This window comes from Bos grunniens, chromosome 15 (assembly GCF_055505025.1).
Source record: "Bos grunniens cultivar Pamir isolate PY7600 chromosome 15, Bosgru_T2T1.0, whole genome shotgun sequence".
Taxonomy (NCBI): domain Eukaryota; kingdom Metazoa; phylum Chordata; class Mammalia; order Artiodactyla; family Bovidae; genus Bos; species Bos grunniens.
Genome location: NC_141179.1, coordinates 48,440,365 through 48,572,934, shown reverse-complemented (window position 1 = coordinate 48,572,934; position 132,570 = coordinate 48,440,365). Strand labels below are relative to the sequence as shown.

The following is a 132,570-nucleotide window of genomic DNA, read 5'->3' as shown; positions in this document are numbered from 1 at the left end:
AACTCTCACATCCATACATGACCACAGGAAAAACCATAGCCTTGACTAGACGGACCGTTGTTGGCAAAGTAATGTCTCTGCTTTTGAATATGCTATCTAGGTTGGTCATAACTTTCCTTCCAAGGAGTAAACGTCTTTTAATTTCATGGCTGCAGTCACCATCTGCAGTGATTTTGGAGCCCAGAAAAATAAAGTCTGCCACTGTTTCCACTGTTTCCCCATCTATTTCCCATGAAGTGATGGGACCAGATGCCATGATCTTTGTTTTCTGAATGCTGAGCTTTAAGCCAACTTTTTCACTCTCCACTTTTCACTTTCATCAAGAGGCTTTTTAGTTCCTCTTCACTTTCTGCCATAAAGGTGGTGTCATCTGCATATCTGAGGTTATTGATATTTCTCCTGGCAATCTTGATTCCAGCTTGTGTTTCTTCCAGTCCAGCATTTCTCATGATGTACTCTGCATATAGGTTAAATAAACAGGGTGACAGTATACAGCCTTGACGTACTCCTTTTCCTATTTGGAACCAGTCTGTTGTTCCATGTCCAGTTCTAACTGTTGCTTCCTGACCTGCATACAGATTTCTCAAGAGGCAGGTCAGGTGGTCTGGTATTCCCATCTCTTTCAGAATTTTCCACAGTTTATTGTGATCCACCCAGTCAAAGGCTTTGGCATAGTCAATAAAGCAGAAATAGATGCTTTTCTGGAACTCTCTTGCTTTTTCCATGATCCAGCGGATGTTGGCAATTTGATCTCTGGTTCCTCTGCCTTTTCTAAAACCAGCTTGAACATCAGGAAATTCACGGTTCACATACTGCTGAAGCCTGGCTTGGAGAATTTTGAACGTTACTTTACTAGCATGTGAGATGAGTGCAATTGTGTGGTAGTTTGAGCATTCTTTGGCATTGCCTTTCTTTGGGATTGGAATGAAAACTGACCTTTTCCAGTCCTGTGGCCACTGCTGAGTTTTCCAAATATGCTGGCATATTGAGTGCAGCACTTTGACAGCATCATCTTTCAGGATTTGGAATAGCTCAACTGGAATTCTATCACCTCCACTAGCTTTGTTCGTAGTGATGCTTTCTAAGGCCCACTTGACTTCACATTCCAGGATGTCTGGCTCAGTTGTATGGTAGGTAGTAAATGGTTAATTTTTTTTTTTTTAACTGCCAAACTATTTTCCAAAGTAATTATACCATTTAACATCTGTTTTATCATTGTAGAAGTTATTCTACATCCTTGCTATAACTTGATTTTGTTTAAGTGTTTTAATAGATGCACAAGTGAAATATCTCATTGTGACTTGAATCTGAATTTCTCTGATGCCTAGGGATGCTGAATATCTTATTTTTCTTTCTTATTGTCAACTGTGTATTTTTTTTTTTTTTTTTTGATGAAGTGTCTTTTCAAGTCTTTGATCATTTTTTTTAAATTGTTGCTTATTTTCTCATTACTGAGTTTTGAGTTGTTTTTCATACATTCTTGATGTTTCTCATTATATATATGCTTTGCATATATCTTCTAATATTTGTCTTTTCTATTTATTTACTCTATTAAGAGTCTTTCAAAGAGGATGAGTTCTTAATTTTAATAATGTCCAAATTAGCAAGTTTTTCTTTTATGGATCTTGATTTTGATGTTTTATCTAAGAACATTCCTAACAAAAGGTCGCAAAGAATTTTTCTTTAGTTTTCTAGAAGTTTAGATTTTATACTAAGTCCATGAACTGCTTTGAGATTTAAAAAAGAAATAGTGCAAGGTATGTGTCAAAATCCGTGTCTTTGTATTTGGATCCAATCATTCCAAGCACTATTTGTGGAAGAGACATCTTTTCCATTGAAATTGCTTTGTAGCTTCATCATGTCTCAGTTGGTCATATATATATGTGAATCTTTTTCTGGATTCTGTCCTTTCCCATTTATCTACTTATCTATCTGGATATCAGTATTGTATGTATTGGTTATTGTGGTTTCATAATATATCTTGAAATAAGTTAGTATTAAGTTTTCTATCTTTTATTCTTTTCCAAATTTGCTTTCACTATTCTATATCTTTTGAAGTCACATGTGCTGTTGTGCCTTGATTGACCTCGTTATGATCTCTGTCCACATGGTCTTTTATTCATCTATCCTAAGCTTTCTGAATGGCTACTGGGTTCCAAGAAGGCAAATGAAAGCTGCAAGGTCCATATGCCCTGGAATTCACACATCACTTCAAACTTATTCTGTTGATCAAAGCAACTCACAAGGCCATCTCTAATTCAGAGGGTTGAAGAGTAGGCTACTGCTCATGTATAGGGGAGTGGCGTGTGTGCACAGCAGATGGAACAATGATTGACAGCCATTTTTGTACATGGTCAACCACATTTGGTTAAGTAGCAGGTTGATAATGTTCAAAAACCTGACAATACACTCTGCTGGAAAGATTAAGAGAAAAAAGACACTCTTACTGGAGTAGGTTGCCATTTTCTTCTGCAAGGGCTCTTCCTGACTCAGATTGAACCCACATCTTCCTCATTGCAAGCAGATTCTTTTATCCCTGAGCCATTAGGGAAGCCCCTATACATTGCTAGTAACAATCAAAAACGGTGCAATCACTATGAGGGAATTTCCAATATCTAGTAAAACTAGTATACAAATGCAGTTATTGTTTGACCAAGGTAATTGTGTTTCTAGTAATTAACCTTAAGATTTATTAATAGAATTAACCAACTAAAGAAGAAAGAAAAAATGAAAAGATTCTTTGATAATAATGCAACCATATCACAAGATCACATGTAGTTGGGATCCCAAAGTGAAAAGAGAGAAAGACTGAAATCTGGCAGCTTAGGTAAAAATAAAAAATTTACGTGTTCAAAACTCTTGAAAAACTTCATGGTATAAAAAACAAGGAACGCTACATCTAGATACATCACAATCAAAAATTAACATAAATTGAAAATACTCAATGCAGTTAAAGGAGGCAGGGAAGAGAAATACAAATGTCCAAGTTAATAAAGACTCACGACTCTTCTATGAATTGTTAAGCATGCATTTTTATATTGCCTCAGGTAATAGTTAAACATAATTCATGACTCAAATTTGAAACTTATAAAAACTCAGGGGATGAATATTGTATAACTTCAGTGTAATCCTTTTCATGACTAGCAAAACTTGAAAAATCATTGGTGCCTTCAAATTACAACTATTATATTCCTGTTGAAAATAGATTTCATATTAATTAAAATGAGCCTGTAGCAAGGCTAGATTAGGTAGAAAAGGCTTTTATATCAGAAAAACCTGAGAAAAGCAAAAATGAAGAGAAGTAGAAGAGTGGCAGATAGGCAATGGTCATAGTGATTTAGCCCACGTGGGAAGAGGGTGAGGCTGGTAGAGACAGCTCTGTCCCTGGAGTCCTGATGTGCTTCCCTCAAGGGCTCCACAAAGGAAGATAAACAACCCTACTCCTGACCATCACATAACAGATCTCCTGTCTGTCTGATACTATAATCTCAGCTGAAAGCTGGTGAGTGAATTCAATATCTGTTGAGTGGGTTGTTCCAGAATCAAGGAAGGACTGTGTGTGTGTGTTACTTGCTCTATCGTGTCCAACTCTGAGACCCCATGGACTAGCTCGCTAGGCTCCTCTGTCCATGAAATTCTTCAGGCAAGAATAATGGAGAGGGTTGCCATTCCCTTCTCTGGGAGATCTTCCCAACTTGGGGATTAAACACAGGTCGCCTGCATTGCAGCAGATTCTTTACCATTTGAGCCACCAGGAAAGACCCAGATAAGGACTGGGCCAGTGTCATGTCTCAGACAGGCCAGCAGGGACAGGACTCTTGGAGACTATTGATATATGTGGACAAGGAATGGTAAAGACCAGAGGTGCAGATCTGATTGGTTATAGCAGATGTGGGGAATGGAATCTGGAAAGGGATGTTGAGAGCATGTAGGGGCTAGATGAAGGATCCTGAAGTGTGGTAAATAATGAGAAACAATTCAATAAATGACAAGTATCCTAATAATTAGATGAGAGATGAGAAAACAGAAAACATATTTACTTAGACTATAGTCTCCTCTTGGAAAACTATGAAAGGAGCCCTGAGAATGGCAGGAGACTGTGGTCACCTACCCTGTACCAGACATTTTAAGGAGCTTTGAGGAAACAGTCAGGGAATCTTGAAAGATATGAGAACTAGGAGCCAATTTTCCTCCCCAGAATGATAAATCAGGGTCACTAAGAGGAGGAGCTGGAGTCGAAGAAATAATGAGCATAAAATATACCTTAGCCACTGAGACAGATATTTTAAGATATCCCTTAAATATTCTCAGAAACCCCAAGAAGAGGGTATTCATTGTTTGGCTCCATTTCTCTTCATTCTGTGAAAGGTAGATTGCCATGGCTGTCTTCTCAGAAGTATCATCTGGGTCCATTACACCTGGAACATTTTACAAAATTCATCTACTTACATATCCACATTCTCTCAAATCATCTGTCTAAATAGGACTCAGGCACCTGGTATGATGCCTGAAATATAGTCACTGCTCAAAATGTACTTGTTGAATGATTAAGCTCATGGATGAAGAAAAGTGTTTAGTAGGAAGTAATTGATGAAATCATATATTCATTTCTATCAACTGAAGAATATTCCACGTACCAACTACTGCAACCCCCTGCCCTCCAGCAATAAATTCTTTCTTTTTCCAATTTCATTTATTTCTAAGTTTAGCCCTTTAAAGTGGGAACATCAGGGGTGCCTCATCTCTGCCATGGAAACCCTGTCTATGTAACCCTTTAAAACTTTCATGACTCCCTTCACAAGTAAGCAAGCTGTAGATAGTGAAGTTAGAAGATCTAAATTCATTTCTATCAATTGTTGATTGTGAAATTTGACAGGTGATTCATAGTCTCTGAGTCTCACTTTTCTTAGGTGTGAAACAGAGATAACATCCACTTCCTAGAGTGGATTTCTACTCCCTACATAAAGAATACATAACATTAACCTGCATACTACAATCCCTGGTATAAAACAATGCTTAATAAATATCAGTGACTTTTTGTGGCTTTATTATATTTAGATCCATTCTACTTCTGGAATATGAATAATCTTTTAGCACCAGACTCTTCAGTCAAATACTAATAAACTTTCACGGGTAATCATTCTAAACTAGTATAATCGTAAACTCCTTGCTTCAAGACATCTAATGGCTACTCCCCATGTAAAAGATGGAGTCTAAGTGTAAGTTGTGATCAAGGCCTTTAACAATCATGGATATCTGCCTGTACAACCCCCTATGAAAATCTTAAGTGCCTGTTACTATGTGCTGGAAGTGTTCCAGGAGCTTCCTTTATTGCAGTAATCTGTATATTTACCTTGTGTTGTGCTATCATATGTCTCACTTCTCATTCATAATTTATGATAAGCTCATCATTTCAAGGTCAAGTTCAAGTGTCAATATGTTCACGGGTTTATCAGACATAAATACTGATTTCTTCCTTGTACTTAAATTTTCTCTTTGAAAGAGAAATACATATAATAGCATCTCTTTATTTAGTTGGAGGTAAGTGTAGTTGGCTATCACTCAATGGCGTGCAGACCATATTCTTTCACCCTTGCCTATTTCCTATGATTTGCATGTTCAAAAAAGATGGAGAGTGTGAGATAGGCCAAAAGCTCCTGGTATATTTGTCACAAAGTGTGTTTGTATGGTGGTGGTTGTTTAGTTGCTAAGTCGTGTCTGACTCTTGCGACTCCTTGGACTGTAGCCTGCCGGACTCCTCTGTCAATGGAATTCTCCAGGCAACAATACTGGAAAGTGTTTGTATGATCCCTCTTAATAAATATATTAAAGAATATATATTTTCCTCCATCTCTGTGAATAAGAAGTGCAGTCCCATGTCATCTGCTCCAGGTATGACTGCTTCTAACCACAGCAGTGTTAGCCACACAGTCTTCCACTTGCTGGGCATCCCTGGCCTTGAGGACCAGCACATGTGGATCTCCATCCCGTTCTTCATTTCCTATGTCATCGCCCTGCTTGGGAACAGCCTGCTCATCTTCATTATCTTCATGGAACGGAGTCTCCATGAACCCATGTACCTCTTCCTCTGCATGCTGGCTGGAGCAGACCTTGTCCTCTCCACATGCACAGTCCCTCAGGCCTTGGCCATTTTCTGGTTCAATATGAAGGAGATCTCCCTGGATCGCTGCATCACTCAACTTTTCTTCATCCATTCCACCTTCATCTCTGAGTCAGGGATCTTGCTAATGATGGCATTTGACCGCTATATTGCCATATGCTACCCTCTGAGATACACCACTATTCTTACACACACACTAATTGGGAAAATCGGTGTGATTGCCTTTCTGAGAAGTTATTGTACAATTTTCCCCATAATATTTCTTTTGAAAGGGTTGACTTTTTGCCAAAATAATGTCATTCCACACACCTATTGTGAACATATTGGCTTGGCCAAATATGCTTGTAATGACATTCGAGTGAACATCTGGTATGGGTTTTCTATCCTCATGTTAACAGTGGTCTTAGATGTCCTATTAATTTTTGTTTCTTACATTCTGATTCTCCATGCTGTCTTCCACATCCCTTCCCAAGATGCTCGTCACAAGGCTCTCAACACGTGTGGCTCCCATGTCTGCATCATCATTCTCTTTTATGGGCCTGGAATCTTCACAATCCTTACTCAGAGGTTTGGCCACCACATTCCACCTCATATCCACATCTTGTTGGCTAATGTCTGCATGCTTGCTCCACCTATGCTCAACCCCATCATTTATGGGATCAAGACCAAGCAAATCTGGGAGCAGGTAGCCCATGTGTTGTTTATAAAGCAGAAATAACTTTGGCACAAGATGTGAGTTTTCAGAATCTCTAGCTATCTGTGAAGAAGTCTATGGAAGTGGTGGGAGGGATCAGCTGAAACACTAGGAAATAGCTCAGTGAGTCCTGTCTGAGAACAAATTCACCCCGAGATTGCAGAATTTAGTTTACTGTTGTCAAAACAACCTGGCAGAGTGAAGCCATGTTTGACTAAGTAAGCAACCTCCTTCAAAGACCCTGAAACAGGACAGATTGATTTTCAGAAGTCATCTATAATTAATAACACTATAGTATAATCTTCAGAATTAGATGAATGGAGAATAGTGCTCTAGCTTGGGATTTTGCTCAGCTACACCTAACTGAGTTTGTCCCGCTCTGAAACAAACCTCTTTTACATAGAAACCTCTGTGCCTCAGTGTCTCTCATTCATAACATTCTTAAAATCAGTGATTCCAGGATTTTACAGTTATTCCTATTATATCATAATTTATATCCTATCGACATGCATGTCTATAATAAGAGGATGTAAAGATATGTGTGTTTCATATTTTGTAGAACAACTCTTGAGGAGACTGAGGAGATTGAGAATGATCTGAGAAAAATAGCATATTGTACATAGTTCTATTTTAATACATATTTGACTAAAATCTATAGTTTTTGTAGAAAACGTTAGAAAAAAGAAAAACATGAAATGAAACTCATGGACTCATAAACTAAACAGCCCTCAAGCAATTTTATCATTAAAATTTTTTCCAAAGTTGTACATCTGTATCTATATATTTATATATCTATGTCTGTCTCCATCTATATCTAAATCTATATCTTAATCTGTGTCTGTACTTTATTTCCTTCTGAATCTATTTTTAGTTTTATCCATCCTTGTGCTATAAGGAAATATTATGATACATGTATAGATGTATAGATTATGTATGATACTATATACATGGTCTATAACTTATCTTTTTTTCTGGCAGAACATTGCTGATACTGGGAACAAAAGTCAACAAAAAGCTTGACTTTTTGCCAAAATAATGTCATTCCACACTCCTATTGTGAACATATTGCCAAGTATGCTTGTAATGACATTTGAGTGAACATCTGGTATGGGGGTTTTCAATCCTCATGTTAACAGTGGTCTTTGATATCCTATTAATTTGCAAGGTTTATGAATTTATAAATTCATTACTATCTTTATATAGTATTTCATTGCAGGGTTTTACAATAACTTATTTAACCAAGTATTCCCTTTTTAAATCCTTTTATCTGGTGTTATGACTATATATTCACAAATTTAAGTCTCATTCAATTTGTTATTTAAGTACACAGTCCAGGTGTGTTCTAAATTATTTTAAGTATTGTCTTTTAATATAAAATGCAAATGCTCAATGTAAGACAGTTGGGAAACAGCAAAAATGTTTTTAAAAATTCCTAGTCTGGAGAGAACCAATGATAGCTTTTCTTTATGTTATCCCACCTTACATTCTTTGTTCCATGGATATGTAATTCATACATTTTCAATATTATTGGATATTTAGAGCTTTCCATTTTTAACTGTATATACAAGACTTCTCTGAACATATCTAAGCTTGCTCTGATCTTTCAATTTTTATTTTAGGAATAAAGTCTCAGAAATGCTGTTGTGGATTGGATTTTTAATGAATCCTATAAAATTACTCCCAGAAAAGATTCATAATGTATCTTTCTGCACTAATAATGAGGCTGAGTAAGAACAAAAGATCTTTGAGTATTATTCACATCTGTCTACTTTCACCTCCTCATCCTTAAATTAGGATTATTTAATCAAAATTATGAAGTTCATATTAAATTAGGTTAATTTAATATGAAGTTCATATTAAATTAAATTAGATTAAATAGGCTAATATATGTAAAGTATCTAGAATGGTGTCAGGCATATAGTGTTATATGTATTTGATGTATAATAATAATTATTATATTTTTGTTTGTCTTAAGATATCTTTATTTCACATTCAGCAATTTTTTTTAAAAGCTTTTTATTCTGAAGTAATTTTAGATTAATTATCATTAATAAATAATTAAATGTAAGATTTTATTTTTCTAGAGTAAATGCTCAAGCACACAATTCTGTGTTGTAGGATAAGTTTGTGTTTATTTTTATAAGAAGACACCAGACTGTTTTCCTGAGTGGCTCCATTTTAATATATCCCCACCAGCCGTGTATGAATGATTCAGATCTTCCGTTTCCTCATCAACATTTGGTGTCATCACTATTTTTTACTTCAGTTAGTTTGTTTTTCATTGTAGTTTTAATTTGCATATTTCTAAATGTTGATGATGTACATTTTTCATGCTCTTGTTTGTCATCTGAATGCTCCTCTTTAGTGAGATGTCAGTTCATGTGTTTTGCCTGTTGTTGTTTTTTTTTAATTTTTATTTATTTATTTAGGGCTCTCCCAGGTCTTAGCTGTGGCACATGGGATATTCGATCTCCATTGCAGCATGTAGTATCTTTGGTTGCAGCACGAAAATTCTTAGTTGCAGCATATGGGATCTAGTGGCCTGGTCAGGGATTAAACCTGGGCCCCCTGCCTTGGGAGCATGGAGTCTTAGCCACTGGACCATCAGGGAAGTCCCATTGCCTGTTTTTTAACTGGATTCTTTTTTTCTTTTTAACTGTTAAGTTTAGGGAGTGTTTTTTTTTTTTTTAATATAATTTAAATAAAAGGCATTTGTCACATGTGTGGTTTGCAGATAGATTTTCCCAGCCTGCAGCTTGTCTTTTCATCTTAACAGAGACTTTTTCAGAGTAAATGTTTCTAATTTTTAAAACTTCTTAAATTTTTTTAAGTTGATAAGTCTAATTTATTAATTTTTGCTTTTCTGAGTTCGGCTTTTGGTGTCACCTGAAAACTCTTTACCTAGTTCTAGTTTCTAGGGATTTTCTTTCTTACAAAATTTTTCTAAATGTTTTATGAATATTTATTTTATATTTAAGTCAGTGACCAACTTTGAATTAATTTTTGTATAAGGGGTTAAATTTGGGTCAAGACTCATATTTATTTATTTTTTTCCTTTGGATGTTCATTGCTTCTTGGTTAATGTAGCCAAATATTAAACTTTAACATGAAGTACAGTGACATGTTAGTTTTTCTTTAGTTGTTTTAAATATTTTAAGTATTTTTTCTTTCTTTCCTTATAAATTTTGGAATAAGTTTATCTATATCTACAAAAATTCTTGCTGAGATTTTGATAGAATTTTATTAAATATATATATTCTGTAAAAATTGATACCTGATCTCCCTTATTTTGAGTCTTCAAATTCATAAGTCTGTTATGCCTCTCCATTTATATGCTTCCTTTTATTTTTTATCAGCACTTCCTAATTTTCAGCATACATATCCTATCCATAGTTTTCTAGCTTTATACCTATGTACTTTTTTCTTTTGCTCCAAGTGTTATTTGGATGTAAAAAACAGCATATGTCAGCGTGAAACATAGGTCATAACTACTAATCTATTTATCTAACTCTATAACTTGTTGTCTATTGATTTTATTCTAGTTTTCGTTATCTAAATGAAAAAGGAAAAATCAATTTTTTAAAAGTAGTCAAAGGATAGGTCCACTTATAATGGATACAGAAATATTTGCAAGAAAGTTGTTAAAATTTCAACAATTTGGGGGACTCTCTCTCTGCGTTGGATTTGTCCTTCGTCTCTAAGTATGAGTCAGAAGATGGGAAAGGGCAGAAGGGATATTACACCTTGGAAAGCAGTTTCCAAAGGTCGCATTTTTTCTTATGTAATGTGTTTTCCAAGAGTACAGGAGAACCCAGGACTTCCTCAATGGATACAGCTCAAAAAATTAGCCTAGGGACTTCTCTTGTGGTGCAGTGGATAAGAATCTCCCTGCCAATGCAGGGGACACAGTTTCGATCCCCGGTCCAGTAAGGTTCCACATGCTGCAGAGCAACTAAGCCCATGTGCCACAACTATTGAGTCCATGCTCTAGAGCCCATGAGTCACAACTGCTGAGTCCGCATACTGTAACTACTGAAGCCCATGCACCTAGAACCTGTGCTCTGCAAGAAGAGCTACCACAAAAGCCTGTGCACTAAAATGAAGAGTAGCCCCCACTCACTGCAACTAGAAGAAGCCCCCACACAACACAAAGATCCAGTGTAACCAAAAATAAAATAAATAAATTTTTAAAAAGGGATTAAAAAAAATTAGTCCTTTAATTGTATTTCCTCAATAAAGCTAAATAAATAGATAAATAAATAAAAATTTTCATGGAGACATAGTGTTCTAGGATTATCCTGTGCCCAAGAAGGTGGGAGACTTTTGATAGGGACTTCTCTGCTCAAGGTTGTTCCCACCAGGTGTGGTTTCAACTCCCATCTCCTAGGAGATGGTGTAATGCTTTTGGGGAGCAAGTCGAACACTGGACAGGAAGGGTTGATTCAAATTGGTTGATTGGGGGACTTTCCTGGTAGTCCAGTGGTTAAGACTCTGTACTCCCAAAGCAGGTGGCCCAGGTTCGATCCCTGGTCAGGGGACTAGATACTGCGTACCACAATGAAGATTGAAGATCCCACATGCCACAACTAAGATATATCACAGCCAAATAAATATTTGTTTTAAATGGTAGAATGATTGAGGGCCTGTGCACAATTATGAAAGTGGTGGAGACCCTCCACTTCTAGCTGGTCTAGGAAACAGAGATGGCTACACAGAATTTCTCAACCTCGGCATTTTGGACAGAACACTGTTGTGGGAGTGATCCTGTGCATTATAGAATGGTTGGCTGTATCCCTGGTCTCTGTCCACTAGATGGCAGAAGCATCCCCCACAACCAAATTTGTCACAGAGGCCAAAGGCCCCTCCCCTCTTGAGAACCTCTGGGTTAAAGCATTACTCTCTCCCCAGTGGCCCTAAGGGACAGCTGCCAACTTGGCCCAGAGTTCCTCCCCTCTTCCTCTTCCTGCCAGGCCAAGATTTCACTTTCGTTTCTCTGCCAGCTCCTCATAAGAAACTGCTTCATGCAGACTGAGCCCTATTTGGTGAGTGAATTCTGACCTTGATTGCCCCTGCTTTTCTTCACCACTGAAACCAAGAGTCTTCTCTGGAAGCTGAAGGTGTGTGGGGAGGTTTGTGGAGGCACAGAGGGCGGGAGACTCTGGAAGGAAAGTACTAGGCTTAATTGGATGAGTTTAGATTGTGGCCCAGGCTTGCACTGAAGGTCAAAAAAGCCAACTTGCAGGCTTCCTGCTGAGTGCAGACAGATGGCAGCTCTGAGTCTAGAGAAGGAACCGCCTGGAAAGAAGTGAGTGTGAAAGAGGCAGAGGGCCTTGCTTGCTTCCTGGAGGAGCACTTATTTCTCCAGGCTGAGTCCATCCGCATCTCTTTCCTACACCATAGCTTTGATTGTCTACCTTCCTGAGAGGAAATAGAATCCTCTCTCTGTGTGTCTCTCTGTGTGTTTATCTTTCTGTGTGTGTGTGTGTGTCTCTCTCTCATAAAGAGATGAACAGAAAATCTACTCACCTCCACCTCCTCAGAAGAAAACCTGGTGAAGGAGGTCCTTGTTTTCCAACTGTGTGAAGCCCCAGCTTCTTGTATGGAGCATGAGACAGAACGGAGCCTTGGGAACATGGCCAGGGGCAATGTTGAAGTTGATCCTTTCGCCCTCCTCCTAGCACCACTGAGGGGCTGTCTGTAGCCGTCCTGACATCCCCTCAGCTTCTGTCCTGCCTGAGGATGGCAGGTTGGATGTTATGACAATTGCCCACCTCTGTGGCTTCCACTTATCATGTGTCCCGCTGAGGTCCAGTCTCAGGAATCTGCTTGCACTTCCCTGAATAGACCTGCTACTCTCTCTTCAGTAGTCTCTGCTGCCTTGGAGCTTTTCTTCCTTCTTCTTCCGCTTAGGCACACCTTTGCAGTGATTGTTCCCTCAATTACTTATTATTTACAATAGACCACTAATTAATAAGGAGTTGATTATTGCTCAGAAGGAGCCCAAAGACTCAGTGGTCTTGCCAAGAAGTTTGCTCTTATCGATTTACACTAAGGATGTCCCATCTTAAGCTCGCATTTCACAGTGATTGATATCTTTCTTTATTGTTATTATCCTATCTTATTTTTTTAATTTTAAAATTTATTTTATTGAAGTGTAGTTGATTTACAATGTTGTGTTAATTTCTGCTAGGCAGAAAAGTGATCCAGTTATACATATATATTATTTTTTATATGCTTTTCCATTAGGTTTATCATAGGATATTGAGTATAGTTCCCTGTGCCATAGAGTGGGACCTTAATGTCCATTTATAGAAGAATGGATAAAGAAGCTGTGCTACATATACACAAGGATTGATATCTTACTTACATTCTGATACATGGCCTCTCTGTTCTGTGTGCCTACTTTTCAGAAGTCATTGTTACTGCCTTTCTGTGAGTCTATGCCTTACTCTTGAATAGGATCCACTTCTCCCCAGATAACAACTGTCTTCTCAGGGTCAAAAATAAGGTGCAATAAATAGAAGGAAAATAGATTTATTCATTTATTTTTAAGATGTAGTTCATAGGAACTAAAGTAGGCTGCTGGTTTTAAAAGTACAATGAATATCCATTCAACATACAATAAATGTTAAATACATATAGTAGCTTACATTAGAGCTGGGAAGAGATTGTAAACAAACAAACTAAATGTAGTATATAAGAAGATGATTAATATTATGGAGGAACATTTTTTAAATGTTGACTCAGGCTGAGGGATCTGCAAAGACCCAGTAAAGGTCTTGCAATTTTAAGTAGTGCTCTTAAAGCCTCATTGATTTGTTTTTTACAAATTCTGGTCACACCCTGTGGCATGTAGGACCTAGGTTCCCCAACCAGGGATCAAACTTGCATCTCTTGCACTGGAAGGTGGAGTCAACCACTGGACCAATAGTGAAGTCCCAAAGGTCTCATTGTGAAAAGAAAATTGAGCACAATCTTACGAATGTGAGAGACTTAAAGGCCTGCTTTTCTCATTGGCAGTTCCTGACTCAGGAAACCCAGAGAAGTGTCTGGGATGTTGTCCAGAAGCTCCTAGGGTCATCCTTCCCTGCACTCCACTTTCTAGACACACTTTCATTTTACTGTCTAATCTGCAGAGAAGCATAGAGTTTACAATATCATGAATCCAGATATTAGGAGAAGACTCAAGTGTAGGAGGCATTCATTTGACACCATTACAACTCTCTGACCTGGGAATTCTATCAGGTAGATACTTCTTGTATTCCCTTCTCCATGTCCCTGAAAAATGGCTGCTGGGCTCTTGGGGTCATTCTTGGGTCTTGGTTGGGTCACTGCCCATGTTTGGGGGCTCTGGCTCCTCTGCATCTTTCTCCTTTTGCAGCCATTTATGGTGGCATCCACTTTGACATCAGTTCCTTGCAGCCAAACTCTAAACAGGAGATCCAAAGCCCCACAGTAGAATGCATGTTCTACTCTTCCCTCCTCTGTAGACTCTTAGTGTTTCTCAGTATTGAGTGGATTCTCAATAGAATGAAAACATATCATGCCAATGTTGGCTCATAGCTTCAGTTGTACAGTGCCATATTATGTAAACCTCTGGTCTTGCCAGTTATCAGAGCCTGATCTGACACATAGTCACTGCAGCCAGGAGTTAACAACATATGGCCTTTAGACAATTTTCAGTATCTCTACCATTGGCTAGATTATACCCACCAGCTTTACTTCTCACCAGGTTCACTTCATGGATGATTGGTGAAGTGGACAGATTTCTAGACCTAAATTTATCTCCATGCAGCTTTCATTATGCCCCTCTCCCCGATTCTTTAGAGAAAGAGTAAGTTTATAGCTTATGAATCCCTCAGATCTTTGTTTCAATATCAAACCTTTGCAACTGTATTCATTTCCTAGGACTGTCACAAAGAAAAATGGATCACAAATTGGGTTGTTCAAGGAACAGAAATTTATTTTCTCATAGTTCAGGAGGCTAGAAGTCCAAAATCAAAGTGGTGGTAGACTTGTTTCTTTTCTGTAGGCTCCAAGGAGGAATCCATTGCATGTTCACCTCCTGTTTCTGGTGGCTTTCAGAAATCCTAGTCATTTCTTGCCTCATGGCTGCACTACTCCAATCTCTGCCACCATCGCCACATGGCCTTCTTTCCAGCATGTCTGTGTGCCCTCTCGTCTTCTTAAAGGATATTGGTCATTGTGTTTATAGCCCACTTTGTATCAGTATAATCTCATCTCAACTTGATTACATCTGCAAAGACCTTGTTTTCAAATAAGCTCACATTCAAGCAAGTGAATGTATCTGCATAGGAGACAAAAAAACCCATCATAGCAAGTTCCAAGATATTAATATCTACTGAGATATTCCTTTATTTTTATTTCTGTAATTTTTTGCTTCATAGTTCCTTGTACTGAGTCCAGGTTCTGAGAGTCAGCATCGCCATGCTACCACTCTGTGACAGGACCTCTGATGACCACTAGCACTAGTTTCAGGGTTGGTTTGCCATTCCCACTCACATATCTTAGCAGGGCAGAAGCCAACCAGGTTCACTTAGCCTAGCAGGGGCACAGAGGAGAAGAGACCCAGAAGTCAGTATGGCCGCCTCTGGTGGGCTCTGCATGAGGGGCCATATTGTAATATAGTAGGTACATCGTCTCTCTCTTCAGGTCATTTGCAAGAGAACAAGATCAGGTGGATATGTATGAAACTAACGTAGTTTAAGTAAGTTTTATGCCAGCAGATTGATTACCTTGTAAGAACCAGAAGCATAGCTTACAGGATCCTATAGGTGACCCTATAAGAGTCACAACTTCTTTGACGAAGCTGAGGTCTCTGTTTACTAAAAATAACAAAAATAAAGAACAGGAGAAGGTAATGCCAATGTCTTCCTTCTTACAGGAAGTAAAGACTTAAGCCTGATGATAATCCTTCATTCCCATGTACACAATCTCTAACTCCCAAGCCTCTCATTTTTTCTCATCTCTCACTCTCTTCTGCTTCTCTCCATTGTTTCCATCAACTTGTCCTACAAACTTCCATCACTGAACCTCTGCTCTTTGGAAGGAGACTTCACATCATGTAGGAATTGTAAAATTTCTGGTCCCTTCTGGGTTCTTGCCATTCTGAAAGCCTAGCAGCTCTCTGTATACCAGTCAGGCTGACATTTTAAAGCAGTTCAAAGATGCCGTGCCTTTCACTAACAGGACATTCACATAGGTGACTCCTTTTCTCTAAAATATTTTTTTCCTCTCATTTCATATTCCCTTCTCATCATTCAACTTTCGATTAAAATCTTACTTATTCAGCAGCAATATCTTCGATATTCTCCTATTTGGAAAATTATTTGATTTCTCAAAACTATGTACCTCTAGGTTTATCACACCCACCAGGCCTCTGAAAGAAGACCCTGAAGACACTATGAGTGAAGTGAGTGAAGTCGCTCAGTTGTGTCTGACTCCTTGGGACCCCATCAGGCTCCTCCAGGCAAGAATACTGGAGTGGGTTGCCATTTCCTTCTCCAGGAGATCTTCCCGCCCCAGGGATTGAACTTGGGTCTCCCGTATTCACTTTACTGTCTGAGCCACCAGGGAAGTCACCCCAATTCAACTTATTGATTTCAATGATCTTTGTAAGTCACTTGATTCTATTTATGCATCTGAATAAAGGGAGTACTCATTTCACAAGGATTTTTGTATGCAAAATAAATAGGTTGAAGTGACTTATAAATTCTAACTGGCTAGACAATTGTTACAAATAGCTGTGAAAAGAAGAGAAGTAAAAGGCAAAGGAGAAAAGGAAAGATATACCCATTTGAATGCAGACTTCCAAAGAATAGCAAGGAGAGATAAGAAAGCCTTCCTCCTAGATCACTGCAAAGAAATAGAGGAAAACAATAGAATGGGAAAGACTAGAGATCTCTTCAAGAAAATCAGAGATACCGAAGGAACATTTCATGCAAAGATGGGCTCAATAAAGGACAAAAATGGTATGGACTTAACAGAAGCAGAAGATATTAAGAAGAAGTGACAAGAATACCCAGAAGAACTATACAAAAAAGATCTTCATGACCCAGATAATCACGATGGTGTGATCAGTGACCTAGAGCCAGACATCCTGGAATGTGAAGTCAAGTGGGCCTTAGAAAGCATCACTACGAACAAAGCTAGTGGAGGTGATGGAATTCCAATTGAGCTATTCCAAATCCTAAAGGATGATGCTATGAAAATGCTGCACTCAATATGCCAGCAAATTTGGAAAACTCAGCAGTGGCCACAGGACTGGAAAAGGTCAATTTTCATTCCAATCCCAAAGAAAGGCAATGCCAAAGAATGCTCAAACTACCCCACAATTGCACTCATCTCACATACTAGTAAAATAATGCTCAAAATTCTCCAAGCTAGGCTTCAACAGTATGTAAACCGTGACCTTCCAGATGTTCAAGTTGGAGTTAGAAAAGGCAGAGGAACCAGAGATCAAATTGGCAACATCCGTTGGATCATGGAAAAAGCAAGAGAGTTCCAGAAGAACATCTACTTCTGTTTTATTGACTATGCCAAAGCCTTTGACTGTGTGGATCACAACAAACTCTGGAAAATTCTTAAAGATATGCTAATACAAGACCACCTGACCTGCCTCTTGAGAAATCTGTATGCAGGTCAGGAAGCAACAGTTAGAACTGGACATGGAACAACAGACTGGTTCCAAATCGGGAAAGGAGTATATCAAGGCTGTATGTTGTCACCCTGCTTATTTTACTTATATGCAAGTACATCATGAGAAATGCTGGGCTGGATGAAGCACAAGCTGGAATCAAGATTGCTGGGAGAAATATCAATAACGTCAGATATGCAGATGACACCACTCTTATGGCAGAAAGTGAAGAACTAAACAGCCTCTTGATGAAAGTGAAAGAGGAGAGTGAAAAAGTTGGCTTAAAGCTCAACATTCAGAAAACTGAATTAAGACCATGGCATCTGGTCCCATCACTTCATGGCCAATAGATGCAGAAACAATGGAAACAGTGAGAGGCTTTATTTCTGGGGCTCCAAAATCATTGCAGATGGTGACTGCAGCCATGAAATTAAAGGACACTTACTTCTAGGAAGATAAGTTATAACCAGCCTAGACAGCATATTAAAAAGCAGAGACATTACTTTGCCAACAAAGGTCCATCTAGTCAAAGCTATGGTTTTTCAAGTAGTCATGTATGGATGTGAGAGTTGGACTATAAAGAAAGCTGAGCACCAAAGAATTGATGCTTTTGAACTGTGGTGTTGGAGAAGACTCTTGAGAGTCCCTTCGACTGCAAGCAGATCTCACTTGTCCATCCTAAAGGAAATCAGTCCCGAACATTCATTGGAAGGACTGATGCTGAAGTTGAAACTCCAATACTTTGGCTACCTGATGCAAAGAACTCACTCCTTGGAAAAGACCCTGATGCTGGGAAAGATTGAAGGTGGAAGAAGAATGGGGACGACAGAGGATGAGATGGTTGGATGGCATCACCGACTCAATGGGCATGAGTTTGAGTAGACTCCAGCAGTTGGTTATGGACAGGGAGGCCTGGTGTGCTGCAGTCCCTGGAGTCACAAATAGTCAGATCCAACTAAGCAACTGAACTGAACTGAGACAATTTTTAGTCATAAAATTACTTTCCTTTTATAATGTTTACTCTGTCTGTGTGTGTCTCTGGGGAGTGAGTGTAAGTATGTGGGAGGACTCCTTATGGAAAGGTATATTGGGAGAGACAGATGGGAAAATTGATTGATTGATCCATAGATAAATCTTTACTGGAAAACTATCTGTGCTCCTAAAGCTCACCTATAGGAGAACAGCTAATTAATGGAAAGAAAAGAGGAAATGCTGATTTTTTTTTTTTAAAGGTCTAATTTCCTCTGGAGAAGTGAGAAGATCCTTTATGTATTCAGCAAATATCATGTTCCCTGTGCTAGGCATTAGGGATACAGCAGTGAATAAAAACAAGTGCCTAATCTACACAGATTGCATTTTTGGAGTAGGATACTTCAAGAAAGGTATCATATATTATACAGTGATAATAAGAAAAAGATGGTAAGTGCACACCAAGTGATGTATTGATGCTTGTGCTGTAGATGAGTTAATCGCATAAGGCCCTGCAAAGGAGAGGCCATGTAAGGAGGGAGTCAGATGAAGCATAACAGGAAGTCATGCAAATATCAAGTCATGCAAAAACAAACTGCAAAAGCCCTGAGGCATTAGTGGATTTCTCAGGCCATTAATTCCATTTGTTCTTTCTTGTTCTTCTGTATTTCAGTCTTAACCAGTTTTTAATATCTGCATGATTGAAATCTTTTTTATCTATGCCAGTCTTACATATCTCTTTTCAATCTGCCCATCCATCCCAGAATCCTTAAGCAAGAAGAGCTCCAGAAGTTTGGATAGGAGGAAGCCAGGGAGCAGCTGCTATGGCTTTAAATACTGTGATGAACCTACAGGAAGAGGTATCCTGTCCCATCTGCAGGGAGCTTTTAACAGAACCCCTAAGTCTAGGCTGTGGTCACAGCTTCTGCCAGACTTGCATCACTAACAAGGAGACAGACATCAGCCTAGGAGGGGACAGCAGCTGTCCTGTGTGTGGTACGCGGTACTCACTTGGAAACCTGTGGCCTAATCTGCACCTGGCCAACATAGTGGAGAGACTCAGAAAGGTCAAGCTGAGCCCAGAGGAGGGGCAGAAGACAGGTCTCTGTGTGTACCATGAAGAGAAACTCCTACTCTTCTGTAAGGAAGACAGAAAAGTCATTTGTCGTCTTTGTGAACGATCTCAGGAGCACCATGGTCACCACACATTCCTCATGGAAGAGGCAGTCAAGGAAAGTCAGGTAGGACCCAGGATGGAAATTAGTACTTGGTGGAAAATCTCACCTTTTCATTTTCTCTGTTTGGCACCATAGTAGTGAGCTCTATAATCTCTGATGTATGTCTCTTAATGGTATGCTCAACTTCCAATGTCTGAAGGACATTTCTGTGTTTTTCTTTAGTTACATAAAGGAGGAGCCAAAAGTATAGACTCTTGGCTGAAAGTGAGAGGTTTTCTTCTTTTGTCTCTTTCGTTGTATTGATTGGCAATTCCTTCACCAGATTAGCTCTAGTTGCTGAGATTAGCTCTCAGCAGAATGGGTGCTGTTGAAGATTGTGGATTGGATATAGAAAGAGTGTCAATAAGAAAAAAGGACATTCCTTGCAAGAGCAGAATCAATAATTACTCTAAAAAAAAAAAAGAGAGAGAGAATTGGCAAGGATAGTGACTTTCACCACTTAGGACTAAACAATGCATTTACCATTTCAGATTTTCTTCTGTCTCATGTCATCAATTTTAATGATGAGATTCAAATTGGTTTCCATAAACTGGTCTCTTCTGAGATCAGCATGGATTCTTCCCTGTTTATTCTCTGTCCAGGTCCTGAAAAAGCCCAAAGTTTGATGCTGATGTAGTTCCTCCCTTATAGGAGATGCTCCAGGCAGCTCTGACGAGGCTGAGGAAGGAGCAGCAGAAGGCTGAGAAGTTGGAAGCTGACATCAGAGAAGAGAGAACTTCCTGGAAGGTGGGAGGAGACTCTTCCCAATGCATTTCTGAGTTAGGAGTCAGCACAACTGTCTCTCCTCCTGTCCTAATCATTAGGAAGCCCCTTCCTCTTATCGCCTGGCATTAAATGAGTCCAGGTGCCATTTTATTTGTTCTCTCCTTTGTCCTTTCCCTGTGGGAAGTAGGGTCTAGAGAGTGGATATGTTTCAAACATACACAGAGTTTTGGAATTCAACATGAAGACTGACTTTATGGTGAGTCTGTGTTGTTGTGCTCAGTTGCTTTAGTCGTGTCTGACTCTTTGCAACCCTATGGACTGTAGCCTGCCAGGCTCCTCTGTTCATGAGATTCTCCAGGCAAGAATACTGGAATGGGTTGCCATTCCCTTCACAGGGGATTTTCCTATCTCAGGGACTGAACCCAAGTCTCCTGCATTGCACACATGTTCTTTGCCACTGAGCCACCAGGGAAGCCCTCTATGGTAAAGAAGCCTGGAGAATTCTGTCTTCCATTCCACCTGCAAGCCTCTGACACCTTCAATGGAAGACAATGGCAAAAGACTGAGCTTTTTCTCAAGGTTCAAACTTAGGGACTGTAGTAATACAGGGAGGCATGAATGTCTAGGACAGCTATCCAGAACTCAGACCTCACTCAGACTTTACATTTTGGCCCAGGGTTGGCAGATAAGATTGTCTGAGACCTTTTTGATTTGTACTGAGGGAAAATAATAGAAAAAAAAAAATCTGAGCTTTCCCCAAAATTGCTTGCCTACTTTAACTCCCCTCCTGGTAAGAAGCCCCTGAAAAATATTTTCCTGGCTCTTAATCCCTTACACAGTAGACTCCCCAGCTGACAAATTCATTCCCTCTCCCCCTTGTCTAACCTTACAGTATCAGATTCAGACTGAGAGACAAAGGATACAAACAGAGTTTAATCAGCTTAGAAGCATCCTAGACAGTGAGGAGCGAAGAGAATTGCAGAAATTGGAGGAAGAGGAGAAGAAGACCCTGGATAGCTTGGCTGTGGCTGAGGCTGAGCTGGTTCAGCAGGGCGAGCTGCTGAAGGAACTCATCTCAGATCTGGAGCGCCGCAGTGAATGGTCAACTGTGGAGCTGCTGCAGGTGAGGAGGGCCATCCAACCTGCGGTTCTGAACCCGTATCAGTTACCTTCTCATCTGTGTCCTTGAGTTCTAATCCTGTTGTTGTCACTAAGAGGCTCTTTTGAAATATTTATCAAGCTTATTTTCACTCATATTGATGGCTTTTCTAATGTTAAAGCAACATGGCATTTCTGGGATAAATTCAAGTTAACTATGATGTATAATGGGCTTCCCAGGTGGCACTAGTGGTAAAGAACCTGCCTGCCAATGCAGGAGACATAATAGATCTGGGTTTGATCTTGGGAATGGCAACCTACTCCAATATTCTTGCCTGGAGAATCCCATGGACAGAGGAGCCTGGGAGGCTACAGTCCATAGAGTCGGAAAGAGTCAGATATGACTGAATCGACTTAGTATGCATGGGCGCATGATGTATATAAAATATAAAACATTATATATTTTGCTGGATTAAATTTTCTAGTGTTTCATTGAAAAAGTTTCATGTCTATATTCATAAGGGATATTAGCCTGTAGTTTACTTTTCTTGTAATGTCTTTGTCTCATTTTAGTATCAGAATAGTATTGGCCTCATGGAATGAGTTGGGAAGTGTTTCCTTATCTTCTGTTTTTTGGAAGAATTTGTGAAGTATTTGTACTATTTTGTCTTTAAAACTATCAGAATTCACCAGTGAAGCCATCTAGAACTGGACTTTCCTTTACAGGAAGTTTTTGGTTTCCAGTCCAATCTCTACATGTTTTAGGTCTATTCAGTTTTTCTATTTCTCTCTGAATCAGTGTGGATAGTTTCTGTGTTTGAAGGAATTTGTCCATTTAATTTGCACTATCTAATTTGTTGGTATATAATTTTTCATAGCCTTTATGATCTTTTAATTTCTGTTAATTCAGTAGTACCGTCTCTTCTCTAATTCTTGTTTTAGTAATTTGCCTTCTATGTATTTTTTTCTTGAGATATCTAGCTAAAGAGTTATCTATTTTATTGATTTTTTCAAATAATTTCAAATAACTTTGACTGCTCTGTTTTTCTCTATAGTTTTCCTATTCTTTGTTTCCTTAATCCTGCTGTTTTATTTCTTCTCCTTGACTTGTGTTTTCTCTCTTCCTCCTAGGACATGAGTGGAATCATGAAATGGTGCGTATGGGTGATCAGGAGTCATGCTCATGTGGTATGAAGAAAGGTTGGTAGCCATAAGAGTTATCTGGTCAATCAGAATGAAAAATCTCCCCAAACAATGAAATTTTGATGTAGTATTATTTTAAATTGTGGTCATAGATGAGGATTTTAGTGTTCTATATTTTTTGAGAATGATCCAGATTCTATGTTAATGAATCCGGTAGTTGGAATTCACAGAGTTAGGGTCTATAAGGGTAAAGAGGATAAAGGATTTTACTGTTAGACTCCTGTGACTTCACTCATTTATTTCACCCTCTGTTCTTCTTTGGTTTCTTTATTTCACTGGTGCTTGTGTTAGCACATGGGCCTTGTCAAGCCCTAAAATAGTTATGCGGGTCAGCTTTAAAGAGGAAAAAAAAATGTTTTGTTTTGTTTTAAATTTTGCCTACATAGAAGTAGAGTGGGACTACATCATTCCACAAGCAGACCTGAGCCTTGAGGTTATTGGTTTTGACTCTGGTGGCAATAATTAATCTTTTCCAAGTCACACATTTTAAAAACTTACACAGGAAAGTGTAGTCTTTGTGTCTAAAGTTTGCTGATCCATCTAGCAGCACCAAATTCTTTACAAACACATGAAGTTCTAACCATTTTCAGTTCAGTAGTCGTAACTTCTCCTTTGCCAGAAGTTTTTAACTTTTTCCCAGAACTCCTAAAAATCTCCAGTGTTGTTTGTGGGCCACACCCCTGGAAGTAAAGCTTTGAACCAGGGCACGGGCTTATCAGCTTTCCAAAAATAGACCCATACCACAGTCAGGATCTGTAGCCTCCCTACTGATCTGCTTGGGAATGTCCATCTGGGAGACCCATTAATGGTGTATGATGACTTTTCCATATTAGTACCATTTTAGAGGTAGCAAAGGGTTTCCCTGGTGATTCAGACAGTAAAAGAATCCATCTGCAATGCAGGAGACCTGGGTTGGGAAGACTCTGGAGGAAAGCATGGAGGAATACTCACTCCAGTATTCTTGCCTGGAGAATCCCCATGGACAGAAGAGCCTGATGGGCTACAGTCAATGGGGTCGCAAAGATTCGGACATGACTGAGCAACTAAGCACAGCACAGCACAGCACAGCACAGCACAACACAGAGGTAGCAAAAGCCTTTCCTAAACAGTATTTCACCTAGTTTCATATTCATTCCATGAAGTATCAAAAGAAGGGTTAATATATTCCATTTCTAGAAGGAGACAGCTTTTTATTTTACTTTTTTAAGTGAAGGTGTTCTTCCTAAGTGGGCAGGTAGACATGAGCACATTTCTTTTGGCTGCAGTGTCAGAGCCTTCACTTCTCCCCTCCTTGGGTTTCTCAGGGAGGAAGGTTTAAGTGCATCAGTGCATGGAAGGAGAGGAAGGCAGTGGTATTAAAAGGATGGAATGTAAGAGATGTAGGGTCAACATTTATGTCATCTCCAGGAGTGAGATCTGGACACTGAAGAAGCCAAAAACGGTTTCCAAGAAACTGAAGAATGTATTCCGTGTTCCAGATCTGCGTGGAATGCTGCACACGTTTAAAGGTGTGGAAGCCAGGGCAGGAGTGTGGATATGGGATTCTTGTGGTGCCAGGGACTAAATTTCGGCACAAGTTGGGGTTGAAAGAAGGAGGGTGTTCAGAGAAGGGGTATTGCTGAAGAGGATGTGGTTATATAAAAGGGAGAATGGCTAGGTTTCTGGTTCATCCTCTCATTCACCACTTCATAGCTTCACAGTGGTCCTACCCCTTACCCCACCCTAGAAAAGAAGTAGGTATCAGTGCTTAGTCACTTGCATCAATCAACATCATTGAATCTTTTATCATTTCAGACCTAACACGCGTCCAGTGCCACTGGGGTAAGAAGATTTATCGGGTCTTCAAATTACTGTGTTCTGACCCCATTTCCGAAGTTTGCAGTTTCAATTAGATTTGGTCATAGCCCCATGTGTTCACCTCCTGATACATGCATATAATATGTCACTCTAATGTTTGAACCCCTTTCCCCAGTCCATCAACACAAGTTCTTCACAGTCAATTGCCAAGTTCCCTCTTCACAATGTCACTGGATAAGCTTACCCTATATTTGTTATATGTTTTGATTTTTTTTTTTTCCTCTGCAGTGGACATCACATTGAATCCATTCAACCTAAATTTGAATCTTGTCCTTTCAGAAGATCAGAGACAAGTGCTATCTGTGCCAATATGGCCTGTTAAGTATTATAATTATGGTATCTTGAGCTGCCAATATTTCTCCTCAGGGAAACACTACTGGGAAATAGATGTATCCGAGAAGAATGCCTGGATCCTAGGGGTATACTGTCGAATACGCTCCTGTAATATAAAGTTTGCTGTTCAACAAAGCACGAGTTATGAAAATGCTTACTCCATATACAGACCTCAATTTGGTTACTGGGTTATAGGGTTAAAGGATAAATTTAGATATGAAGCCTTTGAGGACTCTTCCAGCACTCATCCTGACTCAAGAGTCTTAACTCTTTCCATGACTGTTCCTCCCCGTCATGTTGGTGTTTTTCTAGACTATGAAGCAGGCACTGTCTCATTTTTCAATGTCACAAACCATGGGTCACTCATCTATAAGTTCTCTAAGTGCAACTTTTCTCGGAATGCCTATCCATATTTCAATCCTTGGGACTGTCCGGCTCCCATGACACTGTGCCCTCCAAGTTCGTGAAACTTTTGTTCCCGCTCCCACTTCTTATAGTGACCCTTGCCTTGGATTTCATCTTCTATACCTGAGCCGATCTGTGCCATTCACACCATCTCTTCCTTCCAGTCTCCCATCTCTACTTTAGAACTTGTGCTCATCTTTGGGATGCAGAGTGCATCTGCTTTGAGTTAGCAGACATGCTTAATTACCCATTGACTCTCTTTTGTATTCTCAAAGAGAGACCTCTAATCCCTTCTAAATAAAAAAACAGTAATGGTATAACGTCTTTGCCCTCATAATCCTCCATAAATTTCTTTTTTGACCACCAACCTAAAGAAACATGGCAAAGCCTGTCTGCCTCCATCTATGATATCCAGGACAATCTACAATCACTCCCCACCCACTACCATCAACTAAGTATTTGAGCGAATGTCTGTTGCCCAGGACACACTCAGTTTATCAAAGGGTCATGGAAAGGAAAACACAAGCAATATCTGTACACAGAATAATAATTTTATGTTCAGAGTGTTGGAGTTCTAATCCTGTCTTGACTTTACAAGGTGTGTAATGATGAAAAATTTCTGAGCTTCTTTTTCCTTAAGTACAAACTAGGGTTTAAAACTGTGCCTAACTCTTAAGATCATTGTGTAAAACTAAATGTCAGTGTAAAACAACTATTTAAGTGTCCTGCACAATTTAATAAAGATTTACTCTATGATTACGGAAAAGTATAAGCTGTGTCAATGTTCTGTGTACATATTTGTGCCCTTCAGATGAACAATAATGGACCTATCAAGTCTCATTTTTCAAGTTCCCAGACTTGGCTGGCAAGACCACTCCAGTTCCCATCTTGTTTTACAGAACTTTTTTATACTGAGGCTGCTCTATATGGGACCATTTTTAACCTCCTTTACTGGAAATGGGTCAGAAAAGTATAAAAGTATGAGTTTCTGAAACCTATCTAGCAGAGGAAGCCATGTTTAGGGATAGCTGTTCTTATTAAGGATAGCCTTTTGATTTTCAGGCCTTTCTGTTATGGTAAAACACAGTACAGGGCTTCCCAGTTGGCACAGTGGTAAAGAATCCACCCTTTTGATCCACCTAAAGATCGAATGCTCGTTCGATTTCTGGGTTGGGAAGATCCCCTGGAGGAGGAAATGGCAACTCAATCCAGTATTCTTGCTTTAAAATTTACACAGACAGAGGAGCCTGGTGGGCTACAGTCCATGGAGTCAAAAAGAGTCAGACAAGACTGAGCATGCATGCGTGCGCGCGCGCGCGCGCACACACACACACACACACACTCACACACTCACCCACACATTCTACAGTATATGCCATACCATGTACTTTTCTTTTCTGTTCTTTTTTTTTGGTAACTAGTTTCAAATTCATGATGAGAAATTGACCTAGGATAGCAAAGGAGCAAGCTTTTCTCTGAGAAGTATATGTTATAAATTAGAGCAGACTACTATACAGCGTCTACATCAAATTATAGAAGGGTAGTACCTTGTCCTGGTGGAATGACAAAGCATATAAACTGGGAATGGTATATATATACACACTCATACACACATGTACATGTGTACACATACATATAATTATGTGTATAAATATACATATATACATAGAGTATCTTTATCCCAGTAAATCTTCAAAAATTTCACATGAAGAACAAGTTCCTATCAGGTCATGAAAGGAATACATAAACTTATGAGGTACATCCAATATTTCATGGCTAACAGTGCAGAAGACAGGATGATTAGCCCTAGGACTGCGTTTCTCCAGCACGGGTGCTCTTTCAGTAGAATACTCCCCAAGAAAAGGTAGAAGTCAGATTCCCTAGGATGTGGAGTACGAGGGAGAGCCATTAATGAAGCAAGAGCAGGTCATGGTAATGGCTAAAACTAAGTTGAGCTATTTCATAGCAGGGTCCTCTTACAGGTCACATATTATAGTTGGGGAACACTGTGGACAGTTAAGAGCTTGGGCTTTGAAATAACAAAATTTTATTATCATACTGCTGCTGCTAAGTTACTTCAGTTGTGTCCGACTCTGTGTGACCCCATAGACAGCAGCCCAGCCCTTATTAAAATTAAATAGATTCAGTTTTCCATAAGAAATAAAAGTACTAAGACTTACCTTATAGGCCTATTGTGGGAATTAAATAATAGAATATTTGTAATAACTTAATCTCCCAGCATATAAGCACTGATCTAAACTGATATCAATTAATTTTCTTTGTGGGCTTCCCTTGTAGCTCAGTTGGTAAAGAATCTGCCTGCAGTGCAGGAGACCCGGGTTCAATCCCTGGGTTGGGAAGATCTCCTGGAGAAGGTAATGGCAACCCACTCCAGTATCCTTGCCTGGAAAATCTCATGGACAGAGGAGCCTGGTGGACTGCAGTCCATGGGGTCGCAAAGAGTCGGGCACGACTGAGTGACTAACACTAATTAATTTTCTTTGTGACTAGAAATGCATGTTAAGAATGAATAGGAGCTTACTTTTTTTTTTTTTTTTCATTTTTAAACACGTTTATTTAAACAACAAGATGCTTGACTAGTAGAGAAAACGATCCAGGATTCATTTCTTTTAGAGTAATTTATCTCTGCTTAAAGACAGATCGCTCTACATGTAACAGCTATGTACAAAAAGTTATAAAATTGTTCATGGTTTTACAGTGATAAATGAAAAACATTAAAATTCTCCAATGAAACAAAGTATACAAGAATTTTTATGTTCTTCTTTTTTGTTGTTGTTGTTAAACAGTGAGAGCAAAATAACTTACTGGAATACAAAGATAAGAGGTGATGGGCCTGCCACTAACGGAGAAAAGGGGGTATTTTCAGAGAATCAGTATTTTTCCCTATCCCGTCTCCATTTGATGCTGAGCAAAACATACCATTGGCCATTCAGTTTAAAAAAATGCAACATGCTTGTGCACACACACCAGTTACTTCAAGTACAATAAAGGAATGGGTACGAGGGAAACTAAAGAATGGAGAAACTATACTGTAGTAGTCAGGATGTGGTGGGAGAAAACTGTCGTTTTCTAACTGACAATGTCTTCTTGGTCTGGAGGAACAGAATTCTGGAGTAAAGTAGCAGGTTCCCTTTTTAGTAGACACTTCCTTCCTGCTGCTGGAATATGTCAATAGTATCTTCATCTTCCATCTCCGACTATGCAGGTGTGTTTGTTTCATTGATTAGCTGCCCATCAAATTGGAATCTGATCTGCCCCATTGATAAATCTTGTCATTCACAATAGGCTTTTATTAGTTTACTACGCGGTGTATATAGGGTAAGGGAGTTAGAGAAGGTGAAGTTCAGAAAAAGAATGAGACCGGTACTTTATAGGAACAGATCACCTTTAATGAGACGAGAAGAGGCAGCAGTCCGATTAGTGAGCTAATGCACTAACTCAAGAAAAGAGTAAGTATATATAGGCATATATGTGGAAATCAACTGTCTTAAGGGGGCCTGTTTTCTCCAAGGTTGTTCGGATTAGTTATCTCTTAAATGGCTGGGGCAAGGTATTCTGGAGATTGGCCAGAGGCAGGGACTAGCTGGGAGCTGGGCGTAATCTACCTTAAGGTCCATGTTTTCTTCAGGTGAGAGAGTTCTTTGTTTTGCAAAGAGTGGTGGGGAGAACCCAGAGCGGGGTTTTAACTCCTGGCTGTTTTGAGCCGTGTAACTCTCCTTCAGTGTATGTATGCCTCTTAATCTTAAACCACACCACAGAGCCATCCTGCCCCACCACCTACAAATTAATATGATTGATGTTCTCAGTCTTTTGAGCCGTGTAACTCTCCTTCAGTGTATGTATGCCTCTTAATCTTAAACCACACCACAGAGCCATCCTGCCCCACCACCTACAAATTAATATGATTGATGTTCTCAGTCTTTTGAGCCGTGTAACTCTCCTTCAGTGTATGTATGCCTCTTAATCTTAAACCACACCACAGAGCCATCCTGCCCCACCACCTACAAATTAATATGATTGATGTTCTCAGTCTTGACATCTTCCTTGGGCTTTTTGTCTACCATGTCGAGGACTGCTGTCTCCTCAGCTTCCGCTTCACAAAAAAGGTACGAGGTCCAAACTCAATGAGCACACAAGCAGCACCAGAAGTGGAAGAAGAAACGATAATCTACTTTAAACATTAGTAACTTTACTTTGCTTTGATAAGGAATAACTTGATTTGGGACTTTACCGGTAGTCCAGTGGTTAAGAATCCACCTTCCAATGCAGGGTACAAGGGTTCTATGCCTGGTCGGGGAACTAAGATCCCACATGCCATGGGGCAACTAAGCCTGGCACAGCAACTATTAAGCCTGTGTGCTCTGGAGCCCATGCACCACACTAGAGAGAAGCCACGTGCTGCAACAAAAGAGCCCTCATGCCTCGGGGAAGATCCCACATGCCACAGCTAAGACCTGATGCAGTCAGATACACAAATTCACATTAAAAAGAATAACTTGATTAAGGAATCACAAATCATTTTGTATATTTACTTTTTCTTAAATCTTTAAATACTTTTACTTTAAAGATAGTTTTCTGAATTTACAATTCTATATTGTTATTTATTTTCTGTAAACATCCTATTTGATTCTACTACTTAATACTCTGCTGTCAATCACATGGGCTCTTTTATGGTGGTTCAGTTCAGTTCAGTCACTAAGTCATGTCCGACTCTTTGTGATCCCATGAACTGCAGCACACCAGGCCTCCCTGTCCATCACCAACTCCCAGAGTCTACCCAAACCCATGTCACTGAGTCAGTGATGCCATCCAACCATCTTATCCTCTGTCATTCCCTTCTCCCCCTGCCCTCAATCTTTCCCAGCATCAGGGTCTTTTCCAATGAGTCAGCTCTTGGCATCAGGTGGCCAAAGTATTGGAGTTTCAGCTTCAACATCAGTCCTTCCAATGAACAACCAGGACTGATCTCCTTTAGGATGGACTGGTTGGATCTCCTTGCAGTCCAAGGGACTCTCAAGAGTCTTCTCCAACACCACAGTTCAAAAGCATCAATTCTTTGGCGCTCAGCTTTCTTCACAGTCCAACTGAGAGGGTAACAGGCAGGAAGGACAGGGATCTCCAAATGGAGGAAATAGCCTGCAAGTGTCAGACATTTTTATCTCTCTTAAGCGGCAGGAGGAAACAAACTAGTGATATTTTTTCCTTCTCTATACAAATTTAAAAGGAGGTTTCTCTTCAAATACTGTGTTGCCATAAGGACACCTGGTTTCACCTGAAGTTAACTATTCTCAAACCTAGAGATAACCAATGCCTTTTTCTTATGGAAATGTTTGTCTTAAGCTATGCTAATGTACTATGCATTTACCCCCAAACTCGGTCTTCAAGTCGGTTCTGCTTCTTGGCTCAGAACCTGCAGGACAAACCAGTTTGCTATACTCAGATATAGTTCCCCTAATCTATGTAAATGAAACTATTTGTATGGGGGAAGGTAGCTTGCTGAGTCCACACATCTAATTCTGTTCTCATCTGGAAATGACACCGACACAGACACACCCAGAAACCATGTCTGACACAAATGACCAGTCAGTGTTAACACACAAAATTAGCCATAAAACTAATTTTCCTGCTTCATTTTGTAAGACTCTAAGGATTATATGATAAACAGCATTAGATGACATTGTCCAACAAATAACCCTCCTACAGTTTCCTCTTTTTCAACCTATTTAGGAAAAGTCTCATTTTAGCCATATAGCATCCAGCTTCTGAATGTCAGTGTCAATGAACTAGCCACTCTGTGATCACCCCTCTGACTGACAACCTGAGTGATTTCAGATTTGTTGAGCCATTTCCTCCAACATGACCTAATAAGGCAGACTGTCCATATTCACTTACTTAAGCTGGTGGACACAGGCCAGGGGAGAGCATGCCAGTGTTATTGCCTCAGGGGAGCTCTCAGTGTGGGTCTTCACTGGGGAAAAGGGGGTACTTTACTCCCTCCTCCTGACAGCTCCTTAATATGCAACAAGACACGGTGAGTGTCTGAAACTGCATTGCTTATGAAGCCTGATTTTCCAAAGGATTTATTATTTTGAAGAGACTTAAGAACAGCTTCTAGGAGAAGAGCTGAGAAAAGAATAAAATGTACTCACTGACCCACCAGGCTCAGGAGTAAAAGCCTTGTTTCCTCACAGTGTCCTAGTTAGACACCTCTTACTGGTCTATAGCTTCTCTCCTTTCTCGCACATACTCCACCCTCTAGAATTTAGCTTTCATTTTCACTTGTCATCTATTAGAGATCTTAGTGGAGGTCAGGCGCTGGTGTTTTGAGTGAATCCTGAACACATCTGCCTGTCTTCACAATTTCTGCATTAGGATGTGAGGATTGCTGAGTGGTTTGTGGAGGGAAGAGTTTGAAAGACACAGAAAAAACGAAATCTGCTTGGGTGAGTTTCATTTGCTGTCTAGAAGCCGTTCTAAAAGAGGAAATGGCCCAGCCTGCAGGCTTCCTGGTTAGAGTGCTGGCTAAAGATCAGTCTGTGGGAGGTAGAGTCATACAATAAGGGAGGTTGGAAGAAGAAATCGGCTTTGTTTGTCCCTCAAAGGGACTGTATTTCTCTAGGCTGAATCTACCCATCAGTTCAGTTCAGTTCAGTCGCTCAGTCGTGGCCGACTCTTTGTGACACTGTACAGGAGACAGGGATCAAGACCATCCCCATGGAAAAGAATCCACCCATATCACCTTCCTATTTTGTAAGTTTGAATCGCACGTGCAGAGAACAGCCAGAATCTTTGATTTTTCAGAGGTAGAAAGACCTCCTTCAACAACAGGTCAAAGACCAAGGTGGTCTTTCAGTTCTGATGTTTTAATTTCTAACTGTAAAAATGCAATATTTCGGCATGGCTGTGTAGAACATTTCTTCATCACTTTGGTCTGCCTGTGCTCAGGCGTCTGATGGTGTGCCAGCTGGTTGGCCCTGCAGTCTGTTATGTATTCATTCATCCAGACACAGGGAACTGCTGCAGTTCCTTACGTCACTAACCTGCCCCTCCTTCTCCTTGAGGAGGATCTGCCACCCAGAACTAGCTCAGCTGAGAGATCAGGGGCAAGAGGAACATGTGGGAATAATTTCCAGAAGTGGCATCAGGAAATATCCAACTTTTAGTAACAATGACATCTAACTTTAAATGTTAAAAAGTTGATTTAATGCACTTGATTGGTGTTAATGATATTAAAAAGATGTCTGAGAAGTATCATAAGACCATGAGGAAAGTCAGTTAGAGAAGTCTTTGTAGTTCCTCCCCTCCTCCTTCTTACAGAAGTTCCATCTTAATCCCCATTTCCCAGACATGGGACACAAGACAAGTCTCTTTTCTCACCATGACTTTCCAGCTTCTGACCAAATCTTATTTCTTCAATGTTGACTTTGGAAATTATCATCTCTACTACATATTACTTGTTGCTCTCTCAGCTATAGTCAGTTTTAGAATCTTGTCTCCTGAGCTCACACAGTTCACCTGTCAGGCCAAAAACTACAGAATTTTAGAATTGATTTGTTAGTTTACTGTTTCAGGTTTTATTTTGCTAGCATCACAAGGAATTTATGGTGTATAATAATAGATGACTGCCTGGGAAATAAAACAAAGCAAAATTCCATTTTCCAAGTCTACTTAGGAAAAGTGACCCCTTTTCATATAACATCCATAATCCGTGGCTTTATCCTTAGAGAAACAGTTTTACTGGAATCACAAAAGAAGAAAGTTCTATATATAAATTTACTTCTAGGAACTTTGCATAACTATTTTCTTTTTATGTCCTTTTTGTTTATCTATAGTTATTTCCTCTGAGGAATTTTATCTCTGTGCTCAGATGTGAGAAAAGCAACCTGTAAGATTCAGCCACCTGACACCATGGCAGCCAAGTGGCCTAAAGTTTTATGAGGCAAATGCTGTCATGTTCCTACATCTATCTCTCTGATTGCATTGGAGCCCTTGGGCCACTGCTTAGGGAGAAGTCGAGGGGTGGGTTCAGCCTTCATGTATAGAGACTAGTTCCTTCCATGTCAGTTGTGCTGCATCAACTTTGACGTATTAGCTCTTTGGAGCCCTGAAAGGAATATAAATTCTGCAGCCTCATGGCTGAATGCTTGCTCTGTATCTCCTGTCTCTATATGCTTTTGGTGCATCTCAAAACTGGTTGGATGGAAGAGAAATAGCCTGCCATTGAAGTTTTATTTCCTCCTGCCACTTGAGGACCTCTGGCCTCCCTATCAAGGCTATTAATACTCTCACCACCAGATTTACTAAGCTTAGCTGGAGGTGTCAGGACAGGAGACACAACACCGGGCATAAGTGCCTCAGGTGAGCTCTCAGAGATGATCCTTACAGGAGGTGCATTATCCCCATCATCTCAGCTGTGTAAGGAACCACACTAGATGGATGTGTGTGAACCCACCACAGGTGAGATAAGCCTAGAGAATTGATTACCTTGTAAAAAGACCACGAGCACCAGTTTTCAGGTCCCTAAAAGAAACATATTTGATGATGATAGTCACAATCTCCTTGTGAAAAATGAGGTATATTCTAACCAATTGTGTTTATTTAAGAACTATATAATGCCTTCCTAGTCCCAAATGCAGTTTATATCAGACTAATTGTGTTATCCATAATGTATTCTTGAAAGGCTGCAGAACTTCTACTCAGTTGTAATCCAATAGGTTTCCCAGAAAACAACACACACACACACACTCACACAGACTCAGGAGAATTGTAGCCAGTATTATCTTTATAGGAAGAAAGAGCCCAGACCTGATGTTAACCGTTGTTACTACATATCTAATCTAAAACAGAATCCTGCCTTTTTATCTCTCACTCTCATATGCTGCCCTGCATTCCCCTCATCACCCTGTTCTCAAACTATCATCATCTCTCTCCTGAGCAGCTGCATCCTACCTGATCTTCCTAATTCCACACTGGGTCCATCCAACACTTAACAGCCCAAGGTCCCAACTGGTCATGCCCCTACTCCTCTCTGACGGGAAAACATTGATAACTTCTCCTGACTCTTGGAGGTGGGTCTGCAAATGTTACAAATGCTAGGAAGTGTCATAGTTAATGTCACTGCAGCCTCTTGTGATATCAAGGGCCTGGCACTTTTCTGTGCTCCTGTCACACTGGCCTTTTGAAACCTATATAAGAGGTTGTGTCTTCAAGGAACAGGTCATTTCCTACACCTAAAATGTTTATACTCTCTTTACTTCCATGTTTCCTTCATCTTCCTTGAGTTCAGCCTTTATGTTTTCAAGTTGGAATTCTTGGATAACTCCCCCCCCCCTTTTTTTACCCCTATTATTTGATCTCTGATAAACATATATGTCTCTATAGTGGTATCTTTATATCTGATCTTTTGCATATATAAGACTGAATTTTTATTTACTACTACTTTCCAGGTGAGTATCAAGTTTACAATGGTCTAAATCATCTTTTTGAACTCATCTTACTGTGTATGGATATTAATCCAGTTGCCAGCACATAATTCTTCATCAACAATAATTAGATGAATAATATGACCTAATATTTTGAGATTTTTCTTCTCAAGACTGACATTCATTTCATCTACGTTTATATATTTTTATATATCTAACTTCTGTTATTCTATGAGTCTGTTTATACTAACTCCCTCCTCACCATCATACACATACTTCTTTTAGACTCCTATCAATGCTCCTAGGAATATTTCTGGGCCAAAGGGAAATCAATATGTACACACTCAAAACTTTGTAGAACTATCCAGCTGGTTTGGATTTCTTCATTTCCACACACCCCTTCACATTGCTCTGAATATTAATTGGGTCCATGAAGTAACTTCTGTTTGTCTCAGATTAACTCAGTGGGGTAGAAGACAGGCCTCTGAAAGGGTGCCATCAATATATTAGGTTCAACCCATTCAGTGTATTAAAGATGCATGATCTTTGTAAGTCACTGGCTGTATTTACTCATCTGATGAAGGATTTGCTCTTATCACATGTATAAACACATTATAATATACTATGTCATAATAATATGGGAGATCATTGCAAATGTCCAGCAGTTAATGGCAGTTGCTACTGCTGCTGCTGCTGCTAAGTCGCTTCAGTCGTGTCCGACTCTATGCGACCCCATAGACGGCAGCCCACCAGGCTCCCCCGTCCCTGGGATTCTCCAGGCAAGAACACTGGAGTGGGTTGCCAGTGGTTACACATAAATTGTTTAGTTAGAGCAGTTCTTTGTGATGAAAGAACATCAGGAAAGAGTTTACCAAAGCATAAGAGAGAGTCATACTGATATCAGGGGAAGCGTTTCATATTGAGAGAAGAGTGGATATAAAATCCCAAAGACATTAAGTGATTTTAGCCTTTTGATACTGCAGACACTTGGGCATGGGAAAGAAAAATCAGGATGGATGGTGTGTCATACAAGTATCTTAGTAAAAAAGGCTTCAGGTCATACTTCTGTTGCTGCTGCTGCTGCTAAGTCGCTTCAGTCATGTCTGACTCTGTGTGACCCCGTAGACGGCAGCCCACCAGGCTCCCCTGTCCCTGAGATTCTCCAAGCAAGAACACTGGAGTGGGTTGCCATTTCCTTCTCCAATGCATGAAAGTAAAAAGTGAAGTCACTCAGTCATGTCTGACTCTTAGCGACCCCATGGACTGCAGCCTACCAGGCTCCTCCGTCCGTGGGATTTTCCAGGCAAGAGTACTGGAGTGGGGTGCCATTGCCTTCTCCTATACTTTTGTTAAGTAACATTATATAATAAGAATCATTAAATTTACTGAGCTGATAGTAAAGCATTAAATTATGAAATGTCCTTTTGACTTGGTAGCCAAGATCCTTTCCTTGTTTCTCCATGTTTTCTGTCCTTCAATAATTTGATCTTGGCCTGTATTTGATTTATAAGCAATTAGTACCATGTTTTTCTACCTTTCTTACTCTGTTCCCTTTTATCCTTCCCAATCCTGTAGCAATCTGTGAGCAAGAGAACCCACAGAAGTCAGGACAGGTAGGAGAAGGTGAGCAGGTGCTATGGCTTCGGAAAAATTGGTGAGCCTACAGGATGAGGTGACCTGCCCAATTTGCCTGGAACTTCTAACAGAACCCCTGAGCCTTGACTGTGGCCACAGTTTCTGCCAAATCTGCATCACTGCAAACAGCAATGAGTCCCTGACTGGCCAAGAAAGGGCGAGAAAGTGCCCTGTGTGCAGAATCAATTATAAATCTGGAAAACTACGGCCTAATTGGCACCTGGCCAACATAGTGCAGAGGGTCAGGGAGGTCAAACTGAGCCTGGAGGAGCAAGAGAAACATCTCTGTGCTCACCATGGAGAGAAACTCCTGCTCTTCTGTGAGGAGGATGGGAAGGTCATTTGCTGGCTTTGTGAGCGGTCCCAGGAGCACCATGGTCACCCTACATTTCTCATGGAAGAGGTCGCCCAGGAGTACCAGGTAAGAGACCACAACGGAGAAAAAACAGGGTAGAAAATTGTAGTTGATTAGAACTGTCTACTTTACATTGGACTTTAATTACCTAATCACCATGAACCTGGGGCCTGTGATTTTTTTTTCTTCCTGTGCTCACCTTCTGATGTCTGAGGACATAAATGTACATTTTTACAATTACAAAGTAATAACCCTATACACAGACTCTTAGCCTAGAAGTATACATCCATGTACCTTGTGCTAATACGTAGAGATTGGTGCCCAAGGGAAGCTTTCCTTAACTCTTTGAACAGGAGAGGTAACTAGGACACCGGGTGGATTGAAATGTAAGCTATTTCCTTGTTGCAGGATCAGGTTTCTTCTTAAACAACCAGTCTTCTCTAGGTGAGAGGATGGTGACTTTTATCTCTTCAGTCTTGTAGAACACATTCCCCACCTCAGGTCTTCTTCCAAGTGAAAGTGAAGTCACTCAGTTGTGTCTGACTCTTTGCGACCCATGGACTATAGCCCACCAAGCTCCTCCATCCATGGGATTCTCCAGGCAACAATACTGGAGTGGGTTGCCATTTCCTTCTCCAGGGGATCTTCCCAACCCAGGAACAAGTAATAGAGTCTAATTGCTGTTCTCAGTTTCTGTAAAGCATATTCTCTTTGGAAATCAGGCTCATTTCTCCTCCATTTATCCTCTACAGTGATGTTAGGAAAATCCATAGCTTGACTGTGATGTGATTCTTTTCTCAACAGAAGAAACTCCAGGCAGCTCTGGAGAGGCTGAAGCAGGAGCAGCAGGAAGCTGAGGAGTTGGAGTCTGACTTCAGAGAAGAGATTGCTGCCTGGAAGGTAGGAGGAGACACTTCCTGAAGGAGTTAGATATCTGGGCAGGACCTTAGGTTGATCACAAGGAGCTACCTTCCTATTTGTTCCCAGACAGTTAAGTCATTTGACTAGTCCTTTTCTTCACTGCTTCCCTGATAAGAGTGGGTGCTGAAAAGTGAACATAAAGCAAATGAACATAGATATTGGAAAGGAGGTATTCTTTTAGAGGAACTCTCTGGTGGGGATGACTAGGGAATTTCATGTTCCATTCTTGACATATTCATTAGCCTTTGACTCTTCTGAAAAAGACATCTGACAATGGCTAACGGTTCTATCCTCAGTGTTTGCCTTTTTGGCAGAGGTTGGTTGGTGGGGGTCAGAAGCAATGCAGGGAGGCATGAGAATTCTGAGTAGATGTGTGAAGGCTGGAATCCTTTTGGCTCTTGGTTGTCCTTAACAATGCAGACTTGGAGGCATTATTTTGAAATGTGATAGAGAGAAAAAAAAAAAAAAAACCAAAGTCAGCTTCTCTAAAAATTGTTTTCTTCCTCTCTCTCTCTCATTACTGAAGAATCAAACACAACATGAGAGACAAAATGTCCAGGCAGAGTTTAAAAAACTGAGAGAAATCCTGGACAGTGAGGAGAGGAAGGAACTACAAAAGCTGAAGGCTGAGGAGACAGCTATTCTGTGTACCATGGCAAACTCTGAGAACGAGCTGGTCCAGCAGAGCCAGTTGGTGAGAAATCTCATCTCAGATATAGAGCATCGTTTGCAGGGGTCAACAATGCAGATGCTGCAGGTAAGAGTTGGGAAGAAGCCCTAGCATCTAAGACACAAGAAAAATGAAGGCAAAGTTTCCATCGCTTTCAAGTTGCTGTGCTCCTTCTGGTGCTGTCACTCACCCGCATCCTTCACTCCTTGTAACCATAAGTTTGTTCTCTAAGTCTGTGAGTCTGCTTCTGTTGTGTAAATTGTTCATTTGTATCTTTTTGAAAAGATTCTGCATGTAAATGTTAGCCTATAATATACGCTATATTATATGTCTGATTTCACTCATATGACCATCTCTAGTTCTATCCATGTTGCTGCAAATGGCATTGTTTCATTCTTTTTAATGGCTAATATTCCATTGTACATATGTATCACATCTTTATTCATTCCTTGGTTAATGGACATTTAAGTTGTTTCCATGTCTTGACTATTGTAAATAGCACTGCAGTGAACACTGGGCTATGTATCCTTTCAGATCATATTTTTCTCCAGGCATATCCCTAGGAGTGGCCTCGCAGGATCATGCTGCTGCTGGTGCTAAGTTGCTTCAGTTGTGTCCTACTCTGTGTGAGCTCATAGACGGCAGCCCACCAGGCTCCACCGTCCCTGGGATTCTCCAGGCAAGAACACTGGAGTGGGTTGCCATTTTCTTCTCCAATGTATGAAAGTGAAAAGTGAAAGTGAAGTCGTTCAGTTGTGTCCGACTCTTAGCGACCCCATGGACTGCAGCCTACCAGGCTCCTCCATCCATGGGATTTTCCAGGCAAGAGTACTGGAGTGGGGAGCCTTGGATCATACGGTAGCTCTATTTTCAGTTTCTTAAGGAACCTTTATTGGCCTCACCTATTTACAATCCCATCAACTGTGTAGAAGGGTTCCCTTCTCTCCACTCAGTCTCCAACATTTATTGTTTGTGGGTTTTTAGATACTGGCCATTCTAACTGGTGTGAGGTGATTTGCGTTTCTCTAATAATTTTGATTTGCATTTCTCTAATAATTAGTGATGTTGAAAATCTTTTCAAATACCTCTTGGCTATCTGTATGTCTTCTTTGGAGAAATGTCTATTTAGGTCTTCTGCCTGTTTTTTGATTTGGTTATTTGTTTTGATGATATTAAGCCACATGAACTCTGTAAATTTGGAGACAAATCCCTTATAAGTCACATCATTTGCAAATATTTTCTTCCAATCTATGGCTTGTCTTTTCATTTTATTTAAAACTGTTGAATTTGATTAGGTTCCATTTGTTTATTTTTGTTTTTATTTCCAGTACTCTGGGAGATAGATCCAAAAAACATATTGCTGTGATTTTTGCCAGAGAGTGTTCTGCTGATGTTTTCCTTTAAGTGTTTTATAGTGTTTCACTTCATATATACATTCTTAATATATTTTGAGTTTATTTTTGTGTGTGGTGTTAAGAAGTGTTTTAATTTCATTTTTACATGTAGTTTTCCAGTTTTCCCAGTTTGGTGGTTTCCCTTCCTCTGCAATTTTTTGGAACAGCTTCAGGATTGTCAATAACTTTTCCCCATTCACATGTCAGCACATCTGGTCCTGGACTTTGTGCGTTGGATTTTTTCAGTCACAGCTTCAATTTCAATACTTGTGACTGGTCTGCTTGTCTTTTCTATTTCTTTCTGGTTAAGTCTTGGGAGATACCTTTCTAAGAACTCGTCCATTTCTTTGAGGTGGTCCATTCTATTGGCATACAGTTCCTTGTAGTAATCTCATGATTCTTTGTATTTCTATGGTATCAGTTGTAACTTCCTTGGTGGCTCAAACGGTAAAGCATCTGCCTACAATGTGGGAGACCCAGGTTCAATCCCTGGGTCGGGAAGATTCTCTGAAGAAGGAAATGACAACCCACTCCAGTACTCTTGCCTGGAAAATCCCACGGACAGAGGAGCGTGGTAGGCTACAGTCCATGGGGTTGCAAAGAGTCGGACATGACTGAGTGACTTCACTTTCACTTTCAGTTGTAACTTCTCCTTTTTTATTTCTAATTTTATTGATTTGAGTCCTTTCCCTTTTTTTCTTGATGTGTCTGGCTAAAGGTTTATCAATTTTGTTTATCTTTTCAAAAAGAATCAGCTTTTAGTTTTATTGATCTTTGCTATTGTTTTCTTTGCCTCTACTTCATTTATTTCTGCTCTGACCTTTATGATTTCTTTCCTTCTACTAACTTTAGGTTTTGTTTGTTCTTCTTTCTCTAGTTCCTTTAAGCATAAGGTTAGGTTGTACATTTGAGAATTTTCTTGTTTCCTGATGTACGATTGTATTGCTATAAACTTCTTTCTTAGAACTTCTTTTGCTGAATCCTGTAGTTTTGGATATTATTGTCCTTTTATTTTCATTAGTCTCTGGGTACTTTTTTATTTCCTCTTTGATTTCTTCAGTGGTCCCATTGGTTGTTTAGTAGCATATTGCTTAACCTCCACAGATTTTTGGTTTTTGTGTTTTTTTTTTTTTCTTATAGTTTATTTCTAATCTCATAGCATTGTGGTTGGAAAAGATGCTTTATATGATTTTAATTTTCTTGAATTTACTGAGGCTCACTTTGTGGCACAGTATGTGATCAATCCTGAAGAATGTTTCATGTGCACTTGAGAAGAATGTGTATTTTGCTGCTTTGGATGGAATGCTCTATAATATCAATAAGTCCATCTGGCCTAATGTGTGATTTAAAACCTGTGTTTCCTTGTTGATTTTCTGCCTGAATAATCTGTCCATTGGTGAAAGAGGGGTGTTAAATTCCCCTGCTATTATTGTATTAACTGTCAGTTTCTCCCTTTTTGGCTATTAGTATTTGCCTTATATATTGAGGTGTTCCTATGTTGGGTCAATATATTTTTAAAATTGTAATATCAACTTTTTGGATTGATCCCTTGATCATTATGTAGTGTCTTCCTTTATCTCTTATAACAATATTTATTTTAACATCTATTTTGTCTTACATGACTATTACTACTACAGCTTTTTTTTTAAATTTCCATTTCCATGGAATACCTTTTTCCACAAACTGAGAAGTTCCAGATGTAGTAGCTGGGTTTAGAAAAGCCAGAGAAACCAGAAATCAAATTGCAAACATTAATTGGATTATAGAGAAAATTACAGAATTCTAGAAAAACATTTACTTCTGCTTCATTGACTGTGCTAAAGGCTTTGACTCTGTGGATCACAACAAATTTTGGAGAAATCTTTAATGATATGGAATACAAGACCACCTTACCTGCCTCCTGAGAAACATGTATGCAAGTCAAGAAGCAGTAGTTAGGACCAGGCATGGAAAAACAGACTGGTTCAAAAATCGGAACGGAGTACATCAAGGCAGTAATTATCATCCTGCTTATTCAACTTACATGCAGAGTACATCATGCAAAATGCTGGACTGTATCACTCACAAGCTAGAAATCAAGATTGCTGAGAGAAATATCAACAATCTCAGATTTGCAGATAATACCACTCTAAAGCAGAAAGTGAAGAGGAACTAAAGATCCTCTTGATGAAGGTGAAAGAGGAGAGTGAAAAAGTTGGCTTGAAACTCAACATTCAAAAAACTAAGATCATCACATCCACCTCATCATCACTTCATGGCAAATAAAAGCAGAAAAAAAAATGGAAGCAGTAACAGATTGTATTTTCATAGGCTCCAAAATCATTGTGGACAGTGACTTCAGTCATGAAATTAAAAGACATTTATTCCTTGGGAAAAAAGCTATGACAAACTTAGGCAGTGTATTAAAAAACAGAGACACCACTTTGCCAACAAAGGTCCATAGGGTCAAAGGTATGGTTTTTCCAGTAGTCATGTACAGATGTGAGAGTTGGACCATAAAGAAGACTGAGTGCTGAGGAATTGATGCTTTTGAATTGTGGTGCTGGAGAAGACTCTTGAGAGTCCCTCTGATTGCAAGGAGATCAAACCAGTCAGTCATACAGGAAATCAACCCTGATTATTCATTGGAAGGACTGATGCTGAAGCTGAAGCTCCAATATTTTGGCCACCTGATACAACCAGCCAACTCATTGGGAAAGACCCTGATGCTGGGAAAGATTGAAGGCAAAGTGAGAAGGGGAGTGGCAGAGGATGAGCTGGTTAGGTAACAACATTGACTTGGTGGACAAGAATTTAAGCAAACTCCGGGAAATTGTGGAGGACAGAGGAGCTTGGCGTGCTGTAGTCCATGGGGTCCCAAAGAGTCAGACATCATTTAGCAACTGAATATCAACAACAATCTTTTTCCATCCCCTCACTTTCAGTCTGTATGTGTCCCTAGATCTAAAGTGAGTTTCTTGTAGACAGCATACATATGGGTCTTGTTTTGTGTCCATTCAGCCAGGTTATGCCTTTTGTTTGGAGAGTTCAATCCATTTACATTTAAGGTAATTATTGATATGCTAGTTCCCATTGTCATTTTCTTAATTGGTTTTGTTTTTGTAGGTCTTTTTTCTTCCCTTTCTCTCTTATTCTCTTCTGTGGCTTGATGAACACTTTAGTGTTGTGTTTGGCTTGCTTTTTCTTTTTTGTGTATGTATCTATCATAGTTTTGGTATTTGCTGTTCTTGAGACGTTTTCATACAGCAGTATATATACTTACAAGGCTTTTCAGACTGCTGATCTCTTTCCTGCCTAGACAAGTTCCTTTAGCATTTGTCGCAAAGCTGGTCTGGTGGATGCTAAATTCCCTTAGCTTCTGCTTTTCTGTGAAGCTCTTTATATCTCTGGCAAATCTGAATGAGATCCTTGCTGGGTAGAGTGTTTTGGTTGCAAGTCCTTTAAATATATTGTGCTACTTCCTACTAGCCTGCAGAGTTTCTGTTGAAAAATCATCTGATAACATTATGGGAATTGCCTCATATGCTATTTGTCATTTTTCTATTGTTGCTTTTAATATTTTTTCTAGCTTTTAATTTTTGTCACTTTGATTACTATTTGCCTTGGCATGTTCCTCCTTGTGTTTATCCCGCCTGGGACTCTCTTTGCTTCCTGGACTTAGGTTGCAGTTTCCTTTCCCAGGTTAGGGAAATTTTCAGCAGTTATCTCTTCAAATATTTTCTCAAATCCTTTCTTTCTTTCTTTTCTATCTGGGACCCTTAAAATGAGAACAGTTGTGCATTTAATGTTGTCCCAAAGGTTTCTTAAACACTCATAATTTTTTGTTGTTGCTGTTTTTCTTTATTCTGTTCTGCAGCAGTGATTTCCCTCACCCTGTCTTCCAGGTTGCTTATTCATTCTTCTGCCTCAGTTATTCTGCTATTGATTCCTTCTAGTACAGACTTCATTTCAGATATTGTATTCTTCACCCTTATTTGTTTTTTAGTTCTTCTAGGTTTTTGTTGAACATTTCTTCCATCTTCTTGATCCTTGCTTCCATTCTTTTTCCAAGATCCTGGATCATCTTCACTATCATTATTCCGAATTCTTTTTCTGGAGGTTGCCTATCTCCATGTCACTTAGCTCTTTCTCTGGGGTTTGTTCCTTCAGCTGGGACATATTCTTCTGTTGTTTTATTTTTTTTCTAACTTTCTCTGATTGTTGTTTCCATTCTATAGGCTGATGGATTGTAGTTCTTGCTTTTGCTGTCTGTCTTCTGGTGGATGAAGTTATCTAAGTGCTTTGTGCAAGCTTCCTTATGGGAGAGACTGGTGGTGGGTGGAACTGAGTCTTATCCCTCTTGTGGACAGGGCTAGGGATACTGGTGGCTTCCAGGAGAGCTCACTCCAATGAGTGCCAGTGTCTTTGCCACAATGAAAAGCCATCCTGTGCTTCTGCAGGAGGCCTAGCAAGTAGATCTCACCCAATCTCTTATGGGGTCACTGCTTTTTCTCCCTTTAGTCCTGGTGCATACAAGATTTTGTGCATACACTCCAAGGGTGGAATTTCTGTTTTCCTCAGTCCTGTGAAATTTCTGTGATGAGACTCCTTTGGCTTTCAAAGTCAGATTCTCTGGTGACTCCTCCATTGCTGGACCCCAAGGCTGGGAAGCCTGACCTGGGCTCAGAATTTTCATTCCTGTAGGATAACTTCTGTAGTTTTTTTTTTTCCCCCAGTTTGTGGTTTGCCCACCTGTTGTGTATCAGATTTTATTTCATTGCAATAGCACGCCTCCTCCCATCTCACTGTGTTTTCTCTTTTATCTTTGAATATAGAGTATCTTTTTTGGTAGGTTCCAGCATTTTTTTTGTCAGTGGCTATTGAGTAGTTGCGATTTTGGTGGTCTCTCAAGAATAGGGTGAGTACACACCCTTCTACTCCACCATCTTGAGACCAATCCCCTAGAAACAGTTTCTTAGGCCCATATATGGTTTTCTTTATTTGTATGTGTGTATATATTTGTGCACATGTGTGCAGGGGGAGCTGTTGATTTAATTTACTATTCCTTTCTTAATTTTTTGAAGTGAAAATTTAGACCACTGATTTGAAACAAGCTCTTTTGATACAGTATTTAATGGCAAAGTACATTTAATTAACTAATTGTATTTCACACATTTTGATTGTTTTATTTTTGTTTCCATTCACTTTGACTTATTCTCAAATTTCCTTTTCAGTTCTTTTTTTAATTTTCTTTTTAAAATTTTGATTCTGTGTTAAATCTAGGGTATTTTAAAGTGTGTTGTAAATGAGAAAATGCTTACTGATTTCCAAGTTTCACTCTCTTGAGGATTTCAAAGTTAATCTTGTCAAAATCAAAGAACACACATCTTTATTATTTTAAACTTTTATGTTTATTGTTACTTTTTATGGCCTAAAATATTGTATATCTAGAAAAATTTTTATTATGAATTTTAAAAGATTATATGTTTCTCATTTATATGGTAAAATGGGCTATAGACATTAGTTAGGTCTAGTTGGTTGGTAGCATTGTCCATGTCTTCTGTAAATTTTAATGTTTTCATATAAGCTGTTCTCTCATTAGTGAGAGTGAGTTATTAACATCTGCAACTGCTATTATTGAATTGTGTGTTTTTCAATAAACAATTATTGAATTGTTTTTTCAAAGCAAAATTTTTGTTTTTGCTTTGAGTATTTTGAAGCTCTGCTGTTAGGCACATACACATTTATAATTGTTGTATATTTTTGATGAACTGAACCTTTATAATTATAAAATTGCCCTTATGTCTTTTCATAATATATATCTTAAAGTATGTTTTCTTTAATATTAGCATAAATATTTGACCTTTTTTTTATTACTGCTTGCATGATATATATTTTTCTATCTTTTTACATTTTCCCTTTTTGTGCCTTGACTATGTCTCATGCAAATAACAATAGGTGAATTTTGCTTTTTATACAGGTCAACAATCTCTGATTTCAATTGCTTCATTAATACATGAAATTTAAAGCATTTACTAATACACTTATATTTAAATTTGCTCTTTTGCCATTTGCTTTCTATTCAGCTCAGTTCAGTTCAGTCACTCAGTCATGTCCGACTCTTTGCGACCCCATGAATCACAGCACGCCAGGCCTCCCTGTCCATCACCAACTCCCAGAGTTCACTCAAACTCATGTCCATCGAGTCGATGATGCCATTCAGCCATCTCATCCTCTGTCCTTCTCCTTCTGCCCCCAATCCCTCCCAGCATCAGGGTCTTTTCCAATGAGTCAACTCTTTGCATGAGGTGGCCAAAGTATTGGAGTTTCAGCTTCAGCATCAGTCCTTCCAATGAACACCCAGGACTGACCTCCTTTAGAATGGACTGATTGGATCTCCTTGCAGTCCAAGGGACTCTCAAGAGTCTTCTCCAACACCACAGTTCATCAATTCTTCATCAATTGAAGCATCAATTCTTCAGCACTCAGCTTTCTTCACAGTCCAACTCTCACATCCATACATGACCACTGGAAAAACCATAGCCTTGACTAGATGGACCTTTATTGGCAAAGTAATATCTCTGCTTTTGAATATGCTATCTAGGTTGGTCATAACTTTCCTTCCAAGGAGTAAGTGCCTTTTAATTTCATGGCTGCAATCACCATCTGCAGTGATTTTGGAGCCCCCCAAAATAAAATCTGACACTGTTTCCACTGTTTCCATCTATTGCTTTCTATTACTATATGGATATTGTAAGTTTCATTCTTTTCTTTCTCTTTAGCTAGTTTGTTTTGTGTTAAACAGATATTTCTAGTATAAAATTTTAGGTCTGACTGTATTTTTTTAGTTTTTGTCCTAATGGTTGGTGTAATATATACAATATGTTTCCTGCCTTATATAATCTATTTCAGACTGATACTAACCTAGTTTCAGTAAAACTAGAAACTGTTTCATTACCTTCAGCAACAACACAAAAATATTTGCTCTTTAATGTGGGTAACTAATCCTATGCAGTTACCTGTATTCAGTTGTCTGAATGCCTGTAGGCATACAAGCATTATTATAACTGGGAGAAGAAACTCTCTTTTCTTCTGGAGTTTATATCAGGAGGTTTATGTTTCCTTCATAAACTTGGAAAAAGAGTCATTAGGGGCTGAATAAATAGAATTAAAGAAAGATTCTGGCCAGATTCTGAGAATAATGTTCGAGCTTCAGAATTAAACTATGATTAAAGTTGCAACTGCCACCCTAATTCCTTATTCTTTCTCTTCTTATTCTAGTTTTATTTGATTTCTTTGTCATATACACAAAAGAGCCCTAATACAAAGAGTTTTTTTTTTTTTTTTTGAAACTCAGCTGTTCTAGTTTTTGGTGACATGGAAGTAAATCTTTAGTAAAAGAGATCAAATAAAGTAACAGATACCTGTTCAAACAAATAAAACAGTAAACATGATGATTAATACAATTAGATGGTAAAAACTGTTAAGGACTGGATTGAACAGACTCAGCAGAGACTAAAGTGCAGATAAATGCACGAGTACTTGTACAGTAAGTGTGTATTGGTAGCATTATGAAAATGGTGTACAAGAGATGAGACAATTTAGTTGGTGAATAATAAGTTATATATTAGACATCCTACATTATTGATTCCTGTGGCTTATTTACTACTGAATAAATTAATATAAGAGACAAAGTTGAGTAAAAAAGAAAGAGTTGGAAATCAACTGCACATATATGGATGCTGAATTTAGGGAATAGAAGAGATCACTAAAACAGAGCTCATAAAATGAGAAAAGAGAAAAATTTTTCAGGCTTTTCCTGAAAAGCTTATATTGATATATATGTTTGCTCGTACTCTCAACAAAAGCCATCTACATAGCTTGAGGAATATTAAGATTATGATTTCATTTCTGATTCTCTAAAGCTTGGTTTAATGCTTGGTGTACAATAGTGTCCACAGTCCAGTTGAATAAATGAAAGAACAATGAATTATTCAAATCACCTCATGGGGAACCAGAATTACAGGCCTCTTGTTTCTTCCATAAATATGTCTCATCTCCAGATACTAGAAGCTTCATACTTCCACAAGGGTTGAAGCTTTTTTACATTTTTGGAAACCTGACAACATCACATGAATCTCCTAGAATTATGGGCCTCACTCTTGTCTTTACTTTTTGGCTCTCACATTGAGAGCATTTCTATTCCCCAAATCAGGATTTGATGGGGATGTGATTAAGCTTTGAAAGTGGGGGAACCTATTACTTCTTGACTCACATTTTCTCTTTTCTCACTAGGATGTGAATGACATCTTGAAAAGGTATGTGTGACAGACCAGAGATGGTCCATTTATGCTGTGAAAATAAAAACCCTAGACATAGCTGGTGACCAGTTAGAATAAAACAATGTTCAGGGCTGAAAAAATGGGGTGTAGGTTTACCTTAAATTTCTATTCACAAATCATGGCTAGATTGTTCTATAAATCACTGAGAGTGAAACAGATTCTATAGTAGGGAATTTTGCTTGTGGAAAGTTGCAGAGTTAGGGTGAATAGTAATATTAGGATAAGGAATTGCACTGTCAGACTCCACAAATATTTCATTCACACTATGTCATTATGCAACTCAGGTTCCCATATTTAATTGTGCTTATCATGGGAAGTTTGAGTCTTCTTCATCTGCCAAGTACCCAGAACTGGAAACAACTTCTTTATATTTGAATTTCTTCCCTGGGTATGTTAGAACAGGTCCTTGTATATCTTTCTGTTTAGATTTCCAAAAGCACATGTGGGCCTTAGGCTAGACTTGAAAGTCAGCATCTTTGTGTCTGAATTTGCACACCTACACGATAGCCTCAAGCTGTTCACAAACACATGAAAATCAGGTCACTATTAGTTTAGTATTCATAATGGCTTTTTCTTCAAGGGTGTTTGTCTCTGGAGAACCTGAAATCTCAGCATATTCTCCTTATCAAGAAACAGCCTTTGAAGATTTGAGGATTCTAGACAGTGTTCTCATTCTTGATTTGCCTAGAACACCCAGGAGCCAGATCCTGTTACCTCAATTTTCTGACATTTTTCTTGGAAATACATATCTACGTAGTGACTTTTCCACAAACTGATTTTTTTGAGATACCAAATATTTATCTTGTTAAATTAATTATTTCATATAATTTCCTATGTCTGTGCATGTTAAGTCACTTCAGTTGTGTCCAATTCTTTGCGACCCTATAAGCCCAACAGGCTCCTCTGTCTATGGAATTCTGCAGGCAAGAATACTGGAGTAGGTTGCCATGCCCCCCTCCAGGGAATCTTCCTGACCCAGAGATCAAACCCATGTCTCTTACGTCTCCTGCATTGGCAGGTGGGTTCTTTACTACTATTGCCACCTGGGAATCCCATAATTTCATATGATTTCTAGGAAATAGGCAAAGGTTAATGATTTCATTATAGAAAAAAGAGACTGTCCTTCTGAGAGGTCAAGACCATCCCAAGTCACACAGAGGGTAACTGGCAAGATGGACATGAGCACATTACTTTTGTCTCCAAGGTCAGGCATCCACTCTCTACCTCCCCAAGGTCTGCAGGGAAGACAGTTCAAGTGCATCAATGGGGTGAAAATTTTGAAAGTCTGTGGTTTTAGAGGGATAAATAGTGAGAGATGTGAACATCAATTTTTGTCATCCCTAGGAGTAAGACTTTGACTCTGAAGAAGCCAAAACCTGTTCCCAAAGAACAGAGAAGTGTGTTTCGAGCTCCTGATCTGAGAGATATACTGAGAGTGTTTAATGGTGAGGAGTGCTACCCAAGTGGGTCTTTGGGTTTTTTGTGATGGAGGAAAAATGGAGAGGAGGCTCCAGTTTCTCGGTGTGGATAAAGACAGCAAAGCCCAGATACTATGTGCTTATGATGTGGTCATCTTATGATGAGTGACAAGAGATGTGGTTTTATCCTATCTTTCACCAGTTCACTACCTCACCATAGCCCTTCCCCTAATTTGAAAGAAAATAGATGACAGGACTGAATCTTTTTCTTATATTTAATATTGTGGATTTTTAACATTTCAGGGCTGAGATATGTGCAACGCTACTGGGGTAAGGAGACATCACAGTGTCATCAACCCCCCCTTTCTCATTATCTTTTAGAATTTTTCATTGTCTAGTAGACCTCATGTTTTAAGACCCATGTTTTCCCTCCCAATACACACAATGTATTGTCTTTCCACTAAAGTTATTCTAATATAGTTTTTAAAATGTCTGAAATAAAACTACATCATGGCCCTCACATAACCCTCTAAATTTTCAACAGTTCATGTGACCCTGAGTCATACAACAGGTAATCGAAATATCGCCATTTCTGCTGATCGAAGACAAGTGACATATGTGTACAAAGACCAAGGAAATAATCCACGTTGGAAACAAGTTTATGAAGATTATGGTGTCCTGGGATCCCCAGTTATCAAATCAGGGAGACATTACTGGGAGGTAGACGTGTCAAAAAAACGTGCCTGGATCCTGGGGGTATATGGTGAAAAACACGTTGAATATAATACAAAGTTACCCCTTAAAGCTGATGGAAATCATCAAAATGTTTACTCAAGATGCCAACCTAAAAATGGCTACTGGGTCATAGGGTTAAGTTATGGTTCTGTATATAATGCTTTTGATGAGTCTTCCTCCTCAGATCCCATGATCTTAACCCTCTCCCTAAGTGTTCCTCCTCATCGTATTGGAATTTTCCTAGACTATAGTGCTCGCACTCTCTTATTTCTCAATGTCACAAACCACGGGTTTCTCATCTATAAATTCTCTTCATGTTCCTTTTCTCAAAAAATATTTCCGTATTTCAATCCTATGACCTGTAATGTCCCCATGAATCTGTGCTCGCCAAGCTCTTGAACCTTCTCACATCCACCTCTCTGTAGTGCCTCTTACTATGAGTGGATCTAACACATCTGAGCTTATCTGCACCATTTTTACCTTTTTTCCTTACTGCCTCCCCTTTCTTCCATTCGAATGTCCTTCATTCATCAATAGGGTTTACAGTTTGCATTGTGTCATATTTTCCACAATATCATGTTTGCATTAGGAGAAAATCTGAATTTACCATTTTTCATCCACCAAGGGAAAATGACTGATTCCCCATAAAGAAAGAGTAGTATCAAGGCAGCACTTCTGACAAATTTTCACAATCTTATTTCCTCTGCCACTGACTGAGATGATGAAGAAAAGCTTCTCAATAACTGTTGCGTATTATTGAGGACCTATTGTAGGAGTCATTCATAAACAGATGCATCTTAAGCAGTGTCACTGTTTAACTATCATGTTTCTTATTCATCAAGAAATTAACTAGACAATATCATAGCTCATATGTACTAAGAGTGTAAGTTTTGTGTCCAGAGTATCTGAGTTCAACTCCTTTCTCTTCATATTATTAGCAGCGTAACCTAGAATAATATCCCTAAAAGCTGTCTTTATTTTCTTAAAGTAATCTTAATTTTAAAAGCCACACCATACACAAGATCATTGTCAGAAGATAAATGCTATCACATAGAGAGTGTCTAAGTGTCTCAACTTAATAATAAATACTCTATCTATTAATTAATGAAAACTATGACTTTTCTCTCAGTGTCTCATTCAACAGATTTGTGTCTTCTGGGACACAAGGGTTCTCTCTACTAATATCTAATTTTTCATATCCTAGGTGCCTCTTTGTTGCTGTTAAGACTATTCTAACTTTTCTGTCATAGAAAAGTATGTACATATGTGTGTGTGGGATCACAGTTAAAATTTTATTATGATTTTGATGTTGCTACATTCAGGCTCTTATAAAGCAAACTATATGGAATCCAGTTCCTCACTTACAAAAAGATTATACAGAATTTACATAATTACTATTGTGAATATGAAATTGTAAAATCTTTTTAATAAGTTCTTTAACTCCTAGGACAAAAGTGGTAGTAAAATGTGTCATATATTCATTCTGATTCCCTCTCACTGTGACTGAAATAAATCATTTTCAGAATACATACTGCTTTATTTTCAACATTATTACCCTTCCAGTTTTAAGAAATACAATAAATTAAAGAATGACATTTTATTTAGATTTTGCCTAATTGTAAAATGTTCCTGTGTAGCTGCTTCATTTTATTTTTTAAAAAAATTCTGCACTGATCCTTTTTCCTTGAAATTAGATTTCAATTTGGGTTCTGTTTCCCCAGCTTAGAATCCGCCTGTAATGCAGGAGACCTGGGTTTGATCCTGGGGTTGGGAAGATCACCTGGAGAAGGGAAAGGCTACCCACTCCAGTATTCTGGCCTAGAGAATTCCATGGACTGGCCTAGAGAATTCCATGGACTGTATAACTGTATAGTTATATATCACAGAGTTGGACACAACTGAGCAACTTTCACTTTCATTTCCCCCAGCTTTACAAAGCTATCATTTATTGTGATACATTAGGACTCAGAAGTATAATTGTGGAATTTCTTCACAATGATGTAGGTAGGTGTTTTGTGTGCCCTGGTCAATTTTAGTTTTGCAGTGAGACGCAAGCTGTCAGGAATGAGGAAAAAGTTGTGTTATCTTCCTTTAGTGAGATGAGAGGTGAATTATTTCTGCAGGGGATGTTCATTCAGGGTTTGATGGGATCCCCAAGTCTTTAGAATTTTTAATCCCAATTCAGCCTCCAATGGAGTTAAAGTTTAAAAACAAATGCCAAAGTGGATCAAGGGTACCTGCTCTCATCTCTGCTAGTTCCCCCAAATTCCCAGCTTCTTTACCTTTGGGCAATCTTTGAATTCACAAGGGAGTCTAAGGATAATTTTTTTTTTTCAGTTTCTGTCTCTCTGGTGTGTATGCACACATCCACATCTTAACACTCATCCTTGGAAAGAGGGGGAAACTGGTCTTTTAAATTTATCCTTTGCCTTCCTTACATCCCATTGCTACAATGACTGATGCTCTGATACACTAGGAAAAATCTGTACTCTTTAATTATTGACAAATGACTCTCCAGGGTCCTTGATAACTTTTCATTTACTGGAAGCCAGTTCAGGATGAAGCAATTAGTTAAAAGAAAATGGAGACCTGAATTTTTGTATTTAAAAAGAAAAGATCTGCACCCTGAGGAGCATTCACTTTCTAGTAGTGGCTCCTGGCCCCAGAAATAAAGCCCTCTGCTGAAAGTATATAACATTGATAAGTAGCTTCCAGTCAGATATTCTCTTCTCAGAGAAAGGACAAAGTAGGTGTCCCAGAACCTCTTCAGTAATTGGTGCTGAGAAAATAGGACAGTTACATGTGAGAAAATGAGAATTAAACATTATCTCACACAAAATTTTTGTTCTTTGCAGTAGTAGTAGCAGTGTTAGTCGCTCAGTAGTGTTCAGCTCTTTGAGACCTTACGAACTATAGCCCACCTCTGTCTATGGGATTCTCCAGGCAAGAACACTGGAGTGGATTGCCATTCCCTTCTCCAGAAGATCTTCCTGACCCAGGGATCAAACCCAAGTGTCCTGCTTTGTAGGCAGATTCTTTACCATCTGAGCTACAGGGAAGATCTTTGTTCTTTGCAGGCCCACAACAGATTGGATAATGTCCACCCACATTGGGAAAAACAAACTACTTTACCAAGAACACATCCAATTCTAATCTCATCTGGAGACAAAACCCACACAGACACACCCAGAAAGAATGCCTAATCTGGTCACCTAGTGACCAGTCAAGTTGACACATAAATTAACCATCTCACTAATTTTCTAATTAGGAATTATATGTCATCTACTATATGTCATCTATATAGTATTAGATGACTATGCAATAAATAATACTTCACATACTTTCATCTTCTTAGTCTATTAGAAAAGTGTCATTTTGGCCATATCGCACCCAACTTCTGAAAGTCAGCATCAGTGAACTACCATTCTGTGATCACCCCTCTGACTGACCACCTCCGTGATTTCAGATTTGTTGAGCCATTTCCTCTAACATGACCTAATAGGACAGACTGTCCACATTCACTTACTTCAGCTGGTGGACACAGGCCAGGGGAGAGCATGCCAGTGTTGCTGCCTCAAGGGAGCCCTCAGTGTGGGTCCTCACTGGGGAAAAGGGGGTACTTTACTCCCTCCTCTTGATAGCACATTTGTAAGGAAATGAGGTAAGGTGGGTCTGTAAAATTACATTGCTCAGGAAGCCTAGTTTTCCAAAGGATGGGTTAGTTTGAAGAAACAAGAGAACAGCTTCCAGGAGAAGAGCTGAGATAGGAATAAAATGCACTCACTGACCCAGCAAACTCAGGCACAAAAGCCTTGTCACTTCCCAAAAGCTCTATGTGGACACCTCTTATTGGTCTATAATTTCTCTCCTCCTTTCCTGTCCAAACTCCACCTCCTGGAATTTAATTTTCATTTCCCCTCATCTTCTACTTCGGATCATCATAGTGGAGGTCAGGCCTCTGGTGAGGTGAGTGAATCCTGAACACACCTGCCCAGGGCCTGTCTTCACCCCTCTCCAAGGAATCACAACTTCTCCGTTGGGATGTGAGGCTGGCCGAGTGGTTTCTAGAGGGCAGAGTCTGAGAGACACAGAAGAAAAACATGAAATCTGCTTGAGTGAGTTTAATTAGATGTCTGGAAGCTGTTCTAAAAGGGGAAATGGCCTAGCCTGCAGGCTTCCTGCTGAGAGTGCTGACTGAAGAGCAGTCTGGGGGAGGGGAAGTCTTAGGAGAAGGGGGGTTGGAAGAAGAGAAAGGCTTGGTTTGTTCCTTGGAGGGTCTATTTATTTCTCAAGACTAAAATCTACCCACAACTACTTCCCATTCTGTTAAGTTTCAATTGCACCTTGCTGAGGTCAGTCAGGATCCCTGATTTTTCAAGAGATAGAAAATCCCTTCTATCAACAAGAACAAAGGCCAAGGGGTCTTGAGTCCTGTTATTTTAATCTCTATCAGGGTATCACTGTTAGTATTTCTGCATGACCATATCAATAAACTCTCATTCCATAGGCTTGTCCATGCTCAGGAGCCTGATGATGTGACAACTGGTAGGCTCTCCTCTGTGGTATTCACTGGTCCAGACATGGAACTACTGCACTTCCTTACATCCCTATCCTGCTCAAGCTTCTCTATGAGCTGGGTTTGCCATTCAGAACCAGCTCAGCTGAGAGATCAGGAGCAAGATGAGCACCTGGGAAAAATTTCTAAAAGTGACATCTGGAAGCATCTAACTTCTAGTAACAGTGACATCTAACTTTCACTTTTAAAATCTTCTTACTTGATTGGTGTTCATGATATAAAAAGATGTCAGAGAACTATTATTATATCCACATCATTAGACCCAAAATGGAAATAAGTTAGAACAGCCTCCACATTTATTTCCCTTCCTCCTTATAGAATGTCCAGCTGTACCCACTGTACTTAGGCATAGAATGTGAAATTGGAAAGTGTCAGTCACTTAGTCAAGTCCAGTTCTTTGTGATTCTATGGACTGTAGCCCACCAGGCTCTTCCGTCCATGGAATTCTTCAGGCAAGAATACTAGAGTGTGTTGCCATTCCCTTCGCAAGGGATCTTCCAGACTCAGTGACTCAAATACAGACACAAGTCAAATCTCTTTCCTCACCAGGAGTTTCCCCTTTCTAACTAAATCTTTCTTCATCAAGGCTGACTTTGGAGATTCTCCTCTCTGCTATGTATTCCTTGTTCCGTCTCTGCCATAGTCGGTTTTAGACCCTTGTCTTCTGAGCTCATACACTTCACCTCTGTCAGGCCAGTTACTATAGGGTCTTAGAAACGATTTGTTAGTTTACTGTTTCAGGTTTTATTTTACTAGCATTGCAAGGAATTTATATTAAATAATAGTAGATGACTACCTTGGAAATAAAGCACAATTTCACTTTACAGTTCTCTTTAGGAAAAAAAGACTCTTTCCATACAGTATCCATAATTTATGGTTTTATTGTACTTAGCAGAAACAGTTTTACTGCAATCACAAAAGAAGAAAATTCTGTCTATAAATTTCCTGTTTGAACTTTATATGTGTACACTGACATACACACATAGCCAAAACCAAAACAGTCAAAAAAAAAAAGAAGAAAGTAGAAGAGATTCATCTGGTGAGCAAAGGAAAGCAAAAATGATATCAACCAGTTAAAAACAAAACAAAAACATAATCTGGAAAACAAAATTAAGCAATATGCCAGCTGGGGAATAAAGCAATGAAAGCAAAACAGACTAATAAACATGGTGAGAAAAAGAGAGAAAAGAAAGAAGAAAAGAAAAGAAAACTTAAAACTTAAATAGAAGTAGGTAAAGGAGATTAATGAAGAAGGCAATGGCAAGCCACTCCAGTACTCTTGCCTGGAGAATCCCAGGGACAGGGGAGCCTGGTGGGCTGCCGTCTATGGGGTGGCACAGAGTCGGACAGGACTGAAGTGACTTAGCAGCAAAGGAGATTAATATATACTAAAGAATAACTACAACAGGAAAATAAGAAAAGCAAACAAAAAATATATGTAGAAAAATAATAATAATACATTTTTTTAATTAAAAAAATGGGAGGAAAAACCTTCACAACAGCAAAAGGCCAATGTAGAGGCTGCTGCTGCTGCTAAGTCGCTTCAGTCGTGTCCGATTCTGTGCGACCCCATAGACAGCAGCCCACCGGGCTCCCCCGTCCCTGGGATTCTCCAGGCAAGAATACTGGAGTGGGTTGCCATTTCCTTCTCCAATGCATGAAAGTGAAAAGTGACAATAAAGTCACTCAGTCGCGTCCGACACTTGGTGACCCCATGGACTGCAGCCTACCAAGCTCCTCCATCCATGGGATTTTCTAGGCAAGAGTACTGGAGTGGGTTGCCATTGTAGAGGCAGACATATTTAAAGGAAATAAGAAGTCTGATTAACAACAACAACAAAAATTCTCCAATGTGTACATAGATTTATTAGCATTAATAAAATCAACAACTATAGCAACAGAGGGAAAAAAAGGAGAAGAGAAAAAAATCTAGAAACAATGATAGAACAAGTTAAAATATAAGAATAACAAATGCTTTTCTTGGATATCACCTGCAGTGTCTTTTCCCTCGCTATGAGTCATAGTCCACCTCACCTCCCTAGGATGCCCTCCAATACTGGATTAGTCTCTAGACCTGATTCTAATCTGGCCCTACTCCTGCATTTTCTTGCCTCTAATGTCTGCATCGGCCTGTGCTAGTGCGTTTTCTTTTGCAGGACCTCTCACTGTCCTTATATATATTCCATAGACACAAAGTCTGCCTAGTTGACCATGTGAATTTAATCTGCAGCTTGTACCACTGGTGGGAAGGTTTTGGGTTCTCTTCCTTAGCCACACTACCCCTGGGTTTCAACAGTGGTTTTATCTGCACCTCTGCATGTGAGTGGTCTATAGGGCTTTGCTCCTGAGGCTGCTCTGGAGGACTTGGGTTTGCCCCAGGGAGGACTTGGTATGGAGGCAGTGCAACTGCTTGGATCGCAGGGCCCCTGGCAGTCCCAGGTACTAAGAGGAACCAGCGTCTAGGACAACAGGGAATAAGGGGCCCTTAGGGTTTTTCCTAGCCTCTGGCTGCTCTGTCCAAGTGGGGATCATTCGAGGGGGTGGCACAGGAGCTTGGACCCGTGGCGATGCTGGATACATAGAGGTGCCAGTGGCAAGTGTCACAGAAGATATGGTGCTATTAGGGTTTTGCTGGGTTCCTCTCTCCACGGAGTTTTTCAGGCAAGAATACTGGAGTGAATTGCCATTCCCTTCTCCAGGGGATCTTCCTGAACCAGGGATCAAACCCATGTTTCCTGCAATACAGGCAGATTCTTTACTGTCTGAGCCACCAAGGAGGCCCACAACTTGGTTCTGGCAGCTCCGCCCTGGTGAGGATTGAGCATGGAGGCGACACAGCTACTTGGATCGTGGGAACTCTGGTGTTGTCAAGTGCGCAGGGACACCAACTGCTTCAGCCACAAGAGCTACAGTCCTATTAGAGTCTTCTCCTAGCCTCCTAGAGAAGTCGCTCAGTCATGTCCTGCTCTTTGCGACTCTAAGGACCGTAGCCTATCAGGTTCCTCCATCCATGGGATTTTCCAGGCAAGGGTACTGCAGTGGGTTGGCATTTCCTTCTCCAGGGGATCTTCCTGACCCAGGGATCGCACCCAGATCTCCCACATTGCAGGCAGACACTACCGTCTGAGTCACCAGGGAAGCCTCTGGCAGCTGGCAATTAGAGGGCCTCTTTGGCTAGGCCTTCTCTCTTGCTTGACCCATTCAGGCATTTACAGGACTCCCCCCCAGCTCCAGTTGGGGTTCTTCTCTGTTTCTTGGTACCTCAGGCACTTGGAGGACCCTCCCCCACTTTGGAGGCCTTTTCTGTTTCTCAGCACATCAAGCACTTAAAGGGCCACCCTGACTGGGGTCCTTCTCTGCTGCTTGGTGCATCAGGCACTTAAAGGGCCACTCTCTCTGGGGTCTTTCTGTTTTTGTCTCTCTCTGGACAGGTCCCCACTGTCCAGTGATGATGTGTGGAGAGAGACCGGCTATGGACATGGCTCTATCTCCTGTGTGTGACTCAGCAGTATCACCCTGACTCCATGTTTGCTTGGCTTTCCTTCACAAACATTTCCCATGGCTTCTCCTCCCACCAGTCCCCTTGGGCTGTCTCCCTGCAGTCAACAGCAAACCTTGCCCTGGGATTGCTCTCCAATCTCTATGCTCCAGCTCCCAGCTGCTGCACTTCCTGGGGGACTTGTGTCCCTGTCCGGAGTATATATGGCTGCAGCAAGGGTTGTCTATGTGATTATTATTCCATTCAGACTGCCACAGATCAGCTGCTTCACTCTCCAACAGCCTCAATCCAAACTGCTTCACCTCTACCCAAAACAGTTGTCCCAATGTGTGGATCTGACCCCTGCTTCAGTTCCTCCACCCTCCAGAGGTAAATCCAGTCCTACTCTCCTCTTTTTCACCCTTCTTGCTTTGTACTATCGAGTTTTGCATGGTTTTATATATTCTTTTCTGGTGGTCAGGTATTCCTGTCCATTCTTAGCTGGTGTTCTGCAAGATCTTCTGTGTCTAGAGGTGTATTCCTGATGTATCCATGGAGAGAGATGTGCTTCACCTCCACCTATTCCTCTGTCATCTTGGATTTAAGTCCTCCTTTTACACTAATCTTACTTCATACAGATATTAGCCCTACTACCAGCACATAATTCATCAATGATAATTAGTTTAATGACCTGGACTAATATTTTGAGATGTTTTTTCTCAAGACTGATATTCATTTCATCTAAGTTTATATGCTTTTAAATATCAGACTTGTTTAATTCAATGAATTTTTTTAGGCCAAGGTGAAATCACTATTTATATAGACAAAACCTAGCAGAGTTCACTGTTTGCTCTGAGCAATTAACTGGGTCCATGAAGTTTCTTTTCTTTCATTTCACTCAGTGGGATAGGAGACAGGTCTCTGAAGGAGTTCCCCTAACATATTAAGTTCAACCTCATTCTGTGTATTGAATACACATGATCTTTGTAAGTCATTGTCTCCATTTACACATCAGATGAAGGGTTTGTTCTTATACATACAAACACATTGTCATATATTAGGTCATGATGATATGGGAAATCATTGTCAGTGCATAGCAAATGATGGCATGGTTACACTGTAAATAATTTAGATAGAGCAGGTCTTTATGATCAGAGACTGTCAGAAGACAGTTTACTGAACTATAAGAGAGAGTCATATGGATGTCAGTGGCAGTATCCGGTGCTGAGAGAAGAGTGGATATAAAAGCCCAATGGCTTTAAGTGGTTTCAGTCTTTTGATATTAAGAATGCTTCCTGGGCACTGGAAAGAAAAAGCAGGACGGATGGTGCATCATACAAGTATCTTAGTAGAAAAAGTATCCAGGCAACTTTCCTTTGGTAAAATTTAAATAGCAAGAATCACTGTACAGATAAGGATGGAATTTGATACGATATGAATCAAGAACTGATAGTAAAGTGCTTAAAATTATGATGAAATGTCGTTTTGGTCAGGTCCCTTGTTTTCCCTTTCCCGTGATTCTCTATAGTTTCTTTTAGGTCCTCCATACGTCTTGCCCTGCATTAAATTTATAAGCAATTATTTTTAGGTATTTCTACCTTTTTTTACTCTGTCTCTTTTATCTTTCCCAATAATGCAAAGATCTGTGAACAAGAGAATCCTCAGAATTCAGGACAGGTAGGAGGAGGGGACAAGTTGCCATGGCTTCAGGAAAATCAGTGAACTTACAGGAGAAGTTCACCTGCCCCATTTGCCTGGAGCTTCTGACAGAATCCTTGAGCCTTGACTGTGGCCATAGCTTCTGTCAAGCCTGCAACACTGCAAACAACAAGGAGTCCGTGATTGGCCTAGAAGGGGAGAGAAGGTGCCCTGTATTCAGAATCAAGTATGAACCTGTGGCCTCATTGGCACCTGGCCAGCATAGTGGAGTGGCTCAGGGAGGTTAAGGTGAACCTGGAGGAGCAAGAGAGAAATCTGTCTGTGCCATGGAGAGAAAGTCCTGTTCTTCTGTGAGGAGGATGGCAAGGTCATTTGCTGGCTTTGCAAGTGATCACAGGAACACCATGGTCACCACACATTCCTCATGGAAGAAGTTGCCCAGAAGTACCAGGTAAGAGACCAGAAGGGAGGAAAGACAAGTCAGAAATGGTACTTGAGGGGAAATGTCTACTTTGCACTGGACTTTGATTACCTGTTCACCATGAACATGGGGCTTGTGATCTCTTTTCTTCATATGCTCACTTTCTGATGTCTGAGGGACATTTCAGTGCATTCCTCCAATTATAGAGTAATAACTCTATACACGGCTCAGACAGTAAAGAATTTACCTGAGATGCAGGAAATTGGATTCCATCCCTGTGTTGGGAAGATCCTCTGGAGAAGGGATTGGCTACCCTCTTCATTATTCTTGCCTGGAGAATTCCATGGACTGACAAGCCTGGCAGGCTATAGTCCATGGGGTTGCAAAGAGTCCGACATGCCTGAGACTGACCAACACTTAGACACTTCAACCCTACACACAGATACTTAGCCAGAAGTAGACATTCATATATCTTGTGCTAACAGGTGGAGATCTGATGTTCAAGAGAACATTACCCCTTTCAACAGGAGGGTACTAGGACACTAGGTGGAAGAGATAGAAATTGTTTCCTTGCTACAGGATCAGGTTTCTCCTAGAACAAAGAGCACCAGTCTTCTCTTGGCAAGTGTATGGTGACTTCTATTGCTTGAGTTGTAAAGAACACATACCCTACCTCATTTTTTCCCCCAAAGTCATGGATTCTAATTGCTGTTCTCAGTTCTGTAAAGTGTATTCTCTTTGGAAAACATCTTCATTTCTCCACCATTTATTTTCTACACTGATGTTGAGAAAACCATAGCTTGATTCTGATGTGATTCTTTATTCACAGTGGAAACTCCAGGAATTTTTGAAGAGGCTGAGGAGGGAGCAGCAGGGAGCTGAGAAACTGAAAGCTCAAATCAGAGGAGAGATTAATACCTGGAAGGTAGGAGGAGGCACTTCCTGAAGGAGTTAGACATCTGAGCAGACCCTGAGTTGATCACAAGTAGCTGACTTCTTCTTTGTTCCCTGACAGTTAGTCATTTGACTAGTCCTCTTCTTCACCATTTCCCTGATAGGAGTGGGTGCTGAATAGGGAATATATCACAAATGAATACAGATATTGGAAGGGAGGTATTCATACAGAGCGACTTTCTGGTGAGGAAAACTGGTGAATTTCACATTCCATTCCTGCCATGTTTATTAGCCTTTAACTCTTCTTGGAATCCATCTGGCAATGGCTCATGGCTCTGTCCTCAGTGTTCAACTTTTTGGCAAAGGAAGGAGGGAGGGGTTCAGAGTAATGCAGGGAGGCATGAGTATCCTGGACAGATGTGTGGTGGCTGAGCTATACTCATGAGGATCCCATTTTGGCTGAGGGTTAGCCTCGGTAATGCAGACTTGAGGCCATTAATTTGAAATGTGATGGTGGTAGTGGTTTAGTCGCTAAGCCATGTCTGACTCTTGAGACCCTATGGACTGTGTAGCCTGCCAGGCTCATCTGTCCACGGGATTCTCCAGGCGAGAATACTGGAGTGGGGTGGTACCGGGAGCCAGCACGGGAGTCCCCAGCCCATGACAAGGTCATGTGGGAGAGATCTGGTGGGCAAGGTGAGCCAGAACTCGAGGGGTGCCCCTCTGGGCCTGCCTGAGTGTCTACCCCAAAACCTGAGCCTGTCTGTTTTACTGCTTCATGACATTCACCAACTCCTCTGACAGTCACGAGGGGCTATCCCTAACCACTTTTCTCTGTAAGAAAAGCAACTTAAAGTTCTAGTTAATAAGTCTCCAGGGTATAATAAGGTGTGTTCCAATTGTGTTTCCCTCAGAAAACTTTCTAACCTGCCTAACAGATTTCCAGACTCCTACAGCTATGCATATGATTGTTTATGGCCTCCCAGCCATATGAGGCACAAGGAGACTTAGTTACTCTTACAATGCAGAGCCTCTCAGGGAGTTAGAAAATTGTTAAAATAGAACTGATAGAAGATTTCTTTGTTGAGTTAATGCCTGCTGCCAAGTTTCCATATTTCTTACCCACTGTGTTCTGGGAGTGTATTGATTAATATAGTTGATATATAAGAAATATAAGTAGAAGCTTTAATGTTAATAATAACGTTGGACCCCTAAGCTAATAAATTCTTTCCTTAATTACCCCCATGACACTCTTGCCCTATAGGAATGCAACTCTGTTTAGTGCTTTCGGGGAGTGGTATTAAACTCTAAGAAAAGTCACCTTTGGAGAAAATAAGTTTTTCTGGTGGACTAATTCTTATCAGAAGAAAAATGTTAGCAGGTCTCCTGACCAGAAGATGATGTAAATCACCCAAAGCCTTGCGATAATGATTAAGGTCTGCTGAACTTACATGACTTTTCAATCCCCCATTATCTTCTATGTACAACTTGAGGTATAAAAGTCCCTGCTAGAAATAAAGCTACGGACCCTGCTCACTAAGCTTGGTCTCCCCGTGCCGTTCTTTCTCGTCTCCTTTTCTTTCCTTTTGTCTCTACTCTTTCTTTAGGCCAAAGTAATTGGAGCGTGGGGGTATATTGATTTCCCAAGTAAACCAATTATAATTAGGCCTCTGAGTCTCTCCACTGACGCTATCCCTTTAAATCGCCAAAGCTGTAATCCTGAGGGTATCCCTGGATCCAACCGGGGCTGGACCCCAGTAGGGTGGCATTTCCTTCTCCAGGGGCTCTTCCTGACCCAGGAATCAAATCCGGGTCTCCTGCATTGTAGGCTGATTCTTTATCAACTTAGCTACTAGGGAAACCTTGAAAAGTGACAGAAAAAAACAGGAAAAGTCAGTTTCCTCAAGCATTGCTTTCCTCCTCCTCTTTCCCTCAGTCCTGAAGAATGAAATACAACATGAGAGAGAAAATATCCAGGCAGATTTTTAAAACCTGAGAGAGATCCTGAACAGTGAGGAATTGAAGGAACGGCAAAATCTGAAGACTGAGGAGGAGGTTGGTCTATGTAACCTGGCTGACTCTGAGAATGAGCTGGTCCAGCAGAGCCAGTTGATGAGAGATCTCATGTCAGATGCGGAGCATCATTTGCAGGAACCAAAAAACGAGATGCTGCAGGTAAAACTGAGACCTGCATTTGAGACCTGAGAAAAATGAAGGCAAAGTTTCCATCTCTTCTGTGTTGCTGTGGTCTTTCTGGTGTTGTCACTAAGGTTGCTTTGTGCCCTGCAGCCCCCTTCCCTCATAGCTCCATTGGTAAAGGATCATCCTGCAATGCAGAAGAACCCGATTCAATTTCCGGGTCAGGAAGATCTGCTGCAGAAGGGAGGGTACCCTCTGGAGGGTACCCACTCCAGTATTCTTGGGCTTCCCTTGTGGCTCAGCTGGTAAAGAATCTGCCTGCAATGCTAGAGTCCTGTCAATCCCTGGGCCCGGAAGATCCCCTGGAAAAAGGAAAGGCTACCCACTCCAGTATTCTGGCCTGGAGAATTCCATGGACTGTGTAGCCCATGGGGTTGCAGAGAGTCAGACACGACTGAGCGACTTTCACTCTTATTCTCATGCAACTCAGGTTCCCGTATTTAGTAGATGCTTGACTTATGGGAAAGTTGAATCTTCTTTACCTGCCAGAGACCTAGAATTGGAGACAATTCCCTTACACTTCAATTTCCCCCTGAGTATAGAAGAGAGCCGGTATCTTTTTGTATAAATTTTTAGAAACAGACTTGAATTTTAAGGAATATTTTTGCCTTGCTGCAAATCATTGATCCATTTGGTCACATACTCAAGGAGCCAGAATGGAAAGACAACATCTTTGTGTTTGTATTTGCACACCTATATGGCAGCATTAAGATCTTTACAAGCACATGAAATTCAGACCACTCTTCATTTAGTATTCATAATGTCATCTTTTCCCGGAGTTTGTAATTATTCCCAGGTATCATGAAATCTCAGGGTATTTTGACACCCACCCTTTTAGGGAGTAGCCTTTGAAGGCATGGGGACTCTTGACACACACTAATATGTCTCAAACACCCAGGAGTCAGGTTCTGCAAACCTGAGTGGAAGTTTTATGCCCGGAGTATCTTATTTCAAGAACTGTCTTCACATATTAGCAGTGTGACCTAGAATAACATCCTTAACTGCTGTGTTTATTTTATTAATGTAATCACGATATAAAAACTGCACCATACATAATATTATTGTCAGATGATAAAATGGTATTTTCTCCTGGAAAGACCCTGATGGGAAAGATTGAGGGCGGGAGGAGAAGGGGACGACAGAGGATGAGATGGCTGGATGTCATCACTGACTCGATGGACATGAGTTTGAGCAAACACCGGGAGATGCTGAAGGACAGGAAGCCTGGTATGCTGCAGTCCATAGAATCGTGGAGTCGGACATGATTGAACAACTGAACGACAACAAAACGATACTAAGTGAGAAGCATCTAAGTGTCTCAATAACAAGTATTTGACCTATTGAATACCAAAAAATATAACCTGTGTCAGTGTCTCATTAAACAGGTTTGTGCTTTCAGGGACACAAGGATTCTTTGCACTGATGCATCATTTTCCAGATCCTAGATCACCTTTGTGCTGCTGTCAAGACTATTCCAGCTCTGCCTGTCATGGAAAAGCATGTGTGCCTAGGCGTGTGTGTCTCTTTGTGTTTGTGGGATTACATTTTTTTATAATAATTTCAGAATTGCTACATACTTGCTCTTATTCAGTAAACATATTCTTTACTAACTGAGCCACTAGAGAAAACCTAAGTAAACTAGATTCTATGAGATCCAGGATCTTATTTGCAAAAAATATATATATACAGAATTTACCTAGTTATCATTATGTGTACTAAACAATACAACAGTTGTAATAACTTCTGTACCTTCTAGCTCAAAAGTGGTACTCTATATAATGTTTATTCATTTTCTGCTTCCCTCTCATTGTGACTAAAATAAGTCATTTTCAGAATAAATATTAGCTTATATTCAACATGATAACCCTTTCTATGTTTTAGAAACAGAACACACTGATGAAAGAATTGCAATTTTATTTAAATCTTACCTAATTGTAAAATAAATGTTTCTGGATAATGCCTTATTTTATTTTTTCAAAAAATTGTACAATCATTCTATTTCTTTGAATTCAAATTTCAATTTAGGCTCTGTTTGGCCCAAAGTTACCATTCACAGTGATACATTAAGACTCAGAGGTATAATTGTAAGATTTCTTAACACTGCTTTAGGCAGGTATTTGTGTGTCCTGGTCAGCCTTACTCTTTTAATGAGTTAAAAGTTCTCGGGAATGAAGGAAAAAGTATGATATCTTCCTTCAGTAAGAGAAGAGGGGAATCACTTCTGCACTGGATATTCATTCAGGGCTTGGTGGAATCCCCATGTCTTTTGGAATTTTTAATCCCTATGGAGTCAAAGTTATTTTCTTTAAAAAGTGGATCCAGTGTATTTTCTCTTATCCATATTTGTCCCAAAGAATTCTCAACCTCCTACCTTTGGATGAACTTTGATTTGACAAGGTTTCCAAAGAGGAATTTTCCCAGTTTTGTGTCTGTGTGTGTATGCACACATCCATGTCTTAGCACTCACCCTGGGAAACAAGGGAAAATTGGTCTTTTAAATACTTCCTTTGATCTCTGCCTTCCTATCTTCCCATTGCTACAATAACTGGGATTCTGACTCACGAGGAAAATTCTGTAGTCTTGAATTATTGACAAATGACCCTCCAGCGCCACTGATGCTGTTTCATTTACTGGAATGCTCAGTTCTCCAGTTCAGGAGGAAGTACCTAGTTATGAGAAACTGAGGAGCTGGATTTTTGTATACAACAGAAAAGATCTGCACACAGAGGGGCATTCCCTTTTATCAGGGACCCCTGGATTTCCCTGGTAACTCAGCTGGTGAAGAATCCAACTGCAATGCAGGAGACCTTGGTTCGATTGGGAAGATGCACCAGAGAAGGCAATGGCTACCCACTCCAGTATTCTGGCCTGGAGAATTCCATGGACAGAGAAGCCTGCCAGGCTACAGTCCCTGAGGTTGCAAAGAGTTAGCCATGAATGAGTGACTTTCACTGGCCCCAGAAGTGAAGCCCTTTCCTGAAAAGAATATGACACTTATAAGTTTTTCCCCGTCACATGTTCTTTTCTTGGTTAAAGACTGAAGAAGGTGCCTGGAAGCTCCTCACTGGTGCTGGGAAAACTGTATAACTGCACACATGAGATGAGAACCGAACACTTCCTCCCACCATATACAAAGGTAAACTCAAGATAGATTAAAGGCCTAAATGTAAGTCCTGAAACCATAAAGCTCATAGAAGAGAACATAATTAGACACTGTTTCACATAAATCACAGCAATATATTTTTGGATTTATATCCAAAGGCAAAGGAATAAAAGCAGAAGTAAACAAATAGGACTGAATTAAAAGCATTTACACAGTGAAAGAAACATTTGACAAAATGAAGATATACTGAATGGGAGATAATTTGCAACTGAGATAAATAATACCGGGTTAATATCCAAAATTTTAAACAGTTCATACAACTCAATATTAAAAAAAAAACCCAAAATATCACTGTTTGGCTCATTCTGGTAATTGCTGCTTATCTGTGTCATTATCTTTATTATAGTTCACCTCTGCCCAGAAAAAACACAGCATATTTTCTTTACTGTATTATTCAAGGTACTTCAGAGAAACAGAATACCTATTTCTATATCTATTGTCATCATGAATATTTATTTGAAGATTCTTTAATGTAAGGAATTGGCTCACATAATTACACACCATGAGAAATTCCATTCCTGCCGTCTGCAAGCTGGAAATCTATGTAACTCAGTCCAATTCCGAAGCTTGAGGCCACAGTACAGTCTAGTCTAAACGCAATAGAAGAGCTGCCTCTCAGCTCAAGTAGGCAGGCAGGAACAGGAAGAACAAATTCTTCCTTCTTCCACATGTTTGTTCTTTCCAGATCCCTCAACAAATTGAATGGTGATGCTCACCCACCCTGGAAAAAGCAAACTACTTTACTGAGTCCACAGATCTAATTCTAATCGCATCTGGAAACGACACCCACACAGACACATCTAGAAACAGTCTGACACAAAGAATCAGTTGGTGTTAACACACAAAACTAATTTTACAGCTTCATTTTATAAGATCCTAAGGATTATATGTTAAATAGTATTAGATGTCATTGTTCAACAAACAACCCTCCTACAGTTTACTCTTTCTCAAGCTGTTTAGTAAAAGTGTCATTTTGCCACATAGCATCCAGCTTCTGAATGTCAGCATCAGTGAACGACCACTCTGTGATCACCTCTCTAACTGACCACCTGAGTGATTTCAGGTTTGTTGAGCCATTTCCTCTAACATGACCTAATAGGACAGACTGGCCAGATTCCCTACTTCAGCTGGTGAACTGTAAAGAGCAAGTCATGCTGCTGCCTCAAGGGAGTCCTCAGTGGGGGTCTTCACAGGGGTAAAGGGGGTACTTTACTCCTGCATCTGACAGCTCTTTAGTAAGGAAACAAGACAAGGTGGGTATGTGAAATTGCATTGCTTAGGAAGCCTAAGTTTTACAAAGGACTGATTATTTTGAAGAGACTTGGGAATAGCTTCTCAGAGAAGAGCTGAGATAGGAGTAAAAAGCACTCACTGACTCACCGAGCGCAGGCACAAAAGCCTCCTTAGTTTCCAGAGGCCCCTTGTGGATGTCTCTTACTGGCCTATAGTTTCTCTTCTGCTTTCCTGCCCAAACTCCACCCACTAGAATTTTACTTTGTTTCCTTCAGGCACTGGCCTATAGTTTCTCTCCTCCTTTCTTGCCCAAACTGCACCCACTAGAATTTTACTTTCAGTTTCCTTCAGGCCCCTGGTGAGGCGCGGAATCCTGAACACATATGTCCAAAACATGTGTTTACTCTTCTCCAAGGAATAACAACTTCTTCATTCATAACTGAGGATACCTAAAATGGTTTGTGGAGGGCAGAATTTGAAAGATACACAAGAAAAAAACGGAATCTGCTTAGGTGAGTTTTATTTGTTGTCTGCAAGCTGTTCTAAAGGGGGAAAGGCTCAGCTTGCAGGCTTCCTGGTTAGACAGCTGACTGAAGATCAGTCTGGGGGAGGGGAATTCTTAGGAGAAAGGTGATTGGAAGAAAAGAAAGGCTTTGTTTGTTCCCTGGAGGGACTGTTTATTTCTGTAGGCTGAATCTACCCACAGAGCCTTTGTATTTTGTAAGTACGAATTGAACATGCTGAGAACAGCCAGAATCTTTGGTCTTTCAGAGTTAGAAAGCCCCTTTCCTCAATAACAGGTCAAAGGCCAAAGGGTCTTTCTTCCCATCCTGATATTTTCTTTTCTATCAGTGTAGAAATATAGTATTTCTGCATGGCTGTATAGATCATTTCTCATGATCTAGGCTTGCCTGTGCTTAGGAGTCGGATGCTGTGAGATCTGGCAGGCTGTGCAGCCTCCCATGAATTCTCTTGTCCAGACTCAGGGAAATGCTGCACTTCCTTACATCCCTAACCTGTTCATGCTTCTCCTTCAGCGGGATGTGCCACCCAGAAGCAGCTCAGCTGAGAGATTGGGGCAAGTAGAGCATGTGGGAAAAACTTCCAGAAGTACCATCTGGAAGCATCTAATTTCTAGTAACAGTGACATCTAACTTTAAGTTTTAAAGACTTGTTACTTGATTGTTACTAAGGATATCAAAAGATATTAGAGAAGTATTCTTATACCACATCATGAGACCTATGAGGGAAGTTAAGTTAGAATTTATCTACCTTCCTCTTTCCTATAGAAGGTACAGCTGTACCCACTGTAGTCAAGGCACAAAAACGAAAGTCAAATCTCTTTTCTCACCATAACTTCTTCTCTGTTGACCAAATCTTATTTGGACATTATCACTTCTGCTACAAATTCCTTGTCACCCTCTCAGCCACAGTCAGTGTTAGAAACATCTTCTGAATTCATACAGTGAACCTCTGTCATGGTAATTCCTACATGATTTTCAAATAGATTTGTTACTTTACTGCTTCAGGTTTTATTTTGCAAGTGTTGTAAGTAGTTTATACTATATAATAGTAGAAAACTGTCTAGCACATAAAACAAAGCACAATTTCACTTTCCAATTTGATTTACAAAAATGATGGTTTCCCGTGTAACATCAGGAATTTGTGGCTCTATCATATTTAGATAAATAGCTTTACTGCAGTCACAGAAGAAGAAATTTCTGCTTATAAATTTCCTGTTTGGATTTTTACATAATTATTGCAGTTTTATGTCCTTTTTTGTGGATTTGTAGTTGGTACCTCTGAGATATTGTGAGTTTGTATTCTCATGAGCTCAAGTGTCAGATGACTAACCTGTAAGGTGGAATCACCTGAAGTTTTTCTCAGGCAGATGTGACTCATGTTCCCACATCTGTCTTCCTGCTTGTCAGGGAGACATTGGGTCACTGTTTAGGTAGTGGTGGGGTATCATTCTTCATATGTAAGAAGTAGTATCTTCTGTATCTATTGTGGCAATCACTGTTTTGATATTAGCTCTTATCTCTGCTGAGAAAATAAATTCTGCCACCCCATGTGGCAGAATTTGAATGGCAGAACATGAATGCATGTTCTAATCCTCCCTTCTCGATAGGTTCTCAATGCAGCTGAGCATCAGTTGGATCTTGAATGCGTTGAGATATAACTGGAGGCCTCTCACCAGATTTGAATCACAGTTTTAGTCATAGATTTGAATAATGTTGACCTTTGATCTTATTCAGCAGAGAGTGATCTGGGGTACTTGAACTTTGCAGTCAGTGGCAAAGTGCATATTTTCAGTCTCTGTAACATTAGCTGGATTATATTTCTGGTTCACTTTCAGCCTCATCTTTTTTTAATGTATTTATTTATATAATCATTAGAGGCTAATTACTTTACAATTTTGTGGTGGATTTTGCCATACATCGATATATCAGCCACGGGTGCACATGTGTACCCCGCCATTTTGAACCCCCCTCCCACCTGCCTCCCACCCCATCCAGAGGGCTGTCTGTCTTACACATAGAATTGTTACTGTCTTTCTAAGTTCCATATATATGTGTTAATATACTGTATCAGTGTTTCTCTCTTTCTGACTTACTTCACTCTGTATATTAGGCTCCGGTTTCCTCCACCTCATTAGAACTGACTCAAATGCATTCTTTTTAATAGCTGAGTGATATTCCATTGTGTATATGTACCACAACTTCCTTATCCATTCGTCTGCTGATGGAATTCTAGGTTGCCTCTGTGTCCTAGCTATTGTAAACAATGCTGCAATGAACATTGGGGTACATGTGTTTCTTTCAATTCTGATTTCCGCAGTGTGTATGCCCAGCAGTGGGATTGCTGGGTCATATGGCAGTTGTATTTCCAGTTTTTTAAGGAATCTCCACACTGTTCTCCATAGTGGGTATACTAGTTTGCATTCCCACCAACCGTGTAAGAGGGTTCCCTTTTCTCCACACCTCTCCAGCATTTATGGTTTGTAGACTTTGACTCAGCCTCATCTTTATCAGGATCCTTCATGTAGGATGAACATGGCACAGCTGGAGAGTTTCAGTAAGTCTCAGTTTAACTCTGTGCAGGCTGTATAGCTTTCATTCCCTTGTTCAGAGTGAACAGAGACTTATTAGCTGTCTCACACTGGAGATCTTTCTTTTGTCATCAAACTATAGCAGCCATTAAGACAGGAATATCATTTGAGAGCTTCCCTTTCTTGTTTGCTGCTTCATCGTCCCCTTTGCCTGGAACCTCTGATAGACCCTCTGAGTTTAGACTATGGCCACAGGGCCATAGTGAGTCCAGGTTGAGGAATGAGCATCACAGGGCTACCACTCTGCGATACCCCCACCGACTGACCACAAGCAGTGGTTTCCAATCGGAATCACCAATCCTACCCATACAACCTCATATGATATAAATTGCCAGGTTGGCTAAGCTTAGCTGGGAGTTACAGGACAGGAGACATAGCATTGGGCACAGCTGCTTTAGTTGAGCTCTCAGAGATGTTCCTTACAGGAGGGACATTATCCCTGTCATCTCAGCTTTGTAAGGAACCATACTAGATGGATGTGTGTGAATCCACCACAGGTGAGATAAGCCTAGTTCTGTAAAGATCTGAACTCTTTGTAAATGACCATGAGCACAACTTCTAGGGACCTAAAACAGACATATTTGACAGAAGACTCACAATTCCCTTGTGAAAAATGAGATGTATGTTCATCAATCATCATTTAAATTCCATGCAAAGTCTTTCTAGCCCAAATGCACTTCATACATACCCAAATGACAGCTAGTCTTGCTGTCAACAATGTGGTCATGAAAGGCTGCTGACTTTCCACTTTGTTGTAATTCAGTAGGTTTCCCAGAAACAGAAATCATATGCAACGAAAACAGCAACAACAACAACAACAAAAACCTTAGGAAAAAAAAAAAAAGGCAATATGATCTTTATAGGAGGAAAATGTCCAGGACTGATATTAACCCTTTTTCCCACATATCTAATTCAACTCCCAGTTCTGTCCTTTACCTCCTCTCATCTCTCACTCTCACGGGCTGCCCAGAATTTCCTTCATCATCTTGTCCCTCAGGCTATCACCATCTCTCCCCTGAGCAGCTGTGCCTGCATCCTGCCTGATCTTCCCAATTCCACACTGGTTCCATTCAACATCTCACAACCCAAAGCACAGCTTGTCACGCCCTTACTCTTCTCTGATGGGAAAACGTTGATCGCTTCTCCTGACTCTCAAAAATGGGTCCCCAAATGTTACATCATTTGGGAAGTGTCATATTTAATGTCACGGCAGCCTCTTGTAACACAAGACTAGCAGTCTTCTGTATACAGCCACACTGGCGTTTTAAAACTCTTACAAGATGATACGTCTTCCACAAACAGATCATTGCTTCACCTAATACACACTTTTTCTCTTTCTCGTTTACTGTCTCCTTCATCTTCTTCAGTTTTCAGTTCAATCCTTATGTTTTTAAGTTGGAAGTTTTGGATAATTCCATATTTCGCCCCAGTCTTTGATTTCTGAACAACACATATGTCTCCCTAGTAATGTTTTCTCTATCTCTTTATATATATACAAGTGTTAGCTGCTCAGTTGTGTCTGACTCTTTGCATCCCCATGGACTGTAACCTGCCTAGCTTCTCTGTCCACGGAATTCTTCAGGCAAGCATACTGGTGTGGGTTGCCATTCTCTTCTCCAGGGAATCTTCCTGGCCCAGGGATCGAAACTGGGTCTACTGCACTGATCATAGATTCTTAACCATCTGACACACTAGGGAAGCCTGGTATATGTATATATATATAACTGAATTTTAATTTGCTATTACTTTCTAAGTGAATAGTAAGCCCATTCATTTTATTTAAACCCTATGTTTCCACTTTCTATGTATGGATATTAGTCCAATTGACAATACACAATTTTTTGGCAACAGTAATTAGTTGAATGATCTTGCCTAATATTTTGAGAATATTTTTCTCAAAAGCAACATTAATTTCATCTGTGTTTCTGTTTTCTTATGTATCTGACTCATGGGATCCTATGAATCTATTTGCACCATCTCACTCCTCGCCATCCTCATACTTTCATGTTATTAATCTCCTATCAATGTCCTTGGTTGACATATTTCTAGACCAAAATGAAATCAATATTTACACACTTGAGACTACCCAGGACCTCCTAGCTGGTCTAGGTCTCCTTACTTCTACACCCTCAGTGCCTTGTATTAATTGGGTCCATGAAGTGACCTCTGTTTGTCTTTGACTAACTCAGTGGGTTAGGAGGCCTCTCAAGGAAGACCCTGAATTCCCATTCTGTGTATTGATATATGATTTTTGTAGGTCACTATCTTTATTTTCACATCTGATAAAGGATTTTTTTTTTTTTTTTACTATCTACACAAACCTATTGTCATATATTATGGCGTGATAATAAGGGAAATCATTGCAAATATTCAACAAATGGTGGTAAGAGTTACAGTATAATAAGTCATCATAAAAGAACATGTAAAGAGAGAGTGTACTGAAGTATGAGAGAGTCATACTCCAGTCAGAATGGCCATCATTTAAAAGGCTACCAATAATAAATGCTGGAGAGGGTGTAAAGGAAGAGGGGATCCTTCTAGACTCTTGGTAGGAGTGTAAATTTTTGCAGCCACTATGGCAAAAATTATGGAGGTTTTTTAGAGTTACTGTATAATCCTATAATCCCACTCCTAGATATATATCCAGATTAAATTCTAATTCAAAAAGATGCATGCACCACCCCAGTACTCATTGCAGCAGTATTTACAATAGCCAAGATATGGAAGCAGCCTAAATGTCCATCAACAGATAAATAAAGAATACATACAACGGAATAGTAATCATAAAAAAGGATGAAATAATGTCATTTGCAGCAACATGGATGGACCTAGAGATTATTATATCCAGTGAAGTAAGACAGAAAGAGAAAGAGAAATATTGTGATATCACCTATATTTGGAATCTAAAAAAAATGATACAAATAAATTTATTTACAAAACAGAAATAGACTCATAGACATAGAAAACAAACTTATGGTTACCAAAGGGGATGGGTAAGGGAAACAAATTAGGAGTTTTGAATTAACATATAAAACCTACTATACTTAAAATGGGTAAACAAGGGTTTCCTATATAGCACAGGTAACTATACTCAATGTCTTATAATAAACTTTAATGGGAAAAGAATATGAGAAAGAATATATATACATGTATCTGTGTGTGTGTGTGTGTGTGTATATATATATATATATATATATATACATACAGAAGTAGATTTAAGGGCCTAGATCTGATAGATAGAGTGCCTGATGAACTATGGACTGAGGTTCGTGACATTGTACAGGAGACAGGGATCAAGACCATCCCCATGGAAAAGAAAAGCAAAAAAAGCAAAATGGCTGTCTGGGGAGGCCTTACAAATAGCTGTGAAAAGAAGAGAAGTGAAAAGCAAAGGAGAAAAGGAAAGATATAAACATCTGAATGCAGAGTTCCAAAGAATAGCAAGAAGAGATAAAAAAGCCTTCTTCAGTGATCAATGCAAAGAAATAGAGGAAAACAACAGAATAGGAAAGACTAGAGATCTCTTCAAGAAAATCAGAGACACCAAAGAAACATTTCATGCAAAGATGGGCTCGATAAAGGACAGAAATGGTATGGACCTAACAGAAGCAGAAGATATTAAGAAGAGATGGCAAGAATACACAGAAGAACTGTACAAAAAAGATCTTCATGACCCAGATAGTCACGATGGTGTGATGACTGACCTAGAGCCAGACATCCTGGAATGTGAAGTCAAGTGGGCCTTAGAAAGCATCACTAAGAGCAAAGCTAGTGGAGGTGATGGAATTCCAGTTGAGCTATTTCAAATCCTGAAAGATGATGCTGTGAAAGTGCTGCACTCAATATGCCAGAAAATTTGGAAAACTCAGCAGTGGCCACAGGACTGCAAAAGGTCAGTTTTCATTCCAATCCCAAAGAAAGGCAATGCCAAAGAATGCTCAAACTACCACACAATTGCACTCACTTCACATGCTAGTAAAGTAATGCTCAAAATTCTCCAAGCCAGGCTTCAGCAATATGTGAACTGTGCACTTCCAGATGTTCAAGCTGGTTTTAGAAAAGGCAGAGGAACCAGAGATCAAATTGCCAACATGCGCTGGATCATTGGAAAAGCAAGAGAGTTCCAGAAAAGCATCTATTTCTGCTTTATTGACTATGCCAAAGCCTTTGACTGTGTGGAACACAATAAACTGTGGAAAATTCTGAAAGAGATGGGAATACCAGACCACCTGATCTGCCTCTTGAGAAATTTGTATGCAGGTCAGGAAGCAACAGTTAGAACTGGACATGGAACAACACACTGGTTCCAAATAGGAAAAGGAGTTCGTCAAGGCTGTATATTGTCACCCTGCTTATTTAACTTATATGCAGAGTACATCATGAGAAATGCTGGACTGGAAGAAACACAAGCTGGAATCAAGATTGCCGGGAGAAATATCAATAACCTCAGATATGCAGATGACACCACACTTATGGCAGAAAGTGAAGAGGAACTCAAAAGCCTCTTGATGAAGGTGAAAGTGGAGAGTGAAAAAGTTGGCTTAAAGCTCAACATTCAGAAAACGAAGATCATGGCATCCGGTACCATCACTTCATGGGAAATAGATGGGGAAACAGTGAAAACAGTGTCAGACTTTATTTTTCTGGGCTCCAAAATCACTGCAGATGGTGACTGCAGCCATGAAATTAAAAGACACTTACTCCTTGGAAGGAAAGTTATGACCAACCTAGATAGCATATTCAAAAGCAGAGATATTACTTTGCCAACAAAGGTTCGTCTAGTCAAGGCTATGGTTTTTCCTGTGGTCATGTATGGATGTGAGAGTTGAACTGTGAAGAAGGCTGAGCGCTGAAGAATTGATGCTTTTGAACTGTGGTGTTGGAGAAGACTCTTGAGAGTCCCTTGGACTGCAAGGAAATCCAACCAGTCCATTCTGAAGGAGATCAACCCTGGGATTTCTTTGGAAGAAATGATGCTAAAGCTGAAACTCCAGTACTTTGGGCACCTCATGTGAAGAGTTGACTCATTGGAAAAGACTCGGATGCTGGGCGGGATTAGGGGCAAGAGGAGAAGGGGACAACAGAGGATGAGATGGCTGGATGGCATCACTGACTCGATGGACGTGAGTCTGAGTGAACTCCGGGAGTTGGTGATGGACAGGGAGGCCTGGCGTGCTGCAATTCATGGGGTCGCAAAGAGTCGGACACGACTGAGTGACTGATCTGATCTGATATATATGTATACACACACACACACATATACATATGCATGCCCGCCCAGTCTCAGTTGTGTCCAAATCTTTCAGATTCCATGGACTATCCTGTCAAGCTCCTCTGACCATGGGATTCTCTAGGCAAGAATGCTGGAGTGGGCTGTCACTTCCTACCCCAGAAATGTTCCTGACCCAGCGATCAAACCCATATCTCCTGCTTTGGCAGGCAGATTCTTTACCACTGTGCCACCTGGAAAGCCCTACACACAGACACACACACGTGCATGTGTGTGCATGCTTAGTCATTTCAGCTGTGTCCGACTCTTTGACACCCTATGGATTATAGCCCTCAAACTTTCTCTGTCCGTGGGATTCTCCAGACAAGAATAATGGCATGGGTTGCCATGCCCTCCTCCAGAGGATGTTCCCAACCCAGGGAATGAACCCAGAACCCTATATATATATATATATATATATATATATATATATATATATATAGGCTTCCCCTGTAGTTCAGGTGGTAAAGAATCCACCTGAAATGCAGAAGACCCTGGTTCAATTCCTGGGTTGGGAAGATTTCCTGGAGGAGGTCATGGCAACCCATTCCAGTATTCTTGCTTGGAGAATCTCCATGGAGAGAGGAGCCTAGGAGGCTACAGTCCATGTGATCGTAGAGTCGGACACAACTGAGGAACTAAGCACAGCACGGCACAGAATATATATATATATATACACACACACACACCAACACACATATTGGAAAAGGCGATGGCACCCCACTCCAGTACTCTTGACTGGCAAATCCCATGGATGGAGGAGCCTGGTAGGCTGAAGTCCATGGGGTTGCGAAGAGTCAGACATGACTGAGCAACTTCACTTTCACTTTTCACTTTCATGCATTGGAGAAGGAAATGGCAATCCACTCCAGTGTTCTTGCCTGAAGAATCCCAAGGACGGGGGAGCCTGGTGGGCTGCTGTCTATAGGGTCACACAGAGTTGGACACGACTGAAGCGACTTAGCATATATATATATATATATAATCACTTTATTGTACACTTAATACTAACACAACATTCTAAGTCAACGATACTTCCATCAAAAAAAAAAAGAGTGAGTAATACTGATACACCATGAGGAGAGAAGAGCAGGTATAAAAGCCCAAATACTTAAGTGGTTTAGGGCTTTTTACATTGAGGATGTGCTTTTAGCATGGAGGAGGAAAAGCAGGGTAGATGGTGGGTCACGCACAGATCTTAGTAAGAAAAGCTCACTAGTTTTTGTTTTGGTAAAGAAAAATAACAATTGACACATAAATAAGGATAGATGAAATTTGTCATGTGACGTGAACTGGAAATAAAATGTTTAGAATTATTATAAAAAATAATTTTACCAGGTCAAGAAGCTCTTTTTTTATGTCTCCACCTTTTATTTTTTACCCTTCAATATTTTGTTCTCGGGTCATCCTTGATTTCTAGATAACTAGTGTCATTTTACTTCTACTTTTCTTACTCTTCACTTTTAACCTTTCCAATCATTCAAGGATCTGTGAGCGAGAGAACTGGCAGAAGTCAAGACAATAAGGAGCAGGTGAGCAGCTGCCATGGCTTCAGGAATCCTGATGAACATACAGGAGGAGGTGACCTGCCCCATTTGCCTGGAGCTTCTGACAGAACCCCTGAGCCTTGACTGTGGCCACAGCTTCTGTCAAGCCTGTATCACTGCAAACAACAAGGAATCCATAATTGGCCAAGAGGGGAAGAGAAGCTGCCCTGTGTGCAGAGTTAGTTTTGAGCCTGGGAACCTGCGGCCTAACAGGCATGTGGCCAATATAGTGCAGAGGCTCCGAGAGGTTAAGGTGAGCCCAGAGGTGGAGCAAGAGAGAAATCTCTGTGCTCACCATGGAGAGAAACTCCAGATCTTCTGTGAGCAGGATGGGAAGGTCATTTGTTGGCTTTGTGAGCGATCTCAGGAGCACCGAGGTCACAACACATTCCTCATGGAGGACATTGCGCCAGAGTACCAGGTAAGAGACCAGAATGGAGGAAAAAAACAGAGCAGGAAATGGTACTTGAGGGAAATCTCTACTTTGCATTGGACTTTAATTACCTGGCTACCAGGGACTTGAGGCCTGTGATCTCTTTTCTTCGTATACCTACCTTCTCACATGTGAAGAAAATTTCTGTGCATTCCACCCAAGTATAAGCAAACAAATGGACTCTTAGGCAGAAGTAGACATTCATGTTCCTTGTGCTATTGCATGCACATCGGGGGCCATGAGAAACTCTCATTACCCTTTTGAACATGATAGGTAACTAGGACACTGGGTGGGTTGAGCTGTAAGTTTTTCTTTCTTACAGAATCGAGTTTCTTCCAGAACAAAGAGAACCAGTCTTCTCTTGGTGAGGGAGCAGTGACTCCTATATCTTGAGTCTCAAAGAACACATTCAACATCAAGGTCTTCTTCCAAGTCACAGATTCTAGTCACTTTCACATTTTTTGTAAAGTCTCTTCTCTTTGAAAATCAGCCTTATTTATCCACTATAGTGTTGCTGAGAAAGCCCATATCTTGACACTGGTGTGATTCTTTTCTCACAGAAAAAGCTCCAATCATGTCTGCAGAGGCTGAAGGGGAAAAAACAGGAAGCTGAGGAGTTGGAAATTAAAGTCAGAGAAGAGATGTCTACTTGGAAGGTATGAGGAGAGACTTCCTGAGAAAGTTAGACAGGTATCTATGCAGGACCTTGGGTTGGTCACAAGGAGCTGCCTTTTACTTTGTACCATGACAGTTAAGTCATTTGGCTCATCCTTTTCTTCAGCCGTCCCGTAATCAGTGTGGTATTAAAAAGTGACCATATCACAAATAAACATAAATACTGGAGGGGGAGTTTTATAGAGAGGGCCTCTCTGATGAGGATGGCTAGGGAATTTTTTATTCCATTCTTATCAAGTTTATTAGTCTTCTCAGGGAGATATCTGACAATGGCTCATGGTTCTGTCCTCAGTGTTCAACTTTTTGGGAGAGGGTGGTGGGAGGAGGTCAGGAGTATTGGAGGGAGGCATGAGCATCCTGGACAGATGTGTGAAGGCTGCCCACACCCAGAGATCCCTTTTGGCTCTGAGTTGTCCTCAACAGTGCAGACTTGGGACAATTATTTTGAAATATGGTGTAGAGAAAAAATATATAAACAACGTCAGCTACCCCCAGTATTGCTTTCCTCTTTCTATTTCACTTCCTTGTGGACTTCTCTGATAGATCAATTGGTGAAGAATTCGCCTGCAATGCAGGAGACCCCAGTTCAATTCCTGGGTTGGGAAGGTCCCCTGGAGAAGGGATAGGCTACCCACTCCAGTATTCTTGGGTTTCCCTTATACTCAGCTGGTAAAGAATCCACCTGCAATGTGGGAGACCTGGGTTCAATCCCTAGGTTGGGAAGATTCCCTGGAGAAAGGAAAGGCTACCCACTCCAGTATTCTGGCATAGAGAATTCCATGGACTGTGTAGCCCATGATGTTGTGAAGAGTCAGACATGACTGAGAGACTTTCACTCCTTGGGGGAACTTCCCAAGCAGAAGAGTTATTTTTCTGGCTCCCAGTCCCAGGCCAGTGGTCCAAGTACCTCTCTCTGTCTTTTTTCATTCCTGAAGATTCAAATAGAAAATGAGATACAAAATGTCCAGGGAAAGTTTACACAACTAAGACAAATCCTGGACAGTGAGGAGATGAAGGAACTGAGAAAGCTGAAGGATGAGTTGGGAGTTATTCTCAAAGAGCTGGCAGAATCTGAGAATGATCTGGTCCAAGAGAAGCTGTTGGTGAGCAATCTCATCTCAGATGTGGAGCGCCATTTGCAGGGATCAACAATGGAGCTGCTGCAGGTAAGACTTGGAAAAGAACCCTGAGGCATGAGCAAAATATGTTCCTGTGATCCTTCTGATGCCCTCGCGGAGGTTGCTTTGACCCTGCAATATACCTTCTCTGCATCTATTTCAGAGGTTGTAAGAATAACTGAATTATTCAATGTAAGAATAACAAGGGAAAGTTCTATTTTTATTGTTATCAAGCTCATTGCAAACATTTCACCGTCTAGAGATTATTTATTGTGTTCAGTGATTTTCCATAAGCCCCTGTTTTCTGTGGGCCAATGCTAAACATTTATCAAGTACCTTTTCATGATTCAGATTATCACAGACAAATTCACTTCAGATTCCAAGAAGTTTTTTTTCCTCAGTGTGTTGAGATTGTCTACCTTTTTTCTGTTTTTGAAGACAGTTTATGAAGAACTGCTATTTATCTTTAAATACTCCATATAATTTACCAGCATTGCCATTTCACTCTGGGTTTTTCTTATTGGAAAAGTTTAAAATATACATTTTTTTTTGCTTTCTTTTTTACTTGTACTAAGATTATTTAGATTTTTGCAATCTGTTAGTCCTTTATTGTATATTTTTGTAGGAATTTGTCTATCCTAAGTTGTCTGGTTTCTAAACATAAAGTTAGTTATAACAATTGCTTATTGTCCTTTAATTTCTATAGTACTCAGAGCGAAGTCCCTTTTTGTATTCCAGATTTTGCTCTTTCATTTTTTTCCCTACTCCTTTTAGTTATTTTTGTCAATTATATTAATTTTTTTTCAAAAGCATTGTTTCATTGATTTTGTTTATTTTGTAAATTTTCTTATGCATTTATTTCTGCTCTCACATTTATTGGTTTCTTTGTGTGTTTGTACTCTTTTGTGTGTGCATGTGTGCATGTGTAATGTGTGCACTGTTTTTTAATAACCTTTCTTAGTAGATCACTGATTTGAGAGCATCTTAATAATATAAGCAGCAGTGTCTTAGTTTTTTTCCATTCATTTTGATTTAGTGTTTGTTTTTATTCAGATAAACTTATTTTCCAATTTCCTATGCAATTTCTTATTGTTGAAAAGTAGATATTTGAAGGTGTGTTGTTAATTACTAATCCTTGGTGATTTGTGAATTTTACTTCTGCTGTAGATTTCAAATTTAATTCAATTGTAATCAGAGAATATATATTTTATTCCTTTAAACTTTTAAATTCACTGATGATTCTTTATGGCCTCAGATATTGTATGTCCAGAAAAATTTACATATGAAAAGATTGTATATTCTCCATTCATTGGGTGAAATGGTCTATAGATGTCAGGTCAAGTTGGTAGATTGTATTGTCCATGTCTTCTATAATTGGGTGGTTTCCATACAAACTATTCTCTCATTATTGAGAGTGAGTTGAAATCTGCAACTGCTATTGTTAAATCCTGCATTTTTCCTTTTAATTTTGCTAGGTGAATTTTAAAGCTCTATTGTTAGGTGTATGCACATGTATAATTGGTTTATCTTTTGATATACTAAACCTCTTATCATTATAAAATTATCCTCTCATTCGTTCATAATTTTTATTGTTTTAGAGTCAGTTTTTTTCTAATAGTAATATAAAAATTTGAAATCATTAGAGCTTGCATTATCTATAGTTTTCCTCTTTTTACTTTTGCCTGTTTGTATCTTTAGGCAAAAGTAAAAAGAGGAAAACTATAGATGATGCAAGCTCTTAATGATTTCAATTTGTATCTTTAAGTCTAAAATACATCTCTTATAAATGACAATCACTAATTCTTCCTTGTTATCCCATCCAACAATCTCTAACTGTTTAATTTGGGTATTAAGGTGATAGCTTTAATACAAATACTGATATAGCTGTATTTAAACTTCACTATTTGCTTTCTATTTGGCTACTGTAGTTTTCTTTCTTCTCTTTCTTCTTAACTAGCTGCTTTTGTGTTAAACAAATATTCCTGTCGTAAAATTTTAAGCTTTCCTATTATCTAACTGTATTAAAAAAAATTTTCCCCCCCTGTGGTTGCTCTAGTGATTACAGTGATCTACTTCACACTAAAACTAACTTATTTTCAGCAAATACAGAACCTTCCTGTAACATTGCTTTATTTCTTTCCAGCAACAACACAATGATTATTTCACTATGGACACCTGATTCTATGTAAACTAATCACTGCAGGCTTCTGAACTTTTGCTTACACTGGAGGGAAAGTTCTCTTCTGGGGTTTATATCAGGAGATTCATCTTCTCTTTAAACTGAGAATAAAGTCAGTAGAGGTGGAATGAATAGAATTGGCAAAAGACACAAGCCAGCTTCTGATGACAAGGTTTGGGCTTAAGAATTAGACTTTGACTAAATTTGCAATTGACCCCCCATCATCATTTATTTTCTCTCTACTTATTCTAATTTTACTTAATTTTTGTGATACACACAAAGAGCTTTAACCCAGAGAATTTTTATCAAAAACCACTGGTTGCTCTTCTTTTTGTTGACATGGAAGAAATAAAGCTTCATGAAAAAGAGATCAGATAAAATGGTGTATACCTATTCTAACCAATAAACTAATAATCTATTTGATGATTAAGAAGATTACATGGCTAAAACCTGTTAAGCCATGGACTAAGCAGACTCAGTATAGACTACAGTACAGATAAATGCTCTAGGTTTTGGACAGTGACTGAATGCATATTGGTAACATGCTAAAAATGGGGTACAAGAGAGGAGACAATCTGGTTGATGAATAGTAAGTTACATATTAGACATCCTAAGTTACTGATTCCTGTGACTTTTGTTTAACCGAATATATTAACAAGCATTTAAGAGACAAAGCTGAGTAAAACTAAGGCATTAGAAATCAACTGTACTTGTGTGTATGCTGGATTTAAGAGAGTGTGAGATCACTTATAGTGTATAAAATGAGATGAGAGAGACCAATACCTATAGTAATACATTTGTTTGCTTGTACGCACAACAAGTGCAGTATAAATAGCTTGAGGAATATTAGGATTATGAATTTTCTTTGATTCTCCGAAGCCTGGTTTAATGCTTGGCAAATAATAATACATGACTGTGCACTATTGTTGAATAAAGGGAAGAACTGTGAATTATTCACATCATCTCATGGGTCACCAAACTTACAAGCTTTTTGTTTTCCCCTAAATATGTCTCATCTCCAGACACTAGAAGTCTCCTTCATGCTTCTATAAGGGTCAAAGCCTTTTACCTTTTGGGAAATCTGACAACATCGCGTGTGTCTTCTGGAATGACTGGCTTCACTCTTGTCTCTGCTTTTTGGCTCTCACATTGAGACCATTTTTATTCCCACAATCGATGGCTGATGGGGATGTGAATAAGCTTGGGAAGTGGGGACACTTATTACTTTTTGACGCATGTTTTCTCTTTTCTCACTAGGATGTGAATGTTATCATAAAAAGGTATGTGTGGGAAACCAGAGATAGTCCATTTATGCTGTGAAAATAAAATAAACCCCTTACAGTTATCTGATAGCCAATTAGGATAAAACAACGCTCAAGGCAGAAAAATGGAGGATAGTCTTATTTTAAATTTCTATTCATACATCAGGGCTAGATTGTTTTATAAACATTGATAATGGACTGGATTCTATATTAAAGAATATTGGTTGTGGGAAGTTGCAGAGTTTGGGTCAGTACCAGTATTAAGAATAAGGCAATACAGTATCAGATCCCCACAACTTCATAAAATTAATTCACACTGTGTGTCAATGTGCAACTCAGGTTCCCATATTTAGTAGGTGCTTGACTTGTCATGTGAAGGTTGAGTCTTCTTTTCCCGCCAAACACTTAGAATTAGAGACAACTCCTTTATATTTTAATTTCTGCTCCCAGAAGAGATAAAAGTCCTTGTATGTTTTTCGGCTTAGGTTTCCAAAAACAGATTTGAATCTCAAGGGATATTTTGGCCCTGGACCAAACTATTGACCAATCTTGGTCACATCCTTTAGAAACCAGAACAGAAAGGTTAACATCATTGTGTCTGCATTTGCACACCTACATGGCAGCATCAAGATCTTTGCAAACACATGAAAGTCAGACTACTTTATTATTCATAATGTCTTCTTTTCCAAGGGTTTGTAATTATTCCTAGTGATTATGAAATCTCAGGGTATTCTGAGAGCCTCTCTATTGGACAGCACTCTTTGAAGATCTTGGGACTCTAGAGAGTGTTCTCATACCTACTATGTCTCAAATACCCAGGAGCCAGATTCTGCAACCTCACTTTCTGACTCCTTCCTGGAAACACATATCTGTGCAGGAAATGTTCCACAAATTATTTTTTTTAGACACCAAAGTTTTGTTTTGTTAAATCCATTGCTTCATATAATTTCATATGATCCCTAGGAGGTGGAGTGTGATGGGTTAATGATTTCATTATAGAAGGAAGAAACTCCCCTTCTGACATTTTAAGACCATCCAGGTCACACAGAGGGTACCTGGGAAGGTAGACATGAACACGTTCTTTCTTGCTCCAAGATCAGGCATCCACTCTCTTCTTTCCCAAGGTCTCCAGGAAAGACAATTCAAGCCCATAAACAGGGTGAACACATAGCAAGCCAGTGGTTTAAAGGGAAAAAAATCAATCACATTTGTGAGCATCAAATTTGTCTTCCCTAGGAGTGAAACCTTGGCTCTGAAGAAGCCAAAATCTTTCCCCAAGGAACAGAGGAGAGTGTTTCGAGCTCCTGATCTGAGAGAGATACTGCGTGTGTTTAATGGTGAGGAATGCTACCCAAGTGGGTGTAGGAGGGCCTCTTTGACGGAGGGAAAATGGGTAGGGGGCTCCAATTTCTATGTGTGGAGGAGACAGCAAAGCCCAGACACTATGTGCTAATGATTTGGTCATATTTATTGGGGGTGACCGGGGGCTTGGTTCATCCTGTCTTTCCCCAGTTCACTACCTCATCATGGCCATTCCCCTCATCTGGAAGAAAATAGGTTTCAGGGCTGACTCTATTGCTTATATTTAATATTGTGGATTTTTTTTCTCATTTCAGAGCTGACAGATGTGCAACGCTACTGGGGTAAGGAGACATCACAGTATAATCAAGCCACCCTATTCTCATCATCTTTTAGAATTTTTCATTTTCTAATAGGTCTCATGTTTTAAGACCGATGTTTTCCCTCCCAACACATGCAAACATATTACTTTTCCAGTCAAGTCATTCTAAAGATCCCTTTCAAAATGTCATAAGAAAACTACATCATTACCCTAACCCAAGCCTATATTTTTCAACAGTTCAGGTGACCCTGAATTCTCCAAGGAGTGCAAATGTTGTCATTTCTCCGGATCAGAGACAAGTGAGATATGCATCCAATGACCAACGCTCTAATGTGTATTTGAATGATAATTGTGAAGTTTTTAGTGTCCTGGGCTCCCCAGTTATCACATCAGGGAGACATTACTGGGAGGTAGACGTGTCAAAGAAACGTGCCTGGATCTTGGGGGTATGTGGTGAAAATATCATGATAGAACCACCAATATTTGGAAATTTTGGAAATGGAAATTATTCAAATGTTTTTTCAGTATATCAACCTAAAAATAGAAATTGTGGAAATTCTCAAAATGTTTATTCAAGATATCAACCTAAAAATGGCTATTGGGTCATAGGGTTAAAACATGATTCTGTATATAAAGCCTTTGAGTCTTCCTTCTCAGGTCCTGAGATTTTAACCCTCTCCCTGAGTGTTTCTCCCCATCGTATTGGGATTTTCCTAGACTATGAGGCTCGCACTGTCTTATTTCTCAATGTCACCAACCATGGGTTTCCCATTTATAAATTCTCTTCATGTTCCTTTCCTCAGAACATAGTTCCATATTTCAATCCTATGAACTGTGATGCCCCCATGACTCTGTGCTCACCAAGCTGTTGAGTCTTCTTACATTCACACTCACTCCTCTATAATGCCTCTTACTGTAAGTACATCTGACACACTTGTGCTTATCTGCAACATTCTTACCCTTTTTCCTTGCTGCCTCTCTTTTTTCTCCATTTGAACATCCTTCATTCATTAGAAGGGTGAACAATTTCCCTTGTGTCATATTTTCCCCAATATCATGTATGTGTTAGAAAATCTTAATTATTTTTCCGTACTCCTTGGTAAAATGATGGATGCCCCATAAAGAAAGAGCAGTATTGATGTAACACCTTTGCCAAATTTTACAATCTCATTTACTCTGCCACTGACTGAGAAAGTGAAAGAAAGCTTTTCAAAAACATTTGTATATTAGACATAGTATAGGAGTCCTTCACTAAAGAGTGAGTGCTGAGCTGTGTTTGAGTTTATCCATGATGCTCATGTTCATTAAGAAATTGAGGAAAAAATATCATAAATCATATGTACTAAGAATGAAAGTTTTGTGTTCAGAGTGTCTAAGTTCAAGCCCTGTCTCTACATTTTAGAAGTGTAAACTTAAATAGCATATTTAAGCGATATGTTTATTTTCTTAAAATAATCTTGTTATAAAATTGTACCATACACAAGATCATTGTGAAAAAATAAATGCAACTCAGTGTAAAGCATATAACTGTCTCAATAATAAATATTTTATCTTTTAATTACTAAACAAAGAACCTATATCAGTGTCTCATTAAACAGATTTGTTCCTTCAGGAATACTACGGTTCTTTTCACTGAAGTCTCATTTTTCAGATCCTAGATTCCTTTGTGCTGCGTCAAGACTACTCTAGCTCTTCCTGCCATAGAAAAGTGTGTGTGTGTGTGTGATCACAGAATTTTATTATAATTCTTATGTTTCTACATAATAGCTCTTATCAAGTAAACTAAACTCTATGGAGTTCAGTTTCTCATTTAAAAAATCACCTGATTAATATTGTGAAAATTAAACAATACAACATTTGCAATAACTTCTGTAATTTCAAGCCCATAAAGGGAAGCCCAGTATAAATGTCTATTCCTTTTTGTTTCCTTCTCACTGTGATTGAAATAAATCATTTTCAGAATGCATGTTACTTTATTTTCCACATTATTTCTTTGTTTTTAGAAACAGAATAAATTGATTGAAGAATTGCAATTTTTTCTCAGTCTTACCTAATTGCTAAATAAATGTTTTTGGATAGCCACATTGTCTCACATTTTAAACATTTTCTGTAGTAATACTATTTCATTGAAGTTGAATTTTACTTTGTGGTCTGTTTGAAAGTGCAAGTCACTCGGTTACGTGCAACTCTTTGCGACCCCATGGACTATAGCCTGCCAGGCTCCTCTGACCATGGAATACTTCAGGCCAGAATACTGGAGTGGGTAGCCATTCCCTTCTCCAGGGGATCTTCTTGACTCATGGATCGAACCCAGGTCTCCTGCATTGTAGGCTGATTCTTTTCTGTCTGAGCCACCAGAGAAACCCATGGTCTGTTTGTCCAGCTTTAAAAAATTCACAGTGATTACATTCCTAGTGATACATTAATACTCTAAAGTATAGTCATGGGATCTCTTAACAGTGGTGTAGATAAATGTTTTCTGAGCCCTGGTCAGACTTTTGCATTGAGGTGAAAGTTCACAAGAAGGAAGAGAAAAGTCTGCTATCTTCCTTTAGTGAGATTAGAGAAGGAATTATTTCTGAAATGAATATTCTTTCAGGGACTGATGGAATCCCCATGTCTTTTGGAGTTTTTTCCCCAGTCTTCCTCCAACCAAATCATAGTTCATTTTTTTCTTTCTCAAGAAATAAAATGGATTATCTGTTTAAGCTATCACTGCTTTTATTCCTGTTTGTTCTCAGGAATTCTCAACTTTCTCATTTTAGGAAGACCTTTGATGAGAGAAGGGTTATCAAGGAGAACTTTTCCAGTGTTTCTCTTTGTGTGTGTGTGTGTGTGTGTGTGTGTGTGTGTGTTTGTATGCACACTCAATATCTTAGTACTGATTCTTGAAAACAGAAAAAAATTGGGCTTTTAAATTTTCCCTTTGACCTCTGCCTTTCTATCTGCCCACTGCTACTATGACTAAAATTCTGACTTACTAGGAAAATTTTGTACTTTTGAATTATTGACAAATGACTGTCCAGGGACATTGATGCCTTTTCTTTTACTGGAATGCCCCGTTCTCCAGTTCAGGATCAAGTGCCTAGTTATGAGAAAATGAAAATCTGAATGTCTACATACAAAAGAAAAGATCGGTTCACCGTGTGACACTCACTTTCTCACAGAGGTTCCTGACCCCAGAAATGAAGCCACCTTCTGCTGAAAAGAATAGAAATCGATAAGTTTCTCCCAGTTACAGATTCTCTTCTCAGGAAAAGACTAAAAAATGTGTCTTGGAATTTCATCCATGACTGATGCTGAGAAAACTAGACAGTTATATGTAAGAGGATAGAGTTGAACATTTCCTCAGACCGCATACAAAAGTAAATTAAAAATGCATTAAAGCCCTAAATGTAAGCCCTGAAACCATAAAACTCCTAAAAGAGAATGTAGGTAAGACAGTTTTTCATAACAAATCATTGCAATATGTTTTTGAATCTGTCTCTTTTTTTTTTTTTTTTCAGTCCTCAGATAGAGGACGTATCAGATATTAAACTGATAAGAACAGATACTACACTTGATCTTAGCCAAAAGGCCGAGAAGCGATCTGAATCTGTCTCTTAAGGCAAAAGAAATAGAAGCAAAAACAAAAAAAGAATGAGACCTAATTAAAAGCTTCTGCACAACAAGCAAAACAATTGGCCAAATGAAAGGACAACATATGGAAAGGGAGAAAATATTTGCAAATGATATGACCACTAGGGGTTAATATCAAAATTTATGAATAGCTCATAGAACTCAACATCAAGAAAACCAAGACCCCAGTAACAAATCAATAGAAGCCTGGAATAGACATTCTTCTAAATAAGACATAGATTTCTAACAGGTACATGAAAAATTTCTTAACATTGCTAATCATCAGGTTTGATTTTCATCAAACCTACAAAGAAATATCACCTAACATCTGTCAAAATGACTGTCATCAAAAACAGCACAAATACAAAGAGAAAATAAATAGCAAAATACCAAATGTTGGTGAGGAGGAAGGAAAAACAGGGAACACTGGTACAGTATTGATGAAATTTTTAATTGGTGTAGGCCTTATAGAAACCTTACAGAGGTTCTTCTTAATATTTACACACTCCAACAGAATCAAAGTTTAAAAAAAAAAATAAAGTGGATCAGGGATATCTGCTCTCATCCCTACTTGTTCCCCAGAATTCCCAGTTTCTTTAACTTTGGACGTCCTTTGATATGACAAGAGATTCTCAGGAGGATTTTTTCCCGTTTCTGTGTCTGTATGTGTATGCACACACTCATATCTTAGCTCTCATTCCTTCAACAAATTGGATGATGTCCAACCAACTTGGGGAAAGCAAACTACTGAGTCTTCAGCTGCAAATCTAATCTCGTCTGTAAACAACACACTCACAGACACACCCAGAAAGAGTGTCTAATCTGGGCACCCAGTGACTAGTCTTGCTGACATGTGTGCTCAGTTGTGTCTGACTCTTTGCCACCCCTTCGATGGTAGCCTGCCAGGCTTCTCTGTCCATGAAATTTTCCAGGCAAGAATACTGGAGTGGGTTGCCATTTCCTACTCCAGAGGATAGTCCCAATACAGGGATTGAACCCATGTCTCCTGGGTCTCCTGAATAGGCAGACAGATTCTTTACCACTGAGCTACCTGGGAAGCCCTTTGTTGACACATAAAATTAACCATCTCACTAATTTTCCTACTTTATCATTATTATGTTAAGGTCATAAGGATTATATGTTAAATAATATTAGATGACATTGCCCAATAAATGACACTCCTACAGTTTCATTTTTCTCAGCCTATTTAGGAAAAGTGTCAATTTGGTCATATCACATCCATCTCCTGAAAGTCGGCATCAGTGAACAACTGCTCTGTGATTGCCCCTCTGACCGACCATCTGAGTGATTTCAGATTTGTTGAGCCATTTCCTCTAACATGACCTAACAGGATAGACCGGCCAGATTCACTTACTTCAGCTTATGGACATGGGCCGGGGAAGAGCACAGCAGTGTTGCTGCCTCAGGGAAATCCTCAGTGTGGGTCTTCACTGGGGTAAAGGGGGGTAATTTACTCTTTCCTCCAGACAGCTTATTAGTAAGGAAACAAGACAAGTTGGGTGTCTGTGAAATTAACTTGCTCAGTAAGTTAGTTTTCCAAAGGATAGAAGAGACAGGAGAACAGTTTCCAGGAGGAGAGCTGAGATAGAAAAAAACTATCACTGACCCACCAGGCTCAGGCACAAAAGCCTTGTCATTGCACATAGAACCTAAACGGAGAGCTTCTATTGGTCTGCAGTTTATCTTGTCCTTTCCTGCCCTTACTCCACACCCTTGAATTTAACTTTCATTTCCCCTCACCTTCTACTAGGAATCTTCTAGGGGCGGTCAGGCCTTTGATGTGGTGACTGAATCTTGAAAACATCTGCCCAGGTCCTGCCTTCACTCTTCTCCCAGGAATCACAACTTCTCCACTGGTGTCTGAGGATAGCTGAGTGGTTTGTACAGGACAGAGTTTGAGAGACAGAGTAGAAAAAATTAAATCTTCTTGGGTGAGTTTTATTTGTTGTGTGGAAACTGTTCTAAAGGTGGGGAAAGCCCAACTTGCAGACTTCCTGCTGAGAATGCTGACTGAAGATATGTCTGGGGAGGGGAACTATTACAAGCAGCGGGGTTGGAATAAAGCAAATGATTTTATTGTTTCTTCCTTGGAAGGGATGTTTATTTCTCAAGGCTGAATCTACCCACAGCTCCTTTCCATTCCATGAGTTTGAATTGCATCTTGCTGAAGACAGTCATTTATCTGCATGACCGTGTAGGTAAATTCTCATTCCCTAGGCTTGCCTGGGCTGGCCTGGACGCTAGGGCACAGCCTCTCATGAATTCTCTTGTCCAGACACAGGGAACTGCTGCACTTCCTTACATCCCTAACCTGTTCATCCTTCTCCTTGAGCTGGATCAGCCACCTGGAACCAGCTCAGCTGAGAGTTCAGAGGCAAGGGGAGCACATGGGAAGAATTTCTAGAAGTAACATCTGGAAGCATCTGACTTCTAATAACAGTGATATCTTTTATTTTTAAAATCTTACTTGATTGGTATTAATGATATAAAAGGATGTCAGAGAAGTATTACATTAACAACATTGTGAGACCCACATGGAAAGTAATTTAGAGGAGTCTCTCCATTTCCCCCCTTTCTTCTTTCCTAAAGAAGATTCATCTGCACCCACCTTTCTCAGGCACATGATGACACGAGTCAAATCTTTTTCCTCGACCCCATTTCCCTTCTTCTGACCAAGTCTTATTTCGTCAAGGTTGACTTTGGAGACAGTCACCTCTGCTATCTATTCTTGTCACCCTCTCAGGCACAGTCAGTGTTAGACACTTGTCTTCTGAACTCATACAGGCCTCCGTCAGGCCAATTTCTACAAGGCTTTAGAATTGTTTTGTTACTTTAGTTTTTCAGGTTTTACTTTGCTAGTATTGCAAGGTATTTATATTAAATAATACTAGATGACTTCCTGGGAAATATTACAAAGCCCAATTTCACATTCCAGTTCTATTTGGGGAAAGTGAAGTGTTCTCGTATAACATTCACACCTTGTGGCTATATTATGTTTAGAGAAACAGTTAAACTGCAGTCACAAAAGAAGAAAGTCATCTCTATGATCTTACTATTTTCCTTTTTGAGTAAATATTGTCTTTTTATGTCCTTTAGGCTTTGGCATAGTCAATAAAGCAGAAGTAGATATTTTTCTGGAATTCTCTTGCTTTTTTCATGATCCAGCAGATGTTGGCAATTTGATCTCTGGTTCCTGTGCCTTTTCTAAAACCAGCTTGAACATCTGAAATTCACAGTTCACATATTGCTGAAGCCTGGCTTGGAGAATTTTGAACATTACTTTACTAGTGTGTGAGATGAGTGCAATTGTGCAGTAGTTTGAGCATTCTTTGGCATTGCCTTTCTTTGGGATTGGAATGAAAACTGACCTTTTCCAGTCCTGTGGCCACGGCTGAGTTTTCCAAATTTGCTGGCATACTTCTGCTTTATTGACTATGCCAAAGCCTTTGACTGTGTGGATCACAATAAACTGTGGAACATTCTGAAAGACATGGGCATACCAGACCACTGGACCTGCCTCTTGAGAAACCTGTATCTGGTCAGGAAGCAACAGTTAGAACTATACATGGAACAACAGACTGGTTCCAAATAGGAAAAGGAGTACGTCAAGGCTGTATACTGTCACCCTGCTTATTTAACTTAGATAAGGAGTTAATCATGAGAAACGCTGGAATGGAAGAAGCACAAGCTGGAACTAAGATTGCCAGGAGAAATATCAATAACTTCAGATATGCAGATGACACCACCCTTTGGCAGAAAGTTAAGAGGATCTAAAAAACCCCTTGATGAAAGTGAAAGTGGAGAGTGAAAAAGTTGGCTTAAAGCTCAACATTCAGAAAACGAAGATCATGGCATCTGGTCCCATCACTTCATGGGAAAGAGATCGTGAAACAGTGGGAACAGTGTCAGACTTTTTTGGGGGGGGCTCCAAAATCACTGCAGATGGTGATTGCAGCCATGAAATTAAAAGATGCTTACTCCTTGGAAGGAAAGTTATGACCAATCTAGATAGCATATTGAAAAGCAGAGACATTACTTTGCCAACAACGGTCCATCTAGTCAAGGCTATGGTTTTTCCTGTGGTCATGTATGGATGTGAGAGTTGGACTGTGAAGAAAGCTGAGCGCTGAAGAATTGATGCTTTTGAACTGTGTTGTTGGAGAAGACTCTTGAGAGTCCCTTGGACTGCAAAAAGATCCATCCAGTCCATTCTAAAGGAGATCAGCCCTGGGTATTCTTTGGAAGGACTGATGCTAAAGCTGAAACTCTAATATTTGGCCACCTGATGCGAAAAGTTGACTCATTGGAAAAGACTGTGATGCTGGGAGGGATTGGGGGCAGGAGGAGAAGGGGACGACAGAGGTTGAGATGGTTGGATGGCATCACTGACTGATGCATGTGAGTTTGAGTGAACTCTGAGTTGGTGATGGACAGGGAGGCCTGATGCTGCTGTTGCTAAGTCGCTTCTGTCGTGTTTGACTCTGTGCGACCCCATAGACGGCAGCCCACCAGGCTCCCCCGTCCCTGGGATTCTCCAGGCAAGAACACTGGAGTGGGTTGCCATTTCCTTCTCCAAGGCCTGGCGTGCTGCAGTTCATGGGGTCGCAAAGAGTCGGACACGACTGAGCGACTTAACTGACTGAACTGACTCAACTGATGCTTGTCTTTGGCTGTTATATCTGAGATGTTCTCAGTTTGTATTTTAATGACCTCCAAGGTAAAAGGTCAAAGGTAAGGATCAAGCTTCTGACATTGTGGGAGTCAAAGGACTGAGGTTTCATCAGGCAGACGCCACTCATGTTCCCACATCTATCTTCCTATTGCCAAGGGAAGCCTGTATCACTGCTTAGAGAGTGGTGGGATTCATCCTTCAGGTATGAGGACTAGTTCCTTCATGTCCCTTGTGATCTAGCTGCTTTGATATTAGATCCTTGGAGCACTGCAAGGAAAATACATTTTGCCATTTCATGTCTGAGTGCATGCTCTGTGCCTCCCTTCTTTATAGGCTCTTGATGCATCTCAGCAGTAGCTGGATCTTGAATAGGATGAGAAATAATTGGAGGCCCCTCACCATATTTTAAGCAAAGCTTTAGCCATGAAATGATATAATATCTACCCCTACCTTGATATTCATTAACGTGTTATCTTGTGCGCCTACCAAAATGCACATCTAGACTAGTTTTACTGTCAAAAATGTGGCCTTAAAGTGAAAGGTTGCTGCTGAGCCGTGAAAGACACCAGGATTCTTGGCCTCCGGAGGACAGGAATTCAATCCGGGGCGAATGACAAGGCTTGATCGCTCAGAGCTTTTGTTTAACAAATTTTTATTAAAGTATAAAAGAGATAGACAAAGCTTCTGACATAGACATCAGAAGCGGGAAGAAATAGTGCCCCCCCCTGCTAGTTTTAGCAAGCTGTTTTATGTCTGTTAGAAAGCTATTAATCAGATAAGAGAGACACCTCAAGGCTGAGAGAGTTTCACCAGGCCCCTCTCCCACAATATGCATTTTTCAGATAGGAAGGCATGAGGTGTATCATCCCCCAGCCGTCAAATAATTGATATCAATACTGGTTTGTTGAGCTATTATTTGCCCAAGATTTGAGAAAAGGAAAAATGTTAGTCTTAGGTGGAACCACTTTGAAGAAAGGCAAAGTGAAAGTGAAAGTGAAGTCACTCCATCTTGTCTGACTCTTTGTGACCCGACGGACTGTAGCCTACCAGGCTTCTCCGTCCGTGGGATTTTCCAGGCAAGAGTACTGGAGTGTGGTTTCATTTCCTTCTCCCGGGGATCTTCCCGACCCAGGGATCGAACCTGGGCCTCCCACATTGTAGGCAGATGCTTTTTCTGAGCCAGGGAAGTCTGAAGAAAGGCAAATTCCAAAGCAAATACATAGTTTCATTAACATAGCTTATGAAAAACATTTCCATAAGAAAACCTCAAGGTTTGAGAAAAGTTCATGCGGAACCAGGTGTCATCATGGCAACACAGAATTTTAAGAGAAACCTTCTTTTAACTTTGTATAGAGAAGGAAAACATTCTGACACTTGTAGTTTGTTTCCTCCTGCCGCTTAAGGGAGACATAAAAGATGTCTGACACTTGCAGTCTATTTCCTCTGTTTGGAGATCCCTGGCCTTTCTGCCTGTTACCCTTTCAAAAGTCAGCTGACTTTTCACTTTATTGTAACCCAGTAGGCTTCCCAGAAAAACAAAATACACACACATACACACACAACACAAAACAAAAAAAAAAACAACAATAACAAAACCTAGAAGAGTAAGCCAATATTACCTTTACAGGAAGAAACATTCCAGGACTGATGTTATCCCTTATCCCCACATATCTAATCCAACTCCCAATCTTGTCCTTATACCTCTTCTTATCTCTCACTCTCACCTGCTGTCCAGCATTTCCTTCATCACCCTGTCCCTCGAACTATCTTCATCTCTCCACTGAGCAACTGTGCCTGCATCCTACCTGATCCTCCCTATTCCACACTGGGTCCATCCAACATCTCACAGCCCAAGGGGCACAGCTGGTCATGCCCCTACTCCTCTCTGATGGGAAAACATTGAAACTTCTCCTGACTCTTGGAGATGGGTCCCTGAAAGTTATACAGTTTGGGAAGTGTCATGTTTAATGTCACTGCAGCCTCTTGTGACGCAGAAAGCCCTGCAGTCTTCTGTACAGCAGCCACACTGGCCTTTTCAAACTCATACAAGATGATGTGTCTTCCACACACAAGTCATTTCCTCTACCTGGAACGTTTTTTCTTCTTTCTCGTTCCATATTCCTTTATCTTCTTCAGTTTGCACTTTCACTGTTGTATTTTCAAGCTGAAATTCTTGGATAGCCCTTATTTTCTCCAATTATTTGATTTCTAAACAACATCTGCATCTTTTTGGTAATGTTTTCCACATTTGTTCTTTTGTATGTATACAAGTATATATATATATATATATATATATGCACCTAAGACTGAATTCTTATTTATCTTACTTTCCAGGTGAATATCAAATTAATAGTGGTTTAAATCTTCTGTTTAGACTCATATTTCTTTTTATGGATATTAGTCTAGTTGCTAGCATATGTTACTTATTAGTGATAATTAGTCAAATGGTCTTGCCCAATATATTGAGAGGTTTTTTTTCAAAACTGACATTTATTTCTCCTGTGTTTATGTGTCTTCAGATACCTGACTTGTGTGATCGGTTGAGTACATTGATACTACCTCCCTCCCTATAATCCTCTTACACACACACATCTCTGGGCTCCTATCAATATCCTTGACCTAATTTCAGTCCAAGGTGAAATCACTGTTCAGCCACTAAGACTTCCCAGTACCTCCCAAGTGATCTGTATCTCTTCACTTCCACACCCCCACTGCATTGGGTATTAATTGAGTCCATGAATTTGCCTTTGTTTGTCTTTGATTAGCTCAATGGGTAGGAGACAGGCCCCTAAAGGAGGACCGCTAATACATTAGGTTTAGTTCCACTCTGTATTGAAGATACGTGATTTTTGTGAGTCACCACCTCTCTTTACATATCTGATAATGGGTTTGCTTTCACCATGACAAACACACATAGTCAAATATTGTATGTGTGTGCTCAGTTTTGATCGACTCTTTGCAACCTCATGAACTGAAGCCCGCCAGACTCCTCTGTCCATGGGATTTTCCTAGCAAGATTACGGGAGTGGGTTGCCATTTGCTCCTCCAGAGGATCTTTGTGACCCAGGGATTGAACCCAAGTCACCTGCATCGCCTGTATTGGCAGGCAGATTCTTTACCACTAAGCCACCTGGGAATCCTTGTCATATAGTAAAATTATGTCATGACAATAAGGGAAATCATTGTAAACATCCAACAAATGATGACAATGATTACATTGTGTTAAGTCTTCAGAGCACGTCTATGTGATAAGAGAACGTTTAAGGCGAGTTTACTGAAGTACAAGAGACAGTCATACTGATATTTTGATACTGAGGATATTTGGGGCATGGATAGATGGTGGGTCACATAAGGATCTTAGTGGAAAAAGTGTCAGGTCATCCTTTTGTTTAGTAAAATTAAATAATAAAAATAATTCCACAGATAAGGATGGAATTTGTCATGTGACATGAATCAAGAGTAAAGTATTTAAAATTACTATGAAATGTCTTTACAGAATTATATTGGTTTCTGCCAAATATCAACATAAATCAGCTATAGATATACATATGTCCCTTCCCTCTTGAACCTCCCTCCCACATCCCTCCCCATCCCACCCCTCCAGGTTGGTATAGAGTCCTGGTTTGAGTTCCCTGAGTCATACAGCAAATTCCCATTCAATTAAAAAAATAAATAAAAAATTTAAAAGTATTATGAAATGTCCTTTTTGCCAGGTCACCAAGCTTTTTATCTTGTATCTTCATGGTTCATTTTTGTTCCTCAATAATCTGGTCTTGGACTGTACTTGATTTATTCACAACTAGTATCTTGCATTTCTATCTTTCTTACTCGGTCCCCTTTTAAACCTTCCAACACTCAGGGATCTCTGAGAAAGAGAACCCTCAGAAGTCAGGACAAGTCGGAGCAGTTGAGCAGCTCTCATGGCTTCAGGAATTGTGGTGAACCTACAGCAGGAGGTAACCTGCCCCATTTGCCTGGAGCTTCTGACAGAACCCCTGAGCCTTGACTGTGGCCATAGCTTCTGCCAAGCCTGCATCACTGCAAACAACATGGTGTCCATGAATGACCAAGACGAGGACAGGAGGTGCCCTGTGTGCAGAATTAGTTATGAGCCTGGGAACCTGCGGCCTAATAGGCATGTGGCCAACATAGTACAGAGGCTCAGAGAGGTCAAGTTGAGCCCAGAGGTGGAACAAGAGAGAAATCTCTGTCTGCACCATGGAGAGAAACTCATGCTCTTCTGTGAGGAGGACAGGGAAGTCATTTGCTGGCTTTGTGCACGGTCCCAGGAGCACCATGGTCACCACACATTCCTCATGGAAGATGTTGCCCAGGACTATCAGGTAAGAGAGCGGAATGGAGGAAAGACAGATCATAAAGTGTTACTTGAGGGGAAATCTTCACTTTGCATTGGACTTTGTTTACCTGGTCACCATGGACTTGAGGCCTGTGATCTCTTTTCATCCTATGCCCACGCTCTGATGTGTGAGGGACGTTTCTGTGAATTCCCCCAATTACAAAGTAATGATCCTACACACAGACTTTTAGTCAGAAGTAGGTGGAGATCTGATGCCCAAAGAAGCTCTCATGATGACTTTGAACAGGAGGGTAATGAGGACACTGGGTGAATTGAGGTGTGTGGTTTCCCTGCTGCAGGATCAGGTTTCTCTAGAACAAAGAGAACCAGTCTTCTTTGGAAAGAGAATGCTGACTCCTATCTCTTGAGTCTTAAGAATACATTCCCCTCCTCAGATTTTCTCCCAGGTCATAGATTCTAATAGCTGTTCTCTACAGTTTTTGTAAAGTGGATTCTTTTTGGAAATCAGCCTCATTTCTCTCTCATTTATCCTCTACAGTGATGCTGAGAAAGCCCATAGCTTGACTCTGTGTGGTTCTTTTCTCACAGAAGAAACTCCAAGAAGCTCTAGAGAATCTGAGGGAGAAGCAGCTGGAAGCTGAGGAGTTGGAAGTTAAAGTCAGAGCAGACACTGCTGCCTGGAAGGTAGGAGAAGGCACTTCCTGAGGGAGTTAGACAGATATCTTGGACAGGACCTTGGGTGGTCACAAGTAGCGGCCTTCCTCTTTGTTCCCTGACAGTTGTCATTTGATTAGTCTTTTCCTTCATCCTATCCTTGAGGGAGTGGTGCTAAAAAGGGAACATATCACAGATGAACATAGATCCTGGAAGGGAGGTATTTATACAGAGGGCATCTCTCATGAGGATAACAAGGGAACCTCAGATTCCATTCCTGTCATGTGTTTTTGTCCTTGACTCTTCTGATTGAGACATTTGCCAATGGCTCGTGGCTCTGTCCTGGCTTCCCTGGTAGCTCAGCTGTTAAAGAGTCTGCCTTCAATGCAGGAGACCCAGGTTTGATTCCTTGGTTGGGAAGATCCCCTGGAGAAGGGATAGGCTACCCACTCCAGATTCTGGCCTGGAGAATTCCATGGACTGTATAGTTCATGCGGTCACAAAGAGTTGGACACAACTGAGTGACTTTCACTTACACTTTCATAGTTCAGTCAGACATAACTGAGCAACTTACACCTGTCCTCAGCTTTCAACCTTAGCAGAAGGTGGTGGGAGGGAGTCAAGAGTAATACAGGAAGGCACGAGCATCCTGGATATCTGTGTGAAGACTGAGTCACAGCCAGGGGTCCCATTTGGCTATGAGTTTTCTTCAACAATACAGACTTGGGACTATTATTTTGAAATGTGATGTAGAGAAAAAGAAATAGCATGTGAGCTTCCCTACTCATTGCTTCCCTCCTTCCTCTCTCTCTGTCTTCCTCTCTCTCTTTCTCGTACTCCTGAAGGACCAAATACAACGTGAGAGACAAAATGTCAAGGCAGTGTTTCAGAAACTGAAAAAGAACCTTAAATATGAGGAAGTGAAGGAACTGCAAAAACTGAAGGGTAAGGAGAAAGTTGGTCTACGTAACCTGGCAGACTCTGAGCATGTGCTGATTCAGCAGAGCCAGCTGGTGAGAAATCTCATCTCAGATGTGGAACATCGTTTGAAAGGGTCAACAATGGAGATGCTGCAGGTAACACTGGGCAAGAAACCCCAGAATCTGTGATATGAACACTTGAACTTTACTGTTCGTATGATATATAGCTTTCTATGTTTTTAACTTCACCATTCTTGTATCATTGAATGCAAAATGTATGTCTTGTAGATAGCAATAGTGGCTTTTTATCAAGTCAAAAATCTTCCTTTTAATGGGAGTATTAATATAATGCCATTTAATAATGCAATCATTGACCTGGTTAAATTTATCATTTTTCTATTTGCATTCTGTATGGCTAGTTTTCATTCTTCTCTTTCACTTCAACTAGCTTCTTTTGTGTTAAATATCTCTGGTATAAAATATTGTTTTGTTATTTTTGAACTATGTATATTTTTTCTTTTTTCCTAATAGTTTCTCTAATGATTAGAATGTTTCCTATCCCATCATGATCTACTCCTAACACCAAGTGCATTTCAGTAAAAATAGAAACTTCCTGTACCACTGCTTCATTTCGTTCTAGCAACAACACAATGATGCTTTTAATATTACACCCAATCCTACAGGCTAATGCCTGCAAGCATCTGAACTTTTCAGAATAATGGGAAGAAAAATTCTCTTTTCTTCTGGAGTTTATGTCAGGAGATTTTTGTTTTCTTCATTAACTGAGAATAAAGTCAATATGAATGATAGTTGCTCAGTTGTGTCTGACTCTTTGCAACCTCATGGACTATACCCCACCAGACTCCTCTGTCCATGGAATTCTCCAGGCAAGAATACTGGAGTGGGATGTCATTTCCTTCTCCAAAGTCAACATAGGTGGAGTAAATAGAATTGGAGAAAGACACAGACCAGATTCTGATGACGAGTTTGGCGCTTCAAAATTAATCATTGATTAAAGTTGTAACTGTATTCACAAAATTTTCTACTTATTGCAGTTTTCTTTGATTTTTGTCATATAAAAGAAAACAGCAGAGAGACTTGTTTTTTGTTTTTTTGTGTGTGTGGATCCAGCTGTTGTACTAGTTTTTGGTAACATGGAAATAAGTCTAATAACAAAGACATCAAATATACTGATAAATATCTGCTCAAAGAAAACAACATCTCTGATGATTAAGAAAATTAGATAGCTATAAACTGTTAAGGACTTGAACAAAACTGATTCAGTACAAACTAAAGTGCAGATAAATGCTCTAGTTTTTGGACAGTGACTGAGTGCTTATTGGTTACATTATGAAAATGGGATACAAGAGAGGAGGCAGTTTAGTTGATGAATAGTAACTTACATATTAGACATCCTAAATTACTGATTCTTGTGACTCATTTTTTACTGAATAGATTAATAAGCATTTAAGAGACAAAGATTGCTGGGAAAAATAGCAATAACCTCAGATATGCAGATGACACCACCGTTATGGCAGAAAGTGAAGAGAAACTAAAGAGCCTCTTGTTGAAAGTGAAAGTGGAGAGTGAAAAAGTTGGCTTAAAGCTCAACATTCAGAAAACTAAGATCATGGCATCTGGTCCCATCACTTCATGGAAAATAGATGCTGAAACAGTGGAAACAGTGTCAGACTTTCTTTTTTGGGGCTCCAAAATCACTGCAGAAAGTGATTCCAGCCATGAAATTAACAGATGCTTACTCCTTGGAAGGAAAGTTATGACCAACCTAGATAGCATATTCAAAAGCAGAGGGTTTACTTTGCCAACAAAGGCCCATCTAGTCAAGGCTATGGTTTTTCCAGTGGTCATGTATGGATATGAGAGTTGGACTGTGAAGAAAGCTGAGCACCAAAGAATTGATGCTTTTGAAGTGTGGTATTGGAAAAGACTCTTGAGGGTCCCTTGGATTGCAAGGAGATCCAACCAATCCATTCTAAAGCAGATCAGTCCTGAGTGTTCTTTGGAAGGACTGATGCTAAAGCTGAAACTCCAGTACTTTGGCCACCTCATGCAAAGAGTTGACTCATTGGAAAAGACTCTGATGCTGGGAGGGATTGGGGGCAGGAGGAGATGGGGACAAAAGAGGATGAGATGGCTGGATGGCATCATCGACTCTATGGACATGAGTTTGAGTGAACACCGGGAGTTGGTGATGGACAGGGAGGCCTGGCATGCCTTGATTCATGGGGTTGCAAAGAGTTGGACACGACTGAGCGACTGAACTGAACTGAACTGAAGAGACAAAACTGAGTAAAATTAAAGATTTGGAAATCAACTGCCCATGCGTATACTGAACTTAAGGGAGTGAAAGAGATCACTGATAGTGTGTAAAATGACGCTAGAGAGACATGAAAAACACATACATTAATACATTTGTTTACTTCCAGCCTCATAAAAGCCATGTTAATAGCGTGAAGAATATTAGGATTATGTATTCCTCTTTGGTTCTCCAAAGCCTGACTTCAAGCTTGGCAAATAATAGTATAACACTTGATACTTTTGTTGAATAAATTAAAGAACCATTAAGTATTCAAATAGCCTCATGGGGCATTTTATGCCTTTGCAGGAAAGTGAATATGTCGGTTTTTTATGTTCTCTCATCAGCACATACTAAAAGCGTCCTGCTTTTACAAGCGTCAAAGCTATTTCACCTTTGTTGAAAATGTGACACCGTCACAAGAGTCTTCTAGAATGATTGGCCTTGCTCTTGTCTTTACTTTTGCTCTCACATTGAGACAATCATATTCACACAATCAGGGGTGGTGGGGATGTAATGAAGATTTCTAAGTGGGAAGACCTATTACTCCTTGACTCATGTTTTTTTCCTCACTAGGATGTGAACAACATCATGAAAAGGTACATGTGGGAGACCAGAGATAGTCCATTTATGGAATAAAAATAATTAAAATCACTGACTAGATTTATCTGGTGGCCAATTAGAGGGAAACAATGCTCAAGGCAGAAAAAGTGGTATATAGATTTGCCTTCAATTTCTGTTCACAAATCAAGGCTAAATTTTTCCTAATGATTAAGAATGGACCAACTTCTACTGTAGATAATTGCAGTCATTGAAAGTCACAGAGTTTAGTCAGTAGCCATAATAGGAATAAGACGTTGCAATGACAGACTTCTGTGACCCCAAATATTTAATTCACACTTGGTGTCTTTATGCGACTCAGCTTTCGTATTTAGTAGGTGCTTGAATTACCTTGGGAGAGTCATGTCTTCTTTATCGGCCAAGCACCCAAATTGGAGAGAACTCCTTTATATTTGAATTTTGCCTAGTGTATAGAAAAGACTTGGCCCTTCTATACCTTTCTGATTAGATTTCCAAAAACAGACTTGAATATCAAAGACTATTATGGCTGTGCTGCAAACAGTTGATCCATCTTGCTCATATACTCTACAAGGCAGAATGGAAAGTTAGCATCCTTGTGTTTGAATTTCCACATGTACATGGTAGCATCAAGATTTTTACAAACACATCAAATTTAAACCACTGTTACTCTAGTATTCCTAATGTCCTGTTTCTCGAGGGTTTGTCATTATTCCCAGAGAACCTGAGATCTCAGGGTGTTCTGAGACCCTGTGTATTGGGGAGCAGACTTTGAAGATCTGGGGACTCTCTAGACAGTGTTCTCATACCTGGTATGTCTCAAACACTTGGGAGCCAGGTCCTGCTACCTAACTTTCTGACACCTCCCTGGAACATGTACCTATGCAGGGATTTTTCCACAAATTAATTTTTTGTGGTACCAAAATATTATTTCAAATAATTTCACATGCTTTCTAGGAGCTAGAGAGGGAGAAGTTAATGATTTTACTAAAGAAGGAAGAAACTGTCCTCTGACAGAGTCCCAGGTCACACGGAGGGTAACTAGGAAGGTGGACATTAGCACATTCCTTCTGGCGCCAAAGTCAGGTGTCCTGTCTCTCCTTTCCCAAGACAGTTCAAGTGCATCAGTGGAGTGAAAGTCAGTGGTTTCAGAGGAACAAGAAGTCAGTCGTGTGGGAGTCAATCTTTTCCTTCCCTAGGAGTGAAACCTTAACCCTGAAGAAGCCCAGAACTCTCCCCAAGGGACAAAGGAGAATGTGTTCAGCTCTTGATCTGACAGACATACAGCGAGTGTATAATGGTGAGGAGTGCTACCTAAGTGGGTGTCTGTGGAATTCTTGTGATGGGATAAAATGGGGAGCAGCCTCCAATTTCTAGATGTAGATAGAGATAGCAAAGCCCAGATACTTTGTGCTGACAATGTGGTCATATTTATGGGAAGTGACCAAGTGTTTATTCATTTCTCTTTCATCAGTTCAGTACCTCAGCACAGCCCTTCCCCTAATCTGAAAAAAATAGATTTCAGAGCTGACTCCCTGGCTTATATGTAACATTATGGTTTATTATCATTATTTCAGGGCTGACAGATGTGCAACGCTACTGGGGTAAGGAAACATCACAATGTTATCAAGCCACCCTATTTTCATCATCTTTTAGACTTTTTCATTTTCTATTACATCTCATATTTTAAGATGTCCATTTCCACTCCCAACACATACATGCACACACACACACACACACATACACTACCTTTCCATTTAAGTTTTTTTAAGATCCCTTTTACAGTGTTACAAATAAACCTACATCATAGACCTAATCCAACTCTGTAATTTTTCCACAGTTCACATGTTCCTGAATCTTCTTGCTAGGACCTTGCCATTTTTGAGGACCAAAAGCAATTGAGATATGTGTGCGATTTGGAACCAAACAATATATATAAGAATGATGATTTTGAAGATCATGGTGTCCTGAGCTCTCCAGTTATCACATCACAGAAATATCATTGGGAGGCAGACGTGTCAGAAAAACCTGCCTGGATCCTGGGAGCATATGGTAGAAAACAGCATGGATATAAGATGAAGTTTCTATCTGAAAACAAGGGAAATTGTCAATATGTCTATTGGAGATATCAACCTAAATATAACTACTGGATTAGAGGGTTAAATAATGTGTTCAGTTTGAATATGATGCTTTTGAGGAGTCTTCTTCCTCAGGTCCCTTGATCTTAACCCTCTCCCTGAGTATTCCTCCTCATTGTATTGGGGTTTTCTTAGACTATAATACTGATGTCTTATTTGTCAATGTCACAAACCAAGGAATTCTCATCTATAAACTCTCTTCATCTTCCTTTACTCGGAAAATATTTCCATATTTTAATCCTGGGAAATGTAATGCTCCCATAACTCTGTGATGGCCAAACTCTTGAACTTCCTTAGATTCACACTCACTTCTTTGTAGTGTCTCTTGATATATGTGCAGATTTCTATGGAAGGAATGATGCTAAAGCTGAAACTCCAGTACTTTGGGCACTCATGCGAAGAGTTGACTCATTGGAAAAGACTCTGATGCTGGGAGGGATTGGGGGCAGGAGGAGAAGGGGACGACAGAGGATGAGATGGCTGGATGGCATCACCGACTAGATGGACATTAGTCTGGGTGAACTCTGGGAGTTGGTGATGGACAGGGAGGCCTGGCGTGCTGTGATTCATGGGGTTGCAAAGAGTCGGACACGACTGAGCGACTGAACTGATTGAACTGAACTGAAGACACCTTTGCTTATCTACTATTGCTCCACCCCTCCATCTTGTTCAATTTAAATGTCCTTAATTCATCAAAGGCTTCCTTGGTGACTCATTGGTAAAGAATCTGCCTACCAAAGCAGGAGACCTTCAATGCAGGTGGGTTAAATCCCTGGGTCAAGAAGATCCCCTGGAGAAGGAAACGGCTACCTACTACAGTATTCTTGTCTGGGAAATCCCATGGACAGAGGAGACTGGTGGGCTACTGTTCATGGGGTCACAAAGAGTCAGACATGAGTTAGCGACTAAATAACAACAGCAACAATTCATCAATAGGGTACAAGATTTGTTTGTATCATATTTTCCCAATATCATTTTTGCATTAGGAGAAAAATTTAATTCATCATTCCCCATATCCTAAGGAAAAAAGACTGATGCCTCGTAAAGAAAGAATAGTATTGACGGGATGTCTCTGCCAAATTTTTACAATCTCATTTCCTCTGCCACTGACCGCTTAAGAAGAAGGAAAGCTTTTCAACAACTTTTGCACACTGTCACTTAGTTTAGGAGTCATTCTCTAAAGAATGAGTGCTGAGCAGTGTCTCTGTTTATCCTTGATGTCCCTTATTCATCAAGGAATTAAGGAGAAAATATCATAAATGGTATGTACTAAGAGCAGAAGTTTTGTGTCCAGAGTATTTGAGTTCAAGACCTGTCTCTCTACACATTAGCAGTATAATCTTAAATAACATCCCTAAACACTGTGCTTATTTTCTTAAAGTAATTTTGATATAAAAATTGCAACATACATAAAATCATTGTGAGAAGATAAATATTACTAAATGTAAAGTATGTAAGTGTCTCAGCTTAAATATTTGATCTATTAATTAATGAAAAATAAAACATTTGTCAGTGTCTTATTAAACAGGTTTGTGCTTTCAGGGGCATAATGTTTTGTTTTACTTTTTATTGACCTCTCTTTTTCCAGATCCTAGATACATTTGTCCCTCTGTCCAGATCACTCCAAGCAGCTCTCCCTGTCACAGATTGTTAGAATTTTATTATAGTTTTTCTGTTTCTACCCACTGGCTCTTAGCAAGTAAACTATATTCTGTGATACTCAGGGTCTCATTTGTAAGAAAAAAAGAGTTATACAAAATTTACCTGATTAGTATTGTGAAAGTTAAACAATACAATGTTTGAAACAATACCTGTAATTTCTTGCACATGAGGGAGTAGTCCCATAGGGTGTCTCTTCTTTCTTTGGTTCCCTTTCACCGAAATCACTTTAAGAATATATGCTAGTTTCCTTTCAAAATTATTTCCATTTCTATGTTTTAAGAAACAGAATGCATTGATTAAGAGATTATACTTTTCTTTCAATCTTACCTAATTTTTAAATAAATCTTTCTCTGTATAAATAGCTTTTTTTCTTTCTTTATTTTGCCAACACCAAGAGACACATGGCATCTTAGTTTCCTGAGCAGGAATCAAACTGGCACTCCCCCTAGAGTGGAAATGCCAAGTCTTAATCACTGGACTGCCAGGGAAGTTCCACCTTTTCTTATTTTTAAAAATTTTTCTGCAGTATACATGTCTCATTGAAATTGAATTTTAATTTGTCACTTTGCCAAGTTTTAAAATTTATCATTCCCAATGATATGTTAAGACTCAGAAGTGTAATTGTGGGATTTATTACCAGTTTTGTAGCTAAGTGTTTGTCTGTTCTGATCAGACTTACTATTGCAATAAGGTGAAAGCTGTCAGAAAGACCTTGAATGTGGAATAGAAGCAGAAGATATTAAGAAGAGGTGGCAAGAATACACAGAAGAACTATACAAAAAAGATCTTCACGACCGAGATAATCACGATGGTGTGATCACTCACCAGAGCCAGATATCCTGGAATGTGAAGTCAAGTGGGCCTTAGAAAGCATCACTACAAACAAAGCTAGTGTAGGAGATGGAATTCCAGTTGAGCTATTTCAAATCCTGAAGATGATGCTGTGAAAGTGCTGCACTCATATGTCAGCAAGTTTGGAAAGCTCAGCAGTGGCCACAGGACTGGAAAAGATCAGTTTGCATTCCAATCCCAAAGAAAGGCAATGCCAAAGAATGTTCAAACTACCGCACAATTGCACTCATCTCATATGCTAGTAAAGGAATGCTCAAAATTCTCCAAGCCAGGCTTCAGCAATATGTGAACCGTGAACTTCCTGATGTTCAAGCTGGTTTTAGAAAAGGCAGAGGAACCAGAGACCAAATTGCCAACATCCTCCAGATCACCAAAAAAGCAAGAGAGTTCCAGAAAAATATCTATTTCTGCTTTATTGACTATGCCAAAGCCTTTGGCTGTGTGGATCACAATAAACTGTGGAGAATTCTGAAAGAGATGGGAATACCAGACCACCCGATCTGCCTCTTGAGAAATCTGTATACAGGTCAGGAAGCAACAGTTAGAACTGGACATGGAACAACAGACTGGTTCCAAATAGGAAAAGGAGTATGGCAAGGCTGTATATTGTCACCCTGTTTATTTAACTTCTATGCAGAGTACATATGAGAAACGCTGGGCTGGAAGAAGCACAAGCTGGAATCAAGATTCCCAGGAGATGTATCAATAACCTCAGATATACAGATGACACCACCCTTATGGCAGAAAGTGAAGAGGAAACAAAAAGCCTCTTGATGAAAATGAAAGAGGAGAGTGAAAAAGTTGGCTTAATACTCAACATTCCGAAAACGAAGATCATGGCATCCGGTCCCATAACTTCATGGGAAATAGATGGGGAAACAGTGGAAACAGTGTCAGACTTTATTTTATGGGGCCCCAGAATCACTGCAGATGGTGACCACAGCCATGAAATTAAAAGATGCTTACTCCTTGGAGGGAAAATTATGACCAACCTAGATAGCATATTCAAAAGCAGAGACATTCCTGTGCCAACAAAGGTGCATCTACTCAAGGCTATGGTTTTTCCAGTAGTCATGTATGGATGTGAGAGTTGGACTGTGAAGAAAGCTGAGCACCGGAGAACTGATGCCTTTGAACTGTGGTTTTGGAGAAGACTCTTGAGAGTCCCTTGGACTGCAAGAAGATCCAACCAGTCTATTCTTAAGGAAATCAGCCCTGGGATTTCTTTGGAAGGAGTGATGCTAAAGCTGAAACTTCAGTACTTTGGCCACCTCATGCAAAGAGTTGACTCATTGGGAAAGACTGTGATGCTGGGAGGGATTGGGGGCAAGAGGAGAAGGGGACGACAGAGGATGAGATGGCTCGATGGCATCACTGAGTCAGTGGACGTGAGTCTGAGTGAACTCCGGGAGTTGGTGATGGACAGGGAGGCCTGGCGTGCTGCGATTCATGGGGTCGAAAAGAGTCGGACATGACTAAGCGACTGAACTGAACTGAACTGTCAGAAAGAAAAGTCTGTTGTCTTCTTTCATTGAGATAGGAGGGATTATTCTTGCAATGGATATCCATCCAGGGCCTGGTGGGATCCCCATGTCTTCTGGAATTTTTATACCTAACTCTTTCAACAGAGTCAGAGTTTTAAAATAAAATGTGGATTTTTGTTGAAACAATATCTGCTTTATCCCTGCTTATTCCCAAGAATTCTCTACTTCTTTACCTATGGAAGCCCTTTGGTGAGTCAAGGATTTCCAAGGAGGATTTTTCCAGTCTCTGCATGTATGTGCACACATACATCCATGTCTTGGAATTTATTTATGGAAACTGAAGGAAATTGATCTTCTAACTTTTTCCTTTGACTTCTGTTTTCCTGTCACCCCATTGCTATGATGACTGAGGCTCTGACTCACTACTAAAAATCATACTCTTGGTTTATTAACACATGACTCTCTAGGGAAAATTATATCTTTTAATTACTGGAATAGCTGATCCTCCAGTTCAGGATGAAGTACCTAGTTATGAGAATATGAAAATTTAAATTTTTATATAAAGGAGAATAGAAAATATCTGCACACTGAAGAACATTCACTTTCTAAGGGGGGTTTCTGGCCCCAGAAGTAAAGCTCTCTGCTGAAAATAATGTGACATCTATACATTGCTCTCAATTATAGGGTCTCTTCTCAGTAAAAGAACAAAGAAGGTTTTTGGAATTTCTTCAGTATTGGTGCTTGGAAAACGGGATAGCTGCACACCATATACATAAGTAAACTCAGAACAGATTAATGACCTAAATGTATGTGCTCAGTTCAGTTCAGTCGCTCAGTCGTGTCCGACTCTGAGACCCCATGAATTGAAGCACGCCAGGCCTCTCTGTCTATCACCATCTCCCGGAGTTCACTCAAACTCATGTTCATTGAGTCTGTGATGCCATCCAGCCATCTCATCCTCTGTTGTCCCCTTGTCCTCCTGCCCCCAATCCCTCCCAGCATCAGAGTCTTTTCCAATGAGTCAACTCTTCTCATGAGGTGGCCAAAGTATTGGAGTTTCAGCTTCAGCATCACTCCTTACAAAGAACACCCAGAACTGGTCTCCTTTAGGATGGACTGGTTGGATCTTCTTGCAGTCCAAGGGACTCTCAAGAGTCTTCTCCAACACCACAGTTCAAAAGCATCAATTCTTTGGCGCTCAGCCTTCTTCACAGTCCAACTCTCACATCCATATATGACCACAGGAAAAACCATAATCTTGACTACACGGACCTTTGTTGGCAAAGTAATGTCTCTGCTTTTGAATATGCTATCTAGGTTGGTCATAACTTTCCTTCCAAGGAGTAAGCGTCTTTTAATTTCATGGCAGCAGTCACCATCTGCAGTGATTTTTGGAGCCCAAAAAGATAAAATCTGACACTGTTTCCCCATCTATTTCCCATGAAGTGATGGAGCCAGATGTCATGATCTTCATTTTCTGAATGTTGAGCCTTAAGTCAACTTTTGCACTCTCCTCTTTCACTTTCATCAAGAGGCCTTTTAGTTCTTCTTCACTTTCTCCCATAAGGGTGGTGTCATCTGCATGTCTGAGGTTATTGATATTTCTCCCAGCAATCTTGATTCCAGCTTGTGCTTCTTCCAGCCCAGCGTTTCTCATGATGTACTCTGCATAGAAGTTAAATAAGCAGGGTGACAATATACAGCCTTGCTGTACTCCTTTTCCTATTTGGAACCAGTGTGTTGTTCCATGTCCAGTTCTAACTGTTGCTTCCTGACCTGCAAATAGGTTTCTCAAGAGTTGGGTCAGGTGGTCCTAAAACCATATAACTCCTAGAAGAAAACATAGCAGATCACTCTTTGACATAAAGCACAGCAATATGTTTTTGGATCTGTCTCCTAAGGCAAAAAAAATTAAAGTAAAACCAAACCAAAGAGACCTAATGAAACTTAAAAGCTTTTGCACAGCAAAGGAAGCTATCCACAAAGCAAAAGGGCAACCAACTGAAAGGGAGAAAATTTTTGCAAATGATATGAGAAATAAAGTATTAATATCCAAAACTTAAAAACAGTTCATAGAACTCAATATAAAAACACAAATAAACAAACAAAAAACCCAATTTAAAAATGAGAAGAAGCCCTGAAAATATATCTTCTGCCAAAGAATACACACATGTTTGACAGGCAGATGAAAAAATGTTCAGCATTGCTAATCATCAGAGAAAAGCAAATCACACCTGCCATGAGATAACATCTCACACCTTTCAAAATTGTTATCATCAAAAAGACCACAAATAACAAATATTGGTGAGTTTACAGAGAAAAGGGAGTTCTAACATAGTGTGGGTGAGATTTTAGATTGGTGCAATCACTATGGAGACAGTATGGAAATTTCTCAAAAAACTGAAAGTACAAATAGCATACGATTTAGCAATTTCACTCTTAGGTGTATATCTGAAGAAAGCAAAACAAAAACAAAAATTTGAAAAGATACCTGCACCCCAACATTCATGGCAGCATTATCTACAATAAAGAAGATAAGGAAGTAATCTGTGTCCATATAGATGAATGGGTAAAAAAGTTGTGGTAAATATACAAAATGGAATATTAGCCAAAAAAAAAAGAAAGAAATTGTGTCATTTGCAACAAATGTATGGATCTAAAGTACATAATGCTTAATGAAATAAGTCAGACAAAGGAAATCAAGTACTCTAGATTGATACTTACATGTAGAATCTAAAAAAATAAAACAAGTTATGAAACAAAACAGAAATAGATTCACAGATATAGGAAACAAATTAGTGCTTGCAACTGGGGAAAAGTAAGTGAGGAGAAACAAGATAAGCATGAGTTTAAGAGAAACAAACTACTATGCATAAAATAAATAAGCTATAAGAATATATTATATAACATTACTTAAAAATAACTTTAAAAGGAGTATTTCTACAAATATATTGGATCACTAGGTTTTACACCTGAAACTAATATCATATTAAATATCAATTATACCTCAATAAAAATATTTTAGTGTATTATAAAATAATTATCATTGTGAGACATCTTTTCTTATCAATTTCATCGCTGCCAGGCCCTACTTTATAATCACAATAGCCTCTTTAACTGAATATATTAATTAAAAGTTGATTTATTTTATTTATTTATTTATTTATTTCCCTTCCTCCTTATAGAATGTCCAGCTGTACCCACTGTACTCAGGCACAGAATGTGAAATTGGAAAGTGTCAGTCACTTAGTCAAGTCCAGTTCTTTGTGATTCTATGGACTGGAGCCCACCAGGCTCCTCTGTCCATGGAATTCTTCAGGCAAGAATACTAGAGTGTGTTGCCATTCCCTTCTCAAGGGATATTCCTGACCCAGTGAGTCAAGTACAGACTCAAGTCAAATCTCTTTCCTCATCAGGAGCTCCCTCTTTCTAACCAAATCTTTCTTCATCAAGGCTGACTTTGGAGATTCTCCTCTCTGCTATGTATTCCTTGTTCCCTCTCTGCCATAGTCGGTTTTAGACCCTTGTCTTCTGAGCTGATACAGTTTACCTCTGTCAGGCCAGTTACTATAGGGTCTTAGAAACGATTTGTTAGTTTACTGTTTCAGGTTTTATTTTACTAGCATTGCAAGGAATTTATATTAAATAATAGTAGATGACTACCTTGGAAAAAAACAAAGCACAATTTCACTTTACAGTTCTATTTAAGAAGAAAGACACTTTCTATACAATATCCATAATTTGTGGTTTTATCGTACTTAGCAGAAACAGTTTTACTGCAGTCACAGAAGAAGAAAATCCTGTCTATAAATTTCCTGTTTGAACTTTATATGTGTACACTTATTTACATACACACATAAGCAAAACCAAAACAGTCACCAAAAAAAAAAAAAAAGAATAAGTAGAAGAGATTGGTTTGGTGAGCAAAAGAAAGTAAAAAATGATATCAGTTAAAAACAAAACAAAAACATAATGTGGAAAACAAAATTAAGCAATATGCCAGCTGGGGAATAAAGCAATGAAAGCAAAACAGACTAATAAACATGGTGAGAAAAAAAGAGAAAGAAAGAAAGAAAGAAAAGAAAACTTAAATAGAAGTAGGAATTCTCCAAGCCAGGTTTCAGCAATATGTGAACCATGAACTTCCTGATGTTCAAGCTGGTTTTAGAAAAGGCAGAGGAACCAGAGACCAAATTGCCAACATCCGCTGGATCATGGAAAAAGCAAGAGAGTTCCAGAAAAACATCTATTTCTGCTTTATTGACTATGCCAAAGCCTTTGACTGTGTGGATCACAATCAACTGTGGAAAATTCTGAAAGAGATGGGAATACCAGACCACCTGATCTGCCTCTTGAGAAATTTATATGCAGGTCAGGAAGCAACAGTTAGAACTGGACATGGAACAACACACTGGTTCCAAATAGGAAAAGGAGTACGTCAAGGCTGTATATTGTCACCCTGCTTATTTAACTTCTATGAAGAGTACATCATGAGAAACACTGGGCTGGAAGAAGCACAAGCTGGAATCAAGATTCCCAGGAGATATATCAATAACCTCAGATATACAGATGACACCACCCTGATGGCAAAAAGTGAAGAAGAACTAAAAGGCCTCTTGATGAAAGTGAAAGAGAAGAGTGAAAAAGTTGGCTTAAAGCTCAACATTCAGAAAACTAAGATCATGGCATCCGGTCCCATCACTACATGGGAAATAGATGGGGAAACAGTGGAAACAGTGTCAGACTTTATTTTCTGGGGCTCCAAAATCACTACAGATGGTGACCGCAGCCATGAAATTAAAAGATGCTTACTCCTTGGAAGGAAAGTTATGACCAACCTAGATAGCATATTCAAAAGCAGAGACATTAATTTGCCAACAAAGGTTCATCTAGTCAAGGCTGTGTTTTTCCTGTGGTCATGTATGGATGTGAGAGTTGGACTGTGAAGAAGGCTGAGCACTGAAGCATTGATGCTTTTGAACTGTGGTGTTGGAGAAGACTCTTGAACTTCCCTTGGACTGCAAGGAGATCCAACCAGTCCATTCTGAAGGAGATCAGCCCTGGGATTTCTTTGGAAGGAATGATGCTAAAGCTGAAACTCCAGTACTTTGGCCACCTCATTCGAAGAGTTGACTCATTGGAAAAGACTCTGTTGCTGGGAGAGACTGGGGGCAGGAGGAGAAGGGGATGACAGAAGATGAGATGGCTGGATGGCATCACTGACTCGATGGACATGAGTTGGGTGAACTCCAGGAGTTGGTGATGGACAGGGAGGCCTGGCGTGCTGCGATTCATGGGGTCGCAAGGAGTCGGACATGACTGAGTGACTGAAATGAACTGAAAGGAGATTTATATATACTAAAGAATAACTACAACAGGCAAAAAAGAAAAGCCAACAAATAATATATGTAGAAAAATAATAATATTACATTTTTTTAATTAAAAAAATGGGAAAAACCTTCACAACTGCAAAAGGTCAATGTAGAGGCTGATGCTGCTGCTAAGTCGGTTCAGTCGTGTCCGACTCTGTGCGACCCCATAGGCGACAGCCCACCAGGCTCCGCTGTCCCTGGGATTCTCCAGGCAAGAACACTGTAGTGGGTTGCCATTTCCTTCTCCAAAGCATAAAAGTGAAAAGTGAAAGTGAATTTGCTGAGTCCTGTCCGACTCTCTGCCAATACACGGACTCAGACTACCAGGTTCCCCCGTCCATGCGATTTTCCAGGCAAGAGTACTGGAGTGGGTTGCCATTGTAGAGGCAGACATATTTAAAGGAAATAAGAAGTCTGATTAACAACAACAACAAAAATTCTCAAAAAGTGTAAATAGATTTAATAGCATTAATAAAATCAACAACTACAGCTCAGAGGGAAAATAAGGAAAAGAGAAAAAAATTCAGAAACAATGATAGAACAAGTTAAAATATAAGAATAACAAATGCTTTTCTTGGATCTCACCTGTCAGTGTCTTTTCCCTCCCTGTGAGTTATAGTTCACCTCACCTCCCTAGGATGCCCTCCAATACTGGGATAGTCTCTAGACCTGTTATGGGACAGTCAGATTCTAATCTAGCCCTACTCCTGCATTTTCTTGCCTCTAATATCTGCATTGGCCTGTGCTAGCACGTTTTCTTTTTCAGGACCTCTCACTGTCCTTATATATATTCCATAGACACAAAGTCTGCCTAGTTGACCACGTGAATTTAATTGGCAACTTGTACCACTGGTGGGAAGGTTTTGGGTTCTCTTCCTTAGCCACACTACCCCTGGATTTCAACGGTGGTTTTATCTGCACCTCTGCATGTGAGTGGTCTATAGGGCTTTGCTCCTGAGGCTGCTCTGGAGGACTTGGGTTTGCCACAGCGAGGACCTGGTATGGAGGCGGTGCAGCTGCTTGGATCACAGGGGCCCTGGCAGTCCCAAGTACTAAGAGGAACCAGTGGCTAAGACAACAGTGAATAAGGGACCCTTAGGGTTTTTCCTAGCCTCTGGCTGCTCTGTCCAAGTGGGGATCATTCGAGGGAGTGGCACAGGAGCTTGGACCCATGGCGATGCTGGATACATAGAGGTGCCAGTGGCAAGTGTCACAGAAGATATGGTGCTATTAGGGTTTTGCCGGGTTCCTCTCTCCACGGAGTTCTTCAGGCAAGAATACTGGAGTGAGTTGCCATTCCCTTCTCCAAGGGATCTTCCTGAACCAGGGATCAAACCCAGGTCTCCTGCAATACAGGCAGATTCTTTACTGTCTGAGCCACCAGGGAGGCCCACAACTTGCTTCTGGCAGCTCTGCCCCGATGAGGATTGAGCATGGAGGCGACACGGCTGCTTGGATCGTGGGAACTCTGGTGGTGTCAAGTGCGCAGGGACACCAACTGCCTCAATCGCAAGAGCTACAGTCCTGAAGTGAAGTGAATTGAAGTGAAGTCACTCAGTCATGTCTGACTCTTGGTGACCCCATGGACTGTAGCCTACCAGGCTCCTCTGTCCATGGGATTTTCCAGGCAAGAGTATTTGAGTGGGTTGCTATTTCCTTCTCAAGGATATCTTCCCGACCCAGGGATGGAACCCAGGTCTCCCGAATTGTAGGCAGATGCTTTACTGTCTGAGGTCCTATTAGAGTCTTTTCCTAGCCTCTAAGAGAAGTCGCCCAGTCGTGTCCTGCTCTTTGTGATCCCACGGACTGTAGCCTATCAGGTTCCTCCATCCACGGGATTTTCCAGGCAAGAGTATTGGAGTGGGTTGGCATTTCCTTCTCCAGAGGATGTTCCTGACCCAGGGATCGAACCCACATCTCCCACATTGCAGGCAGACACTTTACCGTCTGAGCCACCAGGGAAGCCTCTGGCAGCTGGCAATTAGAGGGTCTCTTTGGCTAGGCCTTCTCTCTTGCTTGACCCATTCAGGCATTTACAGGACTCGCCCCCAACCCCCGTTCCAGTTGGGGTTCTTCTCTGTTTCTTGGTGCCTCGGGCACTTGCAGGACCCTTCCCCATTTTGGAGGCCTCTTCTGTTTCTCAGCACATCAAGCATTTAAAGGGCCACCCTGACTGGGGTCCTTCTCTGCTGCTTGGTGCATCAGGCACTTAAAGGGCACCTCTCTCAGGGGTCTTTCTGTTTTTGTCTCTGTCTCTGGACAGTGTCCCCACTGTCCAGTGATGAAGTGCGGGGAGAGAGAGGGTATGGAGATGGCTCTGTCTCCTGTGTGTGACTCAGTAGTATCACCCTGACTCCATGTTTGCTTGGCTTTCCTTCACAAACATTTCCCACTGCATCTACCACAAGTCCCCTTGGGCTGTCTCTCTGCAGTCAACAGCAATCCTTGCCCTGGCATTGCTCTCCAATCTCTGTGCTCCAGCTCCCAGCTGCTGCATTTCCTAGGGGACTTGTGTCCCTGTCCGGAGTATATATGGCTGCAGCAAGGGTTGTCTGTGTGATTGTCAGGACCTGAGAGAGATCCTGAACAATGAGCAATTGAAGGAATGGCAAAACCTGAAGACTGAGGAGGAGGTTGGTCTATGTAACCTGGCTGACTCTGAGAATGAGCTGGTCCAGCAGAGCCAGTTGATGAGGGATCTCATCTCAGATGTGGAGCATCATTTGCAGGAACCAAAAAACAAGATGCTGCAGGTAAAACTGAGACCTGCATTTGAGACCTGAGAAAAATGAAGGCAAAATTTCCATCTCTTCTGTGTTGCTGTGCTCTTTCTGGTTTTGTTACTAAGGTTGCTTTGTGCCTGCAGCCCATATCCCTCATAGCTCCATTGTTCCTGCAATGCAGAAGAACCTGGTTCAATTTCTGGGTCGGGAAGATCCGCTGCAGAAGGGATAGGGTACCCACTCCAGTATTCTTGGGCTTCCCTTGTGGCTCAGCTGGTAAAGAATCTGCCTGCAATGCGAGAGTCCTGGGTTCAATCCCTGGGTCGGGAAGATCCCCAGGAAAAAGGAAAGGCTACCCACTCCAGTATTCTGGCCTGGAGAATTCCATGGACTGTGTAGCCCATGGGGTTGCAGAGAGTCAGACACAACTGAGCGACTTTCACTCTTACTGTCATGCAACTCAAGTTCCTGTATTTAGTAGATGCTTGACTTATGGGAAAGTTGAATCTTCTTTACCTGCCAGAGACCTAGAATTGGAGACAATTCCCTTACACTTCAATTTCCCCCTGAGTATAGAAGAGAGCCGGTATCTTTTTGTATAGATTTCCAGAAACAGACTTGGATTTTAAGGAATATTTTGGCCTTGCTGCAAATCATTGATCCATTGGGTCACATACTCAAGAAGCCAGAATGGAAAGACATCATCTTTGTGTTTGTATTTGCATACCTATATGGCAGGATTAAGATCTTTACAAGCACATGAAATTCAGACCACTCTTCATTTAGTATTCATAATGTCATCTTTTCCCGGAGTTTGTAATTATTCCCAGGTATCATGAAATCTCAGGGTATTTTGACACCCACCCTTTTAGGGAGTAGCCTTTGAAGGCATGGGGACTCTTGACACACACTAATATGTCTCAAACACCCAGGAGTCAGGTTCTGCAAACCTGAGTGGAAGTGTTATGCCCGGAGTGTCTTATTTCAGAACTGTCTTCACATATTAGCAGTGTGACCTAGAATAACATCCTTAACTGCTGTGTTTATTTTATTAATGTAATCATGATATAAAAACTGCACCATACATAATATTATCGTCAGATGATAAATGATATTTTCTCCTGGAAAGACCCTGATGGGAAAGATTGAGGGCGGGAGGAGAAGGGGACGACAGAGGATGAGATGCCTGGATGTCATCACTGACTCGATGGACATGAGTTTGAGCAAACTCCGGGAGATGCTGAAGGACAGGAAGCCTGGTATGCTGCAGTCCATAGAATCGTGGAGTCGGACATGATTGAACAACTGAACGACAACAAAACGATACTAAGTGAGAAGCATCTAAGTGTCTCAATAACAAGTATTTGACCTATTGAATACCAAAAAATATAACCTGTGTCAGTGTCTCATTAAACAGGTTTGTGCTTTCAGGGACACAAGGATTCTTTTTACTGATGCATCATTTTCCAGATCCTAGATCACCTTTGTGCTGCTGTCAAGACTATTCCAGCTCTGCCTGTCATGGAAAAGCATTTGTGCCTAGGCGTGTGTGTCTTTGTGTTTGTGGGATTACATTTTTTTATAATAATTTCAGAATTGCTACATACTTGCTCTTATTCCGTAAACATATTCTTTACGAACTGAGCCACTAGAGAAAACCTAAGTAAACTAGATTCTATGAGATCCAGGATCTTATTTGCAAAATATATATATATATATGTACAGAATTTACCTAGTTATCATTATGTGTACTAAACAATACAACAGTTGTAATAACCTCTGTAACTTCTAGCTCAAAAGTGGTACTCTATATGATGTTTATTCATTTTCTGCTTCCCTCTCATTGTGACTAAAATAAGTCATTTTCAGAATAAATATTAGCTTATATTCAACATGATAATCCTTTCTATGTTTTAGAAACAGAACACACTGATGAAAGAATTACAATTTTATTTAAATCTTACCTAATTGTAAAATAAATGTTTCTGGATAATGCCTTATTTTATTTTTTCAAAAAATTGTACAATCATTCTATTTCTTTGAATTCAAATTTCAATTTAGGCTCTGTTTGGCCCAAAGTTACCATTCACAGTGATACATTAAGACTCAGAGGTATAATTGTGAGATTTCTTAGCACTGATTTGGGCAGGTTTTTGTGTGTCCTGGTCAGCCGTACTTTTTTAATGAGTTAAAAGTTCTCGGGAATGAAGGAAAAAGTATGATATCTTCCTTCAGTGAGATAAGAGGGGAATTAATTCTGCAGTGGATGTGCATTCAGGGTTGGTGGAATTGCCATATCTTTTGGAATTTTTAATCCCTATGGACTCAAAGTTATTTTTTTAAAAAAGTGGATCCAGTGTATTTTCTCTTATCCATATTTGTCCCAAAGAATTCTCAACCTCCTACCTTTGGATGAACTTTGATTTGACAAGGTTTCCAAAGAGGAATTTTCCCAGTTTTGTGTCTGTGTGTGTATGCACACATCCATGTCTTAGCACTCACCCTGGGAAACAAGGGAAGATTGGTCTTTTAAATACTTCCTTTGATCTCTTCCTTCCTATCTTCCCAATGCTACAATAACTGGGATTCTGACTCACGAGGAAAATTCTGTAGTCTTGAATTATTGACAAATGAACCCCCAGGGCCACTGATGCTGTTTCATTTACTGGAATGCTCAGTTCTCCAGTTCAGGAGGAAGTACCTAGTTATGAGAAACTGAGGAGCTGGATTTTTGTATACAACAGAAAAGATCTGCACACAGAGGGGCATTCCCTTTTATCAGGGACCCCTGGGTTTCCCTGGTAGCTCAGCTGGTCAAGAATCCACCTGCAATGCAGGAGACCTTGGTTCGATTAGGAAGATGTCCCAGAGAAGGGAATGGCTACCCACTCCAGTATTCTGGCCTGGAGAATTCCATGGACAGAGAAGCCTGCCAGGCTACAGTCCATGAGGTTGCAAAGAGTTAGCCATGAATGAGTGACTTTCACTGGCCCCAGAAGTGAAGCCCTTTCCTGAAAAGAATATGACACTTATAAGTTTTTCCGCGTCACATGTTCTTTTCTTTGTTAAAGACTGAAGAAGGTGTTCTGGAAGCTCCTCAGTTACTGGTGCTGGGAAAACTGTATAACTGCACACATGAGATGAGAACCGAACACTTCCTCCCACCATATACAAAGGTAAACTCAAGATAGATTAAAGGCCTAAATGTAAGTCCTGAAACCTTAAAGCTCATAGAACAGAACATAATTAGACACTGTTTCACATAAATCACAGCAATATATTTTTGGATTTATATCGAAAGGCAAAGGAATAAAAGCAGAAGTAAACAAATAGGACTGAATTAAAAGCATTTACACAGTGAAAGAAACATTTGACAAAATGAAGATATACTGAATGGGAGATAATTTGCAACTGAGATAAATAATACCGGGTTAATATCCAAAATTTTAAACAGTTCATACAACTCAATATCAAAAAAAAAAAAACAAACCGCAAAATATCACTGTTTGGCTCATGTCTGGAAATTGCTGCTTATCTGGGTCATTATCTTTATTATAGTTCACCTCTGCCAAGAAAAACACAGAATTTTTTCCTTACTGTATTATTCAAGGTACTTTAGAGAAACAGAATATCTATTTATATATCTATTTTCATAATGAGTATTTATTTGAAGATTCTTTAATGTAAGGAATTGGCTCACATAATTACAGACCCTAAGAAATTCCAGTCCTGCCATCTGCAAGCTGGAAATCTATGTAACTCGGTCCAAGTCCGAAGCTTGGGGCCACAGTACAGTCTAGTCTCAACGCAATAGAAGAGCTGCCTCTCAGCTCAAGTAGGCAGGCAGGAACAGGAAGAACAAATTCTTCCTTCTTCCACATGTTTGTTCTTTCCAGATCCCTCAACAAATTGAATGACGATGCTCACCCACCCTGGAAAAAGCAAACTACTTTACTTAGTCCACAGATCTAATTCTAATCGCATCTGGAAACGACACCCACACAGACACATCTAGAAACAGTCTGACACAAAGAACCAGTTGGTGTTAACACACAAAACTAATTTTACAGCTTCATTTTATAAGATCCTAAGGATTATATGTTAAATAGTATTAGATGTCATTGTTCAACAAACAACCCTCCTACAGTTTACTCTTTCTCAAGCTGTTTAGTAAAAGTGTCATTTTGCCACATAGCATCCAGCTTCTGAATGTCAGCATCAGTGAACGACCACTCTGTGATCACCTCTCTAACTGACCACCTGAGTGATTTCAGGTTTGTTGAGCCATTTCCTCTAACATGACCTAATAGGACAGACTGGCCAGATTCCCTACTTCAGCTGGTGGACACAGGCCAGTAAAGAGCAAGCCAATGCTGCTGCCTCAAGGGAGTCCTCAGTGGGGGTCTTCACTGGGGTAAAGGGGGGTACTTTACTCCTGCATCGGACAGCTCTTTAGTAAGGAAACAAGACAAGGTGGGTGTGTGAAATTGCATTGCTTAGGAAGCCTAAGTTTTCCAAAGGACTGATTATTTTGAAGAGACTTGAGAATAGCTTCTCGGAGAAGACCTGAGATAGGAATAAAAAGCACTCACTGACTCACCGAGCGCAGGCACAAAAGCCGCCTTAGTTTCCAGAGGCCCTATGTGCATGCCTCTTACTGGCCTATAGCTTCTCTCCTCCTTTCCTGCCCAAACTCCACCCACTAGAATTTTACTTTCAGTTTCCTTCAGGCCCCTGGTGAGGTACATGAATCCGAACACATATGTCCAAGACATGTGTTTACTCTTCTCCAAGGAATAACAACTTCTTCATTCATATCTGAGGATACCTAAGCGGTTTGTGGAGGGCAGAATTTGAGAGATACACAAGAAAAAAATGGAATCTGCTTAGGTGAGTTTTATTTGTTGTCTGCAAGCTGTTCTAAACAGGGAAAGGCCCAGCTTGCAGGCTTCCTGGTGAGACTGCTGACTGAAGATCAGTCTGGGGGAGGGGAATTCTTAGGAGAAAGGTGATTGGAAGAAAAGAAAGGCTTTGTTTGTTCCCTGGAGGGACTGTTTATTTCTGTAGGCTGAATCTACCCACAGAGTCTTTGTATTCTGTAAGTACGAATCGAACATACTGAGAACAGCCAGAATCTTTGGTCTTTCAGAGTTAGAAAGCCCCTTTCCTCAATAACAGGTCAAAGGCCGAAGGGTCTTTCTTCCCATCCTGATATTTTCATTTCTATCAGTGTAGAAATACAGTATTCCTGCATGGCTGTATAGATCATTTCTCATTCCCTAGGCTTTACTGTGCTCAGGAATCAGATGCTATGACCTCTGGCAGGCTCTGCAGCCTCTCATGAATTCTCTTGTCCAGACACAGGGAAATGCTGCACTTCCTTACATTCCCTCACCTGTTCATGCTTCTCCTTCTGTAGGATGTGCCACCCAGAAGCAGCTCAGCTGAGAGACTGGGCAAGGAGAGCACTTGGGAAAAACTTCCAGAAGTGTCATCTGGAAGCATCTAATTTCTAGTAACAGTGACATCTAACTTTAAGTTTTAAAGACTTGTTACTTGATTGTTACTAAGGATAGCAAAAGATGTTAGAGAAGTATTCTTATACCACATCATGAGACTTATGAGGGAAGAAAAGTTAGAGGAACCACGTGTTTATCTACCTTCTTCTTTCCTATAGAAGGTACAGCTGTACCCACTGTACGCAAGGCACAGAAACAGAAGTCAAATCTTTTTTCTCACCATGACCTCTTCTCTGTTGACCAAATCTTATTTGGACATTATTACTTCTGCTACAAATTCCTTGTTGCCCTCTCAGCCACAGAAGATGTTAGAAACATCTTCTGAATTCACACAGTGAACCTCTGTCATGGTAATTACTACATGATTTTCAAACAGATTTGTTACTTTACTGTTTCAGGTTTTATTTTGCAAGTGTTGTAAGTAGTTTATACTATATAATAGAAGAAAACTGGAGAAGGTGATGGCACCCCACTCCAATACTCTTGCCTGGAAAATCCGTGGATGGAGGAGCCTGGTAGGCTGAAGTCCATGGGGTCGCTAAGAGTCGGACACAACTGAGCGACTTCACTTTCACTTTTCACTTTCCTGCATTGGAGAAGGAAATGGCAACCCACTCCAGTGTTCTTGCCTGGAGAATCCCAGGGTCGGGGGAGCCTGGTGGGCTGCCGTCAATGGGGTTGCACAGAGTTGGACACAACTGAAGCGACTTAGCAGCAGCAGCAGGGGTCTGCCTGTCACATAAAACAAAGCACAATTTCACTTTCCAATTATCAAAAATGATGTTTTCCCATCTAACATCAGGAATTTGTGGCTCTTTCACATTAAGAGAAACAGCTTTACTGCAGTCACAGAAGAAAGTTCTGCTTATAAATTTCCTGTTTGTTCTTTTACGTAATTATTGTAGTTTTATGTCCTTTTTTGTTGATCTGTAGTTGGTACCTCTGAGATATTGTGAGTTTGTATTCTCATGAGCTCAAATGTCAGATGACCAACCTGTAAGGTGCAATCACCTGAAGTTTTTCTCAGGCAGATGTGATTCATGTTCCCACATCTGTCTCCCTGCTTGTCGGGGAGACATTGGGTCACTGTTTAGGTAGTGGTGGGTATCATTCTTCATTTGTGAGAACTAGTTTCTTCTGTGTCTGTTGTGGTGATCACTGCTTTGATGCTAGCTCTTATCTCTGCAGAGAAAATAAATCTGCCACCCCATGTCTGAATGCATGTTCTGATTCTCCCTTCTCAATAGGTTCTTGATGCAGCTGAGCACTGGTTGGATCTCAAATGCATTGAGATATAACTGGAGGCCCCTCACCAGATTTGAATAATAGTTTTAGTCATAGATTTGAATAATGTTGACCTCTGATTTTATTCATCAGAGAGTGATCTGGGACACTTATCTTTGCAGCCAGGGGCAAAGTGCATATTTTAAGTATCTGTAACATTAGCTGGATTATATTTCTGGTTCACTTTCAGCCTCATTTTTTAAAAATTTATTTATATATATATAAAAATTGGAGGCTAATTACTTCACAACATTGTGGTGGATTTTGCCATACATTGACATAAATCAGCCATGGGTGCACATGTGTATCCCCCACACTGACCCCCCTCCCACCTGCCTCCCCATCCCATCCAGAGGGATGTCTGTCCTGCATATAGAGTCACTGTTACTGTCTTTCTAAATTCCATATATATGTGTTAATATACTGTTTCAGTGTTTCTCTTTCTGACATACTTCACTCTGAATAATAGGCTCCAGTTTCCTCCACCTCATTAGAACAGACTCAAATGTGTTCTTTTTTATAGCTGAATACTTTCCATTGTGTATATGTACCGCAACTTCCTTATCCATTCGTCTGCCAGTGGAATTCTAGGTTGCTTCCATGTCCTAGCTATTGTAAACAGTGCTGCAATGAACATTGGGGTACATGTGTTTCTTTCGATTCTGGTTTCCGCAGCGTGTATGCCTAGCAGTGGGATTGCTGGGTCGTATGGCAGCTCTATTTCCAGTTTTTTAAGGAATCTCCACACTGTTCTCCATAGTGGGTATACTAGTTTGCATGTCCACCAACAGTGTAAGAGGGTTCCCTTTTCTCCACACCTCTCCAGCATTTATGGTTTGTAGACTTTGATTCAGCCTCATCTTTATCAGGATCCTTCATGTAGGATGAACATGGCACAGCTGGAGAGTTTCAGTAAGTCTCAATTTAACTCTGTGCAGCCTTTGTAGCTTTCATTCCCTTGTTCAGAGTGAACAGAGACTTATTAGCTGTCTCACACTGGAGATCTTTCTTTTGTCATCAAACTATGGCAACCATTAAGACAGGAATATCATTTGAGAGCTTCCCTTTCTTGTTTATTGCTTCATTGTCCCCTTTGCCTGGAACCTCTGATAGACCCTCTGAGTTTAGACTATGGTCACAGGGCCATAGTGAATCCAGGTTGAGGGATGAGCATCACTGGGCTACCACTCTGCGATACCGCCACCGACTGACCAAAAGCGGTGGTTTCCAATCTGAATCACCAATCCTACCCATACAACCTCATATGATATAAATTGCCAGGTTGGCTAAGCTTAGCTGGGAGTTACAGGACAGGAGACATAGCATTGGGCACAGCTGCTTTAGTTGAGCTCTCAGAGATGTTCCTTACAGGAGGGACATTATCCCTCTCATCTCAGCTTTGTAAGGAACCATACTAGATGGATGTGTGTGAATCCACCACAGGTGAGATAAGCCTAGTTCTTTAAAGATCTGAACCCTTTGTAAATGACCATGAGTACAACTTCTAGGGACCTAAAACAGATATATTTGACAGAAGACTCACAATTCCCTTGTGAAAAATGAGATGTATGTTCATCAATCATCATGTAAATTCCATGCAAAGTCTTTCTAGCCCAAATGCACTTCATACATCAGGCTAGTCTTGCTGTCAACAATGTGGTCATGAAAGGCTGCTGACTTTTCACTTTGTTGTAATCCAACAGGTTTCCCAGAAACACAAAACACATGCAATAAAAACAGCAACAACAACAACAACAAAACCTTAGGGAAAAAAAGGGCAATATGATCTTTACAGGAGGAAAATGTTCAGGACTGATATTAACGCTTTTTCCCATATATCTAATTCAACTCCCAGTTCTGTCCTTTACCTCCTCTCATCTCTCACTCTCACCTGCTGCCCAGAATTTCCTTCATCATCTTGTCCCTCAAGCTATCACCATCTCTCCCCTGAGCAGCTGTGCCTGCATCCTGCCTGATCTTCCCAATTCCACACTGGGCCCATCAACATCTCACAACCCAAGGCACAGCTTGTCACGCCCTTACTCTTCTCTGATGGGAAAACGTTGATTGCTTCTCCTGATTCTCAGAAATGGGTCCCCAAATGTTACATCATTTGGGAAGTGTCATATTTAATGTCACTGCAGCCTCTTGTGATACAAGACTAGCAGTCTTCTGTATACAGCCACACTGGTGTTTTAAAACTCATACAAGATGATATGTCTTCCACAAACAGATCATTTCCTTCACCTAATACACACTTTTTCTCTTTCCCTTTTAATGTCTCCTTCATCTTCTTCAGTTTTCAGTTCAATCTTTATGTTTTTAAGTTGGAAGTTTTGGATAATTCCATATTTCGCCCCAGTCTTTGATTTCTGAACAACACATATGTCTCTCTAGTAATGTTTTCTCTATCTCTTTATATATATATATATATATATATATACATACACAAGTGTATATATATATTATATATACATACACACATATATATTATATATATATATACATATACACAAGTGTTAGCTGCTCAGTTGTGTCTGACTCTTTGCATCCCCATGGACTGTAACCTGCCTAGCTTCTCTGTCCATGGAATTCTTCAGGCAAGGATACTGGTGTGGGTTGCCATTCTCTTCTCCAGGGGATCTTCCTGGCCCAGGGATCGAAACTGGGTCTACCGCATTGATCATAGATTCTTAACCATCTGAGATACTAGGGAAGCCTAGTATATGTGTCTGTGTATGTGTGTGTGTTTATATATATATATATATATATATATATATATAACTGAATTTTAATTTGCTATTACTTTCTAAGTGAATAGTAAGCCCATTCATTTTAGTTTAAACCCTATGTTTCCTCCACTTTCTATGTATGGGTATTAGTCCAATTGACAATACACAATTTTTTGGCAACAATAATTAGTTGAATGATCTTGCCTAGTGTTTTGAGAATATTTTTCTCAAAAGCAACATTAATTTCATCCATGCTTCTATTTTCTTATGTATCTGACTCATGGGATCCTCTGAATCTACTTGCACCATCTCACTCCTCACCATCCTCATACTTTCATGTTATTACTCTCCTATCAATGACATTGGTTGGCATATTTCTAGACCAAAATGAAATCAATATTTACACACTTGAGACTACCCAGGACCTCTTAGCTGGTCTAGGTCTCCTTACTTCTACACCCTCAGTGCCTTGTATTAATTGGGTCCATGAAATCACCTCTGTTTGTCTTTGACTAACTCAGTGAGTTAGGACCCTGAATTCCCATTCTGTATATTGATGATATATGATTTTTGTAGGTTACTATATTTATTTTCACATCTGATAAAGGATTTTTTTTTTTTACTATCTACACAAATCTATTGTCATATATTATGACGTGATAATAAGGGAAATCATTGCAAATATTCAACAAATGGTGGTAAGGGTTACAATATAATAAGTCATCAGAAGGGTCTATGTGATAAAAGAATGTCAGGAAGCATTTAACAGGAGGCTTCCTGTGTGCTCTTTTGGATCTGTCAAGAATTCTCTATTCCTTATTAATTCCTGAATATTCAGGAATTAAGAGGAAAGGCAAGCCTCTCCCGGGACTGAGGAATCCAGGCATTTCCTTCGTTTTTCTATACAATGATAATTACCCTCTTCCTGTTTATGAACCATATGGTAAAAGTGGTTATTTACAGCTCTGTCTTTCAGATGGATGACCTCATGTTTTCTTGATAACTTGTAAGTTTTAGTTTTATCTCTGCTGAAAATAGCTATCTTGTAAGACAGTATAAATACCTACACAATGTTGAATAAAAAACATTTGCTCCATCAGAGCTCTGGTCCCCGTGTCTTTCTTTCTCTCTCTCTCTCAGGCTATTTCTTTGGAGTGCAGAGGCACTCTGAGTTCACTTTACTGCACGGGCTTCTAAGAGCCTCTCAAGAAGGTGCTCTGCGCCTTCACCCCATTGAAAGGGTACCTGAGGCCTCCGTGAACAGAGCAAGCCCTGTGCCAGGGGCTTTATTGGCTTTCTGAGTAAACCAAGGAACATCAGCCTCTTTTTCTCCTTTACTTTCTTATCGTCGACTCCGGACCACCAGGTTCCAGTCCATTAAAGGACCTCAACAAAAAAAACCTGTAAAGAGAGAGTGTACTGAAGTATGAGAGAGTCATACTTCAGTCGGAATGGCCATTGTTTAAAAGGCTACCAATAATAAATGCTGGAGAGGGTGTAGAGGAAAAGAAATCCTTCTAGACTCTTGGTGGGAGTGTAAACTTTTGCAGCCACTATGGAAAAAATTATGGAGGTTTTTTAAAACAAATAAAATAGAGTTACTGTATAATCCTATAATCCCACTCCTAGACATATATTCAGATTAAATTCTAATTAAAAAAGATGCATGCACCACCCCAATACTCACTGTAGCACTATTTACAATAGCCAAGACATGGAAGCAACCTAAAGGTCCATCAACAGATAAATAAAGAATACATACAACAGAATAGTAATCATAAAAAAGGATGAAATAATGTCATTTGCAGCAACATGGATGGACCTAGAGATTATTATATCCAGTGAAGTAAGACAGAAAGAGAAAGTGAAATATTGTGATATCACGTATATCTGGAATCTAAAGAAAATGATACAAATGAATTTATTTACAAAACAGACATAGACTCATAGACATAGAAAACAAACTTATGGTTACCAAAGGGGATGGGTAAGGGAAACAATTTAGGAGTTTGGAATTAACATAAACAATCTACTATACTTAAAATGGGTAAACAAGGGTTTCCTATATAGCACAGGTAACTATATTCAATGTCTTATAATACCTTTAATGGGAAAAGAATATGAGAAAGAATATATATATGTGTATCTCTGTGTGTATATATACATATATACATATGCATGCCTGCCCAGTCTCACTTGTGTCCGATTCTTTCAGATTCTATGAACTATCCTGTCAGGCTCCTCTGACCATGGGATTCTCTAGGCAAGAAAGCTGGAGTGGGCTGCCACTTCCTACCCCAGAAATGTTCCTGACCCAAAGATCAAACCCGTATCTCCTGCATTGGCAGGCAGATTCTTTACCACTGTGCCACCTGGAAAGCCTACACACACACACACACACACACACACACACGTGCATGTGTGTGCATGCTTAGTCACTTCAGTTGTGTCAGACTCTTTGAGACCCTATGGACTATAGCCCTCCAACTTTCTCTGTCCATGGGATTCTCCAGACAAGTATAATGGCATAGATTGCCATGCCCTCCTCCAGAGGATCTTCCCAACCCAGGGACTAAAGCCAGAAGCCTATATGTATATATATATAGGCTTCCTTGGAAGTTCAGGTAGTAAAGAATCCACCTGAAATGCAGGAGACTCTGGTTCAATTCCTGGCTTGGGAAGATTCCCTGGAGGAGGTCATGGTAACTCACTCCAGTATTCTTACTTGGAGAATCTCCATGGACAGAGGAACCTAGCAGGCTACAGTCCATGTGGTCGCAGAGTCAGACACAAGTGAGGAACTAAGCATAGCACAGCACAAAATATATATATATATATATATATATATATATATATATATATATATACTGCTGCTAAGTCACTTCAGTCATGAAGTGCGACCCCATAGACGGCAGCCCACCAGGCTCCTTTGTCCCTGGGATTCTCCAGGCAAGAACACTGGAGTGGGTTGCCATTTCTTTCTCCAATGCATAAAAGTGAGAAGTAAAAGTGAAGTCGCTCAGTCGTGTCCGACTCAGCAATCCCATGGACTGAAGCCCACCAGGCTCCTCCGTCCATGGGATTTTCCAGCCAAGAGTACTGGAGTGGGGTGCCATCGCCTTCTCTGATATATGTGTGTGTGTGTGTGTGTGTGTGTGTGTATAAGAGTGAGTAATACTGATACACCATGAGGAGAGAAGAGCAGGTATAAAAGCCCAAATACTTAAGTGGTTTAGGGCTTTTTATATTGAGGATGTGCTTTTAGCATGGAGGAGGAAAAGCAGGGTAGATGGTGGGTCACTCACAGATCTTAGTAAGAAAAGCTCACTAGATTTTGTTTTGGTAAAGAAGAATAACACTCAATGCATAAATAAGGATAGATAAAATTTGTCATGTGACATGAACTGGAAATAAAATGTTTAGAATTATTATAAAAAATTGTTTTACCAGGTCAAGAAGCTCTTTTTTTATGTCTCCACCTTTTATTTTTTATCCTTCAATATTTTGTTCTTGGGTCATCCTTGATTTCTAGATAACTAGTGTCATTTTACTTCTACTTTTCCTACTTTACACTTTTAACCTTTCCAATCATTCAGGGATCTGTGAGTGAGAGAACTGTCAGAAGTCAAGACAATAAGGAGCAGGTGAGCCGCTGCCATGGCTTCAGGAATCCTGATGAACATACAGGAGGAGGTGACCTGCCCCATTTGCCTGGAGCTTCTAACAGAACCCCTGAGCCTTGACTGTGGCCACACCTTCTGTCAAGCCTGTATCACTGCAAACAACAAGGAATCCATAATTGGCCAAGAGGGGAAGAGAAGCTGCCCTGTGTGCAGAGTTAGTTTTGAGCCCGGGAACCTGCGGCCTAACAGGCATGTGGCCAATATAGTGCAGAGGCTCCGAGAGGTTAAGGTGAGCCCAGAGGTGGAGCAAGAGAGAAATCTCTGTGCTCACCATGGAGAGAAACTCCAGCTCTTCTGTGAGCAGGATGGGAAGGTCATTTGTTGGCTTTGTGAGCGATCTCAGGAGCACCGAGGTCACAACACATTCCTCATGGAGGACATTGCGCCAGAGTACCAGGTAAGAGACCAGAATGGAGAAAAAAACAGAGCAGGAAATGGTACTTGAGGGAAATCTCTACTTTGCATTGGACTTTAATTACCTGGCTACCAGGGACTTGAGGCCTGTGATCTCTTTTCTTCGTATACCTACCTTCTCACATGTGAAGAAAATTTCTGTGCATTCCACCCAAGTATAAGCAAACAAATGGGCTCTTAGGCAGAAGTAGACATTCATGTACCTTGTGCTGGTGCATGCACATCGGGGGCCATGAGAAGCTCTCATTACCCTTTTGAACATGATAGGTAACTAGGACACTGGGTGGGTTGAGCTGTAAGTTTTTCTTTCTTACAGAATCAAGTTTCTTCCAGAACAAAGAGAACCAGTCTTCTCTTGGTGAGGGGGCAGTGACTCCTATATCTTGAGTCTCAAAGAACACAGTGAACATCAAGGTCTTCTTCCAAATCACATATTCCAGTCACTTTCACAGTTTCTGTAAAGTCTCTTCTCTTTGAAAATCAGCCTTATTTATCCACTATAGTGATGCTGAGAAAGCCCATATCTTGACACTGGTGTGATTCTTTTCTCACAGAAAAAGCTCCAATCATGTCTGCAGAGGCTGAAGGGGAAAAAACAGGAAGCTGAGGATTTGGAAATTAAAGTCAGAGAAGAGATGTCTACTTGGAAGGTATGAGGAGAGACTTCCTGAGAAAGTTAGACAGGTATCTATGCAGGACCTTGGGTTGGTCACAAGGAGCTGCCTTTTACTTTGTACCATGACAGTTAAGTCATTTGGCTCATCCTTTTCTTCAGCCTTCCCGTAATCGGTGTGGTATTAAAAAGTGACCATATCACAAATAAACATAAATACTGGAGAGGGAGTATTTATAGAGAGGGCCTCTCTGATGAGGATGGCTAGGGAATTTTATATTCCATTCTTATCAAGTTTATTAGTCTTCTCAGGGAGATATCTGACAATGGCTCATGGTTCTGTCTTCAGTGTTCAACTTTTTGGGAGAGGGTGGTGGGAGGGGGTCAGGAGTAATGGAGGGAAGCATGAGCATCCTGGACAGATGTGTGAAGGCTGGCCACACCCAGAGATCCCATTTGGCTCTGAGTTGTCCTCAACAGTGCAGACTTGGGACAATTATTTTGAAATATGGTGTAGAGAAAAAATATATAAATAAAGTCAGCTACCCCCAGTATTGCTTTCCTCTTTCTATTTCACTTCCTTGTGGACTTCTCTGATAGATCAATTGGTGAAGAATTCGCCTGCAATGCAGGAGATCCCAGTTCAATTCCTGCGTTGTGAAGGTCCCCTGGAGAAGAGATAGGCTACCCACTCCAATATTCTTGGGTTTCCCTTATACTCAGCTGGCAAAGAATCCACCTGTAATGCGGGAGACCTGGGTTCAATCCCTAGGTTGGGAAGATCCCCTGGAGAAAGGAAAGGCTACCCACTTCAGTATTCTGACATAGAGAATTCCATGGACTGTATAGTCCATGGGTTGCAAAGAGTCAGACATGACTGAGAGACTTTCACTCCTTGTGGGAACTTCCCAAGCAGAAGAGTTATTTTTCTGGCTCCCAGTCCCAGGCTAATGGTCCCAGTACTTCTCTCTGTCTTTTTCTCATTCCTGAAGATTCAAATAGAAAATGAGATACAAAATGTCCAGGGAAAGTTTACACAACTAAGACAAATCCTGGACAGTGAGGAGATGAAGGAACTGAGAAAGCTGAAGGATGAGTTGGGAGTTATTCTCAAAGAGCTGGCAGAATCTGAGAATGATCTGGTCCAAGAGAAGCTGTTGGTGAGCAATCTCATCTCAGATGTGGAGCACCATTTGCAGGGATCAACAATGGAGCTGCTGCAGGTAAGACTTGGAAAAGAACCCCAGCATCTGAGGTATGAGTGAAATATGTTCCTGTGTCCTTCTGATGCCCTCGCGGAGGTTGCTTTGACCCTGCAATATACCTTCTCTGCATCTATTTCAGAGGTTGTAAGAATAACTGAATTATTCAATGTAAGAATAAGAAGGGAAAGTTCTATTTTTATTGTTATTAAGCTCATTGCAAACATTTCACCATCTAGAGAAGATTTATTGTGTTCAGTGATTTTCCATAAGCCCCTGTTTTCTGTGGGCCAGTGCTAAACATTTATCAAGTACCTTTTCATGATTCAGATTATCAGAGACAAATTCACTTCAGATTCCAAGAAGTTTTTTTTCCTCAATGTGTTGAGATTGTCTACCTTTTTTCTGTTTTTGAAGACAGTTTATGAAGAACTGCTATTTATCTTTAAATACTCCATATAATTTACCTGCATTGCCATTTCACTCTGGGTTTTTCTTATTGGAAAAGTTTAAAATACACATTTTTTTTTTCTGTCTCTTTTACTTGGACTAAGATTATTTAGATTTTTGCAATCCGCTAGTCCTTTATTGTATATTTTTGTAGGAATTTTTCTATCTTAAGTTGTCTGGTTTCTAAACATAAAGTTAGTTATAACAATTGCTTATTGTCCTTTAATTTCTATAGTACTCAGAGTGAAGTCCCTTTTTGTATTCCAGATTTTGCTCTTTCATTTTTTTCCCTACTCCTTTTAGTTATTTTTGTCAATTATATTAATTTTTTT

At 40.0% G+C, this 132,570-nt stretch overlaps 6 protein-coding genes, 2 long non-coding RNA genes and 1 pseudogene across 21 annotated transcripts in view; 7 read left to right on the top strand and 2 right to left on the bottom strand.

The window, feature by feature from the left end:
* Window positions 1–5,804: 5,804 nt before the first annotated feature.
* On the top strand, window positions 5,805–6,960 carry LOC147357962 (olfactory receptor 52B4-like). The gene has a single exon (XM_086338416.1). The coding sequence runs from the start codon at window positions 5,805–5,807 to the stop codon at window positions 6,837–6,839; it is 1,035 nt and encodes a 344-aa protein (XP_086194542.1). The 3' UTR covers window positions 6,840–6,960.
* A 4,727-nt stretch (window positions 6,961–11,687) lies between these two features.
* Window positions 11,688–26,052, top strand: TRIM34 (tripartite motif containing 34). 10 transcript variants are annotated; one of them, XM_086338410.1, is made up of 9 exons: window positions 11,803–11,857; window positions 16,194–16,248; window positions 19,206–19,682; window positions 20,310–20,405; window positions 21,277–21,507; window positions 22,614–22,636; window positions 24,093–24,193; window positions 24,480–24,506; window positions 24,771–26,052. In XM_086338410.1, the coding sequence occupies exons 3-9, from the start codon at window positions 19,266–19,268 to the stop codon at window positions 25,340–25,342; spliced, it is 1,467 nt and encodes a 488-aa protein (XP_086194536.1). In that variant the 5' UTR covers window positions 11,803–11,857; window positions 16,194–16,248; window positions 19,206–19,265; the 3' UTR covers window positions 25,343–26,052. The 10 variants fall into 10 exon arrangements, 8 of the variants coding, with proteins under 8 accessions (XP_086194533.1, XP_086194538.1, XP_086194534.1 ...); XM_086338407.1 differs by lacking the exon at window positions 16,194–16,248 and having other exon boundaries at window positions 11,688–11,857; XR_015141541.1 differs by lacking the exon at window positions 16,194–16,248 and having other exon boundaries at window positions 11,727–11,857; window positions 22,614–22,682.
* On the bottom strand, window positions 14,753–68,128 carry LOC147357958 (uncharacterized). Its single transcript, XR_015141543.1, has 2 exons — window positions 67,943–68,128; window positions 14,753–15,123 (listed from the first exon to the last, which is right to left on the bottom strand). It is a non-coding gene; the product is annotated as an uncharacterized LOC147357958 (long non-coding RNA).
* On the top strand, window positions 31,559–51,776 carry LOC147357960 (tripartite motif-containing protein 5-like). The gene is made up of 8 exons (XM_086338406.1): window positions 31,559–31,744; window positions 36,299–36,779; window positions 37,518–37,613; window positions 38,161–38,391; window positions 47,973–47,995; window positions 49,364–49,464; window positions 49,741–49,767; window positions 49,982–51,776. Exons 2-8 carry the CDS (start codon window positions 36,360–36,362, stop codon window positions 50,569–50,571), a joined length of 1,488 nt encoding a protein of 495 aa, XP_086194532.1. The 5' UTR covers window positions 31,559–31,744; window positions 36,299–36,359; the 3' UTR covers window positions 50,572–51,776.
* LOC147357959 (uncharacterized) lies at window positions 61,133–63,431 on the top strand. The gene is made up of 2 exons (XR_015141544.1): window positions 61,133–61,231; window positions 63,137–63,431. It is a non-coding gene; the product is annotated as an uncharacterized LOC147357959 (long non-coding RNA).
* Window positions 68,044–86,581, top strand: LOC147357957 (tripartite motif-containing protein 5-like). The gene is made up of 8 exons (XM_086338402.1): window positions 68,044–68,307; window positions 77,662–78,144; window positions 78,717–78,812; window positions 79,767–79,997; window positions 83,386–83,408; window positions 84,627–84,727; window positions 85,007–85,033; window positions 85,249–86,581. Exons 2-8 carry the CDS (start codon window positions 77,722–77,724, stop codon window positions 85,881–85,883), a joined length of 1,536 nt encoding a protein of 511 aa, XP_086194528.1. The 5' UTR covers window positions 68,044–68,307; window positions 77,662–77,721; the 3' UTR covers window positions 85,884–86,581.
* Window positions 86,582–88,477: 1,896 nt separating this feature from the next.
* LOC147357956 (U2 spliceosomal RNA) lies at window positions 88,478–88,600 on the bottom strand (annotated as a pseudogene).
* Window positions 88,601–97,161: 8,561 nt separating this feature from the next.
* On the top strand, window positions 97,162–104,128 carry LOC147357955 (tripartite motif-containing protein 5-like). Its single transcript, XM_086338417.1, has 7 exons — window positions 97,162–97,665; window positions 98,229–98,324; window positions 99,140–99,370; window positions 102,108–102,130; window positions 103,310–103,410; window positions 103,688–103,714; window positions 103,951–104,128. Exons 1-7 carry the CDS (start codon window positions 97,243–97,245, stop codon window positions 104,010–104,012), a joined length of 963 nt encoding a protein of 320 aa, XP_086194543.1. The 5' UTR covers window positions 97,162–97,242; the 3' UTR covers window positions 104,013–104,128.
* Window positions 104,129–121,038: 16,910 nt separating this feature from the next.
* LOC147357954 (tripartite motif-containing protein 5-like) overlaps window positions 121,039–132,570 on the top strand; it is a 17,559-nt gene continuing 6,027 nt past the window's right edge. For 3 of the 5 annotated variants that reach the window (XR_015141539.1, XR_015141540.1, XM_086338405.1), the window contains exons 1-4: window positions 121,043–121,231; window positions 129,473–129,956; window positions 130,528–130,623; window positions 131,579–131,809. Coding sequence is in view for 3 of the 5 variants with exons in the window: in XM_086338405.1 (XP_086194531.1) it covers window positions 129,534–129,956; window positions 130,528–130,623; window positions 131,579–131,809 (750 nt within the window). In the remaining 2 variants the exon portion in view is untranslated. Of the gene's footprint in view, window positions 121,232–129,472; window positions 129,957–130,527; window positions 130,624–131,578; window positions 131,810–132,570 lie in introns of all 5 variants that reach the window. The other 2 variants (XM_086338403.1, XM_086338404.1) reach the window with 2 other exon arrangements.

What these genes read in the sequence shown, in the direction of transcription:
- LOC147357962 (XM_086338416.1), top strand. Translation starts at nt 5,805, where the DNA reads ATGATCCCTCTTAATAAATATATTAAAGAATATATATTTTCCTCCATC.
- TRIM34 (XM_086338407.1), top strand. Translation starts at nt 19,266, where the DNA reads ATGGCTTTAAATACTGTGATGAACCTACAGGAAGAGGTATCCTGTCCC. An exon ending in AAGAGAGAACTTCCTGGAAG is followed by an intron (nt 20,406 to 21,276) that starts GTGGGAGGAGAC and finishes CTAACCTTACAG; the next exon opens with TATCAGATTCAGACTGAGAG. An exon ending in ACGCGTCCAGTGCCACTGGG is followed by an intron (nt 24,507 to 24,770) that starts GTAAGAAGATTT and finishes TTTCCTCTGCAG; the next exon opens with TGGACATCACATTGAATCCA.
- LOC147357960 (XM_086338406.1), top strand. Translation starts at nt 36,360, where the DNA reads ATGGCTTCGGAAAAATTGGTGAGCCTACAGGATGAGGTGACCTGCCCA. An exon ending in CAACAATGCAGATGCTGCAG is followed by an intron (nt 38,392 to 47,972) that starts GTAAGAGTTGGG and finishes TTTTCTCACTAG; the next exon opens with GATGTGAATGACATCTTGAA. An exon ending in GTGAATGACATCTTGAAAAG is followed by an intron (nt 47,996 to 49,363) that starts GTATGTGTGACA and finishes TGTCATCCCTAG; the next exon opens with GAGTAAGACTTTGACTCTGA.
- LOC147357957 (XM_086338402.1), top strand. Translation starts at nt 77,722, where the DNA reads ATGGCTTCAGGAATCCTGATGAACATACAGGAGGAGGTGACCTGCCCC. An exon ending in GATACTGCGTGTGTTTAATG is followed by an intron (nt 84,728 to 85,006) that starts GTGAGGAATGCT and finishes TTCTCATTTCAG; the next exon opens with AGCTGACAGATGTGCAACGC. An exon ending in AGATGTGCAACGCTACTGGG is followed by an intron (nt 85,034 to 85,248) that starts GTAAGGAGACAT and finishes ATTTTTCAACAG; the next exon opens with TTCAGGTGACCCTGAATTCT.
- LOC147357955 (XM_086338417.1), top strand. Translation starts at nt 97,243, where the DNA reads ATGGCTTCAGGAATTGTGGTGAACCTACAGCAGGAGGTAACCTGCCCC. An exon ending in CATACAGCGAGTGTATAATG is followed by an intron (nt 103,411 to 103,687) that starts GTGAGGAGTGCT and finishes TCATTATTTCAG; the next exon opens with GGCTGACAGATGTGCAACGC. An exon ending in AGATGTGCAACGCTACTGGG is followed by an intron (nt 103,715 to 103,950) that starts GTAAGGAAACAT and finishes ATTTTTCCACAG; the next exon opens with TTCACATGTTCCTGAATCTT.